We start from the raw sequence: 112,857 nt of genomic DNA, 5'->3' as shown, positions 1-112,857 counted from the left end.
GCGGGCTGGGGGCTCTTGAGGGGACGGAGGGGGGGAGGGGGAATGAAGGGGCTCTGAGGGAAAGTGGGGGCTCTGTGAGGTGTATGGGGTTCCCTTGAGGTGAGGTTGGGGCTGCTCTGAGGTGAAGGGGGAATTCCTGAGGTGTGGGGGTCCCTTGAGGTGAGAGGTGGGATCTCTGAGTTGTGGGGTTCCCTGGATGTAAAAGGGGGACTTCTATGGGTCTTAGGGTCCCTTGAGATGAAGGGGAACTTTCATGAGAGATGGGGTTCTCTTGGGGTGAAGAGGGCTTCTCTGAGATGTGAGGATCCCTTGAGGTGAAGGGGGGGTTCTCTGGGATGTGGGGCTCCCTTGAGGTGCATGGGGGTCTCCTGTGAGGGGTGGGGTTCCCTTGAAGTGAATGAGCAACTCGTGTGAAGTGTAGGGCCCCCTTGAGGTGAATGGGGGTCTCCTGTGAGGGTTGGAGCCCCCTTGAGGTGAATGGAGTCTCCTGTGAGGGTTGGGGCTCCCTTAAGCTGAATAGGGGTCTCCTGTGAAGGGTGGGGTTCCCTTGGGATGAATGGGGGGTCTCCTGTGAGGGTTGGGGTTCCCTTAAGGTTAATGAGGAACTCCTGTGAGGGTTGGGGCTTCCTTGGGATGAATGGGGGTCTCCTGTGGGGGATGGGGCTTCCTTGGGGTGAATGGGGGTCTGCTGTGAGGGTTGGGGCCCCCTTGAGGTGAATGGAGTCTCCTGTGAGGGTTGGGGCTCCCTTAAGCTGAATAGGGGTCTCCTGTGAAGGGTGGGGCTCCCTTGGAATGAATGGTGGTCTCCTGTGAGGGATGGGGCTCCCTTGGGATGAATGGGGGTCTCCTGTGAGGGATGGGCTTCCCTTGAGGTGATCACTGAGGGGCCCTCTGAGTCCTGTGATATTCTCTTGAGGTGATGGGGGGCTTCCTGAGATATGGGGGTCCCTTTGGTGAAGGGGGGCTCCTATGGACTGTGTGGTCCCTCGAGATGAAGTAGGGGGGTCTGTCTGAGGTGTGGGGATCCCTTGAAATAGAGGGATGGGACTCCTCAAAATGAGGAGACCATCCCCGAGGTGTCGAAGTGGAATTCCCTGCAGGATGGAGGTGCCCTAAAGGCAATCCCTGAGCTGACACAGTGAGGTTCCTGAGTTATGGGGTTCCCTTGGGCTGCTGGGGCAAATGGGGAGTGTGAGATTCCCTTTGCATGGGGTCTGTGCCTGTATCAGAAAGCTGAGGGTATTTTCTTTGTAGAGATGCTGTGTACAAATAGGAGCTGGGACTTGCAGTGTGGAACACCCTGAGAAATTGGCTTTTATTTTGGGCTGGCTGAGGGGGCAGTGGGGTGCCCACTTCTGCCGTGCCTCTTAGCGAGGTGGAGGCTGAGCACAGCTAAAGAGTATATTCCAAAAAGCAGTGAAATGTTCCCTCCCCATCACATCCTTCCTCAAGCAAACTGTTTTTCCTGTTTGCTGATGTTTGGCTTTTGGTTTACTGGGCAACCATCCTGCTTACATGAGTGGTTTAATTTTGGAGGGCGTTAGGCTCAGGGTTAAGTGAGGTAGTCCAGGCTCTGCAGGAGGGTTTAGCAATCTGTATCAAACAATCTGTGTCCTTTTCCCCTCCTGCATGCCATGGCTTTTGTTGTAAGGTTCCTATCAGCTTCAGCAGTGTTGCTGGGAGGGGAATAACAGCATGCATGCCTTTGCTTTCCTTTAGAAGCACTTCACGATGTGATTCTGCACTGGAAGTTTTGGTTCAGTGTCTCCGTGCTGTCAACGCTGTAACGAAGTAGGCACGTGATCTGAATGGCTTCAGCTTTGTGCTTCCAGGTGTTTAAAATGAAGCAGTGTGAGAGGAAAAAAAAAAATAAAAATAAATCAATAGATGTCAGCTTGAAATGAGGCTGTAACCGCTCCTTGGGTGAGCACAATGTACTGTGTGTTGACTCAGGGGTAAGAGGGCAGAGTGGGAGATGGCTGTTGGCCACAGGAGCAGAGCAAGCACTGACTCTGAAGTGTGGGCCTGTTCTGTGGTCATGAAGGAGAAGATTGGTTTTGTTTTGGATGAACTTTACAGGGCTGCTGAGGGCTGTTGAGGAGATCACATACTGCCTTCTCCCTGCTAAATCTTTGCTTTTCTTCTTTCCCAAGCTTGTGCAAGAACCAGGCAAACGCTGCAGGGAGAAGCCTGAGTTATTAGTCATTGGGCTTCGTTTGTGAAAGTGAGACCAAAACAGTCTTGTTTGTTTGTTTTCTCTGGTAGCAGAAAGGTTTTGTTGGAGTTTGTAGGAACAGAAACTCAATCTTCAATTACAGGCTGTTGCAGTCAGGTAAATATTTGGTTTATGCGGGTTGCCTGTGTGGAAATGTTAATTGTAGCAAGTCTGAGACAAAGTCTGAAGCCTTGTTTTGCTGTGTGCTCTGCAGATACCCGGAGTCTGTATCTGTGTGCTGTGTCAGTGCTTGCCATCAAATCAAGGAGCTCTGAAGCTGCAGCCTGATATTCTGGTAGCAAATCATCCGTTCACTGCATTATCTGAGCACAGAAGGCTGTTGCTGAATTGCACAGTGCTTTGCCTCCAAGGGATCATCATCCTGCAGGTGTTTTGCTGCAGGAAGAAAGAAAGGAAAAGTCATTTCAGTTTATTGCACCACCTGGATAATGCAGAAATCTGTCTGATCCGGGTATGGTGCTGTGTGACACGCGGTAATTGTTTTCTACCTGCTGGCACAGAACTCAGTGCAGCGATGTGTTGTAGCAGGCAGTGTTCTGCAGAACACCCAGTGCTGTGTTTTTTGAGTTCTGAGGATGGGAGTAAGGCGTTCTGAGTCACGGTTATGAATCCCCTTGAAGAAGAACACGTTCTCAAATCTGTGAGCTTGAGGGGAATGCTGCCTGAGATGTCAAAGGGATGGGGGTTCACTCTTACCATAGAGACATAAAGTGGCTCAGGTTGGAAGGGAGCTCAAGGATCACGAAGCCCCACCCCCCCACCACGTGCAGGACCACCAACTTCTACCTTTCATAGCAACCCAGGCTGCCCAGGGCCCCATCCAACCTGGCCTTGAACACCTGCAGGGATGGACGGGGCATCCACAGCCTCTCTGGGCAGCTGTTCCAGCACCTCACCACTCTCACAGCAAAGAACTTCCCCCTGATATCCAACCTCAATCTTCCCTCCTTCAACTCCAAACCATTTCCCCTTGTCCTGCTGTTATCACCCCTTTCCAAGAGCTGACTCCCCTCCTGTTTATAGGCTCTCTTTAGGTCCTGCAAGGCTGCAATGAGGTCATCCCTCAGCCTGTCTTTGTAGGGGAGGTGCTGCAGCCCCTGATCATCTTTGTGGCTCCTCTGGACCCTCTCCAACAGCTCCCTGTCCTTGTACTGGGGGCTCCAGACCTGGGCACAGCACTGCAGATGGGGCCTCACAAGAGCAGAGTAGAGGGGGACAATCTCCCTGTCCCTGCTGGCCACCCCTCTGCTGATGAAGCCCAAAATACCATTTGCTTTCCGAGCTGCTGCTGTCTCTTTTTACTGTTATTTTTATATTTTCTCCTGGAGGAGGAATTTAAGGATTAAAACCTATCTTGAAACAATTGCACTTCAAAGCAGAGATTTCTTCTTCATCGTCTCTTTCTGATGCAGGGAAGCCCAGCGTGTCGTGTAAACTTATTACTTTTCAGTCCTCTTGTTGTATGTAGTTCAAAGGAATGGGGGTGGGGGAGCCAAAACCTCTCGAACTTCATAATCTAGATAGAAGATTTTGGTAAAACAATGTGGTTTTAGCATAGAGAGGCCAGTCACACTGCAGTCAAATGATTCGTTGGATATTATTCTGCTAATTGCTGACCTAAACAGCTGTCATGCGTGGCTGCTCAGAGACAGCAGGGCCAGTCAGTCTTGGGCTTCCAGCACATCAAACTTCTCCTTCAAGATGAAATGGATGAACTTTTCCTATCAGTTCCAACATCAGTTTGATGGTCTGTGAGACGGTGTTTGAAGACCTGCAATCCTGACCCTGTGTGGGCTGTTGTGCCCTAACTGTGCTGATGTATTAGTGATTATTTGGGAGTTGTAGGGAAAAACTGTGTGTGTGTGTGTTAAATATACACTGAAGGGGGTGTTGTCATACACACAGAGTGATTTCCAGTCTGTGGTTCAGGTCTTATGTCTGTGTTCTCTTACCTGTCTTGCTAACAGAGATAACAGAGTAATCTGTAGATACAGTTGGTTTTGGGTGGAGCATCTCTCAGAAAAAAGGGGTAGAGCCATTTTTAGAAAGTGACAAAAAGGTCCCCTGTTCTATTAATGTGATAAAGATGAATTACGGAGGGTGGGGAGGAGGGCAAGCAAAAACACAGTGTGGGTTCTGGTGTAATAGATGAGTGGAATGTGTAGCAGCTTAGTGCTGCTTTGGCTTGGCTGGAATACACTTGAAGTGCTGCCTCACTCCCAGGTGATCTGACTGCACACCAACCATCAGCTACTTGAATACCTGCCAGTTGGAAGTTTAAAAGCTTGGTCTGTTCGTGTTGCTCGTTTTACTGCTCTGACTGATGATCGGCTGCAAGAGGCGTTCTTCTGAAGATCATCTGCAACTTACTTCCAAATTAGAGAGAGAAAGCAACGTGTGATGCTTGCACTGTACCTAAGATGTTTTCCTGTAATGGGGCTGAACAGCTCTTCCATATTTAGAAAGAGAGATGGAGTAAAAGCCACCTGTTACAGACACTAGCGTGAGATGTGTCTCTGCATGGCCGTGAATGCTGTTAGACATCCAGCTAATCCAATATCTTTTGTTTTTTCAGCTCAGAGATGTCTTTTGTCAGATGGTGAAAGTTTCTTTGGACGGAGCAGCGAAGTGTTCAGCCACCAAGCAGGCAGGTGGGGCAGAGCCAACACTGAGCTAAACTTTGCAAGGATGTTCTCTAGCAAGCCTCTGTTTGCTTCCAGTCTGGGATTTGTAACCATTTGGAGTTGGATGGGTTTTAAGTGCCTGAGTGCTTGAGTCTGAGAGCAGTTCAGAGCTCATAGGACTGAGGTTAGAGGTGGGTGAGCCATGTGGGGCTTCCTTGTACCTTAAGCTCCAGCAAAGTGCAAAGCATCCCCTTTGTTTGTACCCAGTGCTGATGTGGATTTGTCAGGCTGAGTGCACACCACATTCATGAGCTGCACGTTGGGATTTCCAGCAGCTGAGTGAAACAGTGCTGTGGCCAGTGTGTCTTTTCTGTCATCCCACAGCTGGTTATCCCCATCCCATCCTTGTTTGACAGGGAAAACTCCCTGGTTTTCAAGACTGAAGATGAAAACTCCATTTAGGGACAGAAAAACTGCAGTTGGCCAAATAAAATGTTGCAGCTGAACTCTAAGTGGTCAAAAGAAAATCCCTCCAAAGCTTCTTAGAACGTGAAAGCACGTGGTAATCTTCTTAATCCATAACCTGGTTGCTTGTAATGGAAATAGAGTGAATTCAAAGGCTGTGAAGGTCCTTTTCAGGTCTGTACCCTCTCTTCGTAGTTCTTACAGTGAAGAAATGGGCAGCTCTATGAGAAATCTTCCCACTGAGCTACATGATGGCTGCACATCTACCAGTTTTTCAGCTAAAAGAGTGTGCCAAAAGCATCTTTTTTTGGAAGCAGCTCTAGAACAGCTATTGTTACATCTTCCACTGAGCGATATGAAAACAAATCTGCCTCTTCAGTGCTTTACTTCCTCTTTCCTACCAAGTATGCTGGGGGAGATGTGAGCAGAGGATGGAAAGTGTTGCCTTCGAGCATTGCTTTCACTTCTCTTTGCTTTGTGCTGCCTCCACTCCTATGTCAGCGTTTGGAGAACTGCTCCATCAAAGCACTGCGTGAGTGATGCAGTGATGTATGCTGTGCTTCCTCCAGCTTCTGGTGTTTGTTGGAGACATCCCACTTGGGGGGGAATAGTTGCAGTGATAGGAAGTGTAGCCCAAAAGGTCAGCTGTTAATCTGATGGTGGGTTTTTGCTTTCTACAGTGTGCTCAAGCAGTACAGGTGTGTTTCCTGGGCTAAACGGTCTCTAGATATCTTAGGCAGCCCATTGTATCTGAAAGCTGTAGTAAATCAATTTTGATGCTTTATTTGGGATATAGAGGGGATGGAGGGTGGGGGGTGGAGGGTGTTTGGGTAACATTCTTAACTGAGTGAAGGGAAGGTCATGTTGGTGACTCAAGACTCATTCCACGTTTAGAAAGAGAAGCTTACTGCTCTGCTCTTGGTTTGTCATCCAGTAAGATCATAGACATTAATATGCTTCAGGTTATTATTAATCAGCATACTTTGCTTGTGTAATATGGCACTTGCCTAGAATCAAGTGGTTCTTGGAGGTCAGAAGTGCCTTTTGCTTTGGTTTTGTTGACACTTTATTCCATAAAGCACTTGTTGGACATCACCTTGGTTTTCCATTGCTTGTTTGGTTTGCTGGCGTCGTTCCCATAGCTAATAAGGACTAATGCTGTGTTGCCAGAGGTGATGGTAAGAGGCTTAAGGGGCTCCTCTGAGCTGTCTGCTACAGTGTGCTCCTTGTTAAGGAGCCAGGGCTTGCATCTCTTCCATCTGTTTGTATGATTCACTCCTGCATCAAAGAAGCAGTTATGGGTTATTTGCTCCTCTTGCAAGGGAGTAAATACTGTCTATGCAAACTCAGGAAAAATGACAGTAATAGTGGATAGTATTTCTAGCTGCTGCTTCAAAGTCTTTGCTGAAGAGTTTTTAGGCTGTTTCGATCTTCCTGCATTGGTGAGCACAGATCAGTTCTGGGTGTGGAAGGAAGAAGGGTGAGGATGCAGAGGACTTTGTGAATTGTGAACGCTCTGAGCTCCCCCCACGTACTGATTTTGTTCTTTGTTGTCTCCTTGGTTTTGAGCTCTAAGAAAGATTCTCTCTATGAGGTTAAAGAGTGCAAAGGGAAGCTTTCTTGCTGCTGTTTTAATTAGTTTTAGAGGAGTTGTGCCATAGACTGGCACATTTTGTTGAATGTAACCTTGACTTCAGATGCTGCTATTCTTCAGTTCCCTGCTCAGATAATGAGACTCCACGCTAAGTACAGTTTTTTTTCTCTGGTTGTTTCTCCATGGGCCATCTCAAATCCAAGGGCTTTGCTTACTCTGCCTCCTTTGCTTTCTCCCTGCATCACTTACAGAAGCTTCAGTGTCCTTTGGACAAAGTCTTTGTGCTGACTGCCCTTGTAGAGCCTCTCAGTGCAGAAACAGGAGGAGCTGTGGCAGAGAATGAATCCCTGGAAGCCTTTATTGAGCTACAGCACGTTCAGGTGAAAGTTCAGAGGTCTGTTTTCCACCTCAAGCCAATCATTCAAAAGCCTTCCATATATGTAACTGTAAAAGAAAGGAAGAGCCTTTGTTTAAGGAATTGTGAGCTAAAATCCACGGTTATGTCTGTGTGTTTTTTTTTCCCTTCAGTTGCCTCTTCAGAAACACGAGAGAAGCAGCACAAAGTGCATTTTTCAACTGTTGCCAGAAAGCAGTTATTTGCTTAATAGTTATTTGCTTACTAACCTGCTATTGAATCCCATTGTTTGTCCTGAGTAAATTAAGATAAGAAGAAGATGCAGCTATGAGGACATCCACAAATGACTTGTTGACCTACTGATGGTTATGCAGCCTTAACACCTTCAAGTGCATAATGAAAAGGCATTAAAACAGAATTCCAGCAGTCCCTTGTGGCACATCCTATGAAATTGCCATTAAATGCTTCTGCTTTCCTTTTGAGGTAGGTCTGAAATCGTGTGTGATCCTCTTGACCCAGAGCTGTCATAAAATGAGCTGTGGAAAGTCAGTGTTTCATTGCAAAGCTTGTATGTAAATCATCTTGGCAAGTGTGGAAATTGGAGTACAAGCGTTTTTCTCATCCTTCCTTAAGTACTGTAAGCAGTGGTTTTAAGCAGCAGTGCCTCTCAATAGTATTTAAACTTTCCTCTGTGTGCTCTCTTGCTATTAAAGGCTTTGCATAGTGCAGCAAGGTGGACCAACTTTTCTGTGAGGAGCCCCAGTTTTATTGTAGTGCTTTGCATCAAATCAGGTAACTGAGGCAGCATGAAAATTACCTAAAGTTGAATGAAGTGTGAGTTCTTGCCTCCTGTCTGACTTCCAGCAAGTCAAGTCACGTGGCTGATAGTATTAAAGCTGGTAGAGGTAAGTGAAAGCAGGCAGGTAGTGAAAATCCGGGGAAATAGACAGTTGCCATATCAAGTTGCTGTGATCTAGTTACTGATGCTCGTTAGCTAAGCAAAGTTTGTGTTTCAGTAGACTTTGTAGAACTTGGTATCTCTGCCTTTTTACATTGAGCAGCCAACACCTGAGTGCTGAGAGCTGCACAAGCATCCAGGGACCCAGATTTTGCAAGCTCAGTTCTGTTGAGTTGGAAACAACTGGAATTGCTGTAGTCGCGTTTGTGTTGCTAACTAATCTTTGCCCCCTGCTTTAATGTTGAAATAGCTGGAGGGATTTTGCTTACATTCTTTCAGAGTCACTGTGGGTCATCAGACAAGCCAGGAGACTGGGAAAGCTGTGTAGAACCAGGTCTGTACCAGCTTGTGCAGAGCTCAGACCTGATCCTGGCCTGGAAAGAATTCATGGAATATCCAGAAAGGAAACCTCAACACTCTCATAGTAAAGAACTTCCCCTTGACACCCAACCTCAATCTTCCCTCCTTCAACTTCAAACCATTTCCCCTTGTCCTGCGGTTATCTACCCTTGTGAAGAGTTGACTCCCCTCCTTGTTTGTAGGCTCCCTTTAGAGTTGCAAAGGCTGCAAAGTCAGCCCACTGTCTTTTTCCTGATCACATCGTTCATACTTGAACATATCTGCATTTTTTTCTGCGCTCATTCTATTCCTGTAAGAGAACAATAAAGTGGCTAAGATAGAACAGAGAGTTCTGACTCTTGTTCTTGTTTTTGCTACCCATTATGTGACCTTGAGCAAATACTTAAATGTCAGGAATGCTTCAGGCTCCTCCAGGCATAGGCACTGTTCTCTGGCTGGTTGAGGGAGAGCTTACTACAAGAAGTAGCTTTGGGATGGCTGCACATTTGCCTTTGCCTTTCACAGTGTGTTTTAGATATGAGCAGGATTTCGACTGGATCTCTTTCCCTGGTTTGTGCCCACTTATTTTCAAGGTAGGTGGAAACACTAAGGTTTTCATGTAAGTCATTGTAGGGATGTTACGTGGCAATTGCTCTTACACACTTAGACTGGCAGTTAAATGATAACAGGCCTACCACGTGGTTTCACCGCTTCATTCATCTTTGGAAGTGAAATGCATATTTGGCTTATCTAAAGCATATCCTGAGCTATCAGCACAGCTGGCCTGTTCTAAGGTATGTGACTCATAAGGTTGACAAAGCATTTACCACATGTATTTATTTATTTTTTTTCTTTTAGCACCTGTATTTTGTTCTCTAAACCAGGCTTTATGGAATGGCTGCTCTGATTGCAGAGCATCTCAGCTTTATGGGTTCCCTTCTTGTGTTGAAGAGCTCCTGGTAGCGTTTATAAACACATGAATAACTAAACCTATCTCTAATGAGAAGCGACAGTTTTCTTTCCACTTCACCTGCGAGAAAAAGGAAATGAAACTCGGGCTTATTTGCAGCTGTTGTATTTGGGGTGAAGTGTGATGGGTTACTTCTCTATAAGAAGTAGCTTCTGCACTTGGAAAGGGGGCTGGTACCTGACCACAGACTGCTTTTTCCCTTTGCTCGTAGAAGTGCTGGGCTGTATGTGGCTCTGCTCATGTCTGGAGCTGGTGGTTTCACTTCAGCATTCAGCTGCTTGTCCCTGCACCAGCCACGCTGTGCACCGTGCTGAGAAAATGGTCTGGTGAAACCAACCCAGCCAAACAGAGCAGCTGCAAGGCCTTCGTGCAGAGTTTCGGTGCCTGGTTGAATGGTCTGTTGGATTTGCTTCTGTAGCTGTTGGTCTGCTGGCTAAAACTGTAACCTCACCCAGCCAAAGATAATTAATGAGCTCTGGATGCTGCTACTGTAGAGCTCTGAGGCATCGTAGGTTGGCTTGGGTTGGAAGGGATCTCAAGGATCCATGAAGCTTCAGTCCCCTGCCACATGCAGGGCCACCAACCTCCACATTTCAGAGCTGTCCGGGGCCCCATCCGACCTGGCCTTCAACACCTCCAGGGATGGACGGGGCATCCACAGCCTCTCTGGGCAGCTGTTCCAGCACCTCACCACTCTCTCTCTAAAAGAACTTCCCCCTGACATCCAACCTCAATCTTCCCTCCTTGGGCTTACAACCATTTCCCCTTGTCCTGCTGTTATCTCCCCTTTCCAGGAGTTGAATCCCTCCTGTTCATAGGCTCCCTTTAGGTCCTGGAAGGTTGCAGTGAGGTCACCTGCAGCCTTCTCTTCTCCAGGTTGAACAAGGAAATCAGAATAACGAGGTACATCCACAGTGAAGATGTGGTGGGCAAGTAGAAGGTTTATTTTCAGGCTCTGAATCCCTCTCTCTTTATTATCTCATACTTAGGAGCATAAACAAGGAAATTGTCTCTGTGATTGGAAGCCTGTTCCCTGCCTGGTGGGCTGACTGGGACAGAAGGGAGGAAGAACAAAGGCCAAGCTGGAGATTTAAATTGTGTTCTCACAGCCCAAAACAGAACATTCCCCCTCCAACTGGTTTGTAAGCAGTGAGACCTGAGGTTTTTACAATGAATTCCAGACTTTGGGTGCAAACAAGTCACGAAACACAGAGATAAGAACTTGGCTGTGCTCCCTAAGTAAGTGCAGGTCACGATGCTCTGGAGCTTGTAAAACAGAAGAGGAAAAACTTGTTTGACTTTGCTTGAGGGTGAATTCATTGTACCATATTGCTTCAACCTGTCACGCAATTAGCTTGTAATCCCAAAAGGAACTGGAGAAAGTTGCCCTTCTTGTCAAATGAACTGCTCTCTGGTTTAATTTCTTTGTTTTTTATTAATTGGGAAGTGAGCTTGGTCGGTGGTTGACGCTGCTGAAGCTGGGAGGTTTGACACATGAAACCTTGGCATCTTTCTTAAGGCACATCAGGGCACCGGTGTTTCTCTGATCAAACTACCCAGGAAACTGCACAGCTTTAAGATGAGGTCTAATGGATGACTTCCACGTAGGTTTGTAATGAAACATCCTTTCTGTCATCATTCTCAATACCAATTTCTAACCAAAAGGACTGTGTACTCTTGCAGTTAAGTGGCATAAAGTGCTTATTTTATTTTACATTGCGTGCATACCCTAGGGAAGTGGCTGGCCTGTGACATTTCTTGGCATCCCGTGGTTCATCCCATGATGAACCATTCTATGATCCTGTCCCAGGCTGCTCTTACAGCCTCATAAATGAGCTTAGCAGAAATGAGGCTAAAGCTAATCCACCTGTGGTTTTGAGTCTGCCACGTGAATAGAAATTGAATATTCTTTCAATGTTAGTTTTCCTTCCTTTGAAAGCGCATTCCTTTAGGATTAAGTGAGAACTTTAAAGCATAGTGTTGTCATTCCAAACCCAATGATGCCCATTGTTAAATACCTTTTAGGACAAACTGCATGTAGGCAAGCCTTGGGTAGGCCAAAAAGGATGGCAGCCATTGGCATCCCTAGGGGAGGGAGGCAAGAGAGTGGGTTTTGTAATGAAAGATTGATGAGAACATCAAAAATGGGTGCTGAGTTCACTTGAGTCTCTGCTACGCATGCTTTCCAAGTTGAAAGAGGAAGCAAAACCAAGCAGTAACTTCAGAAACAAAACTGCTTTGAGTAGTTAATGATAACCTAGGAAGGATAATTTTCCCTGAATTTCTGGATGTGTATCTCTGGTGTGCTTTGCTTTTTATTTAAGGGTGCTGCAGCAGTTCCCAGAGTTGCTGTGACTGCAAGGAGCCTCGTTCAGCCCATTACAATGGCAGTAGTTTGTTGGAGCTCCTTGTCTTCTAATTCCTCTTGGGCAAGCTTCAAGCTTGGCCCTGTTTCCAATGTGATGATGCTGCTGTTCTCTGCTAATACTGGCGTGTATTGCTGGGAAGTGATAGTTGGAGTGATTTAGATGTGTGGAGTAAAAGTTATGTACAGAACACGAGGAAGAATAGCACGTTCTGTGTATCACTTCTGCTTCAGCTGAGCTCGTGCAGGCTGGCTGCTGCTCATCCAGGCAGCTCATGATGACTTAGCTGAATGCTTATTGTTAACGTCGGGTTTCTGCCAAAAAAATTTGGGTGTTTTTTTTTTCTTGTGGGGCAAATCATTCAAATGCATACATAATGATAAGAAAAGCTTCATCTCAATCTTAAGTTCCTCGAACTATTCCTTATTTCCTTGTGTTTTTTAGCGCCGGCTTCGGCACCTTCGGAATATTGCTGCACGTAACATCATCAGTAAGAATGGTTATCGCCTCTTGGACACGTACTTCACTCTCCACCTGTGTGATAACACCAAGATATACAAAGGTAATCCAACCTTCGTGTCAGCTTTCTCACCAAGTACTCTTTCAGGACACTGACTCTGTATTCTTTTTTTTGCCTCATCAACTTGCTGCCACTACTCACCTCATTTTTATGAGCAGCAGAAGAGCACTCTTTAGTTTTCTGAACTTCATAAAAGCCTTTGGAGGAACCAAAGCAGTTGGCAGCTCGCGTAGAATCTCTTAAATAAACCTGTTGTTGTTGCTCTCCTTTCTCTCAGCTTAAACTTTGAATTTAAGGAATTTAGAAACCTACAATTTCACAGGAAAGCTTAAAGCTTCTGGACACCAGTTATTTTACTGAGCGTAGGTCAGCACTTGATTCCACTTGATTCCATTTCCCAAAATACTGCTGTCAGCCAATGGCAAGAAGCATCCATTCATCTGTTCTGCTTTCAACACTTGTGAATGTTAGAACTTGTTTCTGATGCTTTGCTTCCCATTGCAATCAATAGTTCCTCATTATGGAGAAAAGATTTTTATCTTCTTTTTGGATCTATCAACAGCTGAAGCCTTGGAAGTGAGTTTTGTTACACTCAGGTTTTAATTTGAGGTCACTGGCTGAAGGTTGTCTAACTTGAGCCTGCTGCATGGGCTTCTGTGATGGTTGTTTGAACCTGGAATGGGACGTTCTGGGTTGTCAAAGATTTTTCTTTTCATTTTAGTAAACTGAGGGGTTTTCTGTGAAGTCTGTGCTTCAGCCTCTAGTGCTGTCTGCTGAAAGACTCTTCTTTTGGCTGGGAGAGCCAAGGGCTGTGTGTCCCAGGAAGGCCAGGGTTCTTGACACCTCTGAGGTTCTCTCCTAAGCACCTGGAACACGTCACCCTTGCTCTTCAGGAATGTGGTGCAGTCACTTTATCCCTTCCCTCCTGTTAAATAACAAACCAGTCAAATGGGAAGTGGCAACCAAATCCTGTGAATTACTGGCCCACATTCTTTTCCCAGAAACCAAAGGCATGGGAACATCTCAGTTATAATGATGAAACTTAGTATTTAATAATGACTTATTTTAACAACGACTTCTAATAATTCAGTGAGTTCTCTTGCTTACAAGAGTTGGCTGCACTTTGAAGTCTTTCTTAGCAGTGTGTTCCCAACAGGCTACACCCATTAGCATGTCTATTTCAAGAGTGTTACTTGTTTGGGCTTTTTGTTTCAAATATGAAGACTTTTATTGGTGTTTAAGCTAATCTAAAAGTGTCTTTCACTCATTTTTCTTTAGAATTTTATAAGAGTGAAGTGATCAAGAATTCTCTGGTAAGTTATTTTCATATACAAGAAACTTTTCTTTTGACATTGTGTATTTGCCACAGTATATAAATTCCTCAGCTGTGGACTCTTAAACACGCATTTAAACTCTTCATTCCTTTTAGGAGCATCGCATTCTCCTCCTCCTCCTCAGGTTCTGTCCACAAAAGTTGGAACAGTGAGTTCAGAACAGTAGATCTGAGTGTTTGTTTTCACAGCTGTGGAACAAAGATCAGTTGGTACCTCTGCACATGGGACTTAACCTTCCCAGGATGGACCACTTTGATGTGAGAACTCTTTGGTGTCCAGGTTAAGCTTTACAACAGATAACTATTTCAAATGCTGAGGACACCAAACTGGCAAAGTGATGTTAATCATATTTTTATTGGTCTCAGACACTTCTTTCATTGTCATAAAGCTGTATGTATCATACCTAAGATCTGTTTACAGCTCAGCTCTTTCAAGGCTTGCCATCAGCATCAGTTGAGGAGGAGGAGGATGTGAACAAACCTGTAAATAAATTATGCCAACTTAATTATTGGGGAATAGGTCAGAGCTTCGATTCAGCTTTTGCAATGAAAGCTATACTTTTGGTTTTCAGAAGCTAAATTATAATGTGGAAAACAACACTGCATCCACTTGACAAGTGCTTGATTTGGCTGAACTCAATTAATGAAGTAATTGTTCAGAGCCTTTAATAGCTCTTGGTAAAAGCTGAAATGGCTGCCGTTCATGATGAAATGGATTTGTGTTAAAATCCTTCTTTGACATAAAGTGCTACATTCTAATATCATGCTTAGAGGTCGGGACTGTCAGCTTCAGTACCTCTTCTCCCCCCTTTGAATACCAACAGAATCCAACCTGGAGGAGTTTGGACTTTGGAATAATGCCTGATCGTCTCGATACGTCTGTCTCGTGTTTCGTTGTGAGGATCTGGGGTGGCAAGAAGGAGCACTTCCAGCTTCTGATCGAATGGAAGGTCAATCTGGATGGATTGAAGTACTTGGGACAGCAGGTAATGCAAAAAACAGTTTTTCTTCTACTTCTGGTTTAAAGAATTGTAACAGCTAGGTGAGCAAATACAGGTTATTCATGCATGGTGAGTTGGTCTTGGTAGCAGCCAACAGCTCTCACTCAGCTCCCCTCCCTCAGTGGTGGGTTGGGAATGGTCAGGAGAGCAAGAGTGAGGAAAAACTCATGGGTGGGTTGAGATGAAGACAATTTAATAAATGAGAGCAAAAAAAAAAAAAGGAGAGGGAGGAGGATGAAAAACAAGGCAGGATGTAGAAGCAGTCACTCAGCACCTCCCACTAGTGGTCTGATGCTCAGCCAGTCCTTAAACAACAGCTGCCTTGGACAGAACAATTTGTAGTTTGTTTTTCTGAGCGTGGTATTGCACAGCATATCATAGCCTTTGGTCAGTTCAGGTCAGCTGTCCATTCAGTAGCTTCCTTCAGTGTTCTGTTCCTTGTTGTTGGACAGAAGAAACAACTCCCTAAAGATTATTCTGTAGTGCGTGCCTTTATTGGATGTCCTTTACATTAACAGCAGGATGTCAGTTATAATAGTGAACACTGATTTTGTGTCTGCTATGACCACAATAGCCTACTTCTGAGTATCATTTTAGATATGACAATGTAAAGGCTGATTATTCTTGAGGCTTCTTTGATTGCTTTCCTGGTCTCTTTAATTTGCTGATAGCAACAAGAAGAAAGCAGCTCTGACCACTCTTTCTCATTCCAAGGTACGTGGCTGAACGTCTCAGGAACAGTTGTGAAAGCTGTGAAACAAATGCTTTTTCTGTGGTTAAATTCAGTTTGCTGTCAGGTTTCTTCTTCTTCTGAGCTATGAAACTGCATTTCATCATCAAACAGAGGGCTTTATGCTCAGCTGCAGTGCAAAACCATAGGAAGTTGACCTTTAAAATCATTTCTTTTCTTACAGATACATGCAAGAAACCCAAACGAGATTATTTTTGGTCTCAATGATGGTTATTATGGAGCTTCATATGAACAGAAGGTGAGGATATCATTTACATGTTCAGGCTTGTCAGTTACTGGTGATGAGCTGAAATTCAATTTCTAGACTGAAACTTTCATGCTTGGATGCTCAAAACATTAAAATGTTTTTGAGAAGGCATACTTTCTTGACATGATGGATTGGAACTGTTGCTTCTGTTGCTTGTACATTTGAGCAGTTCATGCGAGACTTAGAGCTTACCAAAGACCTAAGGAATCCTGATTACTGAAAATAAGCTTTGATGTTCTCTTTCTTGAGGCAGGCATTTCATTCAAATTTAAAGCATCTCGAAAGCAAGGAGACTAATTTTGGTCTCTTTTTTTAAAAATATTTTTCTCTTCATTTTTATTTTTGTTGTCTTTCCTTGTAGTTTATTCTTGCTGCAGGAATTAGAAGCTTCTGTCACCCTGCTCTGCAGCTGCTGGTTTCTTTTGGTCAGCTCCTCAACCAAACTGTGTTGTATAATACACACCTCCTGTATGCAACTCACTTGTCTGCAGTTCAAGCCAAACTAATTGGCACTAACTCTTCCTGTAACTTTCAGAAGCTGTGTGTACCTGAGGAATATTTCTATTCTTAACAGTTAATCTCTAGTTTTAATGCTAGATGTTCTGAATACGAAACAGCCTCACTTTGGTGGGTATACTAGCTATTATTACCAAGCACTACCTAAAACCTTTAGGAAGGGATTCTTTTTGTCAGGTGCGTGTCTCTGTTCCTATAGAACCTAAATGTGATACCTTTCCTCTTTGGCAACATCAGTGTTCTCTGATTTCTGAAGGTGCTTTTTCACTTTTATGGAACTTACTTACTGGAACTTACAAAGCCTTCTGACTGCAAATGTGCCCAAATGCCATTCTGCAGGTCTGTTGCAAACCAGGACACAGAGGCAGTGTCCTGTTAGTACATATCTCCTTAGGAATACTGACAGTAGTGTTTTCCTAACTCAGTTTCTCCCATTGCTTCAAAGAATCCCTATTTATTTAACTATCCTTTGAACTACTGTGGAAACAGCCAGACTAGATTTATAAATTCTTACAAGAATGTGCATTTTATTAATGGGAAGAATAAATGTTTGATTCTGAATGTCCTTTTCATTAAAGAAGACTACTGAGCCAAAGGAAGGAAACTTGGAATGAAACATTCTGGAGACTTCTTATGAACTCTGTTTCAAAATATGTTAGAGATTTACAGCTGAGCATGACTTGATCCATAAGATGCATGCTCCCATCTTCTGCCTTGCCAACTCCTCTGTGACAAAAGGGGTGGGAGCCTGGAAGCTACTGCTGCAGAACAGTCTGAAGTAGGACAGAACATTACGTGCTGCCACAATTATTTTTCTTGATTAAAGCTGGCAGCCTCCTGATCAAATTGATATAGCCCTGATGATCAAACAGTAAGAACAGTGTGCCCATATCAGCTAAATGGATAACTTTGAACTCAAAGCACTGGAAATTTACATCTTTGCTACGTGATGCACGTCAGCTGTTGTTTTAGAACCTTCCAGCCAGCTTTCCTGTAAGGTAACCTTCAAAATACATCTTTGTGCTCAGAATTCTTGCTCTGTATGAAACTCCTGTGCTGTAAATTGGGGAAGCAGAAAACTGTAGCATTGCACTGGTAGAGAAATGTGAGGCTTACAGCTCAGTGTCAGAACGGATATACTCTGCAAGCTTTGTCCCTACTCACATCTGACTCTCCACAGAGTTGTACTTCCAACTTCTGCTTTTGTTCAAGGCTTTGTTTGGTTATTTTGATAGCATTGTAGTGACTTTCTTAAAACCATCTTTCTCCTCCGTTTCCTTCCCTGCCTTCCTGGCTTTCAGATTTTTTTCCAACCCTTGGATGCTTGTTGCTAACTGACACACAACACTTTCCCTTTGTTCTTGCAGTCGTATCTTTTCAACAGGTGCATTTGGGGAAGCAGGGATGGCTTTCACTCAATGACCAACTGGCTGTTGATTCCTTAAAGAACTACTAGTAGAGCTAGCAAGTACAGCTCTGGGTAACTCAAAGCATTTAGCAGTGCTGAGGGATAAGATGGACAGAAGAGTGAGTGATTTTCTTCAGGCTTTACTGAGCTGCAGCTCTCTTTCCAACAATCAAGCAGTAAGACCTTTGAAGAGCTTTCTCTCTTTAGAGTACAGTCTACATCAGCAGGTACTACAGGTACAAACCCTGCATCTACCTTTTTTCCCTAATGCAGCTGGATCTCAGCCACGTTACAGAAATAAAGCCTTTGTGTGCTTGTTGTAAGTACATGTGCCTGTATCTGTAATATATGTTGCAGCAGAGAAGCAGACAACTCTACTTCTAAAGAGCAAGTCTATTCAATAACTAAGCTTGAAACCTTTCCTTTGCCCAGAGATGTGGTGGGTGCCCCATCCCTGGAGACATTTTGTGTCCCTGTGCACCTGATGGAGCTTTGTGTGTCCCTGTTCCTTGCAGGGGAATTGGACCAGATGGCCTTTATAGGTCCCTTCCAGCTCTAAGGATTCTGACTCGATTCTGTGTCCTGCAAATTACCTCAGAGTAGAACAGGTTGTGTAGAGCACTCTGTCTGTTTTATTGGGCATTTCTTTTCCCTGTGTTTTCATATGGGGGGGGGGGAAAAGAGAAGGCTACAACAAGCTATTGGGCTGAGCTCTTTTCATCCTGCAGCCAGGTGATTCCAGGCTGCTTCACTTATTCTCTGGACAGCTGTGTGCCTTGCTTTTGGAAGGCACTGTTTCTTAAAACAAGATCAACTTTGTGGGTGAAAAACACTTTCAGTTTTCCACCTAGCTGATTCAGGGATTAAGCCATCTTTCTTATGACTTTTTTTTTTCTTCTGGGGCTGCAAATACAAACTTCAACATGTAGTATCAAAAGTCTTGAGAACAGGAATGAGGAGCAGGGGGGCGGCAGCTGATAGGGTGCCTCTATTGCAGTGTGATGCATAATGTAACACATAAATCTTCAGATTCCTCAGATGGAACCTTATATTTGGCAGAAAGGGATGGCTGCTGTGTGGCCTGTGGCTCTTGCAACATTTAGGTGTTGAAACTTAACTGCATTCCAACACCTTCTATATGGGAACAGCCTGTAGAGGCAGGTGAAGAATATATAAATAGGGCTTCTTGCAGTTGTATCCAGGTACATTGGTGTCACCTTCTATTTTAGCATACTTTCTGTACTGAAATGAATATTCATTACTTTTTTTTTTTTCCTGCAATCTTTCACGTTTCTGGCAATGCTGCTGGATTGTTGGACCTGCTTTGCTTTGTCCTGTTAAGAAACAGTTCAGAGTCATCGTGGCCTTTTACAGCACTTGTGTGGCTATACCTGATAAGGAGAAGTTTGGACCTTTCCAGAGTGAAGAATTGCTTGTTGGACTGTATTGTTCTGGCCTTGTTGATCTCTTAAGAATGACACACAGTTACTGTAACTTCCAGGAAGCATTCTGTATCTGAAAACTTAAGATTTGATCTTGTAAGCATCTTCTAAGTGAAAGGAGGGCTTTATCAGTCAAGAAAATACACTGTGCCTAGAAAACTGTTAATGACACTGTGTTAATGACCTATATCATTGTATAGCTAAGTGTAGTTGCAGCCCAGGCTTGAGCTGCCACTGTTGCCTTCTTGAATGACTTCTACCAACAGAATGTAAGCTTGTATGAAGGTGCATTTAAAACACATTAAATTAACACATAAATTCAGGATTATCTGATTGATAAGATAAGCTTGTAGTCCAGATGGAAGCATTTCTGATTTCTAACTGTTCTTGTTTTGCCTTTTAAGGATCACTCAGGTACCCTGAAGAACAGCCTTCTCCAGGTGGATCAGAACTGTGTTCGTAACTCTTACGATGTCTTCTCTTTGCTTAGGTAAGGATGTTGAAAATACTCTTTCAAGCCATTTTAGAAAGAGCCTTTCCAAGTATTCAATCCATCTTCTGGGTTTAAATGTGTAAGGGGTTATCTGGGTAGGGTGGATGTACTGCTGGTGGCGAGAGATCATGCATCTTTCTTGCTGTCCTTGCTACTAACGATGAACACTTGAGCACAGTGGTGTTGAACTGCCTGCAGAGCTTGCCTGTGGACTGCTTTGCAAGTGTTGAAATCATGAAGCTTCTTTGGTAGGGAGTTTCTATGGAAAGCCCTTTGTTTTCCTCAACAAAATGAAAACTGTTTTAAATGAATGTAAAGAATGAAATCGAAGCACCCTGCTAAAGTTTTCTTGGTTGATGCCACAGTTGGGACAAAATAGCTGCACTATTTTGTTTCTGTTGAACTACTGAACTGAACCTGTGTTTTGCATAATCCTCCCATTAATTCAGAAGATAACTGCTCAAGATGCAGTTATTTTGGTGTGCAGTATAGAACCGGTGCTATAGCTGCCCACTTTTGGTTGGTGACTTAGCTGCCTCTCTGCTTATGGAAAAACACGGGATGTGGGCGTGAATGTTGTCAAAATGGCCTTTTTCAGACCTGTTTTAATATAGGAGTTCAAGAATAATAGCTGTGGTGAGGTATAACAGAGTGGTGAGGTATAACAGAGGGTTTGTAACTCTACAGTTGGATTTGAGGAGTAAGCTGCATTTAAAAGGCTTCTTACAAGGCAGCTTGTGAACTTTGGTTCTGTAGCAATAACAGCAGGCAAACGAGATCCTTTAGGAGCAAATGCTGAGTGTGCTTTCAGAAGCGATGGGGAAAACATTCGGTTTCATGCTGTGGAAGTTGTCGTTTGGTGGCGTTGGCAGTAGGTGTCACCCTTGTCTGCGGGAAGGGATGGCCTTAAATCTGAAGAGAAGGTAGGAAAAGTTAACTCTGGGTTGTCGTTATTTTTTTTATAAGCTCTCTTAAAATTTGTGTGCTGTTTCTTGACTTTCTGAAACTAAAGGCTACCTACAAAACTTGTGCCTTCTGTACAAAACGAGCAGAGGGATTGTTGGGAAGTTCTGGTTACATTCAGGCACAGTCCATGGAAAGAAAACTCATACTACCTGATGTTAAAGCCTTGGTTAAACAGAAGACAAGTGTGTACTGGTCATGCATTTTATTTTTTTTTCCTTATTTCCTTGTGAATCACAATGCAGAAAAAGAAACAGTTGGTCTTGGACTTGATGGACAGCAGCCCTGCTGCTAATACGTATCAGTGGATTCTGCATGCTTCATCAGGGAGTACTGCATTGCCTCGTTGCAGAAGTTGAAATTCACAACTGGTGGCCTTACCTCTGGGTACTGTGTTTTCCTGCTTCCCTCCTAGTGGGAAAATTCTTTGGGAACTGAGGCAAAGTTCTCTGTGTAGCCCTGGATCCTCCCTCTTATCTTGTGCATGAAGTCAGGTTTTCTTTCTCTGTATGCTTTCTCTATTGCTGCTTCCCCATGACACCTCACTCAAAAGACTGATGATAGCATTTCTTCCTTTCTAATCACCTTCAGTCCCTGTTTGACAGCTGTGCTATTTCTCCTACCAGGCAGTCTGGTTTGCCACCTCTTCCAGGAGTCCAGGCCTGAACAACCAGCCTGTAAACTCTTTCCAAAGATGGTTTTTGTGAGCACGTTCCTCCTAGAACCAGAAGAGAGGTGCAGGCACAAGCTGAGCTGTGATTCATCTGACAGGATGTATGCTTTGGGAGGAAATGAATTCCTGCCTGCCTGCTTCTGTCCACTGACTATAAAGAGAATAGGGAAGTGTCTACTGCAAAGGTTTGCATCTGCTCACATAAATCCCACATTTTGAAGACTTTTCCTCGTTATATGGTGTATTTGTTTGTAGTGAAACCTCACAGCTTGCACATGTGGCTTCCCAGTGTAGGTTTTTTTTTTTTGCCAGATTGTGAATATGGAGAACAGATTGTAATGAGTTTTGTTTTAATTTCTCAAAGGAAGAAGCAGGTCCTGGTGATGCTACAGTCTGTATTGGAATTATTCTGATGGTACAATACCAACAGGTTTGCAACATGAAGATTGAGACCATCTCCCAGTTCAGTCCTTCCTCTTGAAAACTGCAAAATGAGAAGATCTTCTTCAGCTGTCAGAACTGCTTTTTCTGGGGTGAAGAAATGGTTTTTATTTTTAGTTTTCAGATGAAATGAATAGCTAAAGCTTATGAAGCTGGTGAATAAGCCTTAATGAAAAACACGTGCTTGGCTCCAATTATGTTGATTAAAAAAAAATCAATTAGAAATGCTAGAGAGTGTGAACAGTAGAAAAACTGGAGCGTTAGATTAAAAGGGTGCCTGTGTGCTCAGATGCTTAATTGCATGGATTTACGAGTTAATTAAGCAGGAAGAAAAGTTAGACAGCTTAGCTTTACACAAGGAAGCGCTCAGCACCTCTGTAGCTGATGAACCTTCATGTTTTGGTGAGTGGACAAGATCCTGAGGCAGCCATGGTGCAGCTAATAAGCTGTTCACACCACATGGAAATGGCAAATGTTCTTACAGTCATTTGTTTATGAAGAAAGAAGGCTGAAATGCTGAAGATTTTTTTTTCTTCCCCTTGGCCACGTTGTCATATTTCTGAACAGAGCTCACTTCAAGGCTTTCTAAGTATTCTGTAGCTGGTAGTAAGAGGCTCTATGGTAACATGGTTCACTTTTCAGAGCCCACTCAGGATGGGTCACTTCTATCTGAGGTCATATTGTGGATGTGTGCCTCTAATCGAGCTCTCAACATGTGCAGTACTGATAGGAATCGATTTAGATTTACTCTTCACTCAGGTTTTTTTGGCCTTTGAACTTTGGAGAATAGTGTTTTCCGTGTTAAGTGGTATTGGGAAGATGGGATATGCTGACAATTGCTACAGAAAAGGCTTAGGCCTGTGGGTTAAAATCTCTCCTTCAGTTCCTAAATACAAAAAATCAGTGTCTTGTGTCCTACATTTGTTCTTGCAGCCTGGTCTGGTGGTTGGCAACTCTGCATGTAGCAAGGGATCATTGTGTCCTTTTTAATCCCAATCTGGGGAACTAGAGTAATTCCAGGGAGCACATAAGCTTTCATTAAACAAAACATCTCCCAGTTCTGCTGGTAAGAGAATAAATTTGGCTGCAGTGTCCCGAGCAGCTAAACTTGGTTTTTCAAAGCAGGTCAAAACACCACATGAGCAGCTCTGCTGTTTTTCATGTTCCAATAACAGCTCAACTTCACTGAGCTTAAATGGCCAAAGGTGGGCAGTGACAAGACACTGCTTGGAGGGGGAACAAAGCTCAGCTTTTCAACTATTACTTCCTTCCTAGAGGCAGGGAAATGTATGAGCCACTTCTTGGACTGAATCAAATGAGCAGCTGTGCAGTATTGAACCTGGTCACGTTAATCATAAAACCACAGAATGGCCTGGGTTGCAAAGGAGCACAGTGCTCATCCAATTCCAACCCCCTGCTGTGTGCAGGTCACCAACCAGCAGCCCAGGCTGCCCAGAGCCACATCCAGCCTGGCCTTGAATACCTGCAGGGATGGGGCATCCACAGCCTCCTTGGGCAACCTGTTCCAGTGTGTCACTACTTTTTGTTTAGCTCTACCTCGCTTAGGAAAGAAGCTTTTTAATAAATGGATCAATTGGTGATTAATTCCTTCTGTCTTTAGCAGCAGCTATAACTAACAGAATCCTTCCTGGAGTTAATCCCTGAGATGAGGAACAAAGAGACCAAGAATGCAGTCAGTGGAAGCAGTTCAGCATCCATGGAATTACATGAGCCGATCAGGGTAACTGACCTTGGGCACCTTGGTAGATGTGTGGTAGGAAATGAGGGAGCATAAAAAAGATTTTTGCATTTTAAAATACGCCCTGAGAATTATGTCTTCTGTTTCTAGCTTTTCTTCCCCTTCTCTCTTCTTAGAGAAGGATCCCAATTCATAGCCGTGACCAAAGCCTTCTTACATGTTTTTGTGCAATGGCCAGACTTGATGTTTCTAACTGGGGAAGATTTCCACCTGGAAGACTTGGCTCTCTGCACTGTGTAGGCAGCCAAGGCAAGGCAGGCATCCCCTTGGCTTTGGACACGAGCACCCAGATGGCTTAAAGCCAGCATAAATAAATATGAACTGTAATCAGACCTCTGGAGTGCCTCTGTGTAGTGCAGTGAGCAGTGTTGAAATGGCTGAACCTATCAGGTGCGATCTCCTTTCACCTTCAAACTCACGTGGGTCAGAATTGTGGGGTAGCATCTTCCTGGGATGGGAAGTAGTGATGGAAATGGAGATCTGTGCTTTTTGAGAGGCTTGTTAAGGATTTACATCTGTAACATCACAATTTGAGACAAAGCACTTCCCAGGCATTGCACTCGTGTGGTGCTAAGCTATCTGGACACTGTGACTAATCAGTCATCAAAAGAGTCAATTTCCAAGCCTGGATTTTGCCAAAATCTGTGGAAGAGAGCAGTATGGTTCATAGCAAATTGAAACAGTCCATGAAGCCTAAGAGAATTTTTTTGTACGTTAACATAAATGGAGGATTGGTGATCATTTTCTGCTGTTAGCCTTATCTTCAGCTTCCCTTGCACACCATGTGAACAGGTCTGCTGGGACTCTCCCTTATTTTTGGTATGGCCATAAGGACAATACACTAATTTCCTTCCCTCACCCTGGGTAACAATCTCAATGAAGGTTTATATCAAGAATAGCTCACCGCATCAGGGAAGGTCTGTGCTATGTTGTGACTGAGAACAAATGCAACGGGTTAAAGATCTCTCACTGGGAGAATGCTGAGAGCAGCGTGGGGGCAATGCTCCTGTATGGAGCAACTGCAGAATAGTTCTGTAAGAGCTCAGGCCATCCCTCTGCTCTTTGTCTTGTGGTAGATCTCGACTTCGGCTATAGTAGAGATCTGTGAATTAACGTAAGGCTGCTAGAAGCCTCGGGTTTTGTGCCTGCATTACTGGAGGAAATGGTTCATGCTCCACTTCCAGGCTTTCTCCTTTTCTGCTCGCAGCCCACGCTGTAGTGAAGGTGATCTATACTTTGGCTCCTTTAGATGCTCCTCCTTCTGGAGGCCTCCCTGGCTGCCCATTTGATGGGTTTTGTGTTTTTTTTTTTTTTTCCCTTCTCCAATTGCAAGTAGCTGAAAGCATCCACTGTTGCAGTGTCCACATGGCCTTGATTATTCAGCCATTTAATTCGAGTCCTACCTATGGAAGTCAACTTAAAACCATTTGAGAGGATGATGGAAAGAATCTGTTCTTTGAAAGCATCTTCTGTGAGTTCCTTACGACGCTGACTCTTGCAGAGGTTTAATGCTGTAAATAAACGAGCCAGACTTGCATCTTATTCCCTACTGCCTTCTCTTGTCTTCCATCTGCTTTTGACAAATTGTAGGAGTAGGTTCCCAAGGAAAGTGGGAAAGGGAGTATATGATTATAAATTAAGAGAGTTTTTTTCTTATGGGAAAGTAAATGTAGACAGTGACGGTTTAAGGGGCTCTGTAAGAAATATGCTACAGCTGCCTGGCACTGCCTGTAATCTAATCTCTGGTCTGATTTAAAGAAGTATGTGTTACATTTCTTTATTAGGAAAGTCTTGGCTTTGTTTAGTAATAGGTTGGAGTATTATACTTCCAGGATCCTACATCTCACCAACGGCCAGAAGCAATCTGTTCTGTTTTTAAATCCCTGGTAGTAATTCTCAGTTTAAATTTAGGCTCGTTGTTGTTCTGGCAAATGAGACTTGAGGCATTTGTTTCTCTTGAGAAGTAGGGTAGTATGTGACTGCTGTCATTAATTGATGTATTTATGGCTTCAAGTTCCACACATGAAAAATCCAGATGACTGATAGAAGCAGATATTTGGAGTGTATGGTGGAACTACAAAATATCAAATGTTGAATAAAGCTGAGGCTTTTCATTAATGTAAACATAAACATATGTTAGCTTAATAGGCAGAACCATCGGTGGACTCCAGCTTTTTTCTTTTTTTATTTCACTTGGAGGATACAGCCTTTTGGTACCTAAAGGGAGCCTACGGACAGGAGGGGAGTCAGCTCTTGGAAAGGGGAGATAACAGCAGGACAAGGGGAAATGGCTGGAAGCTGAAGGAGGGAAGATTGAGGTTGGATGTTAGGGGGAAGTTCTTTATGGAGAGAGTGGTGAGGTGCTGGAACAGCTGCCCAGAGAGGCTGTGGATGCCCCGTCCATCCCTGGAGGTGTTGAAGGCCAGCTTGGATGGGGCCCTGGGCAGCCTGGGCTGCTCTGAAATGTGGAGGTTGGTGGTCCTGCCTGTTGAAGGATGGTTGGAGCTTCGTGATCCTTGAGATCCCTTCCAACCCAGCCATTCTGTGATTCTATAACGATACAGCAGAGTGAAAGGAAAGTGGTTCAGATGAAGCTTCAAGTAAAGTTACTGCAAGCTGGAAGAGGACAAACGTGGCATCACAGCACGTTCCCAGGCTGTTGAAGTTGAGTTAAGTTGGACCCTTGTGCTGTGCCATCTTCGGAAAGTTGGGAGAACTGCTTTATTGTGTTAACAAGACTAGAATGTCATTGCTCAGAAGTCATGTAATAGTGAAGAAGTTCAAAACTTGCCAGGTTTTTTTTCCCAGGTTTGTACCCAGGTTGAGTTAATTGCCAGAACATCAAATCTAACCTTAAAGATGCTCGAAGATATGAAGTGACTCAGGTTTTTATTGGCAGAACACTGGGTGAGTACTAGAATGGTTTCAGATCTTAAAGCCAAGCCGAAAGGTACTTTTTGGGGGGAGGGAGAGGAAACACTTGAAAAGCATTGAAGAGATGCTCAGAGATGTGGTGCCCAGAGAGGTGGGGGTGCCCTTTCCCTGGAGATGCTGAAGGTCAGGCAGGATGAGGCTCTGAGCACCTGATGGAGCTGTGGGTGTCCCTGTGCATTGCAGGGAGTGGGACCAGATGGCCTTTAGTGGCTCCATCCAACTCAGACCGTTCTATGAATGCCCCAGTGAGCCCAGATTTCATCAATTCAGGAACCAGCAAACAATGAAGGAAGATGTGGAATTTTTACCTGCAGGTTCTTTTTAAAGCAATGCTGTAGAGGCAATTTTTTTTTTTTTTGCCTTTAAATTGCAGTACGTGACTGATGTTTTTGTATCTATTTCACTTTTCTTCAATCCAAAGGAAGAGAGAGTACTTTTATCTTTGCAGACTCTCAGAAAGCACGTGGTATGAGAATGGAAGGAGGACAACAGCTTCACACATCTCCCCTTCCAAACTACATTAGGGTGGCCTCTCCGGCGAGGAATTTTAACGTCTGCTTTCATCTCACTGCTTTCCCAGGCAGCAGTGTGCAACTCACCTGATCTTGGGCAATTGCACAGCAGCTCTCAGGATCCCAAACAACAGCAGTAAATCTATCAAAGTTATGTTCCTGTTACTCTGCTGCTGGCTGACCATGGCTGTGAGCTGCTGTGGGGACGCTGCAATGACGACACTGTTGGCTAAGATCTCTCTTTAAGAAAGCTTGAGTTTCTGCTGTAACTTTCTTGGCTTCCCTGACCATCGATGGGAATTTGATGGCAGGCCAAGAGCCTCTCAGAGCTCTGAATTAGCTCTTAAAGTGCTGTGTAAGTGCTAATTTTAATAATAAATAATAATAAAAATCACTTAAATGATCTAGGAAGAATCCTGCGTTGGCTGATATCGCGTAGATTATTGCCATCAGTTGGCTTGTAGTTGTCAATTACTAAACCCATTTGGATTGTACTCAAGGCACACATTGTGCTAACTTTAGGCTCTAGCTTTGGCCACGTGTGCAGATGAGAAATGGGAACAAGATGTGGTCTATTAGCACTGAAATTCATCTCCATTAATTATATCTCAATTTTAATCCAGATTTATGGCCTGCATTTGGTGTTCTGTGCATTGCTGCAGTCGTCGTTGACTTCGCTGAGGTCTGTTGTGCACGTGGAACTGATAGGCAGAGTCTCCAAACTGGTGTTCTTATGGCTTAGCTTGCATTCCTGCAGTTGGATGACCACAGGTTTCCATGTGGGTGCAGGTAGGGGGTTTTTTAGCTTGGGAGAGGAGAGTTCTGCCTCTTGCTGCCTTTGTGACGTGAAGTCCTCGCAGTTTTAATCTCAGAGAGCCCAGCTGCAGGTGTGACTGTGACCTTATTGTTACTGCTTTGAAGCTCTTGGGACAATTGGAGCAAGGATGAAGGTTTGCTGATATTGCTTGACTCAGTGCAAGTGGCAGCATTTGACACTGAGGCGGCCAGGTTGAACTGCAGGATCTCTTTATCTTGCAAGGAATGACAAAATGATCTTTGGCTTAAACACAGACAATTGCTGAACTGTTTTGTGCAGCAGGCTCTAGTTTGAGAATACGCTTTTAGACAGGGATTCATCAAATTGAAGTATCCTATAGTATGTATTGGTTTAAGAGCCAGCCTTTGATAGCTGTTTGTTCCTCACTCTCGGGTGTGGGTAGGACTCAAGGCTGTTATAAAACTTACAGGTTCTTCAGCTGAGCATTAATGTGGCAAACAAACCTCTGACAGTCTGTTAGTTTTGTGAATGCTCCTTTGATGGCTAAACCACATCCCAGCAGTGGGATTTTACTGTGTGAGTGTTGCAGCAAGCGGGGCTGTGCTGCACTGAGTGCCTAACAGTGTTCTTCCCATAATAATATCAGATGAAGAGGAGAGAAAGGGAAAGGTATGTTTCATTCTGCTATTGCTCTTAGCCCTGAGTAAGAATTTCTAATGTCTGGAAAGAAAATATTCCAGACCTTTGGAATGGGGCAGGCTGGAAACTGTTGGGTAGGAGGCTTAGATCCTGCTGTGTGAAGTCCAGGTGTGTTGGGGAAGGTGGGAAGGGGATTCCCAGTAGGAAATACACGTTTTTGAGAGGTCTTATGCCTCCAAAAGGGTTGTGAAACCAAGCCCGTGGGTGATCTGGAGCTGTAGGCTTCAGAGATTTGGCTCCTGTGTGCTGGTTTGCTGGGCTTAGCTGGGTTAGGTGCTCACACTGATTAAACTGATTCCTAATGGGTGCTGCTGAGCAAAGTTGGGATGCTAAGGGAGGGTGGTGTGAGAAGCAGTGCTTTGTGATAACCTCATGGTTGAGGCACGTGGCCTGGAGATCTTGGTCTTACTGCATGCAGGCCATTGGAAGCTGCTAGCCTGAAGCTTTACGTAGCTGTGCCTCAGTTGCTCCTAAATCTGGAAGGTATTAGAGACTGTAAAAGGAAGGAGCTGAGCAGCCTCTTCTCTATGCTGTCATGCTTTGGTCCTTGGCTCACGGCAAATGTGTAATGATCCTTTAGTAAAATTCAGTGCTCCTGTAAAGGGACAGAAATCTTTAATTTGGCTGAGCAGAGGTGCTCATTAAAGCACGTATTAGAACAGCCTGGTGAAGTGTTTGCTTAATGCATTGGGTAACTGCCCACTGTTTTACTGTTCTGAGCAGACCGTGGGTAAACTCTTACTCCAGCAGCACGAATAGCATCTTAACAAAAGGAGGAGTTGATTGCAGAGCCCTGATTGGGAAGACTGCACCTGGGCTTGCACAACAAGTTCTGTGTCTTCAGATTGATTCTCATTTCCTCCAAGAAATATGCTAATTTCCAATCTGTGCTCATTAGTTTCAGGATGTTAACGACTCCTAGATCTGTCTTTTCCCATTGCTTTCCTCTGTGTTTCCTTCAATAGGAGGTGGCAGTCTGAGTTCCTCTTGCCTTGCTGGCTTCGACGTGCCTGGTGCATTCACCTTAGGAGCTGTGAGAAAACTCTAATGCAGCTGTGATTTCTCTTCTCTTTACAGGCTTCACAGAGCCCAGTGTGCAATTAAACAGACTCAGGTAACCGTTCAGAAAATAGGAAGGGAAATAGAAGAAAAGCTGAGACGCACATCTACAAGCAATGAACTGGTAAGTTGGTTACTTAAAGCAACCTGTTCCAGTGCCTCACCACCCTCTGTATGGAAAAACTTCCCCTAATATCCAACCTAAACCTCCACTGTCTCAGTCTTAAAGCATTCCCCCTTGTCCTATCACTATCATATACATAAGTTTATCAGGAAAACCAAACTTTAATTCTTCAAGTAACTCTTGATGGGTTCTTGTGATGGATTTAGAGTGAGGTGAATCTGCTATCTGCATCCTTTTCCAACCTTCTCCCTTTGGGTGAATGGAATTCATGCAAAAGCTGTCGCTCAAGTGCCATGTTAATTTTAAGCAGGAATTGTACTCGACCTTGTAATAGCTTTTGGCAGTTTGTTTTGCCTGACCTGTTGCCTTCTCCTTAAAAATATACTGGCACCTGGTTTAGGTTTCGTCCAGAAGGATCTCAGTCTTTTGAGTCAGGTCAAAGCAACGAGTCTGCGGAACAGAATAGCTCACATCTAGAAGATCATGCTGGTGCTCAAGTGGTTTGCATCTGGTGCCTTGTATTAGGAGGAAAAGGCAACTTCTGTGATGTAAGCTTTAGAAGATGGATTTTGCTTTGAGAATACTCATTTTCAGAAGGTGCCAAACTGTGTTTAGGGCCTGACAAAGTGTGAAAATGGGGAGAAAAAACTGATTGCGGCATTGGATTGTAGACAACTTCAACTCCCTTAGGAGCAATTTAACTCCAGTGTATAGCTTATTGGCCTTCTGCTGGCATCCTGGCTGTTAAAAGGCTTTTAATCATCTTTATCATCTTTTCTTTCTGGTTATAAATCTCCTTGTCCCTCCTTCCAAAAGGTTTTCCTTAATAAATTTGCAAGCACAACTATATGAAGAGCATTAAAACCAAAAGTGACAACAACACTGCACGTGATGCAGCTTCCTAGTAAAATGATCTGTAATACAAGGAAATAATTACCCACTTCTGCTTTGTTTAACAGTCAAAACTCTTCCTGGGATTCCATTCCTCTGTAGAAATGCACGAAGTAAGGTTTCATTCCTTAATACTGAGTCACGTTTCCTTCTGGAGCCTTGAACCAAGAGGCTGAGCATACGTGTGTAACTGAGGCAAACAAGCAGAGGGAAGGGCTCAGTGAAGTGCTGCCTCTTTCTCACCCAGTGTTAAGTATTGTTTTCTCCATTAGCTGCTTGGAAGAAGTGAAAGCTGGCTGAGTCATACGGTGTGGCAGTGCCTGGTGGTACGTGCCCAGGGCTGCCCCTTGGGTTAGGAACTCTGTCCAGGCTATGGCTGGACTGCAGGTTCTCTTTTCCATTTTGAGTCTGTCCTCAGTTATAGAATCATAGGATCATAGAATGGCTTGGGTTCGAAGGGATCTCAAGGATCACGAAGCTCCAACCATCCTTCAACAGGCAGGACCACCAACCTCCACATTTCACAGCAGCCCAGGCTGCCTAGGGCCCCATCCAACCTGGCCTTCAACACCTCCAGGGATGGACGGGGCATCCACAGCCTCTCTGGGCAGCTGTTCCAGCACCTCACCACTCTCACAGCAAAGAACTTCCCCCTGACATCCAACCTCAATCTTCCCTCCTTCAACTTCCAACCATTTCCCCTTGTCCTGCTGTTATCTCCCCTTTCCAAGAGCTGACTCCCCTCCTGTCTGTAGGCTCCCTTTAGGTACTGAAGGCTGCACTGAGGTCACCCTGCAGCTTTTCTTCTCCAGGCTGAACAAGCCCAGCTCCCTCAGCCCCTCTTCGTAGGGGAGGTGCTACAACCCTCTGATCATGGTTATTCTTAACCGGTATTTGGAACTGAAAGCACACTCATAATAGTAGAAAACTCTGCTTTGCTGTGCTGACAGCAGCATCATTTCCTAGTGAAGAGAATGCCTCAAAGGAAGAAACTGATTCTATTAAAGATGCAGAAAGTGAGAGAGTGTAGAGGGAATAAATCCTTAAAACTTTGAAGGTAGGAATCCTTCTAGTGTAACTGCATAGTGACACAGTCTGTTCTCTACTATATGTTCTTTTGTATCCTTTTTTTTTTTTCTCATCACACTGAGGCTGGGATAGGATTTAATAGTGCAACTCAGACATTTCCAGCCTTTTTCCAGCCTCCTGCCTGGCGTTGGCATAGGCTCCTCATTACTCACCTTCCTCCTGTGACCAAACCCTTTGCCAGGGAATTCGCACTGTGCTCTGTGTCTGTCCTGGGGGACTTTCCTGCTGCCTCTCCATCTTCTGATTTCTGCCCTGGGCCAGGTTACATCACAGAGCACAGGAGAGGAGGTGGAGCCTGCAGGACAAGCAAGCACTCCAGAGCACAGCTGAGTTTTTCTCCTTCCAAAGCAGAAAAATGATTTTGGTCCCTCATAATCTATTACATGGGGTTATTTATTGCCTCAACTTTTTCTCTGTTAGATGCTGATCTTGTTCTGTTTCTTCTTATCACCTCTTTCATGGATTCACCTACGTGAGGAAAAACTGAAAAATAACTAGATTGCTTTTACTATTTTTTTCACCTATTTTATTCTTCTTCCACTAGAAAAAGGAGAGTGAATGTTTACAGTTGAAGATCCTGGTGCTACGTAATGAACTGGAGAGGCAGAGGAAGGCCCTTGGTCAAGAAGTAGCTTTGTTACATAAGGAAAAGAATACTTTACATGACAAAGGTGAGCATACAGATGTTGCTGCTTCTGCTGCAGGTGTTCATAATCTGAACAGAAGAGATTTCAAGCTGTGCTTAACTAAAATTTCCTGGAAGAAATCAGAAGAGCTGCTCTGTAGTGCAGTAAGCAGTGGCACCATGCAAGTGTATTTTAATGCCATGAGGGATGCTTTGGAAACTGTGACTAGAATGCCACTCTAAGTGTTACAAGACAAAAATCATCCTTAGTAGCTTCTATAGAAAATAAAAGGTAAAATGCTTAATCATTTTGGCCTTCTGTTTTACACTAAAGATGAAATGCTACATGGTTGTGTCTTCAGAGCTCACCAGCAACTGTTTAACACGGATGTCTGATCTTGGTGGAGAAGTTTTTCTGAAATTCCATTTAATTCTGGCTGTGTTTAAGCTGTGTTAACTAAATTATGCTGCCACAGCAGCCGTGGAGGAAACAGGTCTTAAAGGAGAATGAGGTTATGTAGGCTGCACTTGGCTGGTGAATGTTGTATAGGGCATGAACAGAGACACTGTAATTCCCCAAATTGGCAGCGTGACACAGAAAATGAGCACCTGGGAGTAAATGAAAGGGTTAGTGCCAACACTTGGACATTTTAAGGTTAGGTACTGATGATAACTAAGAAAATCTTTGATACTACTTGTTCTGGTTTCCTGATTCCTCTTATTGTTTAGGAAATGCATTTGAGACTGAGTATCAGAAGCATCAAGAACGTAATGAATCCCTGCATGAATTAAGAAAAGAATGCACTGCAAAGAGGTAAAAGGACCTGTGTTGGGTTTGTTTTTTTTTTTTCCCCCACTTGCCTGTAATTGGAAAGGAAGTGCAGGTTTGAGAGTAAGGCATTAAAAGGGACAGCTGTGGTGCAGATTTCTTCCTGCTGTCACTTTGATGCCTCTTTTAAGAGATGCTACAGTTCCTGGAAAGCGGAAGTGATAATGAACAGTAGCAAGTGTAGAAAAAGATGCTCTGTTGCACTTTAGGACTTTCCTGCTAATTTTGGTGAAGCACTGCTTTGTAACAGTTAATTGTCATAGTCAAAACGTGCCTATGATAAGAGAGAGAGCTGATAATGCAAAAGCTAGTGTTGTCTCCTGCGTTGATCTTAATGCAAGTATTTTGCTGAGGGAAGGGGGATGATACTTGGGAAGATGTGGGAAAGGTGGTGGGTGCTGATACTTATTCAAAGCTTCTGAAGAAGGTAATGATTTTGGGTTCTTTTTCCCCAAAGAGAACTGTTTCTGAAGACCAACGCCCAGCAGACTATTCGATGCAAGCAGTTGCTCTCAGAGCTTTCCTACATCTACCCTATCGATCTGGTAGGTTTTGGGTGTTCCAAAATCTGTGCTTGATGTAAGAAACAGGAAGCTCGTGTCACACCTGGAGCAAACCAAACCTGTTTTCTTCAGGATGAAGATTCCCCTTCACTCATGTGCTGCTTTTTAGAGCTTTTCCTTGGATTTGGTCCTCAGACTGTAAACTTCACACAGAGAGGTTTTATGCCAGCATCTCTCAAATAATCTACACTCTTAAGAGTAGAATGTAACTATAACTTAATGGATACTTGCCACTTCCTATATAAGTGTATAAAGCAACCCTGGCAGTAGGCTAGCTTCACTCTAACGGGGCTCATAAAACCAGATGTCAAAATATAGAGCTCCTACACCTTTCTCTGCACTGAATTAAGATAGAGCTCTTCCTCTTCAAACAGAAATCCAAATAAATTACTTGAAATATGGACTGAAATGTTACCTCAGTCTGTCCGGGTGTCATTGGGTGTTTAGTTTATCTTTACAAGATGTGCTTTGTTATCTCTGGGTTTTGAGTAGGCTTCTGTATTCTGGCTGTTATTGTCCCATTTTCACTTTCTGTTTTTAAACTTGCAGAATGACCAAAAGGATTACTTTGTTTGTGGAGTCAAGCTTCCAAACTCTGAAGACTTTCAAGGTAGCTGGATATTCAATTCACTTCTCACAGCTGCTTCTGCACTCAGTGAAATTAAGTAAACTGATGGCAATAGTGGAGGATTTGCATTTCTCATTGGAAAGATATGAAGTGGAAGAAAACTTGCTCAGTATTTGGTCCTAATTCCTAGCTAGTGCAAAGGTAGTTTGTCTCTCAGAACAGTACCTCTGTAGTTTGAGTTTCAATGGTGATGCACATAAATATGACTTCAAAGCTGCCTGACACTAATTCCTGCCATGGTTCCGCAGTATTTTGCAAGCCAGCTTCTGCTGTAGCTTTTGACATCATCTTTTTGCAGAAGCAAACACACACCTGCCTGTGTCCCAGTGGCTGTGTGCATTCATCTCTAGGTGTTGGATGTGATTTGGAACTGCCTTAAACTCTTTGAAAGGGTAGATAACAGCAGGACAAGGGGAAATGGTTTGAAGTTAAAGGAGGAAAGATTGAAGTTGGATGTCAGGAGGAAGTTCTTTAGAGAGAGAGAGTGGTGAGGTGCTGGAACAGCTGCCCAGAGAGGCTGTGGATGCCCCGTCCATCCCTGGAGGTGTTGAAGGCCAGCTTGGATGGGGCCCTGGGCTGCTCTGAAATGTGGAGGTTGGTGGCCCTGCGTGTGGTGGTGCTGGGGTTGGAGCTTCGTGATCCTTGGGGTCCTTTCCAACCCAGGCCATTCTGTGATTCTATGAAAATTCCCTTGAATTTCTTGTTCTCAGTGCTTGCTCACTGTGCCAGGCATATATGGTTTCTGGGGCAAAAACTTCAATCGATTACATAAGCCAGTAGGAATTAATTTGTGCTACTGATAGGTGCGTTATTAAATGCCCAAATAATGGAAGCATAATCTTCCAAAGAATTGTAGAATAGCTTGGGTTAGAAGGGACCTCAAAGATCATGAAGCTCCTACCCTCCTGCTGCAGGCAGGGCCACCAGCCTGCAAACCATGAGAGAGCAATGCTGTGCATCTTTTGGCCTGTCTCAGTGCTCTGATATTAGCTCCTCATCAAAAGAATGATTAATAACTCCTTACATCATGGTCTCTAGAAATGCTGTATTACTGGGAAGAAGTACTAAGCATTCAAGTGAATGAAAGAAGGAGTTAAATTTGAAAAGCATCTAACTGTCTAATATCCATATAGCCTCTCTTGTTCTAGGGGTCAGTGTGATGCTGGAGGTGCTGAGCATCATTAAAAGCTTGATTAAAGGGACTTAAATTAGCTGATTGCCCAGGGCTCCCGTGTGCCCTGGTTGTTACGTTGTTTATATTGGTGTTCTCTTGCAAAGAAAGGAAAGAAATCATAACAGAGCAAAACAGAAAGGAAAGGAGAAGTTTTTAGCTTTGAAAGGGTAAAATTGGAGGATACCCCATCAGCCATTTAATAGAAGAGGCATTTAATAAAAGGAACAAATGCTGAACTGCAAAGAGTTGTAAAGCATTCTGTTGGCTCAACTTGCATCTGTTCTTAAGCTATAACTTCTGATAACTTCATTAATTATATTGTTTGCTGAGCAATGAAGATGAATTTGTGCTGAGTCTGCGTGGAGATTCGATTGATTATTTAGTGTTCTTTTTATTATTCACAGCAAAAGATGATGGAAGCATTGCTGTCGCCCTGGGCTACACCGCTCATTTGGTTTCAATGATATCCTACTTCTTACAAGTGCCCCTCAGGTATCCCATAATTCACAAGGGCTCCAGGTCTACAATCAAAGATAACATCAACGACAAACTGACAGAGAAAGAGAGAGAGTAAGTATGCCATGGATGTACTGCTTTCTTCAAAGCAACAGGTCAGCAAGAAAACACACCTGAACGTGAGCAGTCCTGTGTGCTCAGCTGGGTTACTGATCTTGAAGTTATTTGTGACAGTCTTCAGTAGCTTTGGGACAGTACTTTTGAGTTTCAGATGTCCAAATTCAGCGATCTGACAGTAGTTAGTCCAACTTTGCCATCTGGGGTCATTTGGCAGGCATGTGCTGTTGATTAGGCATCTAATAGTGACAGAAAAACCTGAATAGTATGTCTGGTAGGTAAGTTGTGGCTTCTGATGGAAAAGCTCACCTTTTTGTGTTCTTTCTGACGATGGGAATGAAATGCACATAACAGAAGTAACCTTTAGTGAGGCTGCCAGTGCTGCTGTAGTGCTTGCGATGAAATAAACAGCTTTCTTTAACACGGAGGATTTTAAACAGGTAGCAAAAGGGTATTATGGATTGTTACCTACTAATAAATCAGTGTTCAGTGAAGAGGTTTTCATCTGGTCTGTATTCATTGACCTTCAGTGTGCACCTCAGCTATTGTTGTGCTACTAGGAAACTATCTTGCTGTCCTTAAATCCACTCTGAGTGTTTTCTCTTGCCTTTTGGCTCTCTGCCTGTTTTCCCACTGTCTCTGCACCTGTGTGCTTCCTTGTGAAAGCAGTGACAATTACTGCCTAAGCTTTGCTTTGTAGCCTGCAGCTCAAAGGAATGCAATGCTGACCAGCTGTGGGAGGCCAGCTGCTCCACTCTGATCCTCTGTGTCTGCAGATAGTTGCAAAGTCAGGTTTGCAGCACCAGTAACTTCCTTTATGTGTGTTTTTTTTTTTCTTCTACTTGTTTGAAAAAGGAGCCAAGGAAATGGCTGGAAGAAAATAGCTGTCTCTATTTCCTGATTCAAAATGCAAAACCTTCTCTTTGGATGCACACAATTGAAGCATTGTAGTATTTTAGCAGTATTTCCTAATAGTTCAATCAAGATGGAAGGGTCTTTCCATGTTGTGCATAGCTGGGAGGGTTGGGATTCTTGAAGCATCCGATTTCTTTTTGAAGCTCAGTAACTTCTGGCAGGCCAGCAGAGGTAATTTGCCTTCAGAATTAAGCTGTCACTGAAGTCTTACTGTTCTGACAAGATAAAATATGCATTGCAGTAGTTGTCCTGCAAATGATTTTTGATACCAGTTTAATAACTTGCCCAAACATTTCCTGGATAACTTACACAAACACATTAAAGTTCTATTAAGAATAGTCATCTAAGCATATGTAAATCCCCTCCATACATCTCATTTAGAAGAGCAGCAAGCTGAAACGTTTCTGTCTGGAAAACAAATTTGAGGAATAGAGCTGCCTGTGTGTGGGTGTATGAAGATTAAACCAATTTCCTGTTGTCTGAGACAAAGTGGAAGGTTTAGTCCTTTAGGCTCCAGCCTTCCAAACCCTCAGGACTCAGTGCTGTATTTCACAATAGGTTTCTGAAAAGGAAAAAGTTCAGCTAAGTATATTAATCCCTATTGGGCTGTTTACCTGTGTTCTGTAAGATTGTTTCAGGGATTAACTCCTGCCTGAGATCTTCTCTGCCCAGCTCTTGGGGAGCCAGTCCCTCCAAACTCTCAGATGACTTGGGTTGCTGTAGGAAACCTCAAATGTCTTAACTTGCACTTTTCCTTCTAGTCTGATAGCTCATGCTTCTCACCTGCTCCTAACTGAATGGAGCACAGCAATTAACACGATTAAATTTCTTTATTTCAGTACCCTGCCCTTGAGCAGTAACTCAGTGATCCTTTTGGGTCCCTTCCAACTTGGGGCGTTCCGTGGTTCTAGTTTCTGGCACTGAAGCACGCACACAGCAGGAGGCTGTGGTTAGCATCTCTCTTGCATCCAGCCCCATTGCTGTATGCCACTGGCAGGTACTGTAGATATTTTGCAATCGTAGAGGTGGTGGTGTTTATTATCTACTCAATACCTGTTCCCTCTGTATCCTGTTAATGCATTTTGGCACTGCTAAAAGGTTGTATTTCAGGCTTCCTGAGCCAATGTAAGGCAAGAATAAAACTTTGAGTAAATACCTCATTAACGTGTTTCTTCAGTGATCCCTTTCAACGTCTTCAGAGTCCATCATATACATAAGAGGAAGCAGCACCCCTTCCAAAGGCTCTGAATACAGAACTCCCAAATTGAAGCTACTTAGCACAGCAGTGAGTTCCTTCCAGTGGCAAACAAACACCCTTGCTAAATAAGCTACCTAAATTCCTTGGCACTGTGGAATAGAAACACACCACTTCATCTTGTTTGCATAAACATGGTAAGAATGCTGAAAGTGAACTAGTGATGACCTGTTCTGATGCTGTCTGTCAAGTCCTGTATTTAATGTTCTGTTAGCCTGCTCCCAGAGTTTGAAATAAGGCTTAGCTTCTGATTTGTAGCAAAATAAGAAATGCTGTGTCTGGAGGAAGACATGCTTTGAGTAATTGCCTGCGTTGGTGGTGCTGCCGTTGTCGAATTATTTTTAGATAGTCTCAGGTCTTCTCTTGAAATACTGATATAAGCTAAACATAGAGCAAAAAGCAGTATTCACCTTGCAATATCTGAATCTTTTCAAATGATATTGGTCTTGTTTGTTTGAGTACAGGAGAGTGTACTTATGCCATCTGTTTGGGAGTCTTTTGGCTCCTGTGCTGACTCAAGGCTCTAATTACTCTCTGTGTTTTGTAGTTGAAGCTTCACACGACTCTTGTTCAAGTTTTAAGTGTAGAATATCAGAGAAGCTGTGGCTGCCACATCCCTGGAGACACCCAATGCCATGGATAGGGCCCTGGGCAACTGAGCTGGTGGGGGCACCCAGCCCACAGCAGGGGGTTGGAACTGGATGGGCTTTAAGGTCCCTTCCAACTCAAACCATTCTATGATTCTATTTTGTGCTGCCATTTATGTAGGTTTAGCTCAAACAAGACCACGTTCTGTCAGTCCGTTGTGTCTTGTGACTGTAATCAAGATTTGTATATAATTATTGAACAGTTGAAGTGTTTCCTAGCTTTGAGACAAACCTGTGCAAACTATTTGTATTTTTCACTTTTGAGGAGATTGCTCCAACGTAAGAGTGAAAGTGGGATCAAACAACAGCTGCCCAGGGCCCTCATCTGACCTGGCCTCAAGTGCCTCCAGAAATGGGACATCCACTGAGTGAAGAATTTCCTTCTAACATCTAATAATACAGACTTAAAATGAGCTGTATTTCTTTAGGTGCCAAGAGCTTAGAGCCTGATTTCTTGCTTAGTCCATTTGGTAAAGCAGCAGAGGTACAAATAATTAGAACCAGGTCAGTGGGATGAGGCCACCTTGTAGCAGCAGCAGACTGAATTCAACATGAAATGTCAGATCTTCAGCACGCTTCTGTGTTCCTCCAGGATGTAAAACTGCAAGCGAGTTCATCTTAAGGCATCTTATTTACAGCCAAAGCTGATGGATGCTTGGCCAGAGAACTGTAGTGTAGTGTTGTGTGAACGTTAAAGTATTTGCATGGCTTTGTTGATTGAATCCCATTCAAACCTGCAGAAAAAAACTTACTTTTACAAAACTTGAGCTTATTTTGGGATTCTTTTAATTGGTTTAAGAGGCCAAACTTGAGAGAAATGGAAAAGTTAGAGTAGTCAGGCCAGGTGTACTTTTAATGTGCACATGTCTGAGCAGTTCATTCCGTGGGCTGGGGTTATGTTTAAGACAAGCTCGTTTGCACTAATAAAGCAAGCTTCCATTTTACTGTGCGTGGTTCACACGGGACTAAGTCAAGCAGTCTCAGTTATGAGCAGCAGGTTGTGATGCAAGAAGTTCTGCTTGTTGGACCTGAGGAAAGGAAAGCTGGCATCGAAACTGATTCTGTGAAGTGCTTCCATGTTACCTACCTCAACGAGCTGGGATGCCTTTCACTTCAGTGTGGAAAGCTGGATTTGCAAACAAGAGGAGCAAAGCCTTGCTGAGCAGGTGTGTGGGCAATGCTTGGGGTGCTGGGAAAGCACTCACTGAATGAGCTCAACCTAAGAGTGCTCCATGCTGCTGTTTCTAAGAAGCTGAAAAGGAGAGGAAGTGGTAATTGCTTTGTGTCCAGTTGCAGATAAGCCACTTGCAACACAGCCATCTGAAATATTGTGACACAAGTGAAGAATAACTTCACACTGATACTAACTTCATCCAGCACGACAGAGGGATCTTCAATCACGTTTGGTGCTTCAGCAGGGTTGATAAAATGGCAGCTCTGGGGGAGAGGGGGGAGATCTTGGCAAACTGGAATCAGATGGAGGGAGATGGTTTGTTGAGAAATCTAATAGCTGTCAAAGCAGAATTGATTCTTTGTGGTAGATTGAGTGTGTGTTAAGTGTTCAACTGTATTGCTCAAAGAATGCTTTTTGCCATGAACTTATCTTGAACTGTATTTCTGCGTTCCACATTCTTGAGGATATTTAGCTAGAATCCAGGGCTGTTTTATTCTTGATCACCAAAAATAGTGCTTTTGCATTCATTGGGCCATCACCATTACGGTGCATAGGTTATAAATGACATCAGGTGCTCTTTAATGAACGTAGATGACATTAACACTGGCTCTGGGAGCTTGACAGCTTGTGCATGCTGCTAGCCAGGCTGAGAAAGCAGATTTTGCTTATTGCAATAGATGAGCCCACCGCCCCCAGACATCCACAGCTGAAACATGTTTCTGTGAAGATGTACTGGTCTTCGCTTACTCCCATTAGAACTCTGTGCTCCTGGTGAGGTTATTATTCAAAACATTACTTCATTTTTCAAGGAGCGAGGACTTGACCTGCTTCAAGTGTCCTCTAGTTAAAAATGATCCCTCCGTGGCAGGGAGATTTAGAGCTCTGATAGCAAGGCTGTCTGCTCTATCCATACAGTCAGTTCTTATGGTGTGATATTCATCACAGTGAACGCAGCAAGCCTTGGGTTCAAGCTGCAGTGTGTCAGAGATGCACAATCAACAAAAAACCCATCCTTGTTGCTTGTTCCACACATCGCTGCCTGAGCTTTTTAGGTGTGTGAGAGTCTTATTTGCTGAACTAGTAGAAAGATATCTTCATTTTTTTTTTTATTACTTCTTATAAGCTTGCAACTAGCTTATCAAGACTTTCATAACTTGGGTCTTTGGGTTCTTTCCCTACGTACGGCCTATACATATTGAAGTGATTGTATATTCACCAAGAGCAAGGTCACAGCAGTTACACTGCTTAATAGAAAGATGGCAGTGCTTCTGCTTTTGATTATCTCATTGTTGAGCTATCCAGATAGGCATTTTGCAAGTATGTTTCATACAGTTGAGCTGCCAATATGTAATATATTTTTCTTTCCCAGTAAACTAATTATCTTTGCATTGTGTCAAGCATGGATGGGGAAGTGCTTTTCTCCCTTGGCAGTCTGTATTTTTGTCATCAGGTTTGTTTTACACGTATTTGTTTTCTCTCAAGTAGAGACGAAGAAGCGTAAGTGAATTCAGATTTGATTACTCTGACTCATATTTGTCTTAATCTCATCTCTAACAAAACAACGTGTCTACTTGTGATTTCTTTGACTGCCATTTCATTTGATTTCCAGCTTAATTTACCAGGTGGGGATCTTATTTTTGCCTTTTCTGATCCTGCTGTTTGCTGGCAGACTCGTTAACTGTTCCTTGCAGGCTGTTGGTCACACCAAAGGGAATCTACAACCTCTGCTATTGACTGGCAGATTGATATGAAGGGGACCCACAGTGCTCTGTGCTGCATCTCTGAGGAGCTGAGTGGTGAAGGCAGGTTTGTGCTCCATTTTAGTCGTGTTCTTACCACCAAGAGTCAGCTGGGCACGTTATTTAAGATTTGTGCCAGTCTCTGCTCTGAAGTGGATCAAACCTCAGCATAGCTTATATGGAAGGGAAGGGGGTTTGGGGCCCTGAGCGACCTGATGTAGTGCTTGATTTGGTGGTGGGCAGCCCTGTGCCTGTGGCAGGGGGTTGGAACTTTGAGGTCCTTTCCAACCCAAGCCATCCTGTAGTTCTATGAGCTCTCCTAATGCTTGATCTGAAGTGTGCTGGGGGAATAGTGGTTCAGAGCGAGATGGCTGGACAACGGTTGCCCTGCTCACTCTTTTCACTTAAAGACTTTCAAGATTTGCTTTATTCTAGTTGAGAAAAGCCCTAGCACTTTCTCCTCTTGATGCAGCATTGCTTTATGATGAGCAAAAATAGTATGTGGTGAGGTTGAAGAGAAAACTGCTCCTTCCTCCCCTACCTGCCCTCGAAAAGGGGGGTGAAGTTGAAACTTAAACTTCAGTAAACACTTAAACCTTGTTCTTGTACAATCCTTGTGCTTCAGCCGTATCACACGAGAGCTCTTTGTTTTTCAACTCTTTATCTTCACTGGATTTGGATTTAGTTCTGTCCTCGTAGGTCATCCTATCCAAGGGCTTCAGCTTGAAATTCGTCGATTCCTAAACTGCCCTGCTCTTTTGGTAGAGCTGTGCGAGGCACAGTTGTTCTCTCGGTCTGATGGATGACTCCTTGCTATTGCATCAGCAGTGACTGTGACAGTCACAGAAATCCCATCAGTTCTTTATCTCCTTAACAGTGAATAATTAGGTTTCAGCTGTGTGCTGCCAAGTCATCTCACTGCAGCTGTTCTGCAGTTCTGAAGCATTCTCTGGTGGGGGCATTTGTTTGGTGTCTTAACACATACCACCATTAGTTTACTTTGGGAGTTACCTACAGTGCTGATCTTCAAGCATTTGTAAATTAATGTTATTTAACACAGTTGCAAACGAGATAATTGTGCCACGCTTCAGCCGAGGGAAAGCAGTTAGATGTGATGTGTAAAACCTTCATTTTACTCACTTCTTCCCCAAAGAGCTTTCTGAAGTAGAGATTAAACTTCGAGGCTTTCAATACAATTTGGTCTATGGCAGAAAGACAGAACAGAAGAAAGAATAAAGTATCACGCCAGATGTTTTAGATCCAAAAGTAAAAGCAGGTGAAAGCAGTTAAATGAAGCAATTTCTTTAACTTTAAAAATAGTTTCTATTAAAGACAGGCGGCTCTGGACAATAAAAATTGGCCACCAGTATATTGGTCTGTATGTGGTTTTTCCGGGTACAGAGGAGTTCATAAATCACAGAACACAACTGAAAATGTATTTGGACTTGAATTTGTGAGTGATGCTCGAGGTCTGAAAGAAATAGATGGAATAAAGATTCTTTCAACTTTCCTAACAGCTAACATCTGAGTGCAGCGGGAGTCCTGCTGTGATTTACTGCAAGTCCATCAAAAACTGAAGCTGCAGCGTAGAGCAACTAAGGATTAGCTCAGAAATGCACATCAGGATATGAAATTAAGTGAGATCTTGATGATTGTTTGACTGAGATCAACTAAAAAAGGAACTTCTTATTGGTTAGGGTAGCATAACCAGGACAGTTTTATACACAAATTGTGTAAGAAAAAAACAAAGCAACCTATAATATCTAAAATACACAAACCAGACTAATCAGCTTTTAAGTTTTTTAACAGGTACTTCCAACAATGTGGGACAGTGGCTGGTGGTCTCCTGGGATGCTTCTCAGCTTCTGGACTGTATTCCTGCAGAGATAGGATAGGATCTACTTCAAGCAGAAATGGTTTCAGGCCTCTGGACAGGTGCAGCTAGAAAAGGTGATCATTGAAGCTCCTGTCTGCCCATCACACACCGACCACAGAACACAAATGGTTTTAGACAAGAATACAATTTGAACTGGAAATGAAAATCTGCCTTGATTTTTACATGGCTATGTCTGTTTGGCTGTTTTCATCTTAGTGTTTCAACTGGAGAGGAAATGGTGGCAACCAGCCACCGTTAGTTTTCCACGTTGACTGGAAATGTAGATATTGAATTTCTTCTAAAATAGGAAGACTTTTAAATCAGAGCTGACAATTTAGAACCCTGTCTACATTCCCTGTAAATTGAAAAATGCCATTAGCTGTAGTTAGATTATACCTCATAGAAACTGAAATGAGAAGTATAGCAGCGTGCTTCTTACATCTAAGATGCTTCTAGATTAAATACCAGGTTAGAAAAAGTCTCGTTAGTGTGAAGACTGACTCCAAACCAGTGGCTTCCAAGGAGTCTTGTTTGTTAATGGTGTAGGTGTGTACCTGTAAGTGTCATACCCATCATAATGGTATTTCTTCATGCAGATGTTGAAGCTGACTGATTCTTCTATAGCTTGTGAGGTGTTGGAAGGTCTTGGAAGAACGCAGGATTGTCTGCCATTGCTGCTGAGGTGTTGGTTTTGCAGTTTTAACTTGGAATAAGTAGATTTTCTATCCATTTTCATTTAAAAGACTGAGTAGGGGTTACAGTTCCCCATCAGAGTTACTGTGAGCAAAACGTGTAACCTTGGCTTCAGTTCTTCCCTTTCACAGCTCTTTTGAGAGGATCTAATGAGGCTTAGTACTCTAGAAACCTTCTGATGGAGTCTGCACTGTGAAGTAGTACCAGCTGTTGACACACAACCACTCCTTTCAGTTGTGATTTTGTTTCACCCATTTGTGTGGGCAGTTGACGAGGAAATTAGAGATTCTTGATTTTTAGCCTTGTGCTGATCTGTATTCTGATACTTGAGAGCTTTGGTGGTAGAATCACTAAGCTTAGGAAAGACCTCTAAGGTCACCAGCCCCAACCCACCATGTCCCTCAGTGCCACATCTCAACAACTCCATGGATGGTGACTCCACCACCTCCCTGGGCAGCCCTGCTACTACTCACCTACTCTTTCCAAGAAGAAAATTTCCCTACCATCCAAGTCCCTTGGCACAACTTGAGGCCATTTCCTCTTGCCCAATATAGGTGAGCAGAGCTGAGCCTTGACCTGCTCTTACTTCTGAGTTTGCTTGCTCACTGCCTGTAAGCAAAACCTCTCTGTACAAACAGACTGAGACTGAGCTACCTTAAGTACTTCAGAAACTCAGCATTCCTTTGCCCTTAGAGCTGCTCAGTGACAGCATCCAGTGCTCAACAGAAGATTTCAGTGCTAAGAATAAGATCTGATTTGAACATGAGGTGCCTCTGATGGACGTGAGGAGTTTCCTCACTGATTCTTAGTAGCCTGTTCCCTTGCGTGGCTTCCATGGCAGTCTTTCTTGGATCAGGTTTAAGCAGAGGTGTTCTTTATTCAGCAGCTCACTTTTGTTTTGGGAATTCCAGGTAGAGAGGAGATGCTTATACTTGGGAACCCCCCCCAACCAGGCTAGATGGAGCACAGCTAAGATGAAACCATGTTGGTTGCCAACTGTTGCAAGCTCTGCTGAAATGAAATTACTCAGAGATGATAAGCAGTGCCTTGTAACTGCTGTGAACTTATTTTTACTGGTTCCCAGTTAAAGGGGGCCCTAAAGCTCATTCTGACACTCAGAAAACTTTGGGTCTGGAACAGTGTCAGTGTAAGTCTTGAGCATGATTTGAGTCACTAACCACGATATTTTTCTGGTTTACTATGGAAGAAACTGTTCTCTCATTGAGGTACCACGAGCGCAAGAACAAAAGTTTTGTTCAGAGCAATGTTCCATGAAAGGGGAGGTGAGCTGTGTGTCTGACAATGCAATGCATGTGCATGTTGTGCAATTTATTGTGGATTTGCCTCCATTTTGGCAGCGTGGTGCAGCTGGGTTACTCTGCCCATCTGACTTGCATCCCAATGAGTCTTACAAAACACAACTTTTAACCATAGGAAATTCATAAGAGCTTTTCTTTTGTCACTCCTTCAGGATTACGTGAGTGAAACGGGACACTTCCAAAACAAACATAAGCTTTTAAGATTGAGAATCCTCTTATTGTTTTATCCTGACTCTTTAAGGCACATCTTGACCATCTGGTTAAAACTGTGCGCTGTTTGGATCACTCTCATGTGGTGTTCACCTGAATTCAGAGTGAGACCCTTCTCTTGAATTGTCATTGGTCCCAAAGCTGCCTTTCCAGATGCCTGCCTACCTGCTCCCTTTATTACTATTAGTCGTTGTGTTTTTCCTTGCTGGTATCATTGCTGACATGTCAGGTGTCCTGTGGAGCAAGAATAGCCTTGAGTGCAGTGGAAACATGAGATAGAGACAACTCCAAATTGGACCTGTATGTTGTAAGCTACTGAAGTTGTGCTTTTTTTTCCTTGCACCAAGTTAGTATTCTCAAACTCTCTCTTCTTTATGAGCCACTGTTGAAATTATTACTGCTGTGTGTCAGCTGGGCACTTTGTATACAGAAACAAATATCTACTGTAAGTGCAGGTTGTCTTAGAGCTGTGTTTTATGAAGTCTGCTTGCTGATGAAGGGTAGTACTCCATAGCCATGAGGTGAGTGATAACCTATTTTTACAGGAGTTCACATGAGTGAAGAGTGATCTAACTGCCAGGGTAGGAGCTTTGTTGTCCATAATTCTAGGAAGCTGTGTAAGTTGATGCAAGTTATTCTGGGCTCTTTATTTCTCATCCACAGCGATCAAGACTTGCACAAAGCATTCAGATAAGGTGATAGAAACCCTCATCATCTTGTGACCCTTTGCTGGACTTGCTGAAGTACATCCATGTCTGACTGTTGTTGGGAGCCAGGACTGGACCCTGCACTTCAGATGTGATCTCAGCAGCAGTCGGATAGAGGGCAGGGATCACATCCCTGGTGATGCTTGTCCTAACTCAACCCAAGGTGCTGTTGGTCAAGGGCACGTTGGTGGCTTCTGTTCAGCTGAGCACCCACCAGGGCCGAGCTGCTTCCCAGTTGATTGTTTCCCACCCATCCTGTACTGGTGGCTGGGCTTATTCCTTCTCCCATTTCCCCATACTGAACTCCACGAGGTTGTTGTTCACTCAATGTTTGTGATGTTCGGATGTGTCTGAGGATTATTTTCTCCATCAGCTTCCCAGGGCTTAGCTGGTAGCTTCTTGCATTGTCCTTCTGGGATGTGAGGGTGATAACTGCTTTCTTCTGATCTTCAGGAACCTCTTAAATCACTTTTCAAGAGATGCTTGAGGAGAGGACCCTGAGGCAGAAGCAGAAAGAGTGCAACTTCTATGGCAAGGGATGGTTTTGTCTGTTTAAAGCTGTTCCTAAAGTTGACAAGTTGTCCTTCTACTTAATTTCTAGCACTCTCATCTAGTGATTACACAGCAGACGCTTGTGGCATGCTTTTCCTTCTTTCCAATAAATATATCACACTTACTCCTTTGAATTTCTCATCTTAGATCAAGCATCTGTGTTCTGCTTTAAAGGAGCTTGGTGATTTTCTCTTCTCACCGCCCCCCCTTAAACATATTATTAAGAATGGAATCAAGGAAGGGAGATGTTGGAGTGGAGTGAGCAGGCACATGCCACTTTGCGTTTTATTGAGCGCTTTGTGATTATAAAATGACCAAAAGAGTAATTTTCAAATGTAATTTCTGAGCAAGAATAACTATACCCTTACCCAGCAGTGTGCCAAAGTAAGAAATTGAGCTTACAGCCATGATATTTGGAGGAGGCAAAAACAATTTCATGTAGGGAGCCAGCAGTTAAAGTTGCATTCAATTATGCTTGGTGAAACACTATATAAAATGTCCTGGTTCCTGTCCCTGAAGTTTATTGCTTGTGACCAGCCCTAATGGGCAAGTGAGATAACACACAAAGAAAGGAACATCAAAGTTGGTAATATTTTTCTATATGTCATAAATGTGCCTATGCAAAGGCATTCACTGATGTTTTTCAAGGCTTTCATGTGACTTGTGACGTTATAAGTGCTGACATGAGGATGTATGGAGTTTGGAGTCTTTCAGAGTTAATTAGTGGGGGTTAGAGGATGGAATTGTGATTATTAACTGGAAAAATAAAAAGGAAAACCACACCGAGACCAACCTGGTAAAGAGAAAAGCTTAATCTGGACCGTTTCAGCTGTGTGGGAGATGGTAGCAAGGGCTGCAAGACAGTTCTATCCACTTTTTCTATCTGATATGTATCAAAGATCTCTGTATCTAATAACAGAATACGTGGCTCCTGTTACCGTGGTGTATGGAGACACAGTTTGTGTCCCTAATGGTGCTTTTATTGTCAAGCTTGACTGAGTTTTATACCTTTAGTTGTAAAGGCATCCTTTAAATCTGAATCCTGCTACGATTGGATGAGTGTAATTATAGAGACTGAAATGAATTCCTTTCCATTTGTGCTTCACACTCGGGATAACGCGGGGCGGAATTTTTGTAGCATGTGCTCATTTCTAAAGGTTTTGTTTTCTTGCATGGGGAACGAGGTGGATTTATAGCTGTGTTAAACAAGGTGAGCTGGGTGCGTGCTCTTCGTGGTGCTTTTTTATATTCCTCAACTTGAAGTGACCTACTGAGCTTGAAAGTAGCATAAAACTTGAAACTGACATCTTAATATTTGATTTGCTGTGATCGTGACCCATTAACCTTTAGCTTTAATGGTGCTATATAGTTCTCCTTAAATGTTGCAAACGTACTCTACTGTGGGGCTGCAGTCAAGATTTTCTCTCTGATTGATGATAAAATACACTTTGTGTAATCACCCCTCCACGGTGCGTGTTGTTTCTAGTAGATATCAATCTCCTATGTTTGTTATCTTAAATTTAAGAGAGTCTTTGCTTTCTGATGTAATGTGGGCTTTGTGCAGATAATGCACTCGGCTACTTGATTAAGAGCTGCAGAACAGGGTTTGTAAGAAAGGCAAGAGTTTGTTTCGTGGTGTGGTTCCCATCAATGTAAGCTGGAGACTGTACTGAAATTACCAACTTGAACCACAGTGACCTCAACCTCTGGTGGTAAGGAAGAGTCAGAAGGCAATCCTCAGAAAGGTAGGTTACAAATAGTGGCAGTAGTGAACCACTTCACTGAAGCCAAGGTTCCCAAAACATGCAGGTATAGCTGTCCAAGGGCATTATAGGGCTTTATATGGCATATAGACGGGATGGAGAGCACACAGAAATGAGGAACCCTTTGTACTGTTCTTCTGCTGTGTTGCTTGCAAATGTCTGTCAAGAGATCTGTGCTCTTTCAGTCACCAAATAACAATGTAATCAAAGGAGAACTCGTAAAAGGTTCATTTGATTTGGAAATGAGCTAACCGTGGCTGAATACGAATGGAAAAGTGGGATCTGATATTACAGTGCATGCTTCATGTAGTGAGGGGGGATATTGCAGCACTGGCAGGGTCAAAAAGCATCTTCTGAAAACATAAAGTATTTAAGCTAATGAATTGATCGCTTAATTTTGACATCAGATTTTTTTTTTAAAGGACTGCAGGTGCAGAGAATTCCTGATGATGTATGGAGGGGGATCCTGAGCTAGAGAAGCTTGTGATCTTTTCCTTTCTAATCTTGAGATCTGTGGCTTTTTAATCTGAATAATGTCACTTTAAATGCTTTTTTTTCTATTTTTTCTCCCTCATCAGATTTCCTTTGTACCCAAAAGGAGGAGAGAAGCTTCAGTTCGAATATGGAGTGTATCTTCTCAACAAAAATATAGCACAGGTTGGTACACTGAGATTTTTTTTTACTGATTATCTATCATCTCTTAGTGTCACTATGGCAAGACTGCTGTCTTGTGAGGCTCTGCTCCATGGAGAACATCTGTGAACTACTGGAGGTACTCCTCAAATGATGGCCCTCACCTGCATTACTGCTTTGTGTACAAACCCTTCTCTGCTGCTTAGAAGAGGGCTTGCCAGCCAATAAGCCTTTTTTTCCTTTTTAAATGGTAAATACTGTGTGTGTACGTGTGCTGTTTTGAAAATGGAAAGTATTTTCTGTTATTTTCATCATATTCGATTCATTTCTTTCTCATCGCCGTGCCCTTTAATTTTATTATTTTAACTGGAATTCTACCTCAACAGTTGTTTGATAAGAAAACACAACAGTCTGGAAAACCTTAAGCCTTGCCAATGCATGAGTTTTTTTAAAAGTCCTGTAGTCATCCTTACTTCCTTGCTCTTATGTTGTTTTTTTGTTTGTTTTTAAATCATCTTTTGTGTTGCTAAATGCATGATTAATTGCTTTTGACATGTACAAGTTGATGACTTCTGTTTGAGTTGGTATTGATACCTGCTGCCCACACACTTGGTACGGAATTCAGAAAAGGTATGGAATTCAGAAAATGTTCAGAAAGCAGAAGCTGATCCCAGAGGGACCTGTAGGGCCTTTCAGGTTGTTGCATGGTCCTAGAGCAGGATTTGTGCACTTAGGTCATCTCTGCTAGTTGATTATAGACCACGTCCTGCCTGGGATTAATCAGTCTGTTCCTGTTCTTCTCTGTCTTGGCTGTTAAAAGCTTCCCTGACATCTCATCCAAATGTCTTGGTTCTTTTTAACCACGTAGCCTCTTATTCTAATAATCTGTTCATTAATTTGCTTTGTCTTTGCAAGCTGTTATGCCCTGAAAGACAACCTCTCCTTGTCTAAGTGTCATCTTCGGATCACATCTCTTAAGGTTGGAGCATTCTTGTTGCCTGCTGTTCTCCATCTGATCTGCATCCTTCTTGAAGCTCTGTTCCCAAAGCTGGGTGCAGTGTTGAGCCGTTGGCATCAAAGCATCGAGTAAGGGAGGAATCTTTGCAAGTCTTTGCAGTTTTCGTTAAGCTCATTATAAGGTTTGTACTCTCATCAGAATCACAGTGAAATTTGTCCTTCAGCACAGTGCTAAGTCTCTTCTGTACACCATTCTGAGTGCAGATGACTCATTTAATTTGTATATTAGGGTACCCCAGGATGTAGCCTTAAGGCTGCACCTCTTTGTTTCTCTGATTTGGTGGCATGACTTAGGGGATTGGGAAGTAACTGGTGAGAACTCAGTCTCAATTTTGTGCTGTTTGTCTGTGAGCCTATTCTCTGTTTCTTTAGGTCACTGAATGGAAATACTGAGTAGGGCTGGGATAAAGCATAGATCCACATGTAGCCCTGCTTCATTATCGCTACTTCCACTTTTGGCAGTGAACTATTAATTACAAAGAGTTCTTGCTCTGGATTCATTCTGTAGGGTGCTTTGCCAGTGTTCCATTTCCCCAGTCACTTGTGTACCACAAAGTGACAAAATAATGTATTTAAATTCAAGCAGAAACACGACATCTCAGTTTCTGACATGTTTGTGGGACTTGAAATAGGATTGACTTGACACCTTTGTGCCTGAAAAATCTTTTTTATACTTAATTTCTATTTGTTTGGTTTGGGTTTCTCCTCACAGCTCTCTCTTCCAACCCTGCCTACCTTTGAATTAGAGTAACACTTCTGGATCTTATTGTTTGGAGAGTTTTTTAGGCTTGGATTGCATTTACCATTTTCCAGACTTCTGGTATCTTGCCCAAACTTCGTGTATTTTGGAAGATAACCTCCAATGGCTCTGAAATTACTTAAAGGCTAAAATAGCTTAAGATGAAGTTAATCAAATCCTGCTAATCTTGGAAATTCACTTAACCAAGCTGTTAATATAACTTAGACTGTGACTCTTTGTTGCTGGCATTAATAATGGCAACCATCTGTTCACACTTTCAGAGGGAAGACAGGAGTGAAAAAATGGATTAAATGCTCCCTTTCCTTCAAATGATTGATAGCTTTCTCTCTCCATTAGTATCAAATCAATGCTTTCCTTAATCTGTACTTCATACACTCATTACTTCATTTTGTAGCTTGTGAGTGGCAGTGCTGCTTGCATTCATTTCTCAGCCTCGTGTTTTCCTGCGTGATTCTGAAGTTTGCCATTGGGTCGTGTAGCACAGCTACTCTGTGCTGCTTTGGTAGGTGAAATTCTGAACTCTTTGTTGAGCCCAAGTTGGTAAACTTTCCATTTCCTGCAGCCTGGGTTGGTTGGCACTTGTGCCTGTAGTATCTTTTTCCTTATTTTAATAGGAACTGTCACCACTTCACTACTTCTCCTGTTTTTTTTTCTATTTGACTTGTCAAAGTTGGGCCTACTGAAATCATTCATTCTGATTTTATTCTGTCCTATTTCCAAAGGACTGTGAACTGTTGAACTCATGGTCACTCATTCCCGTTCCCTTCCTCGTAACCGACTTCCAAAATCACAGGCACGTTTTTAAACTCATAAAAGTAAATGAAGACTTGAAGTATGTATTTGTGTTGAAAAACTGTTTCCCAACTTGCACGACATCACTGGTGCAAAGCAGAGTAGTCAGCGGCCAAACTGTGTGAAGTGGTTTTGTTCTACACCAGTGGTTCACACGTTCCTGGTTGAGGTTGTACGTTGCCGACTATAAAAACATAATAAAAGCAAATCAGAAATCTTGGGGGGCTTCTACTACTAATTTAATCATGAACGTGTTACTGAAGTCTGTATAAATCGGTTTAGTCACCTCTTCTTTGATGTTCTTTGTCAACGATTGCAGCTTTTTATGGTTCTGCCAAGAGGAAATACCGCTGTGAAAGCTGTGTGAAAAGTCTAGCAGAGCAGGTAGATAATATATGGAAATGCATCACAGGAGTTCTGTATTCAGGGCTGGCTTGATCTAAAACCTGAGATTGTTGGAATCAGCCTCCAAAAGAACGTATATGTAGGTAGCTCTTAGAATATCTTACTGGAATTTAAGTTGCTCTTTAAATGTTTTTAAGGATGCTTTGGGAAAAGCTTCCAGATACGCTTAGTTCATGAAACTGCTTGAAGAGAATAGATGCCAAAAAGATGGAATGGATAGTGAGAGGTGGTCTCTAGACCATCACAGGCCCAAAGGGGTTGAGGAACCAAGTCCTGTGAGTGTTCAGTCATGAGTTAATGCAGATCCATCCGTTGCTTTACTCCCTGACTGCTGGGTGATGTCGGAGCGTGGCTGACCCTGCTGGAGTGTGAAGGGAAGAGCTCAGGTCTCCATCTTCACTGAGTGCTTCATGTGAATCCTGATCATGTGGGTGAGAAACAGGAAGCTCGGAAAAACTTGTATTGACTCAAATGGCTGCTTGCAGCTTCATGGAAGCTTCCTTGTGTACGGTTTTGTTGTGTTTTTCTTTTTTCCCTTTCATAATTATCTGGAGTTCTCAGGGCAAGGAGAAATGTGAGTGGGGAAGAAGTGAGGCTGGGTTGATATTAACAAAAATTACTGAAATCCAAACTCTCTTCTAGAGATAAAGTGGTACTGTTTTGTGAAACAGCAGGATAATAACAATGAAAACCACATCTTGCACTCAGGAGAATTCAGCTGGAATTAGAAGCAGCTCAGCGTTAGCTTGGTAAAGCATTTATTTGGAGAAACTTGCTTTGCTGTTACATTCCAAAGTCAAAACAATGTGTGTTAATTCTGAGAGTTGATAATAACTTCCATCTGTATGTGAGCACAAATTCAGTCCCTCTATTTTCTATTTGTAATACTGAAGCCTTCACGATGGTCAGAGTAGCTTCTTATGTGGGATAATAGTAGGTAAGCCCATAAATTTCCAGTTGTGATTTCAGCTCTTTGTCTGGTAATGAACATGCCCAAGCATTTTTTTTAAAGGGAAATTAATGAGTTATATCTGTTAATGCCAACAAATGGAAATCACAGCCATTCCTGAGCCCTGTCAGAGGTGAAACAGAATAAAGTTGCTAAAGATGGCAGTGAATTTCATGGGTTCATAAAATGAATTTCATAAGCATTAGATACCAGGAGATAGCAGCAACAGAGCTTGTGGGGCCAGCTATTGGGTTTCGATGTCTGTGAAGTATCAGAAGAATGTAAAGCTTTAATATGGAAATGATATCAACTTTTACATTGGTCTTTCACAGTAGAATTTGTGCCATGAAAATGGTTCTATTGAGTGGATAAATGTTAGCAGCTCAGAGTTGAGATTTTTGTGTGCACAGCACCACGCAACATGGGCAAGGTAGCATCTCCCAAAGAGTGTTCTCATCTTAGGGCATGGTCATCTTGGCCATGGGCTGTGATTAGCTGAGCTGTTATAAGACCTTTAGCTTATGCTAAAGGTGCTCCAGGATTTTGCTCTCCATTATTTCTGTTTATCTTTTAATCTTTGAGTGTAGGGTATGAGTGCAATGCTTGACTTCGAAATCTCAGGCCTGTAGGAAGAGAGAAGCTTTAATGCTGCTTGCTGGCAGCTCTTCTGTTTCCTTTCATTCCTGGAGCCTTGGTTGCTCAGGCTGACTTTGATGGAGGCTCTTCGTTACATATTAAGAGATGATTCTGCTATGATTTCAGTGACAAACCTTCTCTCTTAAGATCACAGAATCATAGGATGGCTTGGGTTGGAAGGGATCTCAAGGATCACAAAGCTCCAACCCCTTGCCACATGCAGGACCACCAACCTCCACATTTCACAGCAGCCCAGGCTGCCCAGGGCCCCATCCAACCTGGCCTTGAACACCTCCAGGGATGGACGGGGATCCACAGCCTCTCTGGGCAGCTGTTCCAGCACCTCACCACTCTCTGAGTAAAGAACTTCCTCCTGACATCCAACCTCAATCTTCCCTTCCTCAACTTCCAACCATTTCCCCTTGTCCTGCTGTTATCTCCCCTTTCCAAGAGCTGACTCCCCTCCTGTCTGTAGGCTCCCTTTAGATACTGAAGGCTGCACTGAGGTCACCCTGCAGCTTCTCTTCTCCAGGCTGAACAAGCCCAGCTCCCTCAACCCCTCTTTGTAGGGGAGGTGCTCCAGTCCCCCAGTCATCTTTGTGGCCTCTGGACCCTCTCCAACAGCTCCCTGTCCTTCTTGTACTGGGGGCTCCACACTTGGATGCAGTGCTCCAGATGGGGCCTCACAAGAGCAGAGTAGAGGGGGACAATCACCTCCCTGTCCCTGCTGGCCACCTCTCTTCTTATGGAGCCCAGGATCCCATTTGTTTTCTGAGCTGCAAGGGCTCACTGCTGTTCAGTTTTTCATCCACCAGGACCCCCAGGTCCTTCTCTGCAGGGCTGCTCTCAAGGACTGTTCCTCCCAGTCTGTATGGATGCCTGGGATTCCTCCAGCCCAAGTGCACAACCTTGCACTTTGCTGTGTTGAACCTCATTAGATTCTCCTAGGCCCACCTTTTGAGATGGGAGACGAATCCTTAACGAGCACACGTAATGTTACTGCTGGAGAAAAGCTGATCCTAAACTGTGTGCAAGGTGTTACATGACTTCTTCCCTGTTTGTTACTTCTAACTCATACAGTACATAGTCATTGAAGAGAGTGTGAGTCTACCATCTTGTTCATGAAACTACCAACTCCTCTAGGTGTAAAAGAGCTTGTCTCTAGCATGATCAATGCCAGACATGTTATTCCTCATCCAGTTGCAAGATTGCTCGGAGAGGAAGTAAATATTTCAGAACGATGGAGCTAGATTCTTCTGGTCCTGGTTGGAAGGGGATTTACTGCAGTTATCTTCTTGTCAACAGGTGAATGAATTGTCAGCAGGTCAGTGAATTTTCTTGCAATTCCAAGTATCAAATTACTTTTTATTTCATTCTGTTGCTAGAGGAGAGAGACTCCAGATAAGAACTCTGGAAGATCAAGAGACAAATCAACTCCTGAGTCAGTCTGCAGAACTGAAGGCTCCCATTTGAGCCTTGCTGCTGCTTTAATCTTGGTCGCTCTCTCTATCTGCCTTCAGTAGCCATGCCCTTGAAATGATGGTGTTCTGTCCTTGCCTCTGCTGCTGGCTGTTGAAAGCAGAGTTATAAAACAAACCAGTTGAAGCTGGGCTGTTCTACAGCTCTTTGCTTCCCTAGGGCTAAGGAGAGAAGTGAACGAGTCCTGTCTTATCCTGGCTCGTCACTGCTGTTTGCCAGATCTCTGCAGTCAGAATGTCCCTTCCCAGACATCACATCCACAGGTTTTGTGAAAGCTTTTTAATTCGTTGCACTGCGTGAGTTAAGGGTTTTTTTTTTTCTGATCGTGTTGAATATGTGGTCAGCACCACCCCCACGAGGCCAGGCTTCCCTTCTGATCCAGTCTTGATTTTTGCCTGATGACAACCGAGTGATGTTAGTCGGATATGTCTGTTCACATTGGCATGATCTGCTGAGCCCTGGCCAACAAATAGTTCTGCTTTCATCTGACAATCATTAGCAACATCTGAACTTTGCTATTTGAGAAGAAAAAAAATCACAGGGCCAATCCTTTGTCAGTTCTCCCAAGGAAATTTATTTATTTTCACATCATGGCACTGGAGATCCAAGCAAGGAACTTTGTCTCAATCTTCCTTCTGTGTGTCCAGAGCCACCGTGTCCACTTGGTGGCAGGCAACGTTTACAGGTATTATGTGACTTGGAGAAGTTTGCACAGCTATTCCTGCTCTCCTGGGAATGTTGTTTGTGTAGCTTGTCTAAGTAACATAATAACATTCCCAGAAGCGTGAAAGAAAAGCAAAGTTTGTCTTGATGTATTTTAGTGGCAGTCAAAGTGGTATCTTTCTAATAGCTGCATGAAATAAAAGTTGAATGCCTACCTGCTAGTGCCATATGTAAGGAACTGCACTGAAAATCAGCTCTTAAAGATTAAATGAGGCAAGATGCCTAGCTGCTGGCTCTGTTAGCCTATCTAACATGGGAGAAAATCAGTTTCATAATAGAAGCTATTAAACTTTTCCATGGGAAGTTGAACAGCAGAAATGTTAGGAGCAGAAATTTGTTTTGGCAGTAAACACTGCCGAGCAGAAGTGTCTTAAAGAGTTGTGTGGGTATCGGTGTAGATGCAGTGGTTATGACCTTAGAGTGCAGAATACTGTGACTTGCATACTACATCTTTTATGAGGCCCCTAAACTCAGATCATAAAACGTACAGTTCAGAAAGAATCCACTGTCTGAATTTGTGGCCAATTTAACTGCGTAGGGAAAAGTGTTCCTGAAAGAGCACAGGTTGTATCCAGAGCAGAGTCCTCATCTTGTCAAGTGCCAAGCATTCATTTGAATGCTAAGGAGGAAGGGACTGCACCTGAAAAACCACAAGTACCCTCTCCAGCTGCACAGAGCCAAAAGCTTTTAGAAGAGGTTTCATTCCTGAAAGTCTCCTAGGGCAGCAATGGGCTGATACCCAGCCAGCTCATTTAGAACTGGGGAATTTACATGTGTTTTTTTGCAAACTGGTTGGAAAGCTTTCTTTTTTTCCTTTCCTATCGCCCATGCCAAGATAAAATAGGTCGAAATGAGACTGGCTTAGCTGTAACAGCACTCACCCTTTCATTCAGATGGCAGCCTGCCTGTCCTTGCCTGGAGGCAGTCTGCATTGATCAATGAAGGATGAGCAGCCCTCGGCTCACCAACGTGCCCTGATCACATCACCTGCAGTGCTGGAGGCTCTGTTTTTTGCTCTGCTTGTACAGCATGATGAGATTGGGTGGAATGGTGGGGCTGGTAGCACCTGCTGAGCTAACAGGCGCTTCCCCAACTGAATTTTGGGGACCAGCCCATCACTGGCAGGCGTGCTCTGTGTGTTGGATCACTGGTGTGCTGCACAGCTGTCGTCATCGTCTCTGCATGTTAACTCTTCAGCCTGCTAAGTAAGTTTTGAAAACAGTGGGTATGTGTTTAAAATATAGAACCGAGATTTAGTAATCAAAAGCAAAATGGATTGCTGATGCATTAAGATGACACGCACGAAGGCCGTTGCCAGCTTAAACTGCTTTGTAGTTTACATAGGGATTGCTTTTTGCAATTGGAAGGGATGGGAAAGTGGGAAGTATCAAGCCATGGCACAGTGTATTAGTGTAAGAAAGAGTCTGTAGTGTTTTCCTAATGAGTAAGGTGTGTGCTCCAGAGGCAGAGCTTGACTTTCAGATACAAAGCATTAGCACCTGTGGAACTCGTGGACTTCATTTGGGAGCCTTCCAGAGCCTTCTCACTTTCTGCCCTGTTGCCATCTCTTCATGAGAAAAAAAACAGCTCATGCTAAGGCACAGAGGCACTAAGTTATCCTTTCCTGACACTTGACCAGCTTTAATGAATAAAAATCATAATTATATCATAGAATCATAGAATGGCTTGGATTGGAAGAGACCTTAAGAATCATGAAGGTCCAACCCCCAATGCAGACAGGGCCACCAACCTCTACATTTAACACTAGACCAGGCTGTCCAGGGCCCCATCCAAGCTGCCTTGAACACCTCCAGGGATGGATGGGGCATCCACAGCCTCTCTGGGCAAAAATTGCTCTCACCTGTCATTAGCAAGCAAGTGACAAGCAGTGCCAGACTTCTTTTTTTGTTGTTTTCATTTCCCCATCCACCCACACCCTGTGTTCTCTTGTTGCTCAGTATGAATGCTTCGTCCTCTGTAAGACAGGCTCTTAATCTTCTGGATAGGATTTGGCACATCAGGGCACAAATCCTGTTTTGAAAGCTTTGGGTATGACAGCTGCTTAATCATCCAGAAATGCATTTCAGCCTTGGTGTATACTGTGGTTGAAGTTCAGAGCCACTCGTTCTCTGACAAAAGGAATAAGTGTATCTGATGTCTGTTGGCTTGTATCATTTTTGATCAGTCCAGAATGCTTAGAAATCCAGGGCTTGAGAGGATTTCTTTCTCAAGAGACGTGAAATACCAAGTGGAATATTGCACCTTTCTCTGCTGACCTGGTGCATAACTCATGCAAATATCCCTCGAGTTAATATTGTGTTAACAGGAAAACAAAACAAATCATAGAATCATAGAATGGCCTGGGTTGCAAAGGAGCACAGTGCTCACCCAGCTCCAACCCCCTGCTGTGTGCAGGTCACCAACCAGCAGCCCAGGCTGCCCAGAGCCACATCCAGCCTGGCCTTGAATGCCTCCAGGGATGGGGCATCCACAGCCTCCTTGGGCAACCTGTTCCACTGCCTCACCACCCTCTGCATGACAAACTTCCTCCTCATATCCAACCTAAACCTCCCCTGGCTCAGTCTTAAATCCATTCCTCCTTGTCCTGTCACTATCCACCTTTATAAACAACCATTCCCCCTCCTGTTTATATGCTCCAACAAAACAAACCCTGTTTCAATCTAATAAATAAAAGCTCCTAGTTTTTCTTTGGAAGGTGGTTGCTTAATAGATACTGATTTAATGACCTTGACCTCAGCTTTTAAGTTTAAAATACATCATATCCTATAAGAATTGATTTTCAGTGTTGGTGTGACTTAAAGCCATGTGGTGTTTGTGGAAGGATGCGTTGTTCTGAAAGGAAACAAGTCCTGCACAGGTTTACCTACTGAAGTTACACCTGCAAATGGTGGAATGGTACTTTGGGAAGCAGTTCAGTTTTGGTGAAATGTGGGAAGCTGGGAATCCCCAAAGGTTCTGTGTTTGGATCTCTGGCATGGGCTCACTTGCTTTTCTATGGAGTCTCTTGCTCTTTGAGTAGTGCTTTTTGGAAACAAGGATGTTTTCACTTCAAGGAACAGATTCCACAGGTTTGGATCAATGCTTTAGATAAACTGTCGAAAACTCTGTTTTGTTTTTCTTTTACAAAAGACTTTTCTAACACAGCACAGAAGAGCTGAGAGTTTGTGCTAGAGATCTACTCTTCTGTCACTGCACACATAGCACTTAATGGAGCACGTTGTTCGTGCACGTGGAACTAATTCTCCAGGTTCCTTTCCTGCAGCATCTTAAGGTACAGAGTAAAATGACCCAATGCCAAATGAGAAAACTGCCTGATAGTGCTTTTGGAATAGATTTATTAAAGCATAAAGCTAATACCACGTGCACATTTATATCCTATTTCTTTTTTCACCCAGGGGGTGGTGAGGCACTGGAACAGGTTGCCCAAGGAGGCTGTGGATGCCCCATCCCTGCAGGCATTCCAGGCCAGGCTGGATGTGGCTCTGGGCAGCCTGGGCTGCTGGTTGGTGACCTGCACACAGCAGGGGTTGGAAGTGGGTGAGCACTGTGCTCCTTTGCAACCCAGGCCATTCTGGGATTCCTTCAACATTTTCAAAAACCTCTTTGGCACCAAACTGTTTAGGATGCTCAACCATCCTCTGCATTGCTGCAGTGGCCCTGGTGAGCCCATACAGCCTTTCAGCTTGTGGTCACTGTTTTCCAGCCTGAATAAGGTAGGTGATTTCTCTGTGCATATCCACACACTCCCAAAGCTTTTGCACTTTTGGTGTCTGTAGGTTAAAAAGCAAACTTAAGACATTCTCATACAGTGCAATATCACACCTGGGAGCTGAAGGTGTAAAGCAAACAATGTGTTTAAGGTGTAGGTACAGAGCATTATTTACCTTTCTCTTGGCTTTTCATGTCTGACCTTTTGTTCTGCCCCTGATGTAATGATTTTTATGCAGGCGTTCAGCCTGCATGAAGTCATAGGAAATATGTGCCCACATCTCCTAATCCAAAAAACAGGATACCGAGGTGTTTTAAGAAGTTCTGACCTGAACCTGGAGAGGTTATGCTGCATAGTTTCATTTCTTCGAGCCGTAATGCAGCGAGGCTACAGCTGAACAGTAAACATGGTTTTAGTTATTGGAGTGCTTCACTGGTGAAGGGGGGAAGCTTTTCTGAGGTCAGTAACTGCTCTATCTTCTAAATTGCCTTTTTTTTTTTTTTTTAAATGTTGGTTCTGTAAATGGTCATGGTATATGAGAGGCACCTTTATGGGCAAGGGGGCCCATGTATGTTGTTTTTATAACAAGCCCACCAAATTTATAGTAGCCACCACATTTTACAGGAATGGTTCACTTATGTCAGTGGCTGTTTCCTCCAGCCTGCCTTTGACTATGGTTTCCCATATCCTTACTGGGACACCAGACTTGAACCATGAAGGCTTAATGCTTGAGACCTCTCTGGAGAGGTATTGTGTTTACTGTCAGGAAGGGCTTTGCTAATATGAGCAAGGGAATGCAGGAGGAAACACAGCTTTTGGCTCATCGAGATGTTTTAGTTCTACAGTGTGTTCTGCATGCACTCAAACACGTACTCCTATTTCCTTGTTTTCTTGTGGTCTGTCTCCAATAAACACTATTGCTGTGAAACCAGAATCCAGTGTTAAATATTGCCTATTATCAGCTTTCAGTTTTTAAAAATGAGAAGAACTCTCCTAAATGTAAAAAATTCCACCTCACAGCTTGCTCAGCATCCGTGTTTTGCTTCTGCGCTCAGATAGTGGTCAGAACTTGTTGGTGGATGGGAAGGGAAGAAGAAGCAGGTTAATGTGATTCTAAGGTGACTCAGAGAAAGCAGGGAATGAGGCACTGAGGGTGAGATGGGTTGGAAGTGGACTTGGGGATCTTAGAAGTCCTTTCCAGCCTTAATGATTCTGTCATCTTGATGATTAGATGCCACTGTTACAGATAAAAGTAAGGGAAGAAGTGAGAATCATCTTGATAGCAGCCTCTGCCTTGTGGCTGGGATGAGATCAGCCTGTTTCAGAGTAAGCATGCTATAAAAATAAGTGTGATTGTAAGCAGCCTTTGAAGGGCCAGCATAAAGCACAGCTGTAGTCCTGTTACTGCTTTGATTGCTGTTTGTATGCCTCGTTTGTTATTGCTACATCAATAACTGTGGGAGTTCAAGGTGATATTCCTGGAGGAGGCCTTTTTCTTTTAAGGACAGTTTCGTGAATGTAAAAGCTTGTGCTCTGTGGGTTAATGAAGGTACGTGGATTCTCAAGGTTGTTGATGTGATTTATTTCTCTTGTGAGCTTAATATTCTTAGAAGAATTGCAGAAGAAACATCTGCTTTTCAGAATGGGTTTCTGAGCAGCTCTGAAACCCGCCTGGAAGGAGAAGGCAGGTGTTGGCATATCAACATAAAGTCATTTCCATGAAAATAGTTCTGTGTCTGAGCACTTCTAGGAGAGTCGCTTCCAATGACAGCCTCCTTTTTTCCTTCTCAAAGCAGAGGGGAGTCAACTCTTGGGGAGATAACAGCAGGACAAGGGGAAATTGAGGTTGGATGTCAGGGGGAAGTTCTTTAGTGAGAGAGTGGTGAGGTGCTGGAACAGCTGCCCAGAGAGGCTGTGGATGCCTCGTCCATCCCTGGAGGTGTTCAAGGCCAGGTTGGATGGGGCCCTGGGCAGCCTGGGCTGCTGTGAAATGTGGAGGTTGGTGGCCCTGCGTGTGGCAGGGGGTTGGAGCTTCGTGATCCTTGAGCTCCCTTCCAACCCAAGCCATCCTATGATTCAGAGTTGAGGACATCTTGGAGATTTGCTATCATCACAGAGCTTTTCAAGAGGTTTGGTGGTGGGGAAGATCTTAGTTGGATTCACTTCTAAGCTGTGATAGATACTGTCTGACAGTCTTTTGAAATTCATCTTGATTTTTCATATTTAAGTGTTTACTTCTGAGCTATACCATGATGTGTTCCACTTATATTGCAGCTTTAGACTAGTTTTGCAGTAAACATGCATAGCAGTTCAGAGATGGAACAACTAGCTAGGCTTAATGAACCAAAGGCAAGTGACATGTTAAGAGTGCAAATAATCTCCAATTTTATAATTTCCCCCAAAAGGTATAAACACACACAACTGTTTATATAGCAGCAGGCATTATTTCACTGATCCCCCAAGGTTGTTTATATAGCAACAGGCATTATAACAACACTTTCTGTTTTCATTACTGCTGTGCTTAGTCATCTGAATCCCAGCCAGCGCTCTTTCATACTCTGAAAAGTCATCCAGGATCTTGTAAAACAATTAACTATGTCATTTTATTAAAACTTGCTTTTTATATTTGTGTCCCAACCTCTGAAAACCTTCTGTAGATGCTTGGCTTCCTCCCAACGCCGTGAACTTGATTGAGAGAGAACAGCCTTGCTTCTATTTTTGTTTGTGTGCCTTCACATTTGCGGAGCAGATGTCCTTTTAAAATCCTCGATGCTATCAAAAGAGGAAGCCCTTCCTCATTTAACTGAGAGTCACTGGAAATAGCACGTGCACAGTGTAGGAGAGCCCTGGGTCCCCCCATTGCCTGGATGCAGATGGTGCTACGAGAGCACACTCTGGGTTGACCTGCTGTCTCACCGTCTGAGACTGAAGGAAGTGCAGAAATGCTGGAGGTTTCAATGCAGACTGGCTGTTCTGCATACCAAGTACTGAAGGGACTGGTGTTTCGAACTTTATTAACATAGTCTGAGCTGTAAGACTGCTCCCACATGTCTTAGAACAAGACGAATATGGCCGGGGAAACAGTATGCTAAATGATGAACAGATGAGCTCAAAATTGGAGTCATTTGGAGCTCCCAAAAAAGAGTATTCCAGAGCAGATACTCTGTGGTTTCTGGTTGGAAGTAAATACATCTGCTTGTATACCACTAATCGTTAAGTGTTCTAACAGGAATTAGTGTAGGAAACAGTCTGTTCTTCTTTGCACGTAACTTCAGAACACCCTTCTTTTCTATAAGAAGCAGCTGCTTAGTGGGAAGAGCCCTAATTTTGGTCTTGGGTATACAACCTGATATTACACAGCAGTAGAAAGGTAGCTAAGTCGTTTCTTGTTAAGCCAGTTTAATTGAGGGAGTGGAATAGTCCTTGTGCTACTTATGTTATGGGGCATACAAGAGAGCAGCTGAATCTATGCAGTTTAATGCACATTTTAGGACAAAAATACCTTTTGCTCTGAGAACCTTGGTTTCAACACGTATGGTTCTTCATGATGCTGGAATAAATAGCATAGCATCATAGAAAGCACCCACTGGTATGACAGGCTGGTCTTCTGTAGAGATGGAGTTGACCTCAATCTAAACTTCATCTCTTATTTCTTTAGGTTCTTTCTTACAGGTGTCTCTTGGGATTATCTTAGGACAAAGAAGAACTCGGAGTCTTGAACAGAGCAACCCCTGGGCAGTTACCAACTAACAGTTATAAATCCAGCCTTATCTGATTTTTCAAAGACTTTTCATCATGCTGAAATTAAGTTTATCACATGGGGTTTCTGGAGGATAGAGATCTCTTCTGAACGAAGGGATCCCATGGGTTGAATTTGGGTTTGTTTCCAAAGATTTTGTAGAAAAGTGTCTCCTGCCTAGAGCAGGGGGTTGGAAATAGATAACCTTCAAGCTCCCTTCCAACCCAAACCAATCTATGATTTTCACCAGTTTTACTCCTTTCTTTTTATCCCTAGTAACCAACCCGGAGTGATGTCACTTATCCCAGAAGCCAAAGTAAGAAAGCTCCAAAAGTGTCTCATTTTGAGATGTGTAAAAGGAATTTCTGTGTAATTTAAGACATCTCACTTCCTAATTTCCTTCGGTATGAACACCCTTGGGCTCTCTGCTCGCGATGTATGATGCATCTCTTCCTTCTGTGGGATAAGTGTTGATAATAGCTGGTCAGAGAGGAGACTCGGGCCACTCTCTGAAGTGCCTGCTGTCTGAAGTGTAGTTCTTCCCCAGTCCACGTATTTGCTCACGTGGTAGCACTGAAGAACACGAAACTGTGTATAGGAGCTAAATACAAGTCAGGAAATGGCAATTAGAGCATCATTAATGATTCATATGCAGAGTGTACGCAGTCATTCCTAGAAGTGAGCACAAATTGTGGGCGCTTGTTCAGTCAGATTTGGATGGCTGGGTGTGTTGCATGCTGAAGGAACAATCTCCTCTTGGTTCCTTGCTATCTCAGGGTGAGATGGTGGGGATGGTGATGTTCAACAGCAACTGAAAACAGAGCTCTGTTTTAGGAGATCGAAGCAGCTCACATTCAGCTTTTCTGCTCTTGTTTGCCTGCAGATAGAACGTAATTTACACAGTAAAATCCATCCTGTTTATTCTAGAGGCTTCCCAGATCTCGCATCCTGACTTTCCTTGCTGTGCGTCTCTCCTGTTTGCAATCTCACAAAGCTTTTAGCCAGAGCAACATTTTCTTATACGTGCTTTGAAACGAGCACGACTCCAACGCATTCCTCTGATCTTGGCTGTTGGGATAAGAGAGATCCTTTAATCCAATTCTTTTCATGCTATGAAACCTTAGAATTTAAGGATGACTGTAAAAACGAGTGTTCTATTAAAATCCAATTGTGGTAGGAGCAACAAATGTAATGCTTTTAATTTATTTATTTTTTCCTCTTGCCTCGGGCTGGTTCTTTGGTTAACCAAACCCACTGTAATCCCATCAGGAGAATGTGGTGATCACTTAGTAATTTATATTGTATGGTTGTCTTAATCCAGGTTCTGTCACTGTAGCAGAAAAATATGAACTCAAGCCCACCATATGACTCGGTCATGTCCATATGGAAATAATAAACCACATAATAAATGCTCTCCTGTTGTACAGCACGGTGCTCGGGATGGGTTTCTTCCAAAGCACTTTTTCTTTCTATAACACAGAAGAGCATAGAAATTATTCCTAATTTCAAGAGTTTTGTTTTCTTGCGGAAAACCTGTTTGGTGCTTTGTTTGAGCAGAATTACATGAGCTCTTGGTTTGAGGCAGAAATCCTTCCAGTTGGATGTTGCCTTCCCGCACTCTGCTTTCAGGCATTGCAGAAACAGGTGTGGAGTTCAAAAAATACAATAAAATTAACTTGGTAGGATTGTTCCATGTTTCATCGCTTGGCTTTGTGAGTATTACGCTGGGACAGCCACTGTATGTGAGTGTCTGAGGTGGAACTGCTGGAGGGTTTTAACGTAATGCCCACTGACAGCTTTGAGTACTTGAAAGGAACCTACAAACTGGAGGGGAGTCAGCTCTTGGAAAGGGGAGATAACAGCAGGACAAAGGGAAATGGTTGGAAGTTGAGGGAGGGAAGATTGAGGTTGGATATCAGGGGGAAGTTCTTTAGAGAGAGAGTGGTGAGGTGCTGGAACAGCTGCCCAGAGAGGCTGTGGATGCCCCGTCCATCCCTGGAGGTGTTGAAGGTTGGATGGGGCCCTGGGCAGCCTGGGCTGCTGTGAAATGTGGAGGTTGGTGGCCCTGCCTGTGATGGGAGGTTGGAGCTTTGTGATCCTTGAGATCCTTTCCAATCCAAGACATTCTGTGATTCTATGACAACTCCATGTCACGTTGGTACTGCTTCCTCCCAACACCCTTTCCTAATGATACTGGAATTTTGGTCTATTTTGTATACCAAGCTCAGGGAGGATGTGCAGGGCAAGTTTTGGGATTCAAACCTATAAGACTCTCTTCCCCTTCCATTTTCTCGTTTCAAAGACATTTTTATTTTGGGGACTTCTTAAATCATAGAATATCATAGAAATGAGCAGTTTGAAATGATCAGCATTGGCTGTTACGTTCATAGAATCACCGAGGTTGGAGAAGACCTACAAGACCATCCAGTCCAACTATCCACCAATCACCAGTTGTTCTCACAAAATCACATCCCTCCACGCAACATCTATACATTCCTTGGACATATTGTGTGTAGTCCATTAAATGTTGATATAAACCATTAAAAGAACATAGATTTAGTTCAGCTGTTGGACAGCGTGTGTTTGTAGTAGTTGACGTTAGTGTAATAATTCCACTACTGGTTCCAGCATACGTTGATATGCTCAGGATGATGGATGGCACTTGCACCGAAATAAATGTTGGGAATCGGTAAATGTGTGGGACGTTGCGTTGAAATTTGGGGCTGCCCACCTGATGGCTCTTTGCATTGAGCTGTGAGGCTGCTCTCCTGTTACAGATAGGAAACGGAAAGAGTGTAATGAGGTTTAACAGTTGTACTGACTGATGGGTTTGTCCCTGTTCTTGGGTGGGTTTTGCTAATATGAGGTTATGAGTATTAAATGGAATATTTCCTTAAAGGTAATAGATGGCCTGGAAATGCTTGATTATCCTACAGCTTATTTGGAAACTGGCTGAATTAACGGAGCACATGATGATATCCATCGGGATGTGGGGTTTGGAAAGCTTTACTAATTTTATCTTTACCTGTTTTTGTAGCTTAGGTATCAACATGGGCTGAGTACTCCAGATCTAAGGCAAACTCTTCCTAACCTGAAAAATTTCATGGAGCTTGGGCTCATGGTCAGATGGTAAGTTGTTTTTTTCTTTTTTTTTTTTAGGGATTCAAAGGAGATGGGTGCTACAAAAAAGAAAATTAACTTTTGGAGGAGTGTAGGAGGGAAAGTATTATTTTTAAATGCGATGTTTTGACCAAAGAGGTCAGTGAATTAATCATTCTTTTAAGACTGTATGTAAGGTGCAACTGCTGCCAGCCCTTCTAACATTGTGACAGTCTAGGAGCATGGAAGACCTTAAGCAGAACAGTTTTTAAAAGCCTGGCCAGTGTCTGCTTTCCCATTTGCTTTAAGGTTTAATACAAGTGAGCCGCATGGGAGTCTGTGGATTATAATCTCAGAATCATTAAGGTTGGACCACCAAGATGAGCATAATCTCTGCTAATGAAAATAGCTGTTGTGTGCTGAGTGTTGTTGCTGAATGGGAAGCTCCATTGTTTGGTAACTGAAGGTAGGGCAGCCTTCCAGAGAAATGCTGATTGTTTCTGCTCTGATTTGCTGTGGAGGATCCAGAATCCTCTCCATTCTCTATACAGAAAGTCACAGAAACCAGTCTGCTCTGTTACAAGACTAGCGTGCCTTGCAGAAGCTATTTCAGCATAATGCTTGAGCAATTCTCCTTTAAACCACTGAGAGATCCTTCAGCAAATGTCAAAGACCATTCACAAGCACATTCCTGCAGGCTTTACGTGCTTTGTGCTCATTTATATGTGATCTTTTGAATTACGTGTGCTTGTGCAGCATCTTACCTTAAAACAATTTTGTCCTGCCTTCCCATCTTCACTCTTTGGATGCCCGAATCCCACCCAAACATAGCATTGTGCAGTTTTAGGAGCCCTCAGTTAATGATTCACCTCTGCCCCAATGTTGTGGGGGTGGTGGATGTTCCCTTGTGTCATTGCCTTGCTCTTTGCAGATATTCCAGGTGCAAGGTGTCGAAAACATCATCCTGTGTGAGGTAACCCCACCAGGGTTTGCTGCCAGATCATTTGGTGCTGCCCTGGTGATGGAGATGGACTCAACACTGCTTCAGCTGATTGGAGAAATAATCCCTTTTGTCACAGTTAATGCTAAATTAGGGTGGAAGAGTTGCTCCTAATGGGATAATAAACTATTAAGCACTAATAGGCAAACATTAATAACTTGGAGCTGGTTTGTGTCTTCTGGGAGAATCTCAAAACCCAAAAATCTGATTTGAAATGACACCACTGTGACACTGGCTGATCTTTAAAAGTGAGTTAAAGCTTTCTAGGGCTGCTGCTATTGTATCTGAATGCCCTGAAGCACTGAACAAACCCTGCTGGTGTATACCAGCATCTTCTCACTACTGAAACTTCAAAAGAGTTTTGCTTTTTCAGAGACTATGATTGCTGCCTTCTAGTAGACTGAGTCTATCTTTGTTCCTCCAAAACACAGAACGTGGGAAGGAGAACAGTTATAAAGGCAGCTTGTGATCACACGGCCTTTAATACTAAAAGGCAAGGGGGAAAAAAAAAGAACTTTTCATTGCTGCTCCAGTTGAAAATGATAGGAGCAGGCTTTGGATGGAGTTATGTGCCTTGCAGTAATGTAGCTCAGTATCAGACCCCTGGAACAAGAATTCTGCTTTTAGTAACAGCCACTAAAGTCCTATGGGACATCACTGTACCAGAGCACTTTCCAGCCCTTATTTCTGTGCTGCACTTTGCTTTTATCTCTCCTTCAGCCCTTGCGTAGAAATGCTGATCAAAGTGAGCAAAGCTGTTTGGCAAATCGTTTGACTGGGAGGATAATCTTGGCAAAGGGAAACAAATCCGGGAGGAGGAGAAGGATCATCTTTGAGCAGAGCAGTACAAGTGTTGCCTGATGGAAGTCCAGCTCAGCCAGCAAATAAACCTTGAGAAGAGGAAGCTGTTGTTCTCGTGCAGTTCCACATTCTCAGTAGTTTTAACTACAGCTGAAAAGATTCTCCCTTCTTTTCTTATCCCGAGGTGCAGGAAGAAAAGCTTCAATCATCAGGCAAATATTGCTGTCAGTTTATGTGAGGTATCCATCACTGTGATGTCAAAACCCAAAGATGATGCGTGGTCACCTAAATCAGAAGGGCTAAAATATACCCAAACTGTGGCTTCTGTAGTGCCTGAACCTCACGTGCAGACTGGGATGGGTGCAGGTGGCCCTGGAATAAGCAGAGATGTGAGGGCTCTGGGTCACAAGGTGTACATCTCTGCTCTTCCCTTCTGGTGTGCATTAGCTTTGAAGAGCTGATAGTGTCAGCTTTAAGGGTTTGTTGGAGGATTTGCCTTCGTGCTGCCAGGTTTTTTTTCCTGTTAGGCGATACGCAGTCATTAGCAAGACAAAACACATTTTTGGGCTGGATAATATTTCAAAACATGCAGGAATATGAAGCACAGTTCTCCGGGAATATCACATTCCCTCCTTGCCCCCACATGAACGTCTATGCCTCATTTCCTTCTCACCTCCACGACTTGCATGCATAGTTGTTCTTTTTTAACTTTTTCTTAAGGCTAATGACTCTAAACAAGGCTCCTTAGTGCTTCCTAATAATATGAATGGAAATGAGCCTTTACAGGGAGCCTGGCTCAAGGGGGAAAACTGTCGAGACTTCCATAGCCAGGCATGAAGTTGAGCACATGCGTAGCAAAGCACAGATGCCCACTGTCTTGTGAATAATATCTGCTTACATATATTTAAGCAAGCAGAAAGGCCACCAGCTGTTAAAATGAAGATTGGAAGGGATTTTTCGTTTTCAGGATACAGCAGGTGAGTAATCTGATGCTCTGTGCTGCAGACAGCAGTCGGCAAAGTATTTCCAGGCTATCCTTCATCTGTGGGATGAGAGCAGGAGCATGTGAGGTAGTGATGAGTTTTTCTTGTTCACACGTTCATTTACACTGACTGGTTTGGTTTTTTTGTTGTTCAGTTGCTGGTCTTCAGTTTCCTTTGTTATCACTTTAGATAGCTTTTGCTGAACTGCTGTCAAATCACAGTCACGCTGGTAAACACCAACGCTTACATTGCACTTAGTTTATCTTTGAAGAGGACCTACTCATAGTTTTTACTTTTCTCTAGAGTCATCTGTGTTTCTCTGCAGCCTGGAATTGAATCCAAGAGATAATCAGGGTAACCAAAATCTGTAGTTATTTAATTCAGGCTTAGCCTCACTCTCTGAGAAGGATCTGTTTAGATCTGAGTACAGAATAGTTTTGTTACTCCTGCAGATGTGGGGATGATGTTTAATTTTTGGTTTTTTACAACTTTGGTTGTAAAACCAATTAGCCCATTATTTCAGACTTCTATCAGATCAAATTTGGCAGCTTTCTATAGATTCTCTGCTCCAGACTCTGATGAACTGCATAGTTCTGCCTGCAGCCTTTTGTATATCTGCAGGGCTGGATGAGATTTAATTGCATTGCTGCTGGATCCCTTTGCCTGTTGAGACTTGTCATGCTTGAGAAACTAAAACACTTAAATGATGAATACATGTTTTCACATCGCAACTTGCATGATTTATTGCATCAAGCTTGCAGGTCTGCAAGCTCTGCTTCACTCTTCGTATCTCCTGGCACCTATATTCTGATGTATTTACTTTTCTCTTCCTGTACCCAACTGCACAGTATTACTGTATTATATATAGATGGAGCCAGGACAGATCTGCTGCTTGTGCACGTGCTGTTACAGAGGCTACACAACAGCAAAGCCTTACTTTCCTGCTATCAGATTTAGATGACGTCTCACTTTCTTAAGGCGAAAGATGACGAGCTGAAGTTTTGTTTGATTTACATTGTCCCAGTTGTGTTCTCCAAAATCTTTGTTTCCTTTTGGGAACACTGCTCCGTATTTCAGATTTCTCAAGCATGGGATCTTGCTGGCTTCCAGAAAAGCAGCTCATTTTTAAGACCAGCATTTGTTGATGCATAAGGGCCCTATGCACTTTTTCTCTATCTGAAAGTGTGCAGTTCATTCCAGCTTTTGAGACACTGAATCTTTACAAGTAGACTGCTTACTAGACATCTACACTGGACTTTGTTTTATTCCTTTCTGCATGTTCACCTTTATCTTTCACAAGTCAGCCTGACTTCTGAGGAACGGTATCTGTATTAAGAGCAAATAAAGCAGCACTCTGCAAACTCCAGCAGTGCGGTGAGAAGACTTTTCCTAGTGAAGAAATGAAACAACAGGGTTAGCTAATGTGGGCAAGTGCATGTGCTCCTTTAGAAATCCCTGCCTGCAGTCAGGGAGGTGTCCTTTGGAGCCCTTATATAAAAGCTATATTCAAAAACACTTGCACACCAAAGCCTTCCAGTACTTGAAGGGAGTGGATAAACAGGAGGGGAACGGCTGTTTTAAGGGTGGGTGGTGATAGGACAAGGGGAATGGTTTTAAAGTGATCCAGGGGAGGTTTAGGTTGGATATGAGGAGGAAGTTTTTCATGCAGAGGGTGGTGAGGCAGTGGAACAGGTTGCCCAAGGAGGCTGTGGATGCCCCATCCCTGCAGGCATTCAAGGCCAGGCTGGATGTGGCTCTGGGCAGCCTGGGCTGCTGGTTGGCGACCTGCACACAGCAGGGGGTTGGAACTGGGTGAGCACTGTGCTCCTTTGCAACCCAGGCCATTCTATCATTACATTTGAATTTCAGAGGTATGCCTTGGTTCATATTCTGCTGGATTCAACAGGAGGCCAACGCATAACATTACAGCAGAGGAAACTCTGGTAGCTTAATTTATGAAGATTTTTTTTATTTCAAAAGCACGCGTCAGAATTCCTTAGCTGCCAAAAGGCACAGTTTCACCTCAGCTTCGTACTGGCAGCCTCCCTTAGCATCCCTGTCACCACTGTGTGTTACTTACCCAGTAATCTCAGAGAAGGTGAGAAGCTATTATTGCTTTGTAGCACGGTTGACATGATATTGGCCCAGGGCTGTGCTTGGAGCTTCAGACATTTCACATGGCTGTAAACCAACTTAAACACCTTCATTTAGCCTCCTCGCTGCCATGAGCTCATAGTTTGCAACACACACACGCACAAAAAAAAAGATCAAATGGTGTTATTTTTTTTTAAAGTATTCTCATACCAAAGAGCTGTAGCTGTGGATTTTGGCTTTGGGCCCGACAATCAAGATTTAGTATTTTGACCAGCTGTGATCCAGTAATGTTCCTCAGAGGAAACGTTTTGCAGGGAGGAAAAGATGCATATTTGAGCCTGCAAATTGTGTTCTGTCTCATAATGCTTTACAGTTTCTCTGTGCCCTTTGCAGACGGATTAAATAATAGCAGCTGAATCTGACCAAAGAAACTCTTTATCAAAACCACAAAGGGATTCCACTCGTAATCTGTTCTCTAGGAAAAATAACTCCAGAAGTGGCTGTCCACTATTTCAGTCAGTGTGCCATAGGTGTTTGCAGTGTGGAGTTCACATCTTGCACCACAGGTCTGAAGAGTAAAAATGAGTATTCTGGGGGAGAAAACAGAATATCTTGTAGATTTTCTGCCACTGAAACTTGTAGCTGAAGTTAGAGTCTGTATAAATTGATGCTCTAGATTTGGATGCAATTGAAGCACTGAAATCAGTGGTGATGTAATTCTCTTATCTACGATAGCCAATAAATCAGAATTTCTCTTCCATTTTTGTTTTTAATTTGGAAATTCTACTTCCTAAGAGCAATTTGACCTACTCCTCTGTGTCACTCGTCCCAGTCTGATCCAACCGGATGACTAAACACCATTAAGACCCAATGACAGTTCATCAGGCCAGGTTTTCCTACTCCACCAGTTGCAGGCTGTTCCTTTTGGGCAGGTGTCCACATCTGTTTGCTGTCCCAGAAGATCAAGCAGGTCATTGTGTCAGGAAGCTGAACGAGCTCACCCCTAGTGATTCAGGTCAGGGCTGTACCTCAGGGCTGCACTCCTGCATGCTCAACTTGTTTGGCTAGTAAGGATACCTTGCACTCTCTACAGTTTATGGGCAATTGGATGTTAATTTTCTATGTGAAGTGCTTTTTCTTATTAATTCCATGAGCTGTGAAGCTGATAAAGCACCTCTTTCTCATGGCTTTGCCTTGATGCAGTGCTGTGAGTTTTGGTAACTATACAGACATTGCTCAAGGGAAATATGAGTAGAATAGAATTCCTCTGTCAGCTGCTTGTTTTCGTAGAGATTAATAGTAACCTCGTACATCTGAGCTCTGTGCTTCTTTGGAAACAGTATTTCTGATCTGAAACCGTGGTTTGACTTCACATTCTCACCTGGGGGAAGGTGAGAGAGCAGGAGAAGATCCCTTGGCTTGACTGTAGCTAAGAACTGTAGTTTTTATTTCACTTACTGCAGTATGATGATGAATCACATAGTTACAAAATGGCTTGGGTTGGAAGGGACCTCAAAGATAATCCAGTTCCAACCCCCTGCTGTGGGGCAGGGCTGCCAACCACTAAATCAGTCACTAGATCAGGCTGCCCATGGCCCCATCCACCGTGACCTTGAGCACCTCCAGGGATGGGGAGCATCCACAATCCACAGCTTTTGGGTACAGAGACCCATTCATTCTAAACTGGTTGCTCAGTTGGTGGCCAAGAAGAGGCATCCAAAGAGGAGGATGGTCCCCTTCATCACCGGGGGCTCACAGTATGGTGTTGCTCACCTTTCTCTCCACTGCCTGCACTGTTATTTTTTTTCCACCAGTGGTTGTGGAAAGAGGGTAGGCAATGAACTCTTGGATGGCTGATCTCCAAAGGCCTTCGTGTGTATTTATTTTTATCTGAATGCCGTAAGCTAATATTTGATAGGCAGTTAAGCCATTCTGTTGACCTCATTCCTGCTCTCTCAGCTTTAGGCTGTTATCCCTGTATTTATTCCTGACTGAAGCTAAGCCCATCCCGTTCATATTTGTTGGCAGTGAGGAATAGTTTCAGCAATCTGCCTGCATATGTGTCCAGTAGATTAAAACCCAATCTTACAGACTGAAGTAGGGCCCATTTAACCGTATGTAGTTTAGGGAGCCTGGCTGCAAGTGCTTTTTGTTTTAATCCATTAGTTTGAACGCTTGTGTGATAAATGAAGATGATTCCTGCCATACTGCCCTTACGTACTCTGCTAAAGAACTGGGAGGTTATTTTGTAAATGAGGGAGATCAGCTCTGCATTGCTGCTGTGTTTAGGCTGTTAGATCACTTAGTGTAGATCATTCTGCCAGTTCGACTTACTAAGAGATTTTTTTTCTTTGGCTGCTGTACTGAAGAGGTATTGTTCAGATATGCATAACATGTTAACTTGAATGGCCTTGTCATAACAAGCACTTTAAAAACTCTTCTGGTCCTGCAAGCTAATTAATGTCTCACCCTTTTGACTGCATCTACAAAACAGTTTGGCTGTATTTCTTTTTAGGAGGAGCTCCAGTTTACATGCCCACCGGAACAATTTGTAAAGCTGCTTCTCTCGAGCTAATTAGACATTACAGTTGTTCACGTTCGTTGTACTCAGGCACTTACATCTCTGCTGTTTCTTCACCTTCATAGCAAACATACTGTTGTACCTAAGTTGGACTGATCAGCTCTTACTGAAGGTAATTTGGGGCTTGCCAGTTAGTCTTGTGCCAAGCTCTCTGCACGGATTCTTTGTCCTTCAAAGAGTCTAAGCACATGCAGCAAGATTTGCTCCAAACACGCCTGTTGAGTCCACTGTGCTTTTTTTGTGTCTTCTCTGGACCCTTTTCTGACTGCTTGCATTTCAGGCAGGAGCTTTTATCGCTGAAATATTGTGCAAAGAGTAGATTGCTTTATGACTATTTTGAGAAATACTTATCTGTGCTTAAATTCACAACGTAATGCACAGCTTGAAATTCTTCCAGGGTTAGATTTTGATCTCCTGCATGCCTTCCCCGGGGCTGTAGATAGTCAAATAAGATTCAGAAAAATGGCAGAACTTCCTGTGAGCCTTTCTTGGCATTCTCCCTAAATCAAGAAATAAGAAGCCCTTCCATCAAGCCTTTCCTTCGCTATGTAAAGGATGCAAGATCTTATGCTGCAGCTTTTCCACCTAGCTTAGAGCTGTTCCTTCTGAAGCCTCCTGGTGGGTGTGGACCCAAGCTTTCAGCAGAACAATGAGCAAGGCATATCCAAACCTTTGCAGCATTGAAGCTCTTGCTCTGTCAGGTTCCTCTGTGTACCTCGCAAGGCTTGTGACAGCTTTGGGCTCCTCTTAGCATCCAGGCTGGACCCCGCTCATGCTTTGGGCTCAGTTTTGTAAAGATTCAGCAAGCCTGGACGAAACGTGAAAAAAGCAAAGTCTTGAGATAAACAGAATCTAATGAAGTAAGTCATATCAAATAAATCCTCATTTATTGTCTGATTCGAGGCTGGAAGGTTCAAGCTGGAGGAAGGAGAGGGGAGAGCAGACCATCCCTAACATACATCTGCAGTGCACATTGCCTAAACAGAGTTTTCAATTGTCCTGACTCAGATTTTTGTCACATTGCATCATTTTGAAAATAAACGGTTGATTGTACGGGGGTTGGCTGAAGTATTTAAAATCCAGGTGTGAAAGCCTCTAGTCAATAAGGGACTATGGGATAACCTCTGAGGCTGCATACACCGCGCCTGAGAGCATCTGTGGCACACGCTGCTTTCTTTGTCACCTCCACTGAGAACGCTCCAAACCTTTGCAAGGAGAGCTTTGAATGCTCTTTGGTGTGCCATAAAGGGCTCAAACAGCGGTTGAAATCTAAGGAGAAAGTTGCTGGCTTTGCTGCTGGCTGCATGCGTGGTGCCTATCGCTCTGCTCCACTGTCTGCAACTGTAAATTCCAGCAAGCAGATTTTGCTTAAGGTGACCGGGGTTGTTGAAGGAGAGAAGCAAGCCCAAGACGTGCGTTAAGGGGCAGCCTGGGAGGAAGCGAGATGGGAGAGGAAATGGAGGAGCAGCAGAACTGCACACTGCCTTCCCATGGGGATGCTTGTTTTTCACGCAGGGACCTGTGGCAACCTTGCTTATCCTATTTACAAAAGGGAGAAACCAAAAATACCACGGAAAAGGATCCACGCTGGGGGCTGTTCATAGCTGCTGTTACAAGATTTCTCCCTGCAAGACAAATCCCAAAATGCATCGGGCCTTGAATAGGAGGAGGGTTTAAGTGGAGCTGATGAATTTGACTCGTACTGACAGCAGCCGAGTCTTGGTTGTATATTCAGGGGATCAGAAATAACCGTGTTTAAAAGAAACTGGGAGGAAAACGAGCTGGTTGCTTGAGTTAAGGTAGGGCATACTATTTGCATATAGGATGGCGATTGTATTTGGACAAGGATTAAACCTATGAAGGAAAATTCCTGTAACGCCCCAGATGATGTAAAGCGGACGTTCCAAATTATAGACCCTGAGACGGTGTAAGTGGAACTGTATTAACAGTCAAATTGAACTTGTAAATTAAGCTCGATTGTTCCACGTTCCACAAGAAACCGATGTTGACACTTGTCCAAAAAGGTTTGGAACGATTGGCACGGCGAAGCAAAAGATCTGGCAAAATTAATCATCTGCAAATAGCAAAGTTAGCGTGGCTTTCCTTTGTGCAGCTGTCAGTAAAGTCCACTGCTGGAAGAAGTCTCTCGTAGAGGATTCAGCCCTTATTACTTGCTTTTGAAGAGTTTATGATGGCCCAGCACAGGCCATAAATACATAAATACGCGGTCAACAGTAATAATTCATAAAGCGCAGCCTGGTCCTATAAAATGGTGTTAACAGTCCGAATTAACGTAACGTGGTGGTTTCTTGGGTGATTGACTCTTCAAATCGTGGAGTTTCGTAAATGTTCCCCGCACGATCTTTCAGTAAAGCTGTCCTCTGGGGTGTCTTCTGCAGTTCATATGGCGTTAAACACTTGTGGGCTTTTTAGCACTTTAGGATACAAGTGGTTGGCCAGACAGAGCTCGGAGTTGTGATAAAATAATTGCTTCAGCCTTTGGTGAAACATCTGTATTGCTCGTGAGCGTGCCTGACAGCTGTGATTTATCCTTTCCTTCTTTTATAGTGATCGACACCATACATCCAGTGCAATTCCCGTTCCAAAGAGGCAGAGCTCTAGCTTCGGCAGATTGGATGTTGGCTTTTCCAGTGGGCTTCCTTCTCCAGATAAAGGACTCCGAAAACGAGCTAGCACGGGAAACGAGAGACTGCAGTACAAAACTCCTCCTCCTAGTTACAACTCTGCTTTAACGCAGCCTGTAGCCATTGCAGCCCATGTGGGAGGATTAGATAAAAAGCCCGGATCCATATCTTCTTCCCTCGACACCTCCATGGACTCCTCAAAAGGAAATAAGAAAGGAGAGGACTTGTGTGGCAGTTTAAACGGAGAAAACGGGAGCCTAACCGATACCCAAGACCAGCAGGAGTCTTTCCTAGGACATACTAGTGCAATAAATGGGGCGTTGCTGCCCGGTGAGTGTTCCAGCACCATAAGCAGCGAGCAGCCTTGTGAGCTTCGGCCCTCGCTCGGCCCCGTCCTTTGCTGCACTGTGGAGCAAGCAGAGGAAATAATGGGGATGGAAGCGACAGGGTTCAGCACGGGAGATCAGCTAGAAGACTTTAACTCCATCCCGGTGGAGCACGCCGTGGCAGTGGAGTGTGATGAACAGGTCCTGGGGGAGTTTGAGGAGTTCTCTCGGAGGATCTATGCACTGAATGAAAACATGTCCAGCTTCCGCAGGCCGCGCAAAAGTTCGGACAAGTGAGCTGGGACAGGGATTTGATAGCGGACACTGGGGTGAAATCAGCGATCTGGAATAGAGATACAATTGCACTTATTCTTTATATTAATTATATATATATATATATATATATATATATAAAGCTAAAGCTATTCCAATGGTGTTAGGACAAACAGACTTGTTACTGAGCACGATAACACAGGATCATGGTATATTCACAGCCCAGGTAAATTCTGATTCTGCTTCCAGTCCTCTTGTGTCTGGTATTTATAATCTGTTGGGTTTTGTGGGTTTTTTTTAGGCGGTGGAGTCCATTTGTAAGCGCTTTCCTGGAAAAAAAAAAACTTCAAGTGCTGATCTGGCCCTCCTACGTGTATTTGTTTTCTTAATTATTATTTAGAATTAAACTTATTTTAATCTTATCAGAAGGAAAAAAAAAAAAAGAAGTTAATTTAAAAATACGATTGTGATCAGAGCTCTTCATGTCTCGCATGTACTCCTGTGCTTCCTTGAGCAATGCAGTCGGTGGGACAGAGATGCCAGGAATTAGCCATAGTCAGACAGCTTTCTCTTGGCTGCACTGTGCTGTTGTGGAAGTTTGCACTGATGGGCCTTCAGCTGGTGGTGTGCACTTGCCAGAGAGAGAGCACCTGAGGTTTCCCTGTGCCTGATTCATCATGTTTCCTCCTTTCCTCCACTCTCAGTCTTCCTTCTGGTAGAGCCCGTGAGGACCCAATCACCTCTAAGGTTTGTTAGAAAAATCTCGTGTCTCATTCTCCATTTAACTTCATTATCTCCAAGCTAATCAGCAGAAACCTAACGAGCGTACGGTGTGAGTGGGGTTCACCCAACATGCTCAGTGCTTGGAATTAGGCAAACTTGTGGAATCACTCTGCCCTCCTGTAGAAGGGAGGCACTTGGCATAATTCATTAATATCCCTTTAGCTGGACCATCCGTGTGTTAAGGAAGAGCCTTCTGGCTTTGGTTGGAGCTTTGTTGTGGGGCTGCTCACCCCTGGCACATGTGTTTGGCTAACTAATGGGAAAGCCATTAGGAGCCCATTTTGTGATTCCTGCTATTATTTGAGTTTGGATTCCATTGCTCTTGCTTTCTATATTGCATGACCAAGAATTCAGGCTTGGTCACGAGCTCTCAAATATAAAATACAGCTTCATCATGCCTGGCTTTTTTGTTTTCCTCCTGGTCCGTGCATTTTTTTGAACCAATGACCTACTCTCTCTCCTAACATCACCATAAGGCTAGTCTAAATTAACTTCTTAAAATGTGGGTGTGTATAATCTCAACTATCTGTTGTCAAAGCAAGATGTGTACACGAGAACCAATATACACAATAGCACCATTCTAGAATATTCATTTCCCAGGTAACACTTTAATGACTGTATTAAAACTGTATTCACATTTCTTCTCTTAGCTTTAACAGTTGTGTCTACCACTGAGTTGTTGGACTGGGTTGTGCCTACCATGAACTGTTGGATTGGGCTGTGCCTACCATGAATTGTTGGTTTGGGCTGTGCCTACCATGGATTGTTGGATTGGGCTGTGCCTACCATGAACTGTTGGATTGGGCTGTGCCTACCATTGAGTTGTTGGACTGGGTTGTGCCTACCATGAACTGTTGGATTGGGTTGTGCCTACCATGAATTGTTGGATTGGGTTGTGCCTACCACTGAGTTGTTGGTTTGGGTTGTGCCTGCCATGAGTTGTTGGATTAGGCTCTGCCTACCATGAATTGTTGGATTGTGTTGTGCCTACCACTGAGTTGTTGGATTGAGCCTTTCTGCTGAATCATTTCTTTGGTCTGTCTCAGCAAGGTGGAAGCACTCAGAAGCAGAGACCGCGTTTTTGTAATGCATTGTTGCAAACTCAGGCATGAATTTGGACACATCCATGAGTATCTTCTCCCCTGAATAAACTCTTCTGTTGAAACCTTGTGGAAAACATCCATAAAGGCTTAACGCACTGCCATCATCTTTGAGAAGGAATAAGTAGGGAATTCTCACTGTACTTTGGTGCACTGAGAGCCGGAATTGAATCCCCAAAGCCAACACAGCGCGTTCTTACTGAGGTGGGCAGAAGATCCTCTAATTGTTCCTTGCTAACTTCTGTTAGCAGTTCAATTTTAGCCAAAATTCAGTACTGTTGAGTCAGTTGGGCACACCGAAGGGTGAAATCCGGCACAGTTGAAGCAGTACAGAGTGGATTGTGGTCACACTAGTTGTCTTTTATCACGATGACAGTAGTTTGTGTATGATGGTGACTTTTCAGAGCAACCCAAAGAGTAGTTGTGAAGTCGCAGTGTTCCGTAGGCAAACACAGAGCGTCTCAGAGCAATTAGGCGACGTGTAATTAGGTTTGTAGAGCATCAGTGGGACTTCAGATTTTGTTTGTTAGTTGCACATTTTCTCAGGTGGCACCCAACCAAATGAAGCTTATTTTTCTCGCGTTGCTGTTCCCGTTGGAGCCCTGGAATTGTTAGTGTGTCAAATACAACGGTTGATTTCTGCATCTATGTCACATAGCTTCTCTGGGCTTTCTATGGATGTATCTTTCATAGACCTTGAATTGCTCCCAGGCTTATTTGCCATTTTTACCACTTTTATATAGAGGGTGTGAAGGGGGGGACAACATTGTAGGGCTAATTAAGGCATCGGCCAACATCTTTGCTATGGAGGATGGGAGGATTGTACAGACTGCAGCTTCTTTTTGTGATTTTATTTTCTTCCCCGGTAAATGACTTTGAAAATGGCATAGTGGGAGGGAAACAAAGAGCAAGTTGGAAGGTGAGAAGATATATCACAGTGTGCTTTAAACTGTCAGGAGCCTTTCAGTTCCTGCACAGCTGTGACACTGTTAAATGCCTGTGAATGTCTTCAAGTGGAGAAAACATTTCATTGCAATCTTATCCCCCTCACTAGGAACTCCTAAGATTTTTTTGAGAATATTAGTTTTGGAAGATCATATCCCACTCTATTTTTATAGCGAGCACAACAGCATTGGCTTCTCCTTGCTTGACCAGGTATTTAAAACAAACCAATACAAAGTATCCCATAGTCAGTGACACATTAAAACTATCTTGGTAATTGCGGGAAAGCTCATCTGTATTTATAAAATAAAACTGATTAGTATCACTCAGAAGTTGTGTGTCTGCTCTTAATGGCTCCTTTGTGTTTGCTTTCTTTACAAGCCCGAGTTGAACCAGCATGTCCTCCCCGGCCCCCCAGATCCTGCAGCGTGCAGTTCATCAAGCCCTTATTGATCCAAACGCGAATGTTTGAGCGAGGAGGTTTACTAGAAGAGCTGGCTGCCTCGTTGGCTCTGTTTCACACAAGGTGGTACTGCTGTTGTTATTCATACTCCATCCAAAAAGATGGCACGCAGCTGGAAAAACAGCTCCGGCCACCGGTGGGGCTGGGAGACAGCTGGCTTTGGGGAGCTCTACTTGGGGATGGTGGAAGGGCTGTGCTGCCTCACCGGGGAGGCATGGCTGCTCATCCAGCACCTCTTGTGATCCCAGCTGATCAGCAACGTGCGTCTGCCTAAAAATGTTGTCTTCCCATTGAGCAGGAGACTGCTGCACGAGCATCGGGGGGACCGTCCATGATGCGAGGTTGCTGTGGGAACGCTGCAACGAGAAGAGCTAACGGAACTCCAGGCTTTGTCAGTGCAACAGGTTTTGTGTTGATTTTCCTTATTTTTAAATCATTTTCTCCCACCCAATCTGTCTGTCATCAGAGAGCAGATTGCCAAGACGCCAACTTGTATGATCCTGGAGCTGAAGTGGGAAGATACAGGAGAGAAATTTTACCTCAAGCTGTTTTGTGACATTGAACAGCTTTATTGAAATGTTCTTGCATTAAAGTGAATAATTGGCCCACGTATGGAAAGGGTTTGTATTGAAACATGCTGATAGAGGTGCTGCTGGAGAGGGCAGACTTGTTCTAGGCAAACCTTGGGCTCTTCCTACCACAATTTGCCACTTTCCAAATGGACAAAGGTGGGTGGAGAGCACCTCCTACCCTAGTCCTTCTGTCCCCAGGTGAGGAAGGGCTGTAGGTTGGCAGTAAACCACCTTTTGAGAGGTTTCATTGCTGGTTAGTTTGCTATCAGCTTGTTTCGTGTATGGTATAAAATGATTGCAATTTTTTTCTTTTCTTGTCAGATGTCAGCTCTGTTGTAGAAGGAATTTGTTCTGCATGTATTGCATCGACTCACCTGGGCTTAATCTGTTGGACTCTGTTCAGTCTAACTTTGATAGGTTACCTCTTAAAAGTTGTTTTGTTAAAACCTCATTTCACTTTCTGCTCTGGGTATCATTCCTTGACGGCAGTACCAGGTCCAGCCTGGGTTGTCTTTGTTTTAACATGAAAACAAGATCTATTTCTGGCTTACACTGGCTTTATTGAATAGAACCAAACCACTGCCCAGCAAAAAATCCAACACAAAATAAACGAAAATTACTTTCTGGTACTTAGGTATTACAAAGGACCCATTGACACAGCTCTGTTGAGCCAAAACCTGGCTGGAGGAACCCTGTGTGGGCTGGCACTGCTTTCCCCACTTCTGTAAGCAGACGCTTTCTGCCTCTGTGCAGGGGAAATTCTCTCCCAAAACTGCGAGTGGAGGAGAATGTAAGCTGTGTTTTTGGCTTTGCCTGGACAGCCCAGTGGCTCTCGTGGGAAGGGAAGGATGTTTTGTGCCCCAGCTGCAGAGCAGCACTCCTCAGCCCGATGCTGCGTGCCTGTATTGATTGCCTGCTCTACCCGAAACGAGCTCAGCCTGTTTCTTTAGGCAAAGCTAACTGTAGTTTCCTTGGCTGGGGAGAGGTGAGATGGGGAATAAATCTAACACTTGCTCTAATTATTGTTTTTTTGGCCTTTTGGCTGCAGTGCTGGCTTTCCGTCAGGTCCACCTGCCAGCAGTGGGCCATGCTCTGCGTGCGGGGCCGGAGGCTGTGTCAGAGGGGTTGGTGCTGTTAGCTCACTGCCAGCAAGGCCTTCATCCCGCTGAGCCAGAGGGAGAACACTCTCAATATCGGTGAAAGCTGATGACTTAACAGCTTTTCAGTATCTGAAGGGGGGCTGTGAGAAAGGGGAACAGACTCTTCAGTGGGGTCTGTTGTGATAGGATGAGGGGAAATGGTTTCAAACTAAAGGAGGAGGGATTTAGACTGGGTGTAAGGAAAAAGTGTTTATGATCAGGGTGGTGAGGTGCTGGCAGAGGTTGCCCAGAGAGGTGGTGGTACCCATCCCTGGAAACATCCAGGGTGAGGAGGAAGGGGCTCTGAGCATCTGATGGAGCTGTGTGTGTGTCCCTGTGCACTGCAGGGCTGTTGAGCCAGCTGGCTTTAAAGGTCCCTTCCAAATCAAACTGTTCTGTGATTCTGACTTTGGAGGATGGTGCTTGAAAGGTGAGCTGACATCAGCTTGCTCAAGCCACCCTTGTCTAATGTCTAATATTGTGTTTTTTTGCATCTGTGTGTAAAAAAAAAAAAGTATATATATACTTGCAGGCTAAATTCCATGGTTTTAGGTGTTAATATGAAATCATGGACAACTCGTGGGCAGCTCCTCCTGAAGTGGCATAGCACATTACGGTTGGCAGGAACAGCTGCCTAAAAATCTCATATAGGATGTAATCAGGCAGTCAGTTAATTAAGTTACATCTGCATGAAAAACCATTAAGCTTGAACATGCAATTGGTGTGGATGGAAAACCTGTCAGGTTGGTGTGTTGAATTTTACACAAGGTGCTGGCGTTGGACCCAGGGCTGGGCAGCAGGAGAAGGAATCCAGCTGGTGAGAAGAATTCTCTCTTCATCTTCCTCCCTTCCTATGGAAAGTCACAGCATGGTGCAACACTCAGAGTTTAATCCCAGCTCTGCCTTTCAGCTTGTGTGTCTCCATTGGCTTCTCCATTTGGGAAGGGATATCCCTCCAGTTGGCTTTGTTGCCTGGAGTCCCCACCATTTCTATTTCCAGCTGGGACTGAAATGTGCTGCAAGCATCAGGCTTTTCAGAAGGAAATCTTGTTTTCTTGCAGGGTATTTCCTAATGGAGGAATCGTAGGGCCGTTAAGGTTGGAAAAGACCTCCAAGATCATCAAGTCCAACCAGCAACCCATCAACCCATCACCACCCCACCTTCCCTTTCCTTGGTGAGGCTCAGAAATGTCTCTGCCCCTTCTTTCCAGCTCTCGCTCCTCTGGTCTTGCTTTCAGGAGACTGCTTCCAGGCTCTGGTCCCAAATCAGAGCCCTGGCTGAGTTGAGGTTGTCGTCTGTGGTTTTGTCTGACACAACGAGCACTGCTTGGAGCATGGCTGCTGGCTGTGGAGATTATGTTCTCATATTAATCTTCTTCTCCCCACGAAATTATGGCAATAGTGAAATTTTGCTGCAACCTGATAACATCCTCCGTGCTGTAATTGGAGATGGGAGTGCCCTGGTAGAAAGAGGAGCCTTATGCATGTCCATTTTCTGTGCTTTTTGTGGTGTGTGCTACGTGGGACCGAGAGGGAACAGTTCTTCAAGGGAAGATGGCAGATGTTCTGATAACATCTCAGTGCTGTGATTATCTCACTTCTTCCTTCCTTTCACAAACATTTAAACCTGCGCTAGAAGCTGTGGCAAGAAACCAAGTTCATCTCTGTCTCACCACTCCACTGTCTTGATGCCTGGTCTAAAGGGCGACGAGGCCTCTCCCATTTCCCCTGCCAGCACCACTGGTGTGGAGCAGGTGTTTATTGCATACATGCAACACAACTCATTGCAATCCCCGTGGCTGCTTAGAAACAGACACACCAGGCTATTTCTCTACCCAGATTTCTGCAAAACCACAAGCTTTCAGCAAGTTTTCAGCTTATACTGCCAAAACCACAGGCTTGGTGCTCGAGCAAAAGAGATACGGTGGTCACGAAGAGCTGCTAATAACGTGCGTAAGGCAGCTGCTGGAGGAGGTGTGACGAGCTTCCTGGGCATGGTTTGGTGGGCAGTATTGGTAGGTGGATGGTTGGACAAGGTGATCTTAGAGGTCTTTTCCAACCTTAATTAGTCTGTGCTTCAAGATCACCACGTGAAGAGAGAGCAGGAGGCACTGAGCTGCTTGGCTTCACAGGTCTTCCATCCAGAGGGTGCTTAATGTCCACGCAGTGTTGTCCACGTTTCCACTTCTCACTTGCATTTGCCAGAATTGTGCGAGTCTCAGGCTGGGGTGAGTTTTTAGTTCTTGTTTAACATGTTATGCTACGTGGGCCAGAAGTTTCACCTAGATTTTTCAGTGTATTATTTGCAACTTAACTGCAGTAATTAAGAAGAGTGTAGAAATCCTTTCTAGCACAGCAAATGGCAAAGAAAGAAGCGAGGAGAGTTTGGAGCACTGACTCAAACAGCCAGAAACTCCTCTTTACAGCCACAGCATCTCAGTGTTAAACTCCCAGTTGCCTTTGAGCACATTCCTACTGTGCCTTTTCATCCCCTGTACAACAGCCCAGTTTTGACATCCAACCTTGGGCTTTCATGCTCTTTGCCAGCTAGGTTCAGAACACCTTTCTGAGACCTCAAACACTGATACAAAGCAAGTGCACCCCACAGCCTGGTTTCCCAGAGAGGTGGTGGATGCCCTGTCCCTGGAGACATCCACAGTTGGGATGGATGTGGCTCCGAGCCCCTGATGGAGCTGTGGGTGTCCCTGTTCATTGCAGGGTTGTTGGACCAGATGGCCTTTAAGATCCCTTCTGACTCAAATGTGACTCTGTGACCTGCAGCAGCAATCTCAGCTCTGTGTGCATCCTCAGTAACCTTTCCCTGGGCCAGCAGGAAATGCTCTCATGTTGGAGTGGGTGGAGGGCCCCGCTGGCTCAGCTCTGGGTTGTTTGGAAAGCGATAACTTTGTCAACAGCGTGCGGTGTGACAAGGCGAGTTGCTGTTTGGCTGCCTCGTGCTAAACCGGGCTAGGATTTGTCTTGGGTGAGAAGTCCAAGGTGCTGTCAGCTTGCCTGGGAACTGCAGATGGCCTGAGAGGGAAACTTTAATCCTCCCTGCCTGACATTAGCCAGATATCAGCACCGGAGGATGTGAGTGATTGCCTGGGTTCGCTGCATGCAGGACTTCCAGCAGCAATGAGGAGCATTTGCAGCCTCGTGCTACGTCAAACTCTTGTCCAACAGAGCAGTGTTTGGAGTGAGATGATCTTCAGGGGTCCCTTCCAACCCTTTATCATTCAACAATTTTTCATGCTTTATTTTCTTTCCCTTCCTTGCTTCCTTCCTTCCTTGCTTCCTTCCTTCCTTCCTTCCTTCCTTCCTTCCTTCCTTCCTTCCTTCCTCCTTCCCTCCTTCCCTCCTTCCCTCTTTCCCTCCTTCCCTCCTTCCTTCCCTCCTTCCTCCCTCCCTCTCTTTCTTCCTCTCTTTCTTTCACTTGAGCATCTCTGCAGGCAGCGGCCTCAACCTCCAATATGATTTTGTTTCGGAGGCAAACAAGTAAAGTAGATACCAGCAAACCACAACTCAAAGCAAAGGTGACCCAAAGCTTTTCAACCCCTTTTCTCCAGAGAAAATGAACGTGAACAGGTTGGTGATTTTAGTCTCATCCAACTTCCCTAACTTTGAGGCCTCCTGAACAATTCCAGAGAGCAGAAGTGGCTGGCAAACCCCATCCCAGGAAGAGGAAACTCAATGTCTCCTGCTTTCATCAAGGAAACAAAGGTCTTATTTCCCTGCCAGCCTCACAACAAGCTGATTAGAGAGTTATGGGAGTGAGAATGGAACTCTGGGTTTGTAATGGAAGTGTGCTTTGGAGGTTCCAATTTCCCGTTTCTTGGTTAGAGAAACTGTATTTTCTTGTCTCCCAGTTGCTTCTCTGTCCAGATAACCATAAGCATCTGCATGTTCTCTATGGGAAGGATTTGGGAGGCAGTCTCAGGGGAAGCGGTGCCATTAATGAGCGAGAACATAATAAGAGAGAGCAGAATGATGAATAGAGAAAGTGGCAGGGGATTGGAACTGGGTGGGCTTAAAGCTCCCTTCCAGCCCAAACCATTCTGTGAAAATAGGGACAAAAGTAGGACTAAAGATGGGAATGAAGACGGGGATAAAGATGAGGATAAAAATGGGGATGAAGATAGACACAAGTAGCTTGAACCTCCTGAACAGGGGCCTATGTGCCTGGAGAGGGAGATTAATTATTAATTATCCCCCATGCACTGCTCCTCCCATACTCCAAATGAATTCCCATGTGCCTTCAGCCTGAGGCCAGGGAGTGAGAGCTGTCTTCACTTGTGTGTCTGGGAGGATGGGGCTCCTGGTCTCTGCTTTGGGGTCCCAGAATGACACAAGTGGTGGTGACATAGATGTGCACTAATAGCGGGATTTCATCTCCCAACACATCTGACAGGTCCTGGGCTCTTAGGGCAGCCTCTAACGAAGCATCCCCTGCCAAGGAAGCCCCACATGAAGCGGAGGAGGACGCTGGGGACAGGAGGAGGGGGCTCATCTCCAGGATGCAGTAGGTTTGTTCAGTCCTTGCTGTTGTATTTGCACAGGAAAAAAATAAATCAGGGCTGTTCTGGTCTATATCTGGCCAATTTCAGTCTGGAGTTCCTGACAGGTGACCCCAGGGTACGGTTGCACGCTCTCAGTGCTTATTTTTGACATCATAATCCAAATTGACATTCGGTGCTTGAATATACAATAAGTTCATTACAGCTAAACCCTCCGGCTCAGGGATTTCCTGTTGGTAAGTCTCAGAAAATCAGGATTCCCTGTGGTATCGGGCTGAAAACGTTTGCAGATAAAATTCAAGTTAGCAAGTTATGCCAAAATGTTTTTGGAGCCAAAGCGGAGCTGTATTTCGTGCAGTGGTGCTTTGTCCTTCCCCGTGCTCTGGAGTGGAGGTGGAGGACCCTGCCCCACACAGCTCCCAATCAGGAGCACAGTGCTGCTCTCAGGAGGAGCTCATTAAGGAGCAGTGGAGAAATCCATGATCCTTCATCTGAGTGTTTTTTGGAACCTGAACTCTTGCCTCTTATCCCACTTTCTAAAGAGCAGGAGAACATTTTGCTCCACGTGTTACCAAAACAGCCCGTGAGCAGCCACAACTAGCACAGTGAGAGTTTTGATACCCCCGTTACTGCCATCAGTGGGACATATCTCCCAAACTTCATGTGTCTTCATGAGAATTGCAACATGGTGGGGTTTTTGCTCAAGCCCTTGACCTCCTGATTAATCAGCTGTGATGATGAAGTGAGAACTTGGCCCAGGGCTTATCCGTGCCCATCTGACGCATGATCAGCATCTCTTCTGCTTCCACCTCCTTCCCTCGATGAAACTGATACCCTGTAAAAACAGGGCTCTTTCCTATCAGAGGAATTTGAAGCTGTTTTTCCAATAAGATGAGTGGTAAACTTTGCTGTGTCCCAAAGAGAAGTGTGAAGTGTCTCCTCTCGGGAGCTGCATAGCAGGAGATGTGCTGGGGGTTCCCGACTGCAGCTGGATCACAGCTGGGTCACAAGGTGATGCTGTTGCAAAAGAAGACATGCGTCTGCTGCTAAGCACTAGCAAGATGGGATGCATAAGACTTGGGTGATAATTCTTATCATAGAATCAAAGACTCATTAAGGTTGGAAAAGACCTTCAAGATCCCCAAGTCCAACCCCAACCCATCCCACCTTGCCCACTGACCATGTCCCCAAGTGTCACATCCCCTTTATGACCCCACCACCTCCCTGGGAATCTGTGGCACTGCATCACCACTCTTTCTAAGAAAGAGATTTTCCTTAATAGCCGACCTTCCACCTGGTGTTGGGAAAGCTTGTCTGGTCAGTAGTGCCTGGCTTTGGGTTCTGTGCAGCGAGAAGGCTGTGGGTGTACAGCAGCATCCTGTAAACAACAGTAGGTTTGGAAACAAGAGCTCCAACCAGAGCTAGGAAGCTCCTTTAGCTTAGAGAAGAGAGGTGGACATGAAGATGCGGTACAGCAGGAAGGGCCTTGTGCTTCTTAGCCATTTCAGTGTGACAAGAAGGAATGCATATGCACACAACAAATTTCTAAAAAAATATATCAATTCAGAACTGTTGAAGTAGGAAATAGTAGAGGAGGTGGTCCAAGGAGACCATTATCCTTGCTACTGGAGGGCTTGAGGAAATGCAAAGCCATGCAGAGTAACTGGGACTAGAAGCTTTGGGATTGCTTTGTGGATGGAGATCCCACAGCTGGAGCCCTTGTTCCAATGTTTGACTGCCTGCATGGCAGGAAGCATTCTGTGATGGGGACTTCTGTTCTAACCTGTGCTGTGATCTCTCTTCCTATCAGTGGGCACATCCAAAGAGGATCCCACCAATTGAGCACAGAGCTGCAGATGGCAATAAAATCCCCCTTTGCCTTTACTCCGACTGCACCCTCAGCTTTGGCATCTCCTTCCACGTCCCAACCTCCAGCCCCACGGCTTGGTGACATTGCTGGGCTCATTCCTGTTGGCCACCATCTACCAAAGCGTTGGCCTTTGTTGTCCAAGCCCTTTCCCCAGAAGCTGTTCACCATCCCATCCCTGTGTTATGCCATCCCTGCAGGATGACCCATTCCAATATGACCCTTCCTCAGCCACCTAAGGTGGTCTCCATGGGCTCCTGAGCTCCTTTCCAGCTCGATGGTTTTGTTCATCTGCATTGCACATATCCCTCATTCCCTGAGAGTTCAATAAAAAGCTCAGGAAGAGTTTGCTATTCTTTCCTCCCCGGGTGGTTTTTAAATTTTACACATCTTAAACCCAATTAATTCGCTAGTTGCTGGAAGTGCAGCATCCTATATGGTTCCTGTGAGAAGAACGTGATAAAAGTAGGATTATCACTTGCAACGGCCCTAGAAAAAATCTGGTAATGCTTCCTTCTGTAGCATGAGACCTTTTGTTGAGGATCAGCCTTGAGCTCTGCAAAGAATATTATGAAGTACGGCACTTGAGAACAGTTTCTTTGGCCACCTGAGCACACTGCTGGGCTCGTTTGGAGCCCTTTGAAGCATTGAGCTATTCCAAACAGGCTTCATCCTGGTTTGTATGCCCTGCGCACCTTTACCTTGAGGACCACCAGTCACATACAGTAGAGAATCCAGGACCTACTTCTCCTCTCAGAGGTGTGCTTGGGCCACTCAGATATATTTTGAGCTGGAAAAATTGGAGCTGAGGATGTTGGCTGGTGCCATGCTGCTGAAGTGACCGGCCGCAGGGAGAGGGATGGGATGGAAACTGCAAGTTGGTTCAGCTCCATCACCTTTCCATTGGGTCTCCATTTATAAATAGTTTGGGTCAACCGTGTGTGCCTTGACACTTTTTCAAGGCTGAAGACGCTGTGGGTTTTATGGTTAGAAAATTTCTTTCCCTGGCTGCCCCCAGCTCCCTGCCTGCCAGGAAAGTCCAGCAGCAGAATCAGAAAGGTGCTTGTCTGGATTCAGTGGGAGCCTTAACCCGAGCTTCGTGCTGGGCTGCGTGGCACCAAGGAGGCAGCAAAGCAATGAGAGTCCTGGCTTACTTGCTTTGGGACTGGTCCTCAGGTGAGGGAGGAGAGGGGAGAAAGAGTTGTCCCCTGCTGACCCAGCTGTCCTCAGCAATGGGAACCTGGGAAGGAGTCATCTTGCAGATTGTGCTACACCATATGGGAATTATTATCTGTGAAGTCACCAAAGCAAAGCAGAGTCATCGTCCTTGGCTGAAAGTGAATGATTTTTTTTTTTTATCTTCCAACTTTGTGCATTGCTCCGATGAGCATTACAACGCCCACCACACCAAACAGCAGCAGTGTGAGAGGAGCATCACGTTCAGAGCCATTCCTGAGCTGAGCTGTGCCCATGGCCAGGCCCTCAAGTCATACTTCCCCTATGGAATCTTTGTTTTCTTCTTCTTGCTACTGCTTGTAGCTCCAATTCAAAGGTGATCTTTGCCCCCAAAGACTGGTGATGAGATCTACATCCATTTTGCCTTAATGCTTTGCTACAGAACCAAATCCACGGAGCAGAGGGGTGCAGTTCATAGAATCACAGAATCACAGAATCATAGAATCATAGAATGGCCTGGGTCAAAAAGATCATCTAGTTTCAACCCCCTGCTGTGGGCAGGGTCACCAACCACCAGACCAGGCTGCCCAGAGCCACATCCAGCCTGGCCTTCAATGCCTCCAGGGATGGGGCACCAAGGCTTCTCTGGGCAACCTGTGCTATCTTGTGGTCAGCATCTATCAGAGCTGTTCAATCAGGGAGTGAAGTGGGTGCTGGCATTCAATCAATTGCAGCGGGACAAAGCTCTGTTATGTCAAACAGGGATAAACACACGTGTGATGGCTGCTGCCAACCTCTGGAGCAGACTGGAGTGTTTGCCAGCTTTCATTACACAACCAAGATACTGCAGAGCTGTTGTGTTGCAACCAGGTTGCCTTTCCAGTGCCAGTCAAAATAAAGAGCTCAGCCTCTTTTCTGCATCACCTCCTGGCTCTGGGACCCCTCTGGGATGGTGCTGGCAGAGCACGGACCCGGTGGACAACTCTTCGGGCTGAAAGAGTGAAAAATGTTGGGAATTTCCTGCCCATGCTGAGCAGGCAGAAATGTTCTCCCATGGAGTTTTATGAGGCTGCGGATCCTGGAAAAGTATGAAAGGCGGAAAGGATTGATCAGCGGAGAGGGAAAACCTGATTGGAAGGAAGTCCATGTTATTGAAGCCTTGTTGTTAGAATGCCTCTGAAGGTCCAGGCATGATTCTGACCTGGGGAGGTGGTGAAACCTCATGAAATCCAGCATTGCACACTCGGTGAGCCCCTCACATCGGTGTAAAAATGCTGAAAGTGCACAGGAGCTGCCTCAGAGCGTGGACACGAGGGAGGTGGGCAGGAGCACCTGCAGCTGCCCCTTCCCTTTATGCTGGAAGGGATCTGTCAGAGCCATTGTGGGCTTTGTGGGAGTTCATGGCATCTTCAGGAGTAACCCAACCACCATCACATCTCCTTTCACTCTGCTCATGCATAGGGGATGGCCCAGGGAGGGATGACTTTCTCAGCTCCAGGATGCATGTACACATTGCTGCCTGTTTTCCTGGATCCAACCATGAGGACACCTCTAAGCCAGGACTCCTTCTTGCACTTTCCATCTCTGGCAGCCAAAGCCAACAGCTTTCCAGGGGCTGAGACTTTTTCCAGCAGGAGGCATCAGGATCTGTTTTTTTCCAACTATTCTCCCTCTTCCAGCGCCCTGTCTCTATGCTCCAAACCCAGAAAATTGGGTTTCAGTGACCTCGAGAAGGCAGCTACTACCCGTGGACTGGAGATGTTGGGTGGACACAGCGCGCAAGAGAAACACCTGCTCTGGGGATGGCTCTCTTGAGTCCCTGTTTTGCTCATTGCTGATGAGGGATTCCACACAGTCACTGCCATTCATTTCATCCTAATATAGATGATTAAATCTATAAGATGAGCAGGTTCAGTATATGCAGTTTTTGCACTGGACACTTAAAGGGAGAGGAAAGAGAGAGCAGATACAGCTGTCTCTCTGTGCTAGTATTATTTCTCTTTAACTACACATGCAAGATATAATATCTAAATACTCACAGGCTCTTTCCTGTACTTGTGTGTGATGATGGATGGATAGATAACCTTTCTCCATAAAAATATACACAGTTAAGGGTAAATTTTTCATTGTCATCTCTAGCTTGTGTTTAACAATTTCTTTTCCTCTATTTTTTTTTCTCCTTTCCTGGAATATTGTGAGTGGAGAGATCTGACCTGCGTCTAACGTAATATTCTTGGATGGTTTTTTTGAGTAATGGCACTATTATTGTACAACCTCCAGCAAGAACAATTTGCAAAGTGTTGCAAACTTTTCAAAATGACCTGACAACAGCTCTCCAGCCAAAGTGGTTTTGCAGGGATCTGTTCCAGCGTTGTGGGAGCAAGGGAGGCAGAAAGGCATTGGAGCCCTGTGCAAGCCTGCTTTTGCTTCAGGATTGTAATGCTGGTAAAGGGAACTTGAGGTCCAGTGCTGCAACCTCTACATGGAGTCGTTTCCTTTGGGATGAAAGAATCATTCAGGTTGGAAAAGAGCACTCTGAGATCGTCCCGTCCAGTGGTCAACCCATCCCACCATGCCCACTGCCCACGTCCCTCAGTGCCACATCTCCACGGTTCTTGAACATCTCCAGGGACGGTGATTCCACCACTTAATTGCTGTACTCTAAAATTAAGGGGAAACCGTATCTAGGAGGACCCTGATCGAAGTAGGAACTTCGATCTGCTGCTGTAGGAACCTCAGTCCTCATCACTGATGTGCTCACTATCCCCGCCCATCCCTCTTCAGACTTGATTGTGGTGTTCTTTTCTAACCTTAATCATTCCACGATTCAAAGAGCATGTTTCTGGCGGGCTGATGGGGAGGAACCTCCAAGTCTTGGTGGGACCACGAATGGCAGGAGCACTGATGCTGGCACCCTAAAGACACCGATGGGCCGGCATCTGTAACAAAGCAGGGAGTGACCCCATGATGATGTCCTGCTAACAACAACCTCTGCTCATGGCGTTGCTCCATCCAGTAAGACTGGATGCAAGTGAGAGACAAAATCTACCTGGGCACCCAAGGCAGTGTGAGCAATACACCCTTGCTCCCAGTGAAGAACATTAAGAGCATTAAGGCCGACTCCCCCCAGCTCCCCTCATGATGAGCCCTGCCTCCTTTGTGCTAACAGACCCCTCTCATTCTTTTCCTCTGGAAGCACTAAAGTTGGCTCGCACCATTATTAAAATAATAGAGGGACCCCAGAGGATCTTTAACCAGGAGATCTTTAATAATTACTACCTCCTAGACTCTTGCTACTCCGTTTGAACCAGGTTTTCTCATGCTATCTGAGTCCTGCAGCAGAGCTCAAGGCCGTTCCCACAGGGCTGTGAGTGCCATGTGACTTAATTGTCCTCGATATTTTTCTAGTCACGTCAAGGGCTTCCTTGGAAATGTTATATAGCTGAGAAAGAGTTTATTATTTGCTGTCAGGAGGCAAATAACACCAGGGCATCTCTGAAGACGTCTATAACGTATCTGCGTAATGTGAAGGTTAAAATAAATCAGTGAAAAGAGTCACTCTCCTGAGGGCAATATACTGTAAAATATTTCATCAGAAGGCCTGGCTATTATTGCGCTTGTAATTAATCTTCCTGGTAATAGCAGGGCTTGTTTTCTCCTGCTGCGTTATCTCACTCCGTGTCTACGCCGGCCGCTAGATGTCGGGGAAAACCCCCTGGTTTGCCAAAAATGAATTTCTCCCAGAGCTGGGATTTGCTGGGTTTCCTCGGGATCCAGGATGATGCCCCGAGCAGCTGGGAACGGAGGTGCCTGGGGTGCTGCTTGCATCCATCAGCACTAAACCCTCAGCATCCTTCACCTGCCCCGTGCACATCACCTCCTGAGCGCTACCTGAGTTATAAAGCCAGGCTTTCCCCGAGCATTTGCAACCCTTCTGTTCTCAGATCATCACATTGTGAGTGTGCCGGGACCTGAGTTTTATGAGCTGAGGGAGCCATTTGTGTCTGTGAAATGAGTGATGGGGGCAAATCTTGTGCAACAAACGCATGCCTGCAGCAGCCGCGACCCCAAATGGATTCGGGGAGTCTGTGGTTGGGGAAGCGTGGTGGGAAAAGGACACGTGGGTGGCTCTTGCGTGCAAGGAGGCTGTTCTGGTGCAGATACTCCCTTCCCGTTGTGCACACCCAGCGGAGGCACGATGCTCCTCCTTGGGAAAGGTCAAACTCCTTCACCAAAAGAATCCAACAGGAAGGTGCTGGAGATCCACATGTCACTCCTTGTCTGCCAGAGTCACTGCCACGCATTTTTTTCACACGAGGGAAGGGGGAACAAATGTAAAACATGAGTCTCAGAAAGTGGAAACACTATCAAGCTGTTTTCTTGTTAATTGACCTCCGCCACCGTGTGCTTCCTGGCTCTTGAGCAAGAGCAGACTGCTGCAAATAGCACCGTCACTTAAAGCCATGGCCTGCTGGAGAGCAGGGTTCAGGGTGCTTGGGGGTAAAAAGGTAATGAAGGAGGACACAGACACTCAAGGTCGGGCTGGACGGGGCTCTGAGCACCTGATGGAGCTGTGGTGTCCCTGTGCATTGCAGGGCAGTTGGAGCAGATGGCCTTTACAGATCCCTTCCAACCCAAACGATTCTGTGGTTCTCTGATTCTATATGTTTCCTCCAAATGTGCACAGCCTTTCCAGGGAGGCTGAGAGACGTGTGGATGGAGAATGGGATCCAATTCACTTTTCCCATGGCCAACCTGCTGTCCTTCTGACCAGCTTCTTTCTCCTTCAGCATAACCGACCCTTGTCAAACAGCAGTGCTGGGACCTAGGATGTGTGCGTGAACAGATGGCTGTGGCCACCAGGTGCTGGTTTCAAAGAGCAGCACTACTCTGCTTTCCATCATGGGGTAACGTTGGGTGTCGGACCTGCACTGACTCCTTTTTTGGGGACAGTTATGAAAAGGACCTGTTGAATTTCATCATCTTGGCCATGGAGAAAGCTTCGAGACAGAAGAAAGCTCAGACGAGCACACAGTCCAGCTGTCTGCACCAAGGACCCTGCTGCCAATTCCTAGAAACCCACAGCAGATGTGACTTCTGCAGCACTTAGCTTCCATCAAGTTAGTAGGTTTCCTTCAAAGCCAACCTAAATTTGTTTTGCTGCCAATTATGCCAAGGCAATTACCACATTCCTACCATGGTCTTCTTCCCTCTAGTCTGAGGGGTTACTGCTCCACCAATCTTTCCTCACAAGCCATATTTTCTCCAATCTCTTATCACCCTCACTCTTTTGTGAGATTTTTCTGTGCTTGCTCAGCGTTTCATTGCCCTTTCTCACCGTGTTGATGCTGTTTCAAAATGTTATGTCTCGTATCTACGGTTGGATCCTTCAGATGAAACCAAGATGAAGTGAGAAAGGGTAAGAATGACTGAATAAAGGCCTTCTCTTTCCCAGGGCTGACCTAATCCACTCTCTCCCTTCTTTCACCTGGTCATTCTGGACCAGAGCTATAGAATTCAGTTCAAGAGGCATTTAGACAGAGAGAGATATATACTTAATCTGAAACACAAGATAGTGATTGTGTCTGCTAACTGCCTGAAAAGGCACCGTTGATTTCTTGCCCAAACATGCGGTGCCTTCCCCAAGGAAACAAAGACCTGTCTCATTGCTTGGATCTTCTGTCCCGTTCCTTGAAACCAAATGAAAATCTCAGTCCAGCAGAGGCTGCCCTGACAAAATGATTTGGAACAAAAGATAATCACCTATTGTTATGCTGCAGAACTGCTTGACCAGTTGGGATTTCTCCAAGAGCCAATTGGACATGATGAATAGCGGTAATTTCAGAACTATGCGTATTCACAGGGTTTGCAGTTTTCCACATCTACTGCATGATGGAGGGGGGGGGTGGGATGGGGGAAAGGGTTTCAATCAGCTCCAAGTCAGCAGCCTGGATTCTATCCTGCAGCGTCCAGCCGGTGAGCTGTTTGTAAAGTAAGACTCATGTCTGCAGCAAATATGCCCATTTTCCAAAATGCTAATTCATTTCTCTGTCCAAAATGCTAATGCATAGAGTCTTTGCTAAAGAAATTGGAAAGCAGGTGTCTGCTTCATCTGAACTGAAAGACTTCTGCATAATCTTCCCTACAGAACTTTTTCCTTTGGAGAAGTTTTCTGTGCCAGTGGCACCCTTTGCCATGGAGGGGGTTGGAACGAGATGAACTATAAGGTCCTTTCCAACCTATTCTATGATTCTGTGATTCTTTACTATTATTTCTCTTCTTGTAGAGCTAATAGACTGGGACACCCATCTGCACCCACGTCCCTTAGTGCAGTCTCCCTGTAATGACGTGCTCAGGACATTGCCCCATCCTTACAAAAGAAATCCCCCCGATGAGTTGGACATTGAATCCCACTGTCACCTATCGTGTTCAGGAAGACTGGAGCCAGAGATGTGAGAATTAATGTAAAAGTGCCCTCTCGTGGCAAATGGAGCAGATATCATTAGTCATCATTTTGGGGAAATCCTTAATGTCACTGGGGTTGTGATTTATAGAATCGTAGAATCGTAGAATCATTTGAGTTGGAAGGGACCCTTAAAGGACATCTGGTCCAACCTCCTGCAATGGACAGGGACACCCACAGCTCCATCAGGTGCTCAGAGCCCATCCAGCCTGACTGTGGATGTCTCCAGGGATGGGGCACCTCCACCCTCTGGGCAGCCTGTGCGAGTGCCTCATCACCCTTACCATAAAAAACTTCTCTCTTAAATCCAATCTTACATGTGGTTTGTAGCCTGGATGCATTCAGTGGAGGGATGGTGTCACCGTGAGGTCTTCATGCACAACTTACCAAATGATCCCTCAAGCACCCGGATTGCAGGGCGGGCTTCACAGGTGGGAGCTGGCAGTGGGTGGGCTTAGGGAGGAGGAAGTGTCTTTGGGGGTCCAGAGTGAGCTAGGAAGGGTCTTGGGCTTGCAGCAAGATGATGGGTGTGAGCCTGGCCCTTAGGATTATGCATCCCACTGCAATTTGGAGTTTCCTTTGCTTCAGGTAGATCTGCTGGGTATGAAGTGTTCTCAGCTGCAGAGCAGAGTGCACACTCAAGCAACCCTTGTGCCTGAAACCACGAGCCTGCTTAAAAGAACACTCCCTCTAGAAGAGATGATTTAGTAGCAAAAGCTCAGTAAAGCAGTCTGGGGCTTTTGTTATGCCTGCTCTGAGGGCTGTGATTCTGTGCTCTCCCAGTATGAGCTGCTCCTGCACATTGTCTGGAGCAGTCACCCATTAAGTACCTAATTAATCAGGAGCCTGGGTAGAGTCTAACGACACGAGCTGTGAAAGGAGAGTTTTATGGACCGTTTTCCTTCATCTCCTTTTTGTTTTAGGAAGGGACATAGGATTTTCTTTGCACTAATGATTACTTTGGAGTACCTGTGGTGTCGTCCCTCTTCCAGCTTTCTCCTCTACCTCTTCCCTTGCTCCATGGAAGAGAGATTTACGGCTGGACTGGATAGTTCTTTAGAGGAACTCACCATGGGAAGAAGACGGAAAGCAGAGTAGGAGTGGGATTCATATCCTGTAGTCCAGCTTAGGCATAGGAGTTAGGCAGGCAGGAGAATGCTACCTTGGGATAACTGCTGCTCTTCCATCCATGGATCAGTGTGTCCCAGGTGGAAGAGTTGCTACCTCAGTTACTTGGCTTTGCCACGCAACACCAAAGCCTCAGTGGCTCATCTTCATTTCCAGTGTACGTTGGTGGGTAGAGATGGGGTATTGTCTTTTGTGCTCATGTGATGGTGCATCTTCCCAACTGAGGACCCTCCTGTGGCTGGGGAGGATGAATAAGAGAGGATGATGCTGTGAGGAACTGCAGATCAGAGGCACTGTGGAAGCAAGGGGAGTACTTGAGGTCGGTCCTTCAGGACAGGAATTCCATCTTGGTCACCTGCTCATATTGTATGGTGCTTGCTTGAGCAAGGATTGTCTTTTAAATCATGTAGATTTACAGCATCTCGCACTTAACACACTTGACCAAGCCAACCAAGCTGGTAACAGCCATAGCATTTTGCAGGCATTTTGCTGGGTGAAGAGGAGAAGCATTGCAACTGTGTGCCATGTTGATGCAGGCAAAAATACAAAGTCCTCAGAACTGTTATTGCTTCTATGTACTAGCAGTAGAAGGGAGGAACCAGAAAGGACATGAAGTGCCCAGATGAGGAAGCAATGGGTGGAAATGCCAGCACACCAGAGCCTGGGCTGGTCAAAGACGTGTCTATGTGTCCCTAGCACAGCTTGGTGCTCATGAGATTATCCAACAGCATACAGTTTTGATGCTCAGTTTTTCAGATCCTGGCCTTCAATTTAGAACCACAGAATCATAGAACCATTAAGATTGGAAAAGACCACTGAGATCATCAAATCCAACCAATTTGCTATGACTGTAGCAACCACTGAGCTGCTCTTCTTGCCCAGCAACTGGTGGTGGTTTGGTTTGGAGCAGGAGGTTGGTCTGGAGACCTTCCCACCAGCCAGCACTGCTTGGTTGAATGATGCTCACATAATCCCACTATTCTTGGAGTAAGTGTATTTGGTTGTAGGAGGCTTCGTGCACTTCATTGCACCCTGTGGTTCCTTCAGGACAGAAAGGGTCTCTCCTCCCATAGGCGCTGATCTCCATGGTTGCCTCAGGGTGCTACTGAAGTAGTCATGATTGATAATAGCACTATGTTGGGGGGCCACTTAATCAGGAAACACCATGAGGGGAATTATAATCACCATTTAAAGGCATTTTCCCCCTTCCTCTGGTGGGTTATCAGATTACAGGAAATGAGAGCAGTTTTGCTGCCTTATTATGAGAGATGGATGCTACTGTTCAGAGTGTTTGCCCATCCATCTACTTCCCCGCTACCCTTTCTCATCAGGGGACGCACTGTTCATTTCCACATCAATGGAACAGTGAGAAAGCTTCCCAAAGCCCTCTGGCTTGCTTTGCTTCCTCATTTCTGGTGGCTTTCTCTCTGCTTTGCAACGTCCCAGTATTTATCCTGCTGCTTCACCCAGCTTTCCCCTCCCAGTGGCAGGCCTGCTTGCACCGAAAGATGGATCTCTGTTTTCTTAAATGCTCAGGCAATTAAACTCATTCCTCAGGTGGTCCCGGAGGGGAGCTCTCCAGCCAGCCTTACCTTCGCCTACAAATCCTTTTTCAATATGGCAAGTGCCTGTGGCTGACCCCTCTTCAACCTGAGCTGTGGGGCTACTGCTCCCCAATCTCCTTCATGCCACTGTTCAGGGGAATTCAGCTGCCCAGGGAGGTGGTGAGGTCGCCGTCCCTGGACGGGTTTGAGAACCATGGAGATATGGCACTGAGGCATGCGGTCAGTGGGCATGGGGATGGGTTGGGATTGGACTTGGGGGTCTGAGGACTTTTTCTAACCTTCTTGATTCTGTGATCCTCTGGAGGATTCCAAATGGGCTCCAGCAGGGCTTGCAGCCCTCTCCCTTGCTTTCTTCATCCCCCCCTTGGGTGAAGTAGAACCCCCAGTTCTAGGTGAACACAACCTCTTGTGTCTACATTAAGCATGCACTACAGAGCACCAAGAGGACCTCAGGTAAAAGATGGTCCTCAGATAAGTCATAACCCAGTGCCATCTCTCCAAGTCCTGACCTTATCGTGGCCAGTTTTTGTGCTTTGACTGCTCTCTCATTCACCATCTGGGCCTGAGAGGTGAGACTCAACCATATTTCTCTCCTAGGTCCCAAGGGGGTCTCAACAGAGAGAAGACGCTTTGGTTTCTCCTCATCCATAAAGTCCTGTCCATCCTCCCTGGTGTGTTATCAGCACAGCTCTGCTACAATTTGGGGATCCTAATGCTGCCAGATATACACATGGAGATTTACCCTGGACTACCAGTAGCAATCTTCTTCGTCTGAATCCAAACTCTGCTCTCAGCATGGGAATGCCTTGGCTGGGACTCTGCAGTCCTTATGGCTGATATCATCCCTATTTGCATCACTGTTTATTTTAATTTACCCAAGAGCCACAACTATCCTCACAGCCCGTTTCTCCTTGCACTCGCTTAATCCTCATCACGGCCATCACCTTCACAAGGGTTCCTTTTTGAAGGGCGTTCTGAGTTGAAGTCATCTGGCTTGCTTTTCACTTGGCTCCCTAAGAAAGCACAATTTACATGATCACATTCAGCACATGCCTGTGTCTGTCTGTTTATCTCTTCAGAAACCATGGAGGCTGTTGACCACAGAGTACGAATTTCTAATAAGTTTTGTGAACCCAAGCGAGCTAGCAAAAGACAAAAATCCCACCAGTGTTCAATGGAAGAATGCACTGAGGGGTGAGCGCAACCCTTGCTAGCATCAGAAAAGCCAATTATGGGGAACATGGTTATTGGGGACCAGGGTCTTTCAGCTGTACCCTGGTGGGAATGGCTTGCAGGGTTTACACAACTTGCTGTTCAAGCATTACAGCATCTCAGAGATGTGACCAATTAACCCTGAAGTAAGCCGAGGCAGGATATGGGTGTTGTAAGGGTAAGCAGCACAAACGTCTCCTAGCGTTTTCCCTCTATGCTTTATATCTAGGAAAGCTGGTGTGAAGTCACCAGGCAGGTTTTTTAAATTATTATTATTACAAGGCTGGCTGCCGTGGCAGACATAAAAGAGATATCATGTTCGTTGCTCATTCCTCGGGCTGCAATGCACATGTTTGAGAGCGAGCAGATCCTGCCGACAAGGAATTTCCAGTCCTGTTAGATTGATAAATGGGTGCTTCCCCACAGAGCCTGCTGTTACGTGTTTCGGCTCTGCCTGCAGTCAGTGCCAGGATGCTTTCCACCAGCACGGCAGGAGGGAGCTTTGCTGGGGCATCTTGGTGGCTTTCCAGGAGGTCACATGGCTTTGTGTGCTAAAATATGTGTATCTCAGGGTCTGGAACACAAATCTTATGGGGAGCAGCTGAGGGAACTGGGATGGGTCAGTCTGGAGAGGAGGATGCTCAGGGGGGACCTTATGGCTCTCTACAACTGCCTGAAGGTTGTGGCGAGGTGGGGGTTGGCCTCTGCTCCCAGGTAACAGCGATAGGATGAAAGGCGATGGCTTCAAGTTGTGCCAGGGGTGGTTCAGGTTGGGTATTAGGAAGCATTTCTTCTTTGAAAGAACGGTATTGCATTGGCACAAGCTCTCCAGGGAGGTGGTGGAGTCATCATCCCTGGAGCTGTTTCAGGTCCATGGAGATGTGGCACTGAGGGACGTGGTTGAGGGCTGAACAGTGCCTACGTGCCCTGACACTTGTTTGTGTACACTGCCATCTATTCTCATGCTGGTGGGTTTTCTCACCTCCAGAAGTAAAACTGGCTGAAATTCAGCCCCACGCACAGACTCTTTTAATTGCTCATGCTGATTAGAGTGCATTAACCAAGGGTGGACGTAGTGCTAGCCAGCTGCAAAAGAAAAAGCAATGCCCTTCTGTTGGAAGGATGGACATTTCTGATTTGCAACCAATGAGAAAGTATAAGGTTAAGACACTCAACAGCAGCTCTATGGCAGTGGCAGATGTAGGAAAACATTCTTCAGCTCAATATAAGGAATATTCAGATCTCTCATGTCTTAGGAAGAACAAAATCATGGTCACTCCATGGAAACACCCCACAAGTGAGGAGGTTTCTGATGCTTTTTTCCACTGTGGAGGATGCCAGCTGTGCTGGTAATATGCTCTTCAGAAGGCACTAATATCTCTTTATATAAGCAAAACTCCACCAGAAAGATGATCAATTCAATCTTTCCATCTACCTATCTATCTGTGGGTTGTTTTTTTTCCCCAAGATTTCCACTTGTTTTTCGTCCTATCTCATCTGCTCCCTTACTTCCTCCAGCTGATGGAGATGTGTTGGAGATATGGGCTAAGGGAAGGCAGAGAAATAGAGTTTTGAGGGCACAAACTGTGCACGAAGGCAGACCTGGGGATAGCAGCTCTTTTTGATTGATTTTCCACACCAGTCTTGGAAGCGGGACATTTATGATTTTTTTGCTACAGACAGACAACATCCTACCAAAAAAGAAGTGTTAATTTGTGTCCCCTGATTTTCCTCCTGTGTGAGTTCTTATCTCCCAACACCAATGGCAAGGCATGGGGACGTTTCTTCTGGTAGATCAACAGATAGTGTATTTGCAGAGTGAATAGAAGAGTTAAAAATACTGAGAAATAGGAGAGAGGAGGCCATAAACCTTGGGATACAGATATGTGAAAATCCATGGGTTGGAGAATTTAACCTTGTAGACATAGATGACACAAATCTTTCCTGTCCCTCTGCGAGGCAGGCGTGACTTGGACACCATGGCCAGGACAGGACAAGGAAAGCTTGGAGCACGCCAAGGGGAAAAACAGAACAAGGCAGAAGGATTCGCTCATCTACAAAGGCTTGGCTGGAAATGTAAGAATTAAAATGAACTCTCCAGCAGGAGAAATACTCCAGGCCATCATAACAAGCAGCAGGAGATACAAGTGTGAATTCAGTCCGTCTTTGTCCTGCCAGATTCCAGCAATGGAGATGAGGTCAAGCAGAGGGGTGGTGGGTAGGAGGAAGGATGTGTACACAGGGTGAGATGGAAGCGTCCTAGACTTCTAAAGGGGAAGCAGAAGATGAAGAGGAGATATGGTGAATATGTAATGACCTCAGGTGAGGAGACACTTATGACTTGCTCAAACCATTGCAATTAGCAACGGGGACTCTGCAAAGATTGCAGTTCTGAGAGCAAGTGGTAGCAAAGTGCTCTGATTTCAAAGGATTTCTGTTTTCTGCTTGGAGGCTCCAGTGTCTTCCGTCTGTGAACCTTACAGTGGTTGAGTCTCCTTTGTAGATCTTGTAGAGTCTAGCAAAGGCAGAAATCATAGAGTCATAGGATCATTAAGGTTGGAAAAGACCTCTGATATCATCAATCCTCCAATATTGCCTGCTAATGTGTCCCTCGGTGCCACAGCTCCATAGAAGAAAGAATGGATGATGCTGTTTGATTTCCTGTAGTTCCTTTTGTGCTTGCCTCAGGATGGTGGTGATTTCTGTTAAAAAAAAAAAAAAAAACATACAAACAATTGCCAGCTGTGAATGGCTTTGGATAGGAGATGCTGTGTGTGCCTGTAATCTCCATCGTAGCTTCTAGGAGAAAACAGAGAACCTTGTGAAGAGGTTTAGGATCTCTTTGGCATATCCTTGTGTGCAGTTGGATGTGTCTTAATGGAGAGATGGATTCGTGTGCATATAATTTGACTTGGCTTAGATAGCAGGAAGGGCCAAGTTTCTTGGCTCATGATCTGTCCCATGGATGGAAAAAGCCACAGGGACTTCTTGTCCCCATATCCCTCTCCTTCTCCCTCTCCCCCCGACTTCATCCCAAGAGGGGACAGGGGGCCCATGGAGCACCAGAACTCAGTGTTACCTGTATCACTGTGACCCAGTTGTGTTGTGGACCACTCTGTGAGATCACTTTTGGAGTGCTTTGTCACTCACAGTCCTCTCCATCCCTCAGGGCAAAGTGAGCAAGCCATGGACTCTCAGTCCTGGGGCTGCCGTGTGTCTGTGGGTGAGTCTGACATTGAGAGCAGGGTTTTTCTCAGCTGGCAGGATAGGCTTTGGGAAACCCTGTCCATCCCCCACTTTCAGCGAGAGCTGGGTAAATGGAGTCAGCAGATGTATGAATAAGGTTCTGAGAAGTGAAGTGAATCTGTAGAGAGGATGGGAAAGCCACGTCCTGCATTCCACATGCTCTGTCCCCTCTTGACCTTCATCCTTGATATATATTTGATACCATAAAACTTTCAATACATCCTCTTATTGTGCATCCACAGATTGCTTAGGTACCATGATCCTCAAAATTATCTGTGGTTCCCATGCTCTACCAAAATAAGGCAATAAATAGCTGGTACATCAAAGGGGCGTTGTAGGACTGTGTCTTGTCATAGCAGATCACTGTGAGCTTCTGATTATGGCCTGAGGAAGGATTGCAAATGGCATCTCTCTGTGGGGTGGGGGTTAGTTCCATCTCCCTTTCGGATCTGGAGTCTTTGCACATAGAGTCTTGAAATGTGAAGAATCTGCATGATCCCCATAGGGCTGCCTTCATGTTAGTCCCTAATTATTTTCTTGGCAGTGACCTTGTACATGTGGCACAGAAAATATGGATTGCAAAGGAAAGCAGAGAGCTGGGGTTGTTCTGCTCTTCTATAAGAGAATGGAGTAGTGGATTGTTAGCAAGTCTTGTCTTGGGCTGGTTTTCCCCTTTTCTTTGGGTTAGGCTTAGCCAGAAAAGACCCTCTGGTAGTGGTGGGTGCTTTGAGAAGGAACATGAGCCTCGCAATGCAGATGGAGGCACTTAGAACTGGAGATTGAAACTTGGAAAGGTGCATCACAGAATTCAGTCCCTTGCTTTCACAGAGAGCTTTTCAGCAGGGTCCCGGTACACAGGGACTCTTTATTTACTCTTTATTACTCTTTATTGTCCTGAGTCACCAGACATCCACCATAATGTGCCACAGGGCAAGGATAAAGGAGGCTGTGACATTGCTGGTTTCTGAAGGTTCCCACATCAGCAGAACGTGCCTTGTGCCTCTGGAGAAAACGTGCTCTTGGAGAAGCCTGCTGCACAAATGCTCTGGCTTTGGAGGGCTCCCGTGGGAGGTAATTTTAAAGCTCAAAGACTCCAGAGGAATGCCTGAGCCATGAGGTGAGGGACCACAGCTTTTTATGCCTCTTTACAGCATGAGCAGCCTGATCCTGCTTGGGTTGCCTGCTGGAAAACAACCATGGTGATCCTGGGTTAAAAGCAAGGAGTTCGGAGTCTCAGTCCAGCTGGAAATAGGAAAATTCTCCGTAACGCTACGGCTGTCCCAGGTAGGCTTGGATATCTACCTAGGGGTGTCAACGTAGCCTGGGGTAGAAAAAGAGTGCAACTGCTTGATCCTTATGCATCTGGGGACTGTCATAATTCCATTGTAGGAGACAGAGGGTCTGGCTGGACTGTATTTCAGCATGATGGGACCTTTTGGTAGCTCCCCAAGCTGTCTTCTCTGAAGCTGGACGGAGGAGTCCATCGTTCTGTGGACGTGATCCGTTGAGCTGCCAAATCCAAAACCTGGTTCCAGAGAACAGAAATAAACTCCAGGGGTGGGAATCTTCCCCAGGAGGAGGAAGGAGACAACCAGATGGGCTTTTGGAGCTTTCTTCTTTCCTTTATTTTTATAAACATAAAAAGAAGTTGGACAAGGCCATGGATTTATAGCTGGTCTTGGAAGAGCAGACATTGCTTGTTTGGGGGGAGTTTTGGTATTGCAGTTGTTACTCAGCGGGAGACATTCCCATAAAGCTCCCCTGGACTTGGACATGGATAGCATTAAAGCAGGTGTCCATTTTTAAGAGATTTTGGAGCTCTGATGTTTCTTTTATGTCCCAACTGAGCGTAAAATTGTCAGTCAGGCTCTTATGGGTCATCCAGCTCCAATGGGCAGTGCTTTCCTGAGGGGTGAATGCAGGGAAAGCTGAAATTCCACACTATTTAGTAAAAAGGGATGGAGGGAAACCCCTTTTGACTCCCAAATAAATCTTCAGCTCTACACAAACAATCACAATCCTCCCTCAACTCTTTGTGTCCTTTGGGCAAAGCTTCCTCAGCCAAAGAGGCCATCGACTGTCCAACTGCTTTTTTAATGCTTGATTTAAAGCAAGTGGTAATGGGTCATTGCATCCCCAGGAAAGGACTGCCTGTTCTTCTTGCACCTCCATCCTTCCTTACACAGTCCCTGGAGGAGCCATGTTGAAGAGTAGACCAGGTCCAAGTGTGCTGGGAGAAGCAGACTCATTTTTGGGGGCTGGGGCCCAGCAGGGCAATTTGTTGTTCAGTCCGTATATCACTTTGCATGGACTGCCACATGACAGCCCCATCACAATATTTGTGAGGAATCACTTCCTGAGCATCTTGTGTTGCACTAACATCAACGCTTTAGAGTTGCAAAGGGAGAGCAGAGGTTAAGTGTTGCTAGCTGTAGGTCGGAAAACATGACAATCTGAATTCCTCATCTTTTCATTAAAAAACACACAGTGATTTACAGTTGACAGACTGTTTCATTATTGTGGGGGATTGGGAGAGAAGGACTAGCATGCTTTGAAGCAAGAAGACTGGTGTTTACAGGTCTTTGCTCATGTGGATCTCAACATGGCTCTTAGACAAAGGCAGTGGATTAACCTTTTCTTGGGACCTGGGAAGAGTTTTGCTCAGCACCTGTGATCTCTGTTGAAGCCAGGGGTGCTCCACCGCTCACAGATATTCACAACTGTTCAGACTCTCTCTAAATCCAGTCCCATCTCTTCTGTGGAAGTTAGGAGCTGTCTGCCCAAATGTAGGTGTCTTCAGTATAACAGTTGACAGTTGACATGGGAGTTCATCATCTAGATGCCTGTTAAAGTCAGTGGAGAGGATCATAGAATGATAGAGACACTGAGGTTGGAATAAACCTCTAAGGTCATCGAGTCCAACAGTCCACCTACCACCAATATTCCCCACTATTACATGTTGTAGTATTACATCTACCCTTTCCTTAAACTCCTCCGGGGACAGTGACTCCTCCACCTCTATGAGCAGCCTATTCTAATGCCTGACCACTCTTTGTGAGATCAACCTCACTTTGGCTTATTCATCTGATCCCAAGCAGACAGCTGTGTGAGATGATCCATGACCCAAACCTGCTCCTCCTTTCATTGTGCTACAGCAGACCGCAGGCTTCAGTTCCTCAAGGGCTCATCAAATCTGCTTACGGACTTCTAGTGCAAGCTGATGCCCTAAAGTATCCTCCGTGGTCCCCAGGTTCTGACATAGGATGACATCGGTGTCTTGTGGATGTGAGTTCATATCCACTGTCACTGTGGAGATGTCTGAAATGCTTTCATGAAATTACTGAGATTGCAGAAGACCTCCAAGATCCCCAAGTCCAACCACAACCCACCCCCACCACCCTCACCAGCCAAATTCCTCAGTGCCACATCTCCATGGTTCTGGAACACCTCCAGGGATGGTAACCCCACCACCTCACTGGGCAGCCTGTGCCACTGCATCACCACTCTTTTTGAGAAGAAATTGTCCATAATATCCAACCTGGAAATATTTCTGAACTACTGAATCAAACTCTCACAACAAGTTGAGAGAACACCCCAAGCTTGCTGTATGGATGTATTTTTCCCTTCTATAAAACAAGGTCGTTTTTCCACAATCTGAGCCGTGATGAACAAATGGAGCCAAAGGGCACAACCCTTCAGGTTGCCTTCAAGATTTCAGTTATCTAATAATTTCTAAACATAACACGCATTGAGCAGACTGTGCTACCTGTATATAATTTCTTCACTTTTTCTCCTATTATCCTCCATTTCTCTCTCTCTCTGTAGCTTGACTTAGCCCCACTAGGGGAACAAAGAAAGTCACTTTGGAAGGGCCCTTTGAGTATGGGCATTCTAGAGACTAATCTCTCCATTTCCATTTTTTCCATCATTCCCATGGGGCAAAGGGCAGTGGGTGGTAGAACTCTTGGCTTCTCCTCTGACCCCTGTCACAAGATCATGGAAATAATGTAACCTCAATTTTCTTATCTGCTGCACAGTAAAGATAGCGTGGCTTTACCCGGGGTCAGCGGCAGTTCTAACAAATGTTTGCGTAGTGTTTGGAGATATTTGGATGAAGGGCACTACAGTGTTATTAAGTAGTTGTGTTATTTATTCTGCTTTCCCGAGTGGATCTCCTCAGCAATGTAGTGGGTGAGTAGTGCTACTATAGCACCCATGTTGACATGCAACATTTTGCTCTTCCAGTATCTCTCAAAAGCCAAAGACCATCCATATAACTTCAGAGCACTGCAGATAGAACACTCGTGGTTATCTTGCTTTATAAAACACATTCACCTGCTTTCACACCGGTTTTACCCAGTAGATCCTTTAAAATGAAGTTCGGTTGAGCTGCACTTCTGGAATTGGAGAAGGCTCGTCTGTCTAATGCTCTTGAATGCTGTGCTGTAACTTCTCAAGGGCAGCAGGGAGTAGAGAAGATACCATTTCTTTACAGTTTCCTTTTTGGAATGTATTTTTTTTGTCTCCTTTACGTTCGTGCTTTCCTTACTTTTATAGTTAGTAAAAGACAGAAACAGACATTCGGTGAGGCAATTCATTTGAATTGCTGACAGAGTCTAAATTGAGAATAGTTGTGTCCTAGATTCGCTCCTGATGACGTCAACAAGAAATTCACAGCCACAACCTAGAGGAACGTGTCCTACATTTCTGGACAGACGTCATCACCTCTAGGAGGGATGGTCATTTTGAACACACAAAGTGGCACTGGTTGCTCTGGCCTCCATGCTGGACCTAGAGATTGCAGCAAAAGAACTGGAAAAGATGTAAAAATCTACTTTCTGGGAGAATTTGGAATTGGATATTAGGAAAAAATTATTCTCCAAAAAAGTGATGACGGATTGGCACAGGCTGCCCAGGGAGGTGGGGGAGTCACCGTGCCTGGAGGTGTTCCAGAACCATGGAGATGTGGCACTGAGGAACGTGGAGGGATGTGTGGATGGGTTGGGGTTGGACTTGGGCATCTTGGAGGTCTTTTCCAACCATGATGATTCCAAGACGGTAAGAATTTCTGGTAATTTTGTCTCAGATATTCCTAGTTTAGAAATACCAGAGAGAAGCACCTTTCACGTGGAGTTTCAGCAGTTTAAGATCCACATGGAAACTGGAAGAACAAAGACTGGCAAGAGGAACAGTCTGATATTTGTAGATTTATGACTCAAAGTTGATTACTCCCCAGGCTGATTTATTTTTGGGTATTCTGTTTTTCTCTGTTACACCGTCAGAATTCTCCCGTTTTTCTTGCACATCTCCTCTCCTGTGATTTGCTATGTAGGAGACTTACCATATCAAAATCAGCTAATGGGATAAGAACTATTAAGAAGAAATCAGTTGTTTAAACTGACATCACTCCTTCCTCTGGATCTTCATTTTAACATAGAAATAGGAACATAATTTCTTTGGAGACGTTCAGCTTTCTGTCAAAGACAGTTTAAAAATCAACAGGTGGACAAAGTCTGTGGGGGACAGATAGATGACAGGCTGAATGGCCACATAAATCTAAATTCCAGGGGAAAAAAAAAGGTCATATAATACAATCATAAAGTGAACTCATGAGTGGTTCACCCCTTGTATTTCCTGTACTGAAAGGAGAAGTGAATTGTGGAAAACCTTACACCAGGTCTGCATTTGGAGGTTTGAGGCCATCTTTCAAGTGAATGTAATTTAAAAAAGAAAGAAAAAAGAGTAAAAAAAAAGAGAAAGGTAATGATTAGACATATCATTCAATGCAGTTCCTTTAATGCCAAGTGTATCAAATCCATCCATCATGTGCTCATCACTGGAAGAAATTCGAGTGAGTTGTCCAAGGGGTGAGAGAAGGGAGGATATTAATCATCAGGACTTCAGTAAATATCCCAACACAAAGGAATAGTGGCCCCAGTGCAGACCAGGAGTGATCCTGGCAGAAGATATCAGCAATGTTTAGCTTACATACTGTGATTCTCAGATGGGGTCGATGTTTCTGGGGGGCTGGGGCATGGGTTTGACCACAGAAAGCAACAGTGCAGATGCTTTAGTACCTGATAAAATGGGAAAAGGCCCTGATTTGGGATTTGTCCTCTGTCCTGTAAGACCAGGGTGTGCTCCCATAGGTTGCTTCCCTGTGAGGAGGAAGATATCGAGTTAGGGAGTCAAGATATCAAGATGGGGGAAGTAATACTGCAGAGAAGAGAGAATTAAGACCTTTGGGTTAAAAGAACACAGGGTGATGTGATTTAGTGATATGGAGATGATGGGTCACCATATGGTGGAGAAGGTGTCCACCAATGGTTGGACAAGGTGCCCTTAGTGGTCTTCCCAACCTTAATGATTCTATGAAGAGGAGACGCAGGGAGAACCACAGAGACCTTGAAGGAAATGCGATTTCAACCCGAAGTTGATCACCTACAGATGTTTCAAACTTCTGAGGACCAAATGTTTTAGAAGCAGAGACAGATGCCTGCATGGATTTCATGTCTCCAGCCAGGTGTCCTATCTCCTGGGACCACGGGCTTCATCTGTGCTGGGTGCAGAGAGCTTTATTTAGGTGCTCAACAGGACGATGTTTGGGCAGATAGGATTACCTCCTTGTTTCTGGTATGCAAAGTTCATTCCTTGTGTGGCACATTTATCACCATCTCTTCTCTCTTGGAGGAGGAGGAAGGGAACAGTAGGAGGGAAAAGAAAGTGGAAGGCAGGAGAAGGGGATCCAGACGAGGGAGGAGGTTGTGTGGGGCACGTCTTCCCAGCCTGAGTGATTTATTTTTCTTCTGGGAAGCACTGAAACTTCCAAGTCAAAATTAATGAGACAAAAACACTTTCCAGGTGCTCAGAAGTGCTTAAGTACAATAAATTAAAGGGGTAGACTGAAGGAGGAAGCTCATGGCAGAAGAGCAGGCTCCTGAGCTGTCTTCTTTGACGTTCTGGATGCTCGACCAAGGCAGGTGTTGTCTCAGCTCCAGCAGTGGGAGCACTTTTGGGGCTGCACAAGGGACTTGCCTGGGTTGCTCCATCTTGACAGCGGAAGATTCTGATGTAGAAAGCTCACTGACTGAAGCTCAGTGAATAAGACACATCTGGAGAAGGCCAGAGGGGTCATGGGAAGGATGGAGGGGAAAAATCAGCAAAGGAAGAGTGGCAGACCCTCCAGTTCTCTCCCCATTTTCACTTTGTGTCCCCATCTCTCTGCTGACCAAATTGCATTTACTCAGCTCTTCTTGTAGAGGGCAGAGCCCACCTTAGTGGAGATGACCCCTGACGGGAGATCTGACTTTGGAATTGTCCTCCTGATGGTGAGGTGGATGAGGAGCTGCTTTGAGCTGAGGCTTTCTACCCTTGTGCAGCCCCATTCTGCCTCACTGATGGACCCATACCAAAAATGCCTGTGGCTTTGTCCCATGTGAAATGGACCTTTAGAGGTCCTGGAGCCTAACTCCCATGCAATGAACACCGTTTTCTCAGTGCCTATCATCCCAGCAACAGTGACTTTGTTCTGATATTTTCATCAATGATTTTATTTCCTTTTATCCAGAAACTGGAATTTCCATTTGAATTTGTGATATCAGTATGGAAGACGGGTCTCCTGGAAAATGGAAGCAACTTGGCTGTGCTTTGGCTGGAGACCTTTCCCCATCCTTTTCATACATCCCCACCGTTTATTTTTCCTCCTATTGTGGTTACACTTAGCAACCTTTGGGGCAGCTCTGGCCTGCATTGTGCTAGGTGCGATGCAAATATATAGGAGAAACCCAGCTTTGAGTCTTTTCTCTCTCCCAGGCTGTGTGCATGGATTATCAATTAGTTGACTTGTTGACAGCTCCAGCGCACAATGAGTCAGTTCTCTACCTAAGATGAGCCATCAGTCAATTAAACTAATAGTTAAAATCTCTGGGCATAAGAAAGGAAACATTTATGAGCTAATGTTAAGCGTGAGAGGGCTAAGGGAAATAAAAACCCTCTACAATTATAACAGGGGAAAATGAGAACCTAGGCTCATTAATAAACAAAGAGCAGGATGTAATTAATAAATGCCTCTAAACCTGCCAGAATATGGAATTCCTTTCCAAATATGTCATTAGCAAGAAAAATAAAGAGGAAAAATTAAGCTGATAAGGATGGGCTTGGAAACTTTGAACGTATACAAATCACAGGATCTGGCTGACATTTACCCTGCTTGTTGAAGGGGTTTAACGAAGGAGTTAAGAAATCACTGCAGGATGGTGGAAATATGGCCACAGGATGTGAAAGCAAAACGCTGTAGCCTGTTTATATGTATATATATATATATATATATGACAGATGTTGTTCTCTGTGCCAGTTGTGGTGCAAACACAGCACAGGGAGGTGATCCTGGCCAGAGCCACACCTCTGTTTCTGGTCTGTGACATGATGTTAGGGGGAAATTTATAATGTGCAAGAAAAAAAAGAAAATAAATAACCTCTCATATCCTTGAAAAAAAACAACACGATGCATCTATACTGGGCAGATTTATGGTAGGGAATGACGATACATAGAAAGGAAGCACATCAAATGTCTTGCAGTTTAGAACTACTTCTAAATATCAGTAGGTCAGCTGCTTCATAACTTTTCCACATCTCGGGCCTCATGTTCACACCCACTTACGGTGCTCCTTTGCTGCAGGGGCAACCTGGTTCAACCTGGAGGGATCCTACTGGCCCAAGATGTCAAAGCACTTGAGTAGCGCCGTCGCTTGAACTTGAGTTGCTCATGTGCTGTGATGAATTCAGGCTCTGGCCAAGAAAGAGGAACGGGTTTGAGAAATGTGGAAAGGGCAGCAGATGCAAAACCTGGCATCGGAGGATGCCTGATGCTGACTGAGGGATGGCAGGCTTTGAAACCAAAAGGAGGAGACTTAGGGCAGATGCTGCACAGATGGGAGAATCCAAGAAGAGCTGCCTGGGGAGGATAGGATGTGATCAAAGCAATACTCAGGCTGGATGGATATCAGTGGGAAGAAGTGGTGTTTATCCAGAGCAGAGAAAAGGAGCTTGCAGTACAAGGGTTGGATGTATGGATGGGTGGGAGAGGGGAGGCTGCAGGAGTGGTACGTGTGAAGCAGTCTGCCAGTATTAGGCAGACCTAGGGGTTGATCTGACTCTTTCCTAGCTAGCTTTCTTAAATCAAGCAGGTTTTTTTTTGTTTTTTGTTTTTGTTTTTTTTTTGTTTTTGTTTTGTTTTGTTTT

General features: G+C 44.6%; 1 protein-coding gene across 1 annotated transcript; it reads left to right on the top strand.

Moving 5' to 3' along the window:
• The first annotated feature begins 11,130 nt into the window (after positions 1-11,130).
• Positions 11,131-80,604, top strand: UVRAG (UV radiation resistance associated). The gene is made up of 15 exons (XM_010706136.3): positions 11,131-11,145; positions 12,352-12,469; positions 13,706-13,740; positions 14,585-14,746; positions 15,676-15,750; positions 19,530-19,615; positions 29,455-29,560; positions 32,085-32,211; positions 32,895-32,979; positions 33,452-33,539; positions 34,107-34,167; positions 35,764-35,929; positions 49,361-49,439; positions 66,683-66,774; positions 76,772-80,604. The coding sequence occupies exons 1-15, from the start codon at positions 11,131-11,133 to the stop codon at positions 77,469-77,471; spliced, it is 1,995 nt and encodes a 664-aa protein (XP_010704438.1). The 3' UTR covers positions 77,472-80,604.
• The last annotated feature ends 32,253 nt before the right edge of the window (positions 80,605-112,857 follow it).

The sequence above is a fragment of the Meleagris gallopavo genome, chromosome 1 (assembly GCF_000146605.3).
Source record: "Meleagris gallopavo isolate NT-WF06-2002-E0010 breed Aviagen turkey brand Nicholas breeding stock chromosome 1, Turkey_5.1, whole genome shotgun sequence".
Taxonomy (NCBI): Eukaryota; Metazoa; Chordata; class Aves; order Galliformes; family Phasianidae; genus Meleagris; species Meleagris gallopavo.
The sequence above is the reverse complement of the archived record's forward strand: the minus strand, read 5'-3'. Positions and strand labels throughout refer to the sequence as shown.

What these genes read in the sequence shown, in the direction of transcription:
- UVRAG (XM_010706136.3), top strand. An exon ending in TAACACCAAGATATACAAAG is followed by an intron (nt 12,470 to 13,705) that starts GTAATCCAACCT and finishes ATTTTTCTTTAG; the next exon opens with AATTTTATAAGAGTGAAGTG. An exon ending in AAAGAATGCACTGCAAAGAG is followed by an intron (nt 32,980 to 33,451) that starts GTAAAAGGACCT and finishes TTTTCCCCAAAG; the next exon opens with AGAACTGTTTCTGAAGACCA.